The sequence below is a fragment of the Moschus berezovskii genome, chromosome 19, assembly GCF_049115385.1.
Source record: "Moschus berezovskii isolate FMDL1 chromosome 19, NW_MosBer_1.0, whole genome shotgun sequence".
In the NCBI taxonomy this organism is placed as follows: Eukaryota; Metazoa; Chordata; class Mammalia; order Artiodactyla; family Moschidae; genus Moschus; species Moschus berezovskii.
The window spans coordinates 63,517,343-63,660,492 of NC_142478.1; the positions used below are offsets into that span (position 1 = coordinate 63,517,343).

Below are 143,150 nucleotides of genomic sequence, written 5' to 3' on the forward strand. Positions count from 1 at the left end.
ACCCTGTGGGTCCAAGAACCCTTCGCCGAGCTGCTCACCCCCGCCTGCTGTTCCGGCCACCCTACTTGAACAGATTCCACGGGCCCTGCCCGCCTGTCCCTGGGAGGGGGACATCCTGAAACCTTCACATTGCAGTTTGTCAAGAGGATGCTCTGTGTTTATAAACACAAATACCATGCGGGGAAAACATCTGTGCAAAACAAATACAAGGGAAATGTATAAAAATTATGTGGTGACTCTTGCGGGGGCAGGATGGGGGTGAGGAATGGGATTGACAGGATGATTCCTTAAACTTGACTGCACCCTGGCAGGGAAGACCACATAGGGAGCCAGGACCAAAAATAGAAGAGCCTCATCTCATCCCTGGGTTCCTGTTTGTCCAGCGGGGTCCGACGTTGCCCAACCCTCCATCCTGAAAGCCTGCCCCTCCGCACAAAACGGAGAGTGAGCATAGGGCTCTGGGAGACCATTTAAGGCTTTGAAAACCTCCAGCTCTGAAACGCCAGTCTGGTGACACCCCCGTGCCAAGGGCGGATGAGCATGTTTTGTCCCTGGGACGTGTGCTATCTCTGATTGGAATGTAAGAGCTGTCTGAGCTTCCTTATCCTCTTTCCCTCCCTCCCTCCATTTCTGTCCTAAGCAGCTCAAATGACCCTGAGCAAAACTTGACCCTGCACCACCCCCAGGACAGCAACCCTACCCGGGCCCTCTGTTGTTGTTGCTGTTCAGATGCCAAATCTCCTTTGGGTGGGTGGGGGGGCGTCCTGTGATTAGTGATGAAAAACCCATACCTTTCAAATGCTTCATCAAGTTGAGCAAAGATAAAAATGCAAAGTTAAGAGCAGTTTCCATTGAGAGCTCCATTTGCGATTCAAAAGGTGGCAGAATACAAAAAGGTATGTAAAACACGAACCTGGACACTGGCGGCGGCGGGGAGAGAAACCAGAGGACTAGTGAGGGGTCATTCCATATCAGACTCTTCTGTTAGATATTTTTTATTGCGTTTATGTGCATTCATTAAAAAATCTGTTATTATTGTGGTGGTGGTTGCTGTCATTATTATTATTTAAAGCCTCGTGGCCCTGGTTTTAATCCTGCTCTATTAGCTGTGAAGATGGGGTATGTGACTTCACTAGATGTCAGCTGTAAAACGGGGCGATGGGGCTGTCTGCCTTGCAAGGTTGTTGTAAAGAACAGTTAAGAGCATGCAAAGCTCTTAGCATCAACTTGGCACGTGTGGTCTATAAATGGTCTCCGCCACCATCATCACCCTCACCGTCATCATCACCATCCTCCTTAGAGTTTGTGTCTGTGGCTGTTACTCTGCCCACAAAGACCCTGGTTGATTGTTTGTTTCCTGAAGGCCAGGAAACCCCTGTAATGTCACCCACTGGCTGTTCTTTGAAGTAGGGCTGCCTGCTCTACCGACTGGGGAGGGAGGGAGCCATGTGTTACGATCCCGAAGCATATAGATCTTCCCCCACAGATCATTAGGCTCACGTTTGTCACATTTATTTTAAAGAAACTGGTAGGGAGTGGGTGGGTGAGGTTAATTGCTCGATGGATGCTGGGCAGCCCTGCTCTCCAGATGGGAGGAGGTTCAACAGGGCCTGGAGTGACCCCAGAGGCACGGCTGAGGCCCCAGCCTGACCCAATAGACACAAGACTCTCAGCCTGGATTGGGGTGGCTGGGGGCTACGTGTTCACCCTTGGGACACCGGGCTAAGCAGAGAAACCTGAGTAGTTTGCTTTCGATTCTTACTGGAGCTGAGGAAAGCACCAGCCTCCGTTCTATATTCATAGTGAGTCAGGCTGGACTCTTCCATACCCCACTCCCAGGGTGAGTCAAGGGCCATTCTGTTTGGAACTCTTCTCCAGGGCATGAATCATTTCATAGGATGGGGAGGAAATGACATGGTGCCTTTTGAGATCTGACTGCTTGTCCTTCAGGTGGCAAACTGGTCCCCAAAACAAGTTAGTGAAAGCAACCTCTCCCTCCATCAAGGGTCAGACTTCCCAACAGACTTATATCATGAGCATTCTGTGTGCCTGCATGAGCCACAGTGAGGGCCACGTGTGGGGCTGACCTTCCTACAGTTGAGTGACTCTAGGACGTCACATATCGAAACCTCCAATGGTCCATCTGCAAAATGGGGAGATTAAGAGTTCCCACATTGTAGGCATTTTTTGGAAGGGTTAAAACACAAAAGTGCTCAATAACTGTAGCTACTATAACACCTCCACCACCGCCATCATCACCATTAAGGCTACATAAGACCCAAGATTAGCTTCCTCCTGAGAGTCCTCTCCTAGCACCCAAACTGCCCATTTTCCTCCAAAGAAAAGAAATCAATCCACAACACAGTAAGACTCAGTCCTTGCAGAAAATCAGGAACACACAGCAGTCCTGGATAAATTGGTTGGAAATTAACTCCCGGTGGATAGAAGGAGGTGATATATCTATCCAAAGCTGATTTTCTGACCACCAAAAATACTCCTTTTTACGGACCTGCTGGGGCTCTATAGATTAACAGCCTTGGCCCAGTACTCAGACACTCATCGCCCCCACCCCGGCAAAGCTCCCCAGTCCCCAGGAGAAGGTGTGACTTCAGACATAATGGTAAGGATGAGGGGGGTGAGGGGGGGCGGGGGGCGGAATGCAGGCCTGTGTGTGAGGTGATTGTAACCAGAAACACCTCGGCAGGCATCTCGCTGCTGTCCGGGGCGGCAGCTGGCAGGCAGCCGGGCCGGGAGCCGGGAGCCGGCCCGAGGTGCCCGGGCTCGCCGCTGAGCGCCCCTCCTGGGCCCGGCCCGCCGATAGCTTATCGGGCCCACTCCGGGGGCGCCCGGTGCTGGAAATCGGAAACGCGGCTGGAGGCCAGGGGATGCTTCATGGAGCGATCTGTGGCGCGGTGCTCGGGCAGCAGCTTTTAGACTCCGCGCCAGGGCCTTCGTCCATCCACCGGCAGCCAGGTAATGCACCAGGTGGGTGGGGAGGGACAGATGCGCCTCCACTTCCGAGCAGTGTTCCCTACGGGCCAGTGAAATGCTGGCCCTTTATGGGCACGGGAGAGCTGGGGAGGGGGTGTGGAGGTTGAGAGCACAAGCGGGGGTGCCAGGGGCCGGTGCAACCTAGAAGCACCTGGGCTTCAGTGTGGGGATGTCGTGAACGCGGGGAGAGGAGCGACAGTGCTGGGACCCACACTGCGCACCCCAAGTTGTCAGTAAGGGGGCGCCTGCTTGGGGTACCTGACCTCCAGTGTGCTTTCCCACAGCTGGTCAAAGACTCCTGGGTTCAGGTGACGATGCTGTGTTCAGTTGTGCGCCAGCATGCCTTTTGGGGTACCTGTGATTTGGGGGTGACAGGCCCTAAAGTAGAGGCTAATCATGGTGCATAGAAAATGCAGAGATTTGGGGTCTGAAGCCCTGAGTTTCAATTCAGGTTCTCCACTATTACTGTGCACTCTTGGGCTGAGTGCTTCACTTCTCTGGGTCCGACCCCTTCATCTTGAAGGGAGACATTCTAACCGCGACTAAGTGGGTTGTTGGAGTTTATTAATAGTAAGATGATTTGTAAGATCCCTATAAAATAGAAAAAAACATATTTGGGGGTTCAGTTATTATTCGGAAATGTGGGCACTGTGTTGGGAGTCAGTCGGCTCTGGGATGAGTGCTCCCCGGGAAGGAAGGTCCGGGTGGGAATAAACAGGTAGAATCCTGGCCTGCTTCTGCTCTGAGCAGGTGTCCCCAGACCCGGGGAAAGAAGTTTGGCAGAAATGGCGGCGGGAGGCAGAGATCCGCCGCCAAGGGTGCCAGACTTCAACCAAATGCATCTCCGAGCTTCTAAGTCCAGGATCGCAAACAAGTCGCTCGGGACTGGGTCCCTGGGAGATCGCGGGCAGATCCCGGTCTCCCGCGCGTGGTCTCCAAGGCTTGCCCTCGCAGGGGGCCAGCCGCGCGCTCCCGGAGCGTGTCGGGTTCACTCAGGACAGCCGGAGACCCGCGGGCAGACGCGCAGACAGACAGACGCCGCGGTGCCGGGCGGTCTCCGGCTGCGCCCGGGTCCGCGAATCAAAGGAGGGGCGGGCGAACTCCCCTCACCCTCTCAGCCTGCTTTGCTGGCCCGCTCTGCTCTGGGGCTCCGGAGAGTCAGCTCACGTGGCCCCCGAGCCCCGTGGCGTCCTGGGGTCCCTCCCTAGGGCATTGGTCAGTGTTTACGCTCCGTCTCTTCGCTTTAAGCCAGGGACTTTCACCTGCCCAGGGACCCCGAAAAATTGTATGCACAATCGCCTATTTGAATGCTTTTTTTCCCTCCTCTTTCTTTCATGGTGCGGAGGAAGTCCATCCTTTTATCTGCTTCTCAGTGGGATTCACAGACCCCCAAAGGTTAAGAACCACCCTTCCCCGTCAAGAGCTCCAAGTCTTATTCTGAATGCAAGGTGGAACATTAGAGATCTTGTGTTCTCCTATATATACCTTCAAAATCAGTGTACTGTCAAAGAGAAGACACAGGTTAGTCTGCGCCCCGGCACACACGCACAATCTAAAAAAAAAAAAAAAATTATGTCTTTTCCAAAAGTTTAAAGGGAAACTGAGGCTCAGAGAAACTTTGCTGCTGGCTCAGGGTCAGACAGCCAGTTAGAAGCTGGAAGCAAAGCTCAGGCTCCTTGGATCTTAATCTAAAGCTTTAAGAATCCTGAGTGTCATGAATACACTGTATGGCCAAATCGCCTCCAACATGCGATTGAGGAGGTGGCTTCCGGTCACTGATACCCTTTAATGGAGCAAGCTAACCTGGTTTGAAGGAAAAAATTCGGGTGGAGTGAGCAGCTGCCATCGGAACGGGAAGGTGAAAGACCCAGCTTAGCTCTTTCCTTAATTAGAGGATTTTTTACCTTTTGGATCCACCAATAAACTAATGGAAACTGAGTTTTCTCCAGAAAAAGACACCAATGTTTTTTGTTGGCAAACACATAAATTTGCCAGTTGTATCCAGTGTTCCGCAGATCTCTGACCGTCACCCGTGTATTGATGTTAAGAACCTTCATTTTAACTGATCACAGCCTTGGAGAAAGGCGGATTTGGGGGACCCCCTCGGAGCACGTTCTTTCTGAAGAGGCTTGTCCTGGGGAATGTATGGGATACTCATCCACGCACGTGTAGACACAGACACAATCCATGGGCACACGGCGCAACTACTGGCGCGATTCCGCGCACTCCTGGCTGCTGCGTACCCACACCCAAGTTGCGGGTCGCCAGGAAAAAAAGTTCAAGTCGCTAGCCCAAGGCCAGCTGAAGTGGTCTTTAACACCCAGGCCCCTTTAGCCTCATTGTTTATCCATCTGAACGACTCCCCTGCCCCGGGCCCACTCCCACCCCCCACCTTTCCGAGGTCGACTATAAAAATAAACTATTTTTCCTTGTTAATAAATCTCCGCCCGGCGCCCTCTTTTAAAGAACTCAAAAAAAAGAAAAAAAAAATCACTGCGCCCAGCGCAAGCGAGCAGAGAGATTAATCTCGAAGCAGGATTTATGTGGCGCGGGCATCCTCAAACAATTGGAGCCATAAAGTGAAATGAGATTCGGAGGCGGGTGGGGGAGGGGGAGGGCCTCTGGAACCACAAACACGTTTGTGTAGCTAAACAATGTGGAAACTCTTAAAGACCCTTTTTCTGCAGACATCTTGCAGCCCCGGCGCTTCCCTGTCAGCCCGCGGGAAAGGGAGAGAGATATATTAACTGAAGACACAATCTAAAATTACTTATGGGTTTTAAACATGCGGGCAATGGGGGCGGGGGTGCTGATAAACTGTTGTCCATATTTCCTTCTCTCGGTGTATTATTTCCAAGATATTTCAGCCCCTTCCCAATGTCCCCTCCCTCCCCGCCCCTTCTTTTCTCTCCCCATTCATTACGTTGACTAGTGTGCAGTGGCCGAAGTCTGGCGGGATTGGAGACCAGCCGGCAGGACCCTAGTTTGCGCCTATGCGCGGGGCGCAATTGTGCCTGTGCGTAAAGACGCGAGTGGGGCGCACGGCGCGGAAGCACAGGAGCTCAGATCGGTCATATCCGCCCCTGGGGTGACCTTTCTCAGGACCCTTTCGGCCATTACCTGCAGACATTCTAGTAGAGGCGCTAGGAATTTTGAGGAGCATATTTAAGCGCGGCCTTAGTCAGAATCGCAGGCGAACCTTTCCCTTCTTGCAACGGAGAAGGAACACGAATGCCCAAGCAGCTATGGGTCCCAGGCCTGATCTGGACATTTAGAGCTAGTTACGGCTCCTTCAAGTTTCCAGGCATAGTCTAGCTGCACTGTTCAGCTTCAGACATTCAGCTAGGGGAGAAATGGACCCTCCAAGTGGTTGGAAGGACTTGTGTAAAACTGTCGCAAGCTGAAGAAATGGGTGGCCCAGGGCCCCCGCACGCATCGTACCCTGGAGCGATGCCGACATCCAGAGCAAAAGACTCACACGGTCCTCAAAGACCTGCAGGGACTAGGCAGCCCGAGTTAATTAGCCTGTGTGAGCTCCAGTTTGCTCGTCTGTAAAATGGGAACACAACAAGCACCTACTCCCAATAAATGAATATAAAGCTCGACGAAAAGCGTAGGTGGTCAGTGAGTGGCAGATGTTTTTGTAGTTTTCACTTGTTAGGACTGAGTTGTGAGAGTCTGGCAGGGGCCACAAGACTGTCCTGTTATTCTACAGAAGGGACGTCAGAGAGAGACCTTCAGTCTCCGGGAGCGAGGGAATTAGGATACACTTAAAGCCTGAAAGTCTGGTTTCTGGATTCATTCATTGATCAATAAATAGCTCATTAGTTTCGGTCTCCGTTCTGAACCCTGGAGACCCAGCTGTGACCAGGAGGGCTATCAGTCCTATCCCCCAGCCCACTGATCACTAGTAGAGACCGTTGAGAGGAACAGTATCTAATTTGGTGCCAAACTCTAGCCTGCGCATTTCCTTAACGCTATTCTGGCCAGGGCTAGGGCGCTGCAGACAGAATCCCGCCCACGATGCACGCAAACGTGGAAATCGCCAAGAACAACAACAACAAAAAGATAAGAAAACCCCGCAAAGGCTGGAGCCATTCCCCTCCACGGAGGACGCCTCTGTGGCCGCCGCTGAGCGCCAGCCTGTGACCCGCAGGCGCAGCTTCGCCCAGGCTGCTGCTGTCGCCCTAGCAGGGCAGGCGTCCAGCAAAACAGTTCTAAACGTGTCTGGGCCCGATTCCGAAGTGTGAGGCAATCCCTCCGGCCCACGCTTCAGGAGGACCCTTTATTTAGGCCGGGCAGCTCTCGTCTCTGCCACTTATGTCATCTTTTCTTGGTGCACGCGGGCAAATGTTCTCCGCCTGCACCCAGCGACCTTCTTTTCTGAGTGACCCCCACCTTAGGCCCCCGTGGAGACAGGGATTTACGCCCCACTCCCCGGAGATGAGACAGTGCACCTTGGCCTCTGAGAAAAAGTGTCCGCTAGGACCGTGTTCTCAGTGCCTCTGGAGTGTGGCCGAGGCAGACTTTCCAGCTCAAACTGCACTCTCTGAATTAGAAGGAAAAACAACCGATTTTTTTTTTTTTCACTGTGGCTAGAAACCTACAAATCCCCCTACCCTATGTCTCTTGAACTATCCAGGCGAAATTGCCAAGTATCCAGATGTTACCCTGAGTTTTCCAGAATTTACTGATTTTGCCAGGGGATCCAAAACTGTTCTTAGGGGGACAACTGTCCAGACTGTATTAGCAAGAGTGAATGGTCCCTTCCTCCAGCTATGACTCTGAAGATTACACAGTCTCCTGAATTTTCCAGATGCTTTGAGAATGTCTTCCTTTGCCAAATTTCCAGGGCTCCCCGAGGGTGGGATGGAGGGAGAGAAAAATGGATTGTGGTGTGGAGGCTAATAAGGAGGGTTCATCCTGACCTCTTCTCAGAGCTTGTGGGGTTTCAGGGTGCTCTCTTGACCTAAGAAGGAGCCTCAGAGCCAGGTTTTTAAAATGGAGGTACCACCCCCTCCCCACACACCACACACAACCCCTCACCCCTTGTACACACAGACATAGAAAATTAAAGCGCTCCTTCTGGTTGTCCAGAAATTAGTTCTCTAAATTTTCCCTAACAACTGAGATTATTAAGTGTGTATGGGAGAGGGCAAGCTAAGCCCAAAATCTCAAAAAATTTTCTGAGTTCTTTTCACTTTTGTTCTTTGAAGGAAGATGTAGAGACACCTTTTATCTTGAAAGGCAAAAGACAAACAAACCCCTCCCCCCCACAAGTGTGTGTTTATTTTCAACAACTTTCTCCCTGCACTTAGCAGCCTAGAGCCCCTCAAACCCAGAAGAGGCGAGTGGGCAGTGGGAGTGTCGGCTCAGGGTAGGGGACGATTTGGTCAGTTTTTCAGCTTCGGGAAAAGATGGTCAGATCTCACCCAGCGCGGATATGGCTTTGCAGCAGCCCAGGCGCCAATTTCTGATTCTTCCGTTTCCTGGAGGGCCTCCCGTAGGCAAGAGGGGTTCTTTGGCAACTCCTTACCTCTGATGCAGCCCAAGGATAGAGGCCGGGTCTACACTAGCAAAGCACAGGGGTACCCCAACAATTTGGATAGTTGGAAAGGAAAACCTGCCGTCACACTGGGGTACAAGGTGTGGAACAGTCTAGGGGCACTGCAAGTCTTCATTCATCTCAAAGTTGTTGCTCTCTGCTTAGAAACAGGGAAGTCTGAAAGCCAAGGCTTTTAGAAGTCCCCTCCTCTGGGGCTCCTTGAGGATTGGGGCTGGTTACTGTCCTCCAGTTGTGAGGGGACATTTTTGAGGGCACAGTGGTCCCCTGACTTTTGCAGCTGGAAAGAGGGCATTAAACTGTGTCTATGGTTGTCCCCATTGCCCCAGCCAGCAGCACACATAGAGTAGGGAAGGTTAGTATGTAGTAAGGGATTATCCACTGCTTCACTGTCTGAAGAAGCCAGTGAAGGTTAACCAAGTCACAGATGTGGCCCTGGATCATTACTGGGGTTCTAGAGACTTTATAGTCAAGGTTCATAGATCGCCGTCCCCTTAGAGAGAAGATGCTGAGATTTTATTGCATCCCAAGGATGTTCCCAGCTCCGAAACCCTAAACTAGAATCTGTTTCCCACCAGCGGTCCCTCACCTACCTACGAACTCCAGTTAAACTGAAATACCTTGGTGTGGGGTTGGGAATACAGTTATCAAAATCCAGGGTTCTATAGTCTGAATACCTGAACGGTATCACTCTCCTTGCTGGCTAAGTGACTGTGGGCAAGCTATTTAACCTCTCTGAACTCATCTGTGAATCAGGATAACAACGAGAACAACGCCTCCTTCACACGGCTGTTAGGAGGAACTAGCCAAGGAAGGGGGCAGGAGGAGGAAACAGCCAGACCACAGTCAGGTCTGATGGCTGAGTTCTCAGCTGGAGATTTGCAGAGGGCACGCTGGCAGTGCGCGTCTTGGCCAGATGGTGCCAACATAATAAAAGAAATATATATTGATGGGCTATTCCAGAACAGCAGTGTGTGGTGTGGGGTATCGTCCTACTTCGGCTGTATGGGTGGATGTCTGCTTCCCCCTGCCAAGTGCTAAGCGGTGGGTTCCCATTCAAGCCCTGCCCTTTTCTAGCTGGGTAACTCTGAGTAACCGCCTTTTGCTCTCTGTGTCTCGCCTGCGCAGTAGAAGTGAGTCCTGCCTCGGGGGCGGCTGTGCAGATCAAATAAGTAGGTGCCTGGCACATGGCAGTGAGACTGAGAGATACAATATCACAGCACGTCGTAACAAACACATCAGCAAGCCTAACACAATATACACATCCTAATGGAAGGTAAACGCGGTATAATATCCGATATTACGATGTGTTATATTGTATTATAATCCTGGGCACACGTGTGCGCACTGGGAGGGACGACTGCCTTAGCCAGGACGTGCTTCGCCATTGCAGTGCCCGTAGGGGACACTTGGGCTTGCTCTCCCACCTTTTCTCCAGCGGTTGCCGGCTGGGGTTTCGCAGCGCGCGCGCACGAAGCTTGGCGAAACGCAGGAACTTTCGCTTTCACCGTGTGGCGCTGCTCTGAGCCGGCTGTATCCCGCCTGGGCAAGGTTTCAGGAGGCTCCCGGACGCCGGGAATCATTGGCTGCGTCCGGTCGTTCTGGGTGGCACCCAGTAGCCCTCGGGCACCAAGGAGACCGAGCGTCGGAGGGAATCTGTGTCTGTGCGCGAGGCAGTGCTATGCAACCCTCAGCCGCTGCTGATATCACGCCGACCTCGGGGAAGCTTGGGGGTGACCAAGAGAGGACCTGAAAATATACCAACCCGTTCTTTCCACTTTCTGCTTTCCCATCTGCGTCGGAGGCCGGCAGAGCCTGCTTGGAGATAGCAAGGTTGGAAGCAAGGCTATTTTTTTCTTTTACGCGCGGCTTCTCCGGACGTGGCCAGTCCCGCGGATATTCTCTCTGACCAACATCGAGAAATGATTTGGGGGGACCCGCAGCGGTAGAAGCATGGCGAGAACACCAAATCGCTGGCACACTGAATAATTTGCCCAAAGAATTATAGGGGTATATAGGTACTTAATGCACCCCAGATCCGAGAGCGTCAGCGCGTGGGCATGGAATTATTCTCATATCCTTAAACATTCGCCTATGTTTCCTGCACTTTCTGGCACGGGTATTTCTATTATCTCTGTGTGTGTCTTGGGGCACACACAATTATTTGCACGAGTGTTAGCGCATATACACTTCATTATACACACACAAACTAGGGCACACCCTCAGTCATCTCGCTTCTGCGCCGCCCTTGGCGCGCGCACACGCGCAGACCTCAGGCTGTTAAGAGGCGAGTGAGGTCCAGGTCCCTTGTCTTCTCGGGGAAAAGCCCAGAGTTTAGAGGAAAAAACTCTGGGGTCTGCGTTGGTTCTTTGTTGTCGTGGTTCTCCCCCACCCCACCCCCGACAGAGGTCGGAAGTCAGACAGTTTCCTCGCTAGGAAAGACGGCGGGGACAAAGGCCAGGCAGCGGGTCACCAGTTTTGAACCGAGGTCCGGGAATGGTTCTAGGGTGACGGGTAAGGCTGTAAGCCTAGAGCCCTCGGAACACTCTCCCTGCCTCCCCGGGGTCCGAGAGCCAGGTGGGACGAGAGGGATCTACTAAGGCCTGCTCTCAGAGGCTCGGGGAGCTGTGTTTATTTTCTAGTTATTCTTGGCCGCTTTCCACGCGATTATTTGTAGCAGCTCAGGGAACTTCTGGGAGAGCGGGTGCCTTGCGGGGGTTGGAGTGGGGGGTCCCTTTGCCCGGCCCCGCGAGTTTTACGACATCGAAGCTCGGAGGGCAAAATTACAGGCGGCATCAAAATGTGTAAATTATAGGTTTGTGTTATAAAGAGGCCTAAGCGCGGTCGCTGGAGAAAGGCGGGTTTGTGGGTTCCAAAATGACTCGGAGACCGGCGCGCCGCGCGCCAATGTGCCCTGGGCGTTCGCGGACTCCATCCCCAGGCGCGGCAGCCCGGGCGCTGGAAAAGACGGTGTCCCAAACCGGGTGGCCTCACCAGCCGGCGAGGAAGAGACCAGGCGGATCTCCGGCGCCCCAGGCCCTCAGGCCTCGCAGCCAGAACCGCGGGAACTGGGGCCCTGCCTCCCCGACCCACCCGGGAACCCCACACTCGCAGGAGATGCCTTTTAGCTCTGGTTTGCTAAAATTAGGTTTAATTGAAGATACTTTTTTATGCCTAGCGGTGGGCAAACTTTCCTTTAGATGTAGTGGAGCGCGTTGGAGACAATTTCGGCAGCATTTCAGTTACCGGGCTGTTTTGATTTCACTTCTCATCACTTAGCTTTTCCTGGATCTCTTCTTTCTTTTCCTCTCCAAATCTTATCTTTTCCCCACTTCCTTTCCCCTCTTCTCTCCTCCCAGTCCCTCCCTGTCTCCCTCCTGTCATCTTTCTTTTCTTCTTTCCCTTCTTTTTGTCCTCACCTCGGAGGTATTTCAACACTCCCCCTTCTTTGTAGAGTCTTTTTCATTATTTAAACTATTTTGCATTTCCTTTTGTTCCTCGCCCTCTCCACTTTTTAAAACATTACTTTTTCCCCTTCCCTCCTTCTTCCTTTGTCCTTAGGTTCTCCACTTCTTGGAGACTTGGAAGTGCAGCAGTTGAACTTACACTTCCTTGATTACAAGAAATCCAACTAAAGCAGGTCCCATTGGCCTGGAGAAAAGCAGAAGCAGGGAAGCCCCCTGAAGCCCTGGCGTTTGGTTAGCACCAGCCTCTCCGGGACCCAGTGTAGTGTAGAGGAGAAGAGGGCTGGAGGAGTAATAAAAACTCAAACGTTCCATAGGCAAGGGACTGTCCACTTCAGTTCAGTTCAGTTCAGTTCAGTCGCTCAGTCGTGTCCGACTCTTTGCGACCCCATGAATCACAGCATGCCAGGCCTCCCTGTCCGTCACCAACTCCCGGAGTTCACTCAACCTCATGTCCATCGAGGCGGTGATGCCATCCAGCCATCTCATTCTCTGTCGTCCCCGTCTCCTCCTTGGACAGGGTAAAAAAATATGTATATATCCACTGTCGGCAGTCCACCCGGTGTGTTATCAAGCAAATGTACACACCAAGATCCGGGCTGCCCATTGGATTTCCACCTTTGTGGGATCTGAGAACCCAGGAGAAAACCTTGCCGAGAGTTAGCAAGAATTTCAAGAAGACAAACAAACCACCCAATGTTATCTTTCTGAGGCCACCTGACTCCCTTCCTCGATGTGAGATTTTTTTCCCTTCCCTCTGAGCCCCGGTCTCCCTCTTCTCAACAGCTGTTCATCCATTGTTATATTTATTAGGTAAATATAAATCCCATAAATATGCCTGAATGAAAACCTTCATGTTCCCTAATATGCTGTTCAGAGTCACCAACATTCATCTTCCAACCGTTTGACTCCTTTGGTTTGACAAAGAGTGTAAGAATTCTACACTCTGGCCCCTTCCCCTAAGTGATGAGAATATTAACATCTGACCATTGTGCCCCCATAAGTAGCCTCCACCCCACCCACCTTTCCAAAGCTTCCTTATTAATAAGAGGTCATTTCCTCCCAGGCCTTAAACCCAACCTGCAATTCAGACCAGACAGGGAGAAAATGTTAACATCTCTGGGCCAGTGGCAATACCAGGGTGATCGCAGCCTCATGCAGGGAGAGGTTCCCTGGGGACTTGTGCTTCTAAGAATAGGGAGACATGGGTGCGCCTGTGTGTCAGTCAAGGAGGTTGGCTTCAGGAAAGAAGTGCTGGTAGCAGCATCCCTGTTCATTTTCCTGAGCACATGCTCTGTAAGTCTGACTTTCTGGAATGACCTGAGCAGCTAGCTAGCTGATGAGTTCTATTTTTTTTTTTAAGTCATTGATTGCCTAGTATGCATGAAGCTGGAAACCTATAAGAAGACTGGTAAAGATGAAAACATATAATTAACTCACAGTGCTAATGAAGGCATGGGAAACACTGGTGGGGAGTGGGTACATGGTTACAACCAATACAGGGGCAATTTGGTAGACCCATTAAAAACAAGAGAGCACAACCCTTTAACCTACCCATTTTCTTCCCCGAGGTCTTGATCCTACTGGCATAATCATACACATGCAAAATGATATACCTCTAGGGATAGTCAATACGGTGCTGCTCTAATAGCAGAAGTGGGTAAACGACTTGATAGATATCAATAGGGATCTGGTTAAACTAAGGGTGGTAAAAGAATATTAAAATATTATGCTGCTAGAAAAAAAGATGGAGGGCTTTCTGTATGTACAGATAAGAAAAGATCTCTGAGAGGTAAGTGAAAAATGATTAAAACCAAAGGACAGAAGGGTTTGTAAAGGGTGCTACAATGTGCCAGAGAAAATACAATTGCATGTGTGTAGTGTGTACAATTGTATGTGTGTAGGCTCTACAGACCTGAAGGAGGGCATGGCAACCCACTCCAGTATTCTTGCCTGGAGAATCCCCTTGGACAGAGGAGCCTGGTGGGCTACAGTCCACAGGGTTGCAAAGAGCTGGACAAGACTGAGCTGCTAAGCACAGCGCAGCACAGGCTCCACAGAAGGGCATACAGAACCCTGTCACCACAGTTACTCCCAGAGGCTAACTGGTGCTAAGGAGGGAAATTTACTCTCACTGTATACTCTTTCCTACTCTTTCAATCGTTTTGCCTTTTGCATGTGTGTGCCAAAATAATTTTTTAAAAGTATTTTATTGGTCTTCTTATTTATTTTTAGTTTTTGGCTGTGCCCCATGGCATGTGGGATCTTAGTTCCCTGACCACGGATTGTACCCACGCCCCCTGCATTGGATGGTGAAGTCTTAACCACTGGACTGCCAGGGAAGTCCCCCAAAATAATTTTTAAATGAATTGAAAAAATTAAAGGAAGTGGCTGTTGTCCATGTGGTCATTTTCCCAGCAGCCCCCGTATCACTGTCTTCTGTCCTCCTTTCTCTTCCAGAATCCTAGTCACCACCTGATGAGCACTCACCATGCACAGAGGCTGGGCCAACCCACTTCCAAAACATCTCATTTCATCCTCACATCAGTTCTCCCGTAGAGGCACACTCAAACCCATTTTACAGGTGGGTAAACTGAGGCTCTTAGAGGCACATCTCCTGCTCAAGGCCATACACTTGGTAAGATGCTTTCTATCCCAGAGAGCCTGTTTCCTAAACCAAATAACTGCAATTTAACTGATCTCCTCTTCAGCATCCTGCTCTTGGTCTACTTTTTATCTTTTTCTAACTCCTCTAGTTCCTGTCCTGTCCCAGGATTCTCACCCCATGCTCTACCACTCAAAAGTGGATGAGTGCAAATAAAATACTTGAAAGAGAACAAATAGGTCCAGACTAAGGCAGGTCAACTAGGTTCCAATGTAAATCCAAAGTTCATTGTCCAGACTACATGGTAGCAGATGGCACTGAGAGGTGGACTTGAACATGGCGACAGAAGTAGGTCAGGCACATCCCTCAGCCCTTCTTCATAGGAAACCTATCCATGGACTTGGGTCTTCAAAAGGATTTCATCCCAACTCCTGTCTTGCTCCAGCTCCTACAGCCATTCCCATAAATCCTAGCTGGTCTTCATTCCTGGAGCCAGCTCTAAGCCCTGAAAGGTAATGGGGTGTGAGAATATGGTTTTGGAAAATTGCTCCGTTAAGATCCGGATGCAGAGCTAGGGTTCCTGTGGGGAGTCCTTTGACATAGGAGCTGGGGCAGTTACCAAACTTCCACTTATCTGAGGATTGGGCTTCTGCGTGTGATGCCTTTCAACTTCAAATGCATTCCTTTGCTACCAGAGCAACGCCCCAGGAAGATACCAGGAATCCTATTTATTGGCCGCTGGGACTAACTCACAGCCAAGTCAGCAAATAGCACTTGAGGACCTAGGATATTCAAGGTGCTCACTGTACATCCAAAATGCTAAGGTGTATCAGTTCTGCATATGCGTGCATATTATAAAAATTCAATTCAAACTCTCTTTCAGAAGTTCAGTTCAGTTCAGTTCAGTCGCTCAGTCGTTTCCGACTCTCCGCGACCCCATGAATCACAGCACGCCAGGCCCCTTTCAGAAGTTACATGGTGAAAATCTGTCTCCATCTCGGTTGCTTCTAAGATTTTCAGTTTCCTTCTTCCCAGGCAATCCCAACTGTGGCTCCTTTCTTGTATATTTTCTGGACATAATTTTATGCATAATTAATTTCTTCTTAATTGAAACTTTTAGATTCAATGTATAGCCATGGCCTACTGTGTGAGAGCCCAGGTGCCTGGATTCACATACTGGCCCGAGACTCTTTTGTTCTGTGACTTTGGGAAAGTTCCTCAACTTCTCTGCCTTGGTTTTCTCATCTGTAAAATAGGGTGGTTACCTGCCTTAAAGGTTTCCTATGAGAAGTAAATGTGACAAAACATGCTAAGCATCTAGGATTTTGCCTGCTGCAAAGAAAACATGCAATGAATATTAGCTTTAAATATTAGAGTGAGTAATAAATTATTCATCCAGACTGTTGCTGGAAAAATAAGTGAGGAATTAAGTTTCTACCATCAGAACAACTATCTTACAATTTGCAATGTTTGAAAAAAGGAAATGATGCTGAAGATCTCTAACTCTGGCTTCTTACAAATAGAGAGATGAGGGTTGTGTTTACAAAATATAACTGATATTTCTGGTCCTCAGGGGTGTGTGTGTGTGTGTGTGTGTGTGATCAAAAGTTGAAGGTGATGCCTGAACCCAGAATCTGGTTGCTTTGAATGTGGGTCGGCCTCACTAAGCAGTGAAATTTGTATTAAACTTGATAATGTTTGTGGTCATATTAAAAAGTAGAGTGACATTTACAAATTTAATTTAAATAAATTTAAGGCTGTAGCACACACTATAATCCCATGGACCAATGAGTCTGGAGGGCTAAACGAGCCTGGGGTTGCAAAAACGCCAGGCTCGACTTAGTGACTAAATAGCAACACCAATACATACTATCAATGACTGACTTTCTAAATGAATTCTTCTGGATAAAAATTCATTCCCTTTCATAAGTGGGTTCTAACACTGTTTACTTAAATTGACAGCTACCTCTGCACCATGGTTTTCTGTGTGGTCATAGGAAGATGGCATTCTCTCTATACTCTTTCTGGAGAACTGGCAAGTTGGCAGTGGAGGGCTTTCTCAGGCCAGGGTCTGTGGTTTAGGGTGTGGCTGGAAGTCTCTGCCTTATGGAGATAAACAATGAATGCTGGGTTCCTCCCTGGAGATGTGTTTTGTAAACAATTTCATAGTTCTTTGCAAAGATCATTGTACAGTTGGATGGTAAATGATGCTTTTTTCTTTCTTGGTTATTAGTATGTCAAATCCATCCCTCCAGCCTTCCAGGAAAGAAGCCAAAATCATAGGAGGACAGCGAGATCACAAATATGCTAAGTGCAAGCTTTTCATAGCAATATAAACAAAAACTCTGTGTGCTTTTTCTTTGCACTTGGAAAAAAGTCTTTAAATACATAGTGCATAGATTAATAGATCTAATTCCTGTGTACTTAACACCCAGAAAAAGAACTTCACATATTAACATGTGGTCATATCCGTTTCAAATCTTTTTTTTTTTTTTTTTACTAACAGAAGTAAAATATTATAAAGTTGAAGTGCTTTTCCCTTTTCTGATCTCATCTCCATATTTCTTCCTTTCCTTAGAGGTAACCACTATCGTAATTTTGGTGAAGCCTAGCAGTCCACATTTTTATATTTCTATAAAATATGCACTTCTCCAAAAGCAGTACAGAAGTGTGGTTGGTACTTTTTGAATTTGCATGAACCTCATACTCTGCATACAGTTCTCTGAGTTGCTTCTTTCACTCAATGTTAATTTCTGAGTTTAATTTATATTGCTAAATAGATATGTGACATAATTGAGAATATTATATAAATATGTTTAATTCACTTTCGATGCTACATAGCAATTCATTCTAGACTAATAAATTGTGTCTAACACATGCATACCACTCTCCATGTACCAAGCACTGTTCTAAGCATTTCCTATAATGAATTCACTTTATCCTTACATGTATGAGATAGCTGCTATTATCTGTTTGATTTTGGCCATGTCATTAAGCAAGCGGAATCTTAGTTCCCTGACCAGGGATTGAACCTGTGACCACTGAGTGCAAAGTCTTAACCATTGGATTGCCAAGATAGTTGCTACTGTTATTCTCATTATCCAGAGAAGAAAACATACATACAGAGTTAAGTTACTAGCCCAAGGTCACTTTCTCTGTTGATGGATAAGTAGATTGTTTCCCTTTTTCACCACTATAAGCAATGATACAGTGAAATCTTACCTGCTGCTTCTTATATACCAGTTATTATTCTGTGTACAAGAGTTTCTATCGAGTAGATACCCAGAACAATTTGGGGGACTTAAAGAATGTACACTGATCAGTTCAGTGTACATAAAAAACATTTTCTTTTCTTTTTGGCATGTAGGATCTTAATCCCTGATCAGGGATTGAACCTGAGCCCTCTGCATTGGCAGTGGAGAATCTTAACCTCTGGACCACCAGGAAATCCCACTAAATATTTTCAACGTCATGTTTGTATACGTGATCTCGGGCAGCCTTTGCTTTACCAAGCTTCACTTTCTTCCTTTGTATAATAAAACGGGGGCATAAAAGCTAGCTTATAAAAGTTGAGGTGGGGATTAAAAGACCTATACATGGTAAACACTCGATAACTAGTAGCCATGATAATAGTAAGAATATTACTACTGCATTAGAATATGCCATTGTTGATGGTATAGTCTAATCAAGGATACACTTTCCAAAGTTAAATGGCTTTTAGGCCCAAATCGGACAATTCTTAATCAGCAATAGGAACCTGTTAAATTTTTATATCAAACCACAGCAGACAACCCAGAGGGGGCAAAATGAAGCAGAACCTTGAAATACAGAATTGGGACACTCTGAGCCAGTTGGTGACTGCTGTGTGACCCTAGGCAGATTACTTGACCATTCTGGGTGTCTAGTTCTCCAGATCTTAAGGAAAAAATAACTATATTTTTTACCCTTGCAACATAAGGCTGCTATGAAGAAACAAAGGTGGATGGGTGAAGGTGATTTCTTTATGAATTATTGAAAATAAAAGATCTGAGGTTTATTTCAAGATTTTTTTTTTCTGTACCTTTAGACTTGGCTGGACATCTAGAAACAATTTTTCTTTCCTGTTGTCTACCTATCCAAAGTATTTCAGAAGAAAGTATAACTTTTGAAATTGGTTTTCTGTAGGAGATAAGGGAACACATTCTAATGGTGTGCTAAGGAATTTTTCTAATTACTGTGCCAACTTGAGGTTTGTGAAAATGCAAAGACTTTGTTTTTCTACATAAACTATTTTAGGTAGTAAAAAAAGATGAGAGGGAGAGGAAAATACAGAGATAGAACTCTATCCAACCATTGTTTTGCAAACAGTTGGTTACTTGATGGAGTTTAATTAGTTGTTTGCAAAACATCTTGTCTGACCAAATTCATTGTCTTGTCTTTGTGTCTACCACCGCTGCCAAGGTGTTATAACCCCAACCAGTTGTGTATGAAATTTCTTCAATCAGTTATCGGCTAAATTCAACTTCTTTTTATGTCAAAAATAGCTCACTGGTAGCCAACTGGCTTCTCTTCAAACTGGTCTGTCTGAGGCTGGAGCCTACCGGAAATGCTCCAACCCCGCTGCTAGCCAAGACCCCACTGATGTCAGTTGGACTCAAGCCATTTTCATTTGCTAATAAAGCCCCAGAATCCACAGTGAAAGAACTGATGAAAGATGCTGATTGCTGCTGGTTGCCAGGAAACAATGCAACATTTCCTCTGGGGAAGGGAGAAAATCAGAAAGAAACTGAACCAGGGTCCAAAAGTACTCTTTCAGCCAAGTCCTAATGGTACACTGGTCTTCCCTGATGGCTCGGGTGGTAAAGAATCTGCCTGCCATGCAGGAGACACGGGTTCAGTCCCTGGGTCGGGAGGATCCCCTGGAGAAGGAGATGGCAACCCGTTCCTGGCCTGGGAAATCCCCTGGATGGAGGAACCCGGTAGGCTACAGTCCATGGGGTGTCAAGAGTTGGACGCAACTTAGCAACTAAACCTCCACCACCAAGGGTATACTGGCTGGCTCGGTTTTCCAAAGATGGTACGGAAAGAAACGGGTTGGAGAGGGAAAGAGAGAGAGAGAGGAAGAAAGAAAGGGAGAGACTGGAAGCAAGGCAATGAAGAAATAGATGTTTTTTATTTGTGTAAATTAGCTAGGGGGAGAATGGAGACGGGGCATTCCTCAAAGCAAGAAAAGGGGTTTGTATCCACAAGTAGGGTAAGGAAATGGCAACACTCCAGTGTTCCTACCTAGAGAATGTCACGGACAGAGGAGCCTGGCGGGCTACAGTCCATCGGGTTGCACAGAATTGAACGTGACAGAAGTGACTTAGCATGCATGCATGCATGCACGCATCCTCAGGTGGGGTAAGAGGGAGCCTGCTCTCTGCAGTGCGTAAGGTGGTTGAATCATGTCAGGCAGAAGTACTGCTTTGTTGATGTCATTATTTGAAGATTCCGTTCCGTTCCGTTGCTCAGTCGTGTCCGACTCTATGCGACCCGTGGACTGTAGCGTCCCAGGCTTCTCCGTCCATGGGATTCTCCAGGCAAGAATACTGGAGTGGGTTACCGTTTCCTTCTCCAGGGGATCTTCCCGACCCAAGGATCGAACCAGGGTCTCCCGCATTGGAGGCAGACGCTTTAACCTCTGAGCCACCAGGGAAGCCCTATTTGATTAGGTGCGGTTTAAGGAGTTGTGTATGGGTGTCAAGCTGACAAGGCATGGTATGGGGACTTGGTCCTGAGTTTGTGTGCATTTATATGTTATGAAAATCATTCCTTCCTTAGATTTAGTGCTTATCAAACTCACTTCATGATTTTCGCTATATCTAAGGTCTCTCAATTTTATTTTTTTAAAAATAGTTATTTGTTTACTTATTCATTTGGCTGCACTGGATCTTAGTTATTGCATGCAAACTCTTAGTTATGGCATGGGGGATCTAGTTCCCTGACTAGGGATTGAACCTGGGCCCCCTGCACTGGGAGTCCAGAGTCTTAACCACTGGACCACCAGGAAAGTCCCTATTTTCTTTTTTATTCACTTTTCTAGACCTGAATATCCACTCTGGGCTCATTCAAAGCAACATGAGTTTAGCGGGTTGGTCTTTTTAAAAAATAATGCTCATGAAAATGACTGTAGAAATATTAACCTGTTTTCCTAAAGTTTATCTGGTTACACTTAAAATCACCACAGGAATGGCCAGAGGGTGATGGTTAAAAACATAGGATTTAGTGTCAGTCAGACCTAAATGAAATCCCGGCTTTAACATTTAGCAGCTATGTGAGTTTGTCCAAGTTACATTTTGAGCCTCAGTTTTCCCCATCAGTAAAATGGGGATAATCATGTCATCTCTATGGGGTTATTGTGAGAATTAAATAAGATGAGGCATGTTAAGTGTTTGCTGAACAAGTGCCTGGCACATCCTATTGTCCTCAACAGGTTTAAAAACTCATATGTTGAATTTCTAACCTCTGGTCCCTCAGCATGTAACTGTATCTGGAGACAAGTCTTTTAAAGAGGTAATTAAGGCAAAATGAGGTCATCCAGGTGAGCCCTAGTCCATTCTGACTGGTGTCCCCACAGAAGCAGAGATTAGGACATACACAAACACACAGAGGAAAGACCACGAGAAGACCCAGGGAGAAAGTGGCCATCTAGAAGCCAAAGAAAGGACTTGGAAGAAATCCAGATCTCGGACTTCCAGCCTCCAGAACCATGATTTCCATTTCAATTTCTGCTGTTTAAACCCAGGCCAGTCTGTGGTACTTTGCTATGGCAAGCTGAGCAGACTAATATAAAGCATATAGACTGTCTGTGCATGGCAGTCTCCATTTTACAGTCCTGGTGATTAGCCATATACAGGCATGGATGTAGGCTTTATTTAGATCCAAGATGATGACACACAAACCACAGAAAATAGTAGTGGAAAGTGGGTTGAAGCACTGCCTTCTTGTTGCCTTCTTGGCAAGGTCACAGAGATGTTGTCATCTACAAATGTGGTTATCACACAAGAAGAGTGACTAATCCCCAGTGAGTGTAACTCATCATGATTTTTAGGTAAAGATTTTAGGATTTGGTGAAATGCAGTCATTTTTAATCATGCTGAACAGTTCTAAATAGCTTCTGGCTCAGATTCCTGGTTCAAGATGCCGTTAATGTTGTCAGATGTTTCTAATAGTTTCTCAGGCCTGAGAAATTCATGTTCATCTGAAAATCTTTTATCAGCTACTCTTTCTTGGCAAATGCCATTAACCCCCTACCCTCATTACCACATGCCCTTCCAGTCACCACCTAGACTACTTATATGATTTAATGAATTCCATAACACTTCTTAATTATGATACCAATCAGTGTCTATATGTTTTACCCACATGAGCTGTGAACGAAGTTGGCAGGATAGGGTATGCAGTGTCAAATGCCAGGGATGTTTGATGGTTTGGTCCTTCTGGAATCAGTGGTCAATGAAGACTCATGAAGGAGTGTGAACTTGGGCTGGCCCCTCTAAGCCAGAATGAGATGAGAATTTGGATAGGTAGGTAGAAAAAAAGAGAGGCTATTTCAAGCAAGGAGGAGAGGTTGAGGAAAAATCAGAAAGCCTTGTATAGTGACTGTTTTATGTTCATCTTCTTATTAGACTGTGGTGGGACCATTGAGAGTAGGAACTGGATGATATTTCTTTTCATATACCTGTTGCCAAGCCAAGTCCTGCAACTTGGTGGTCATAGAACATGGCAGTAATTGTCAGGACCCATGCAGTTCGCAACTTAGTCCGCTCAGATGACCGAAGCATAACTCAAAGTGGCTTAAGTGAGAAAAAAATTAGAAGGAGAGGATTTTATTGGCTCATTGCATTGGAAAGTCTAGGGGTGTGTCAGCTTCAGGCACATGCGTATCAAGGACCTCAACGATGTCTCTTCATCTTTTGCTTCTGTTTCTCTCTGTTGGACTCATTACCAGATCAGGTTTTCCAAGAGAGTAATTACTGGATGCTCTGGGTTTATAGCTAACCAGTGCTCACTTTCTCCCTCTCTCTCTATTTATATATGCTCCATATATATATTCTTATCTATAAACAGGAAACCATAACAGTATCCATTTCATAGGTTGTTGTGAAGATTAAACTTTAGTTAAAGTAAGGGGCACATTTAGTAAAATGCCTGCTACAATGGCCATACTCAAATCCTTTTCTGTATCTTGAACTTTGTGTATTGGTATCTCTATTTACCTCTCCATGTGGACAGATTCCGTCCAGTGGCTCAGATGGTAAAGAATCTGCCTGAAGTGCAGGAGACCTGAGTTCGATCCCTGGGTTGGGAAGATCCCCTAGAGAAGGGAAGGGCAACCCACTCCAGTATTCTTGCCTGGAGAATTCAATGGACAGAGGAGCCTGATGGGTTACAGTCCCTAGGGTTGCAAAGAGTCGGACATGACTGAGTGACTAACATGTCCTGATAATAATGGTTATAAATAGATTCCACCCTTTATTTGCAAGTAAAGACCCACATGATCCTTTCCAGATTAACACTGGAGAGAAAACCAGGGAGGATGCAATTGATACAGAGTTGTCCAAGCCCCTTTTTCATTTGTGGTTGAGCAGCCTAACATTAGAATTTGAGCTTCTTGAGGGCAGAGATGTTTACTAATTTTTGTCACTGTTTCAACTGCAGCATGAAGAGTAGTTCTGGGCACACAATAGATACTCTGCCAATATCTATTGAGATCACAAGCCCCTGCTTGATAGCCCTGGAGGTTGAAATGAGATGGGGTTAGAGTACTACATGAATTTCAGGTATAGCTCAGATCTCTTCCAGCTGGTCCAGAGAAATGGATGGAAAAGATGGTCTCAGCTTTAGACCCCTGGGGCATTTAACTAAGTGCCAACATTCGAGCTGAAGCGGGGTGTAAAGGGAACAGCAGTGAGTAAAGCTTAGCAAATGTAGTCTCATGGGTGCCTTGATCTGATTCACCACTTAGGCTTGAAGTTACACTCAGTTTCCTGCCTTCGTGCTCTTCTCCATGTGGTGTGCCAGGCACTCCTCAAGCCTTACTTATAATCCTAGAAATCTCCCTGCAAGGTGGGTGTTCGCAGTCTCATCACTTGAGAAATAATCTACTGAGGACTGGCTTTTTTTTTTTTTTGCTTTCCATTCAAAGGGCTGAACGCTTTGTTGTGGGTTAAAGGAAACAAGCTTTCTCAATTCTACACATGGACCACAGGGAGGAAGAAGGATGATTCTCGACACATCTGCTGGCCCTCTGTCGGGGGTGTGCTAAGTGATAAACGTGAATGTCTTACTTAATCCTCTCAGCAATCCTAGAAGGGAGGTATGAGTAGGTCCATTTTGCAGCAGAGGAAAATGAGGCTTAGAGAAGTTTAGTAACTCACCCACGGTCACCCAAGTCCACGAACACCTTTCACAGGGCATTCAGCTGTGTCCCAGAATCCATGGTTGGCATGAGAATGAAAGCAAGTGCCCAGGGCTGCTGAGATGTGAGAACTGGACTGTGGCTGGTATGAGTGACCACTTGCCCGACCCTCGGCTCACCCAGATCCAAACAGATGGTAATGACTTCCAGCCAGAATGTGGCCAGAGAGATGAAAGGGCTTAGTTCAGATTTCCCAACCCTTAAGTCTGCCACCTTGACTTTTGGACCATTTTTTAAAATATAATTTTGTTTATTTATTTAGGTTGTGCTGGGTCTTCATTGCTGGGTGGGCTCTTCTCTGGTTGTGGTGAGTGGGGGCTATTCTTTGTTGCGGTTTGCAGGTTTCTCCTTGCAGTGGCTTCCCTTGTTGCAGAGCACAGGCTCCAGGGCACCCGTCTTCAGTAGCTGTGGAACGTGGGCTCAGTACTTGCGGCTCCCGGGCTCTAGAGCACAGGCTCAGTAGTTGTGCACGGGCTTAGCTGCTCTGCTGCATGTGGGATCTTCCCGGACCAGGGATTTGAACCCGGGTCTCCTGTTTTGGCAGGTGGATTTTTTGCCACTGAGCCACCAGGAAAGCCCTGGACTTTTTTTTTTTTTTAAGGCTTCCTATTAAATTAATCTTTTTATCTGGCAGCATGGAAAATTTATTTCTTAGTTGCAACATGGGGGAACTCTTATTTGTGGCACGTGGAATCTAGTTTCCCAACCAGGGATCAAACCTGGGCCTCCTGTATTGAGAGTTTGGAGTCTTAGCCACTGGATGACCAGGGAAGTTCCTGGACCATTCTTTGAGCCATCTTCAAGATCCAGTGGGAGAAAACCTGTAAGTCAACTCTGAGCAAGATCATCCCCTGGCTTAAAAACTTCCTGGGGGTCTCTTGGTATATTACAGCCCTCAATGGTTTGCTTTTCTTTTTTAGGAGTGTGGAAAGCTTTTGATATAAATAAATGAGACTGACATTCTTGTGAAAAAAGTTTGTTGTCCTCGTGATCCATACGGGCTGTGTAAACACCTTCCTTTATCGAAATGCAAGTTGCTCCAGATCCATTACTGAGATCTGGCAGATGAGTCAACACATTGATTCCATGTCTCTATATGTAAATCAAGACATGGCTACTTGATGAGCTATGGGGGCAGGGGTGAGTGGGCAGTGGGAAAACTGAACCGTGACAGCCTGCAGCTGTGTTATCCTAAAAACGACCCCCAGATCTCTCCAGGTGTTTGAACCAACAACACCTTTGCTTTTGGGTGTTGAGCTGCTGGGGACATTTTGCCATCTTAGCTTTATTCACTGCCACGGGGCAGACACTTCCTTGGGAACACAGTACGAGCTGATGTCTCATCTGGAAGCTTCCTCTTTCCAAAGAGACATGCCCCTCCTTTCCCTAGAGACTTGAGTCGAGTGATCCAAGGCAGAAATTTAGGATGATGTTTCTTGCTTGACAAGTGTCATCTCCTAGACTGGCTCCAGGACTCTGACATAATACATTTATAAGCCACTCAGTCTAGGGTACTTTGTCGTAGCCGCCCTAGGAAATAAACACAGCCCTGGAGGAGAGGGGGACTCTGAGGATGGCCCTGGGAACAAACCTAACCCGGACTCAACTGAACCTCTGCGACAGTCCTCCCTGCAGTGGCCACATCTGTGCCTCTGGTGACCAAGGAGAGTTCAGGGTGGCACATTGCAAACCTCTCCTTCACTAGAGCAAGTCAAAGGACGGGCCTGATTAAAAGTTAGGATTCCCTCTGCTTGGAAAGGCCAGCTCGGAATTGTACTAGCTCATCTGGAAGTAGATGCCGTACAATATGTTTACCGGCATCCATGTACAGATGGAAAGCATCATTATATAGATCTGTTTATTTTTAGTTACAAGTTAAATATCAGATACAGATTTAGGCCAATGGTTACACCAAATTCATCACAATAGCTAACATTTACAGATCACTCTACAGATCACTCGCCCGGTAGCTTTTCATGTATTATCTCATTCAAACTCTCCTAATAATTCTAAGAGGGGACACGATTATTATCTCTTTTTACATGTGGGAACACTGAGTCTTAGCAATGTCAGGAGCTTGTCATTTTGGGCAGGCTTTCCCCTGGTGAAGCAAGACGGTTATCAGCAGTGCTAGGCATTCCATCCTTAAAATTCTAAGTCCAGTAAACAGAGACCTTCTTTTTTTTTTTTTTTAATTGAAGTGTAGTTGATTTGCAATGTTTCAGGTGTCCAGAAAATTGGTTCAGTTTTATATATATATATATACATATGGGCCCACCCTAGTATTCTTGCCTGGAGAATCCCAGGGACAGAGGAGCCTGGCGGGCTACAGTCCATGGGGTCTCAAAGAACTGGACATGACTGAGTGACTAATATATAAATTATCTTCCAGATTCCTTTCCATTATAGGTTATTGCAAGATATTGAATATAGTTCCCTGTGCTGTATAGCCAGAGACCTTTTCTCAGTATTTCTGGCCAAACTCCCACAGTAGTCTCTGACTGGATAGGATTTGAACACAGGCTCATTGTTGAACCAATCACTGTAGTTGGGGGGTGGAATATGCTAATTAGTGATGTCTTGGGTAATTGAAGCAGGGGTTGTTTCCTCTGGGGTATCAGGATGCTGTATGCAGAGGAGCGAGTGAATGCTGTCTACTCTGGCCTGATAATTTGGGCTGTGGAATAACCTGCCGTAGTGTTTCTCAGCAGAAGCTCACTCACCCTGCCTCATTAAACCCAGATCTATGTGTTCTACATTAACCAGTAAAGTGCTTCAGTGTAGACCTGACGTAACAGAAGCTCTCCCTCACTCCTTGTCTTCTCTAGTTTCCATGGTTTGAAGCCAGAAGCACCAATCTATTTCTCATACTTTAAATAACCAACCCTTGAAATTAAAGCCCAAGCCCGAAAATTTATAATTGGAAATTTTAAATGAATGCCATTTCTTTCTAAAAAATATTTTTTAAAAAATTTGTTTTATTTATTTGACAGTCCCAGGTCTTAGTTGCAGTAAAACACCTTTTCTTAAAAACCGGAATGTGGGACTAGTCGGGGTGGATTTGGTACAAGACCTTGTATCAGCTACCTACTGTCATGATAGGGTTATGTAACAAAGAACTATTAACACCAGTGGCTTACAACAAGAATGTTTACTTTTGCTTACTAAATTTTAATTAACTAATAAAATAATTTAATCTTAAAATTGAATTAAAAATTTAAATTTTAGTTAATTGATTTAAATTAATTAATTGCTTGATTATTTTGGCTGCACTGGATCTTTGTTGCAGCATATGGGATGTAGTTCCCTGACCAGGGATTGAACCCAAGCCCCCTGCATTGGAAATGCAGCATCTTAGCCACTGAACCACCTAGGAAATCCCTCCATTTAGGCTTTCAGCCATTCACTCCATGAGCATTTCTTGATGGTCTGGGAGCTGGGGGACAATAATTATACATTTCCTGCCCCAGAATGGATGTATCTGACGGGAATCAGACCTGGAAGTCAATGGTTACAACTTAAGTTCTTAAGCACCAGCAGTCTAGGGAGGACTCCTGTCCGATGATCATGAAATTGCAAAGGAGAGTCACTCCCTTCTCCTCGTGCAGGAACTGGGGCTGGTGGTCTCTGGGCCCTTCAGACCGGGTCATGAACAGGCCTTGCCTTGTTCTCCTGTCCTTTCCCTGCCGCCTGTGCCCCCCAAACCTTAATCACCGGAGGTGCAGCTCCTCCCTCCAGACACTGTAAGCTGGTACTAATGCTTTCCAGCAGACCAGCTACACACATGGCTCTTGAGTCCGGTCTGCATCCTTTTCTCCCTCCTCCTCGTCCCATCCCAGGCTGCACCTTCTCTGAAGCCTGCCTCTTCTCTTCTAGAAAGGACTGGCCGTCTTCAGAACAGTGCATTCATCAAGCCCTACTTGAAGTCCCTGTCAGATGCCTGACATACACTAAATCATATTTTCTTCTCTCAGAGGGGCTATCTGAGGCTGGTATTCTTATGAGTCCCATTGTATAGATCAAGAAACTGAGGCTGAGAGAGGTGAAGAGACTTGTTTGGTTGGGCCACCACCAGAAAGTGACAGGGTCAGCGTTTGAACCTGCGGTGAAGCCTGGGAGCTGAGCTACCCACACACCCAGCTTCCTCTCCAGACCTTTTCTACCCCAGGTATCTGCACTCGCCTCAGTTCCTGGTCACAGTTTGGGTCTAAATTTGCCCTGAATATAACTGAATACAAGAAATAAAAATATAATACAAGTGTCCTTCTCCATGAACCTAAAAGAGAGAAGTGGAGCGACTAGCCTAGAAAATTTGGATTGAAAAAAAGCCCAGCAAATGTGCCTTGTCAGTTGATTTTTCTCTCAGCTCCCTGAATCTCCCCATCTCACTGGGAGCCCACTTCTCCTCCTCCTCTGGCTCCTGGGAGCCTCTACCCAGGGCAAAACAGGAGGTCATGCAGTGGCAACGGGCCAGCAAGATCAGCTAGAAACAGTTCTTTTTTTTTTCTGCCAGTGACGGGTCCACACCCAGGGCGCATAAATCCTTTCTTTTATTTTTATTATTATTACAGCTCAGGGTCTAGCATGGGCCATAAACGGATTTAAGAGGCTGCAAGAATATAGAATTTAATATAGTTGGCACCATTAAATAGTGGCACACCAAACCCACTTGGAGAAGTGCGACCCCCTCCCTCAGCACCACCCCCTCCCCCTTGCCCTCTCACCTCCCTCCGGATCCCCAATATCCTTCTGGCCAAGGTTTTCCCCTCCCCTCCCCTCCCCCAGTAGAGGGGGAAGGGCAGAGGGGGATGGAGCAGAGGCAAGAGAGGACAGTGCCTGCAGCCCCGTGGAGAGGGCATTGGGCAAATGGCCAATTAGGGACACTTGGGGAGATGGGACAGAGCTTTCTAGATAAGCATGGTTTTTATCAGCCTATAAAAATACCACTTTCACTTATCTGCTGGCTCCCTGTCCAGGCTCCTGGGAACAGATGGAAGGGGGCACGAAGAAAGGCCCAGAGGACAAGGCAGGGACAGTCCAGGGTAGGGGGCACTTGGAGCGGGGAGAAAGGAAGCAGCCCTGAAAGCCAAAAATATGCTGCGGGGAGGTTTTCTTCCCTCCCAACCCTTCAGACTTCTATTCTTATTTTATTGTAGGGAGTGGGGAGAGTCCTATAGTCCTGTGTGTCTTCTGCATTTTATTGGTTCCTTATATATGCTTTGTCTATGTCTTGGGTCTGAATGCATCTGTTATGATATCTTCAATCAATATTTATCTAGCACTGACTATGTAAAAAGGGATGGATGCTGTGTTGAATAAGACAGTCGTGATCTTTGTCCTCGGTAGTTTAGAGCCTGTGGTGGAGGCAGATGATTAACAAGCAAAAAGAAAGATGATAGGAGGAGACAGTCATGAGGAGAGCTGGGAGCAGAGGCAATAGCATATGCAAAGGTCCTGGGGTGGGAACAGAGCTTGGTGCAAATGAAGAACTGAGAAGGAGGTGGATAGAAGGTGGGGTCAGAAAGGGAGCAGGAGATGAGGCAGGCGGAGCAGAGAAGGGACTTGCCTTAAAAATACAGAAATGATTTTTTTTTTTTTCTTTATGGGTTGTACTGAGAGGCTTGTGGGATCTTAGGCCCCAGAGCAGGGATCGAACCTGTGCCCTTGGCAGTGAAAGCATGGAGTCCTAACTACTGGACTGCCAGGGAATTCCCAAAGAACCATTGACTTTTTTTTTTTAAGTCATGTGGCATGGCTTGCAGGATCTTCGTTCCCTGACCAGGGATGAAATCCATGTCCCCTACAGTGGAAGCACAGAATCTTAATCACTGGACCACGAGGAAAGTCCAGGAGTTGGGATTTTATCACAAACTCTTTGAGCTGCCTTTGTTATTATTTCTTTATTTCTGAGAGTTAGCAGCAGGAATGGGACATGATCTGATGCCTCATTTTTACCTACAGGCAGGTCACTCAGGCATCCTTGGGGATGTATCAGCCCAGTAGTTAGAAGGGTGGTGATGGCAGTCATGATGGTTGCTGGTGGTGGTGGGGTGTCCAGTAATCTTGCAGTGAAGATGGGGGTCCCAGCCCTAGCTTCGCTTCAAAATCCTTAGGCAATTTGTCAGTTTCCTTCCTGTTCTTTGTGCCTCTAGACCTCAGTTTCCCCACATGTAAAATCAAAGAGATGAACTAGTTGTCACTGAGGGCTCCCTTGGGTCCCACCATCTAGATGGGTCTATGTCAGGGTTCCAGGTTTTTGGAGGGGGGTTGATAGGCAGCTTGGGAGGAGAGGGCTGCAGTGCTGAGGGTGGAACTGGAGGAGGCTTCTCCCTGCCTGCTGCAAACCACCCCCTGTGCCCAGCATCCTTCTTCTTCCCAGTCTGGTGATTCCCTGCCTGGGGAGGGACGCTGAATCAACGGCTTCTCTCTAGAGAAGGTATTACCTCGGTAATGACCCCTGATCCTGCCCACCTAATGTCTTCTGCCAGGCTGGACAGGGGCAGCCTACCCTGATGGCACCATGTGCAGGCTACAGGAGAGGAGACTTGGCGTCCAGGGTGGGCATGGACACAGTGATGAAGTGCAAATCATGGGTGAACAGATGTGAAGATGATGGTGTGAAAGCGTGTGTGTGTGTGTGTGTGCATGTACACACACATGGACTGGTGTGTGACTCAGGGTGAAGGATTACAATTGTGTGACTTTCTGTCCATGACTGTGGGCCAGCGTGATCGCTTGTGACTGAATTAAGGTGCACATATGTGCAAGTGTGAACCTGCTGTGTGTGCAACCATGATTGTGTGTCTGTGTGAATGTATGTCTTTGTATGACAATAAGCATGAGTGTGTGTGTGTGACTGAACAGATGTGTATGTGCCTGGGGGAGCTGGTGTGAGACAGGATGGGAGTGTGTCTGTGTATTTGTGTGACGGAATCATTGTGTCTGTATGTGTCTATGTGTGTGAATGTGGAATGGTGGGAATGGCCACTGTTGTGGGCAGGAAAAGAAAAGCAAAATGCTGTACCAAGATGGGTAGGGGTGCCTCTGCCTGACGTGTGTGTCTGTGTCTGTGTGTACAGCTTCTGCATGTGTGTGCTACGCATGTGGCTCTGTGTGCTCCAAGTGACTCCAAGTGGCTGCATCTGGGGCATTTTGTTGCTTGACCCCTCAGGGTCAGAGGGCCAGGACAGTGGCATCAACCAGGGGCCAGGACACCGGGCACAGGCAAGTCAGCTTCCTCCAGCACCGTGGGGCAGAAGTGGCCAGAAACCTCGCTGCTTTCCAGGCGGGGCTGGTGGAAGTGGGAGCTCACCAGCCCTGGTAAGTGCTGTGCCCGCACCTGGACTCCAGGTGGATGGGCTGTGAGTGGCTGTGACCCTGGGTGGACCGGGACCCACCCTGGAGCAAGCCCGCTGGGACCACGGCCTCGGTCGTTCAGCCGCTCAGTCGCGTCTGACTCTGCGACCCCACGGACGGCAGCTCCCTAGGCTTTCCTGTCCTTCATCCAGCTCAGTTCAGTCGCTCAGTCGTGTCCAGCTCTTTTTGACCCCATGGACTACGGCACACGAGGCTTCCCTGTCCTTCACCATCTCCAGGAGTTTGCTCAAACTCAGGTCCACTGAGTCGGTGATGCCATCCAACCATCTCATCCTCTGTCGTCCCCTTCTCCACGGCCTTGGGGGACAAGGTAAAGGCCACTTGGGGGGGACCTGGGGGTGGGCAGCCAGACAGCAGCACCTGATTTCTTAGAACCAACTTCTGAGAAGGAAATGTGGTTAGGATTTAGAGTCACCTCCTCTTCTTTCTGGGACTGGGGCAATCCCTGGAGGTGCGTGCAGGGCGCATATGCACGTGGTGGAGGGGCGGGCAGGGTGTGTGCGCGCTGTGGGCCAGTGGGTGGGGCGTGCTTGCGTATCAACTCCCCACCCGCTGAACTCTGCCTGCAGAGGAAGTGGCCACCCCCCTACTGTCCAGGTGTGCATGCAGCACGTTATTACACCTGACATTTCCAACCTGCCAGGAGTGGGAGGTCTTCCCCAGAGCCCGGGGGTGGGGGGAAGGGTTGGGGGGGGGACTTCATTTACCGCACTGTCCCCTCTACTCCCCTCCACTTCCGCCCAGTTCCCAGGAAGTGACTGTGGAATTTGTTTCCAAATATAGGCTCCAGTGGCCCCAGCTGCCTGTACACAGCCTCTTTGGCCTCCCGGCTGAACGGCCGAGTTGTGACTGCCTTCCAGGAGGCCCAGGCACATAGACCTCCGCTTGGAGCCGTTGGTAAAAATAATAATCATAAAAGTGGCCCATAAAAAAAGGAGGGTAGCTGAACACTGGGTTATGAGCCCAGGACACCAGTTGCCCCACGATGATGTTTGGGTGGTGGCTGCCCTGCAGGCTACACACACACACACACACAGGGCATTCCACAAGGACACACAGACTCACACCAGCCTGCGCCACACACACTCAGGACCCCAACGCTGGAGAGTCGAGAGTGTTTTCACATAAGGAGGTGCACAAAAATGTGTGTGTGTGTGTGTGCTTTCAGTGCTCTCTCCAGGAAGGCCACACAACGGCATACACACAGACTAACACAACAGCACAGAGGCACACGTAGTCCCTCCTCAAGTGACACACTGCCGTTTAGAGAGATTTAAAGATACTGTCCCCTTCAGCCACACGCAAGGAGACAGACAGCCCACCTCTCCAGGTGGGGAGTGGCAACTCCAGCTTTGCTACACGACGGAAACTGGGGAGGAGGTTGGGGCATGAGCGAGGACCAGCCCTTGCCTGTGCACAGATTTGGGTGTTGTGGGGACCTGGGTCCTGGGCACTCCCTCAGAGGCACCAGGAGCTGGTAACTCTCCTCCTTGGGGCAGCTGTCGTTGCAGAAGAACTGGTATGGGAGAGGTCTGGGTGAAAACGCAAACAACCCAGCTGGTGTCTGGTCCACCACGGTCCTGGAAGTGGGGGTGCATGGGCGTTATCCGGGGTCCTGGAGACAGGGCAACCCAGCAGAATGAGCATTTTGCATGGAGGGGGGAGGCATCAGGTATGGCGGCCGGGCGTGGCGGCTGGCAGGTCCAGAGAGGAATCTGAAAACTGAAGACCACTTGCGCCTCCCTTGGGGTACTGTCGTGGGACATGGATCTCATTGGATCTCAGAGTTGCCCCATGTCTAAAGAAGTCCTTCCCTTCCTAACTTGGACTCGTGGCAGCCAGCGCTGCGCCTGGAGCCAGCTTGGGAGAGGTATGCTCTTGGGCAAACAGGCAGCAGGAACAAGGGTCTAGAAGTGGGAAGGTGAGGCAGGCACGACTGGGGAGGCTGTAGGATCAATGCCAGGTGCAGGTTCCTCTGGATTCCAGGTCCGGGGCCCCTAAGAGGTTGGGGGCTTCCCTGAGACCCACCACTGGCACACTGTCTCCATCCTGAGAGTGTGGAGCGTCCAGGGGACCCCAGGCTGGCTCCACCTTCAGCCAGCTGAGCCTGTACTTCCAAACAGCACCTCGCTGTTCCCTGGAGAAGCGGCTGAGGTCCTTTCTCGGGCTGTATCTAAACGTGGGAAGCCTAGGGATGAACAAGGAGCTGGGTGAATCTCCAGCGCAGGCTGTGTGACTCTCCCTACCCTCTCGGAGCTTCATTATGTGTTTCCAAAAATGGAGCCAGGCACGTCTCCTCTCCCCCTCCATCCCACCCACCCTGTTTCTCTCCCTCCAGGGGACAGAGTGTCCTGGCTTGAAACTGTGAGGAATATGGGCCAGGGAACAGGATGCTGAGGTTTGGAGAGGAGGTGGCAGTGAAGTCCCATCCTCCTCCCCCTTCTCCCCTCATCCTGCGAAATGCTTGGGAACCTGGGGCTGTGTGGCTGTGTGCCCAAAAGCCCTCTTCTGAGTCCCTCTGCCTCCTCCCTGAGAGTGGGGGAGAGGAGACAGTGACACAAAAAGAGATCTAAGCCTCTCTCCCATGAGTCAGGGAGCAACTGCCTGCCTCTGCTTTTAGATGCTTACAAAGTGCTCTTTGCACCCCGCCTCCCACCATCCAAGAGCCCTCTTCCTGTTTCCTCCCTTTCCCTGGCTTGCCTCGTAAAAGAGGCGCTCCTGGCTTCTGGAGTCTGAGTGCCTGGGTTCAGGTCCCCACAGGAGTGCCATTGGCCAGGAGCCACCATCTCATGGAGCTATTTAGAAGGAGCTGAACTAGTGAGACCATGTTACAAGAGCCCCTGGCCCGCCATGAACGTTGGCTCTGATGGCACCTCTGGTACTAATGACTTGAATGGCTATTTGAGCCTCTCTCCTGGTGACTGTGTGGACCCGAGCAGGACTTCTGAAAATACGAAATGGAAAATGCTGGGGAGGAAAGAAGATGGGGTTTCAGGTGTGCTAAGGGAACCCTTGCAGGCTGTATTCCAGACTCAGATGGGGGAAAAGTGGGTAGGGACCCTGCAAGGCCAGCCAAGAGCTTTTGGGGACAATCGCTGCCCCCCCTGGAAATGGAGAGAAGTTTTGGCTCTCCTGAACAGCTAGGAGATGAATGAGGTCCACAGCTGAGAGTGAAACAAGGGACCCAGAGCAGGAACTGATCTCCTCCAGAGGCCAGCCCTTTTCTGGCTCCCTCCATCCCGCCAAACCCGGCTGTCCAAGCTGGTCAGCACCTCAGTTCTTTCTGAGAGCTTGCTGCCTCGGAAAGGAGAACAGAAAAGCGGCCCTGTTATTGTCCATCCAGCGTCCCATCAAGAAGGAGGGGCATTTCCCTTGCCAGCAGTTTTGAGAAAGCACTGACTGCAACTTCCAAATATTATTTAATGCTCTTTATAGTACGTCCACAATCGAATATTTTTCTCCTTTAAAAAGGAGTATAGTTTATTTTTTTTTTTCTTAAGATCTTGCAAACATTAATGCTTCCCCATGTCTCTCCTTCTTAGGAGACCTTATTCCAGACAGGAGAAAGGGTTGGCTGGAAAGAACGTGGGGAACCTCGGGTGCTGATGGAGGTGACCAGTGAATGTTAAGAGATCCCGGATTCCTCAAAGCCCAGCCCTCCCGCCCCCCCCCACACTGAGATGTTCTGGATGCGGGCTTGGATGGATGCATCCAACTCGCTGCGTGGGCGCGCGTCTCGGAAGTCATTGCTCTCAGTTCAGAAGTGGGAGCTTTTGCTAGAGACCCCCGAACCGACCCGGCAGAGATTCTGCGAAATCCTAGATTTTCTCCCCCGTTTTATAAAAGAGAGGAGTTTTTCAATCCTTGCCGTGTTGAATCCACAGAAGAGACTCCGGAAAGCCCAGAGCAAAAGGCGGAAGCGCCTTGCAGGCCTCAGAGCGCGCGGCCAAAGTACGCGGCGATTGTCCTCCGGGTGCCCGGTGGTCGCGAGCGTACAAGGGGGGACTCCGGGGTTGTCATGGCGACCAGGAAACCTAGGGCCCTTGCGGAAACAATTGCCGGGAACTTTGCCACTAGGAACCTGTCAGTCGCACCCCACGGCCAGCCTCTGTCGGTTTCACGCCAGTGTTTTCCGGATGTAATTGTGGCTGTGATGGGGGAGTGAGATGTTCGGGGTCCCTACTTCCGGACCCTTCTGTCGGGGCTGCCCCCAGAAGCCAGAAACCCAGCACCAGGAGGCCAGAGGAGACCCGCGGCGGCATTCGCTGCCGGAGCTGAAAGGGAAGAAAAATTAGAGGTCTCGACCAAGCAATCGTTTCGGTGACGGATCCTTCCAGTTTGGGGTTTGGCCGCCCTCTTCATCCCTACCGCTACCCACCCCACCCCCCAACGCCAGCCGCCTCCCTTCACCTCCTCAAGGTCATTACTAGAGTTTTCACTCGCAGCTCCAAGCGGGGTGGCCTCCTCCAATCCTCCACCCACTTCTACCCCTGCACAGCTCGTTTTCCGGAAGTTTCTGCCCGAAAGAGAAGAGGAGGCTTAAGCTCCGCAAATGAACTTGGCTATTCCCAGTGCATGAAACAGCCTTTAAGTTTCTCTTAAAACAGGTAGGCCCAAGGCTTGATAAGAATTTAGGGATCTCCCGTATCACTGGCCTGCCTCACTTTGGCCATAGGGGGACGATGACCTGAATCCCTGGGTTGACTGGGAGATGGCAAGCTGGGCTTTCTTAAAGGAGTTAATTATTCTCACAACAGGCTATCTCTCTTTTTTCTGCTACATGTTCTGCCTCTCCGCTGGTAGACAGAGAGAAACCATGTCCCTTCCCCCTTAAATAAAATGCTTTATGAAACATAGGATTGAATTCTCTCTGGTGGGGATGCTGGGCTCCAGGAGGCCGGGGCTGGCTGGAAAGAGGCCCCTCGGGCTGCCAGCACTGGAGGACTCCAGAGTTTTGTCTCTGGTTTTGAATTTGGCCCTTTGAGCAAACTTAACACGTGTGGATTTAATTTCCCTTTCTTTCTTGCTTTCTTTTCTGCCCCCTCCCTCCTTGTGAGGAAACAAGAAAAATAGTCTGCCGTGTCGACAGCGCGACACTGTTCCTTTTGCCAAAGAAAATTTGTCTTTCCAGAGCCCTGGAGAGCAGCAAGCTCCCAAGTTTCCATTGCACCCTCCAGTTGAGGGAGGTGGGTATCCAGACAGCCCCCCTACCCCACTGCCTGCATCCCAGACCTGGAGGTATTACCCTAAATCTCTATCTTTACAGAGCCAGAGCCCTGGAATGTAATCTGTTCCCCTGCCCCCACCACTTCTTCTGGGGGCTGTGGGGACATTCTGACTACAGACCTGGTGGCTAAATGCAGTGGCCTTTCCGCACATTCTGGGCTGCAGATATAGCTGAAGTTTTCAGGCTCAGAGCAGCCTACTGGATGGGGCTGGGGAGGGTGGGGTTGTTTCAGGCTTTCTCAGTTCAAGACCCTCACCCTTCTCTTCCATTGTGGACTTGCACATCAGAGGGGGGCAAGATCTGGGGCTCCTTTGCATCCTAAGTGTAATGCTGCCTTCCCGATCTTTCTGGGAATCTCCAGCACTGATAGCTCTGCTGAGTCTCTAGAACGATGTTCCCACAGCCATGCAGCCATTTCTTATTTCATTAACCTGATGGAGGGGTGGTGGTCATGGGGAGGGTCTCATCCACCAAATTTGAGGGAGTGGGGACGGATATTTCCAAAGCACAAGAAACCACATCAACACGCCTAATTGGTAAGTAACGGGACTAATTCTTGGTGGAAATATTGGAGAATACTGGATATTCTGAAATAATAATAACCGCCAGTGTTCCTGAATACTTCCGGTCAAAAAGCAGGAAACCGAGAACCGAAGAAGACATTGAGAAGGATGATACTAAAGTCCTGGAAAAAACATAATAAAGCCAGATTTAAGTAGGCAGCAGGCAAAGTGACCCCCTGAGAAAGGAGAGTTTCCCACTCTCAGTCTGACCTTTTTTTTTTTTTTTTGCAAAAAACGAGTTGGTCAAAGTTAACTTTTGCCATCATTTCCACTGTTGTTACAATTCTTACTAATTTTCCCAGCCCTATCCGCACTTCTACCTACTTTCTGCCTTCCATAGAGATTCGAGTCAGAAGGGGACACGTCGGGGGAGAAACGGAAACAGTGAATTTTTAAGCGAGTTCTCTTCGGGGGTCGGGGGGAAGAAATACGATGGTTTGGGATGCGGCTTTCTTAAAAGTAAAACGCATGAGTGAAGGAAAAAGATTCACAGCGGACGCCCTGGTTTTATTGTTTTCGATTTTTAAATTGGGAAGCTCTGTTCTCCTAGGCACGGCAACATTAAAATCTGGGCAGGAATTTTGCAAAATGAGGAAAACACATTTCGGGAGAAAACTGAGCTGGGGGGCGGTTCGGGAAAAGCTTCAGCCCTCCGAAAGAAGGGAGGAAGGTTGTATCTCCAATCTTTCTTTCCAGTTAACTGTCCAGTGATGGGGGAAAGAATGGAGTTTCTCAACTCTAGTTGAGGTCTTCGGTTTATTCTATCCGTGGTGCGGCCTCCGGACCCTCTGGGACAGCGGGTTCGGAAGGTGAGCCTGCGGAATCTTTTGTGAGTCGGTCCGGGTGATTGCGGGGCCCGCGCTGGGGATGCGAGAGAAAGGAACTAAACGGAAAAGAGCTCGCTCCGCTCGGAGTTTCGCTTTCCCCTTCGGGGCCCAGGCCTCCGTTTCCGGCTCACCTCGGCCCAGAGGTCAAACGGGAACCCGTCTCCAGGTTGTGGGCGAAGGATTTCGGGTTGCGCTCTTGGGCATTCGCGGGTGCAAAGGCTGCACCCAAAGGGCCTTGCATTGCGTAAAAGATAATTACTAATACTTTGGAAAATGAAAGCGATGCTCGGGAAAGTTCTTGCGGCCTGACGGAGAGAAGGCACGAAGCAGCAGAGTCTGCGGCCACACTGGCCGGGGCGCCCGCGTCCGGCGCTGGAAACCACTGGTCGGTTTCCCCGCGGGCCTGACCTTAGCTCCTGAGGCTGCTCGGTCGACTGCCTTCCTGCACATTTTGCTGCCGCTCCAGCCCCAGATGGACGGGGCCTGGAGCCAGGCCATGCTTCGGAAAGCCCTGGGGGCTGAGCGCGCGCGGAAACCCAGGCTCGAACCCTGAAGCTGGGGGGAGAGTTCAGATTCCGAAGTTCGGCCTCCCTCGGAGCCCTTCGGCGGGGAACTTACCTTTTCCGGAAGGTCGGACGCTCGATCGCTCCGAGTCGGGAAGGCCTACCTCTCCTCTCGGCGCCGCCGGGGGCGTCTATGGGGTACGTTTCGCCCCAGAACCCAGTGCATTTCCAGCTGCGCGCAAAGGCTTATGCGCATCCGCCACGGGGCTGCTTAGAAGTTATGCCCACTGATGAGACCAATAATAATAATGATTGTTATTACAAAACAAAATAGAGCGCCTCGTCCTTCTACAGGATCCGGCACTGCAATTTTTCTCTGCAGAAATCACCCTTCTCCACCCCCCTCCTCCGCCACCAATCGCACCCCGCCCCCGCCGGGCCACGCCGGGACTAGCTGCATCCCCAGACCCAGCTAAAGGAGGACTTGCAGAATGCGGCTTTTTCTCAGTCAGAAACACCGGGGACGACTCCGTCCGAACGTCTCTGTCTCTTTTCCTCTCTGCGATAACCCAGTAATTGCTTCTATGCACGTCTGCAAGAGGTGCACTGAGTTATCGCGTCTCAAACTTAACCAGCTATAGAGGCGCCTCAATACGCCAATGCTGAGAGCTCCTCCTGGGAAAATTAGAAAAAAAAAAAAGATTCACTTAACCTCCTTCAGGAGACCTCGATTCCTGCCCCCCCAACCCCACTCGATTTCTTTCTAATCCTTGGGCTGAGGTGGGATTCTCACCTCCCTTCGCCCAAAGCTCCCCTCCTCCCTCCCTAAGAAAATCGATCTTGGCTTTATTTGGGGATGATGTCCGCCACCCCCATTTCCCCAGAGAGCGTTGGATTTGTTTATTTCTTTATTTTTCCGCTGGCCCAGGCGTCTGGGACTTGTGGTTGCTCAGACCCCTGGCGGGAGTCGTAGGGGAAGTAGGGGATTCGAGAAATCAACATCCCGCCGCTGCCCCCCAATCGAGCGTGACAGCGCGCGGGCCGGTTGCGTGACTCGTGACGTCTCCACGTCCTATAGGTGCAGCGGCTGGTGCGATAGTCCGCATCGCCTGGTCGCCTCTTTATTTTATTGGGGTACGCCTGGTAATAAACAGTAATATTTAATTTGTCGAGGACCACAAACCAACTTCGAGCTGGGAGGTACCTTACCACCCTTGACAGACACTGGAAGAAGGCTTGGCCTAAAAGGGGTCTCTCTTGCGGGGGAGGGGGGGTCCTTTCCGAACTCTCCACCTGAACACACCCTTCCCAGCGAGGCGTCACTCCCCGTTTCTGCGCTGGAAAGAAGAGGCAGGATTTTGGGAGGTGAGTGTTGCTCTGGGGGTGGGGGGCATAGGATTGCCTTGGCACTGGCCTGCCTACCTTCCCCTGGGCTTACCGCCCCAACTTGGCCCCGCCGAATGCCTCCTCTCCCAGCCTCCCGATTTTTCGCTATCTAGATAAGAATACGCTCATTTTGCCTTCCAGTGTCACCTGGCATGAATAGATTCTCCCTTGAGTTTTCAAAATCCTAATTTCGCTCGGTGGCCCGCAGGATCTGCACTTCACAAACTAAGCGAATCTGGCCAGGCAATTACTCGGGAGAGTACAGATTCTCCCTTTCGGGAGGGGCCTGCAGATTATTTATGGGAATTTCTTTTATCCGCAAATCTCTAAGAATTTAAAGGGATTGGAGAGCTCTTTCTGGATTTCCCCTTCCTTTCTGCCAGAGATGCTTAGATGCCGGCTCCTCCTAAAACCATGTTTGTTTTCCATCTTTGGCCGAGGGTCGCCCCCTGAGCGAGCCCAAAGTCCTCTGAGCTGACATTTTGGAAGGGTGAGGGTGTTTTCACAAATAAATAAACTGTCTCGGGGAAAGGCTGTTTGAAAGCAAACCTGAAAGGTGGAGTGAGAACTTTAGCGACTGCTGGGCTTGGTTTGCTTGCTGGTTGCCCCGATTTTAGGGTTGGACAGTCCTACTCTGGAATTCTGCAGTGATGCGGCAGGCCTGCCCTGGGATTGCAGTTCCCAGGGGCCACAGAAGGTCACACTTCTGGGGTCTTCTGAAGTGGCCTCTGAGCTCCAGGGTGGTTCTCCCACTTCCATCCTTCTCCCCAGACCTTGGCCTGCAGGCCTGAATCTCTAGACCGAGCCTGAGTAAAGATCAGGGTGATGGAGATACGGAGGAGAAATAAAAACGGGAACTCTGACATTTGTTCCAAGCAGTAATTCTTGATTTTCCAAGCTGGGTCTGCTCAGGCTAAGACCTACTGACTGTGTTTACGCTTCTATTGACCTCTTCAACTCGACCCTCCAAATAATACATTTCAGACAAGGGGAGGGCAAAGAGAGGAGCCGAGTGGAGATGAAAACCCCAGCCAGCCCCCAGTGACTGTTTGATTATTTTAATAAAACTGGGCACTTGCCTGTGTACACCTCCAGTCAGGGAGGTCTGGTGGCTCTGGGAGGGGGGCGGGTGGGAGCCCAGGGTAATTTCTGAGCATCTTTGATCTCAGCCCCCATCCCAACGCACCTTCACCCTGCCTTCACCCCGGAGTCGCTGAGAGTCGGGGTGATGAGTGGGGAGGGGGGAGACGTCAGGGCGGCTAGCGGCGGCAGGCTGGGCCAGGCGGGGTCAGGCAGCTCTCCTGTCTTGAGGTCAGCGGCAGAGAGACAACGCCGGCCAGGCTGCAGAGGAGGCTCTCGGCGGGTGTATGCACGCCTGGTGCGTTCAGACTCCCGTTCTCCGCACCGCCCGCGACACCGAGATTATTTCTTCCCGGGCAGAAGGCGAGCGGGTTTGCGATGATTTGTGCAGGATTTTTCGCAGCCACCGAGCCGCCCTCAGAGCAGCCGAGATGGATGGAGGTTGGGAACGGGGTGGGGAGGAGGGGGGGTGCTCTCGAGGTCTGGGTTTGAGACTCGTGTTGTGATTTGAGTGTTCGGGAAATCTAATGGAAAAGGTGGTTGGGGGAGGGAGTGGGATGGGAGAGGGAGGGGGGAGGAAGAGCGGGAGGGAGGGAGAGAGAGACAGGCAGAGGCAGGCAGCGTGCAGTGGGAGCTAGTTGGATAGGCAGTTTCAGTACTCTGGAAGCATCGAGGCAGCCCCACGTCACTGAGCTCAGCTGAGTCGGCTTGTATTTCTGAGAGAGGGAGAGAGAGGGAGGGGGGAGAGGGAGACTCTTACCTCGGATTCCGGAACTTTAACCCTGAAAGCCGCGCTCAGCAAAGACTTCAGCCATTCCCAGGCTCCCCCTTGTCTCCCAGCTTTCCCTCCCTGGGGGTGCAAGGGAGAACCGGGCCCTGAGGTTATACTATTGGGGGTGCTCCGGAAGGCTGCTGTTTTGGCTTTCTTGAGAGCCCCGCTGGCGCCTGACAACTTGGAAGCCTGTAGGGAGAGCGAGCGCACGGCGCAGGAGGTGTGTGTTGGATTGTGGGCAGTCGCTGCGGCGAGGCTCCCGCGGTGGGTGCTCCCTTTGTAGGCAGCGGTTGCCGCCGGTCCGGGGAAGCAGTCTCCCCCGTAGAGCCCGGAGCCACCATGCCCGCGCCCCCGCCTCGCCGCCGGCTTCCCTGCTAGGAGTCAGAAGGAACGCGGTGAATGCACCGGCTTCACCGAGCGAGGTAACCGTTCCGCCGATGGCCCGGGAGGCCGGGGAGGGAACCCGCCGGCCGAGGCGGCTCGGGGAGGCGCGCACGGCGGCTCTCGAGCCTGGCCCGGGAATTCTGCAGGGCCTGGCTCGCAGCGATTTTCCGCGGCCCGGAGCTGCCCGGCGCGTGGAGCCGAGGAGGGGCCCGGGGCTGGGGGAGAGGCGTGGAGGTTTGCAGGGAGCGCGGCCTGCTTCTGTCAAACCGCATCTCATTCTGGCCAGCCAGCCCCCCAGCTCTCCGGGACCTCTGCCAGGGCTCGGGGTGGGATTGTCCCCGCGGCCGGCGGGTGCAGGGGAGCGCACGTGGGGACGCCAGCACCGCTTTCTTTTGTTGTGAGCCGGCTTCGGGGCTCCCATCACCGCCTCCCTCGAACCCCAAGGGCATGGTGAAGGAGGCGGCTTGGGAATCGTGCTTAGAAGCCGATCTCCTCCGCACCATTTCTGGGTCTCCGGCCACAGCAGATCGGGGGAGTGGGATCCAGCCTTTCGCTGGAGCGGCTGCTAAAATTGGGGGAGGCATTTCTTGTGCCTCCTTCCCGGCGTTCCCGGGTTTTGAGGGAGTAAATCCCTACTTGGGAACGTAGAAGAGATTGGAAGACGATCCCGGGCTTGAACCATTCTGCAGCTCTTATTTTGCGTGTTCCGACCTCACATGCCTGTAAAACCTGGGCCATTCGGCGCCTCGCGTCGGATCTCAGTGGCGGGTTCAACGCCGGAAGCTCAGGACTTATCCGGGAACCGCTTTGGCGTCGCCAGCCCCAAGCTGAGGCCTGCAGTTCCAGCGAACCAGGCCCGGCTGAAGCTCGGAGAAGCTTCCCTCAGCCAGGCCGCTCGACAAAACGCCCGGCTGGGGCTGGAGAGCCCAGAGAAACGAGGGGAAGGCGCTCCGGAGGCCGGCGGCCCCGCGCTGGCTTTGGGCACCCGGCCTCGCGCCTGCTTCCGGACCGCAGCGCGACCGCTTTCTCGACCTTTCTATTTGACTCCTTTTTTATTTTCCACGTTGCTTACGATTGGGGGGAAAGGGAGACCCCTTAATGTTAAAGGACTTATAAGTAAGTTTAAGGCCCGGAACTGATAAAAGATGAACGTGAATTTTCAGGACCTGGCCTCTTCTGTGGATCTTTCCTCTCCTGTGTTTTTGATTTTTTGCAAGAGGCGGGTTATTTCAGGCATTTTGGCTACTGCAGGGAATACTCCTGTTGCCAGTTTTCATCAACAGGGCTCTGCTGGCCTCCTGTAATTTGACGAAGAGAAAAAATTCTCAGAAGGGCAGTAGGTTTGTGTTTTGTTTTGTTTTGGGTTCGTACCCAATGGCTTCCAAAAATACCCAGGCCTTATCTTTATTGGCTCTTCCAGAAGTCCAGACAAATTTGACGGGCAGCTCGCTTATCTGGGGGAGCCTGCGCAGCGGAGATGCGGGCCTTGCCTCCTCCCGCTGTGACGCGGGGCTTTCGCAAGAGGATGTGCGTGGTCATAAAATAATAGTAATGCTAAGAATAACGGGACCTTCTGCAGCCTCCTTCAGCGGGGGAAGGAGGTCCTGGGAGCTGGAAACAGCGAGTGGCAGCCTAGTAACTAACCCCCTCCTGTCACCAGAACTGTGCTTCCAACCTTCTCTTTTTCTCTCTCTGCGCCCCCCTCTTATCTGTCTGTCGCTGGCCTTCCCGTCCTCAGAGCAGGACCCCAAGCGGTCGCAGGGTCCCGGGATCACCATGGCCGACGCAGACGAGGGCTTTGGCCTGGCTCACACACCCCTGGAACCAGACGCCAAGGATCTACCCTGTGACTCCAAACCCGAGAGCGCGCTAGGGGCCCCCAGCAAGTCCCCGTCGTCCCCGCAGGCGGCTTTCACCCAGCAGGTAAGAAGGGCCTCGGGGCCCTTTGCAGAAGCCAAAGCCCTTCTAGATTCCAGGGGTTGAGGCGGAGGCGGGGGTGGGGAGGAGGGCAATGCCCATAATTACCCTTTTTCTTTTTATCCCCATTCAATCCCACCCTTCTCTGTCATGCCTTCCCATTCTATCCGCTGTATTGTGACGAGTATCTTTATGGCCATAGGATTTTTGAATCCGTGGAAATGGTTAGGGGAGTCATAAAGATCCGGCTCTTTGGAGCCAGTGAACAAGGGTCCAGATCCTTCCTTTCCTGTTGCACGAGGTGTAAACTCGGTCTGAACGCCTCATTAAGGGCTGGGTCAGCGGCCGCTTCAGGCCGGCATGAGCGATAGCTTGACCCCTCTTCAGATCTGCCGTAGCCTTCGCCTCCGCCTGCCTCCTCCGCGTCGCCGCCCCAGCGCCGCGCGCCGCATCGTTTGTCTGGCGTCCGGGGCCTGGAGAACTGGCGCGGCCCGGGCCGGCGGCGGGGAGCGCGCAGGGCTGGGCCGGGCCGGGAGGGCGCGGGGAGCCGCGGGCTCGCCTGGCTGAAAGCTTGGCCCCAGCCGAGCGTGAAGCCTCGCCTCTTGCTCTGCGCCCTTCACCCGGGCGCCCTGGGCGCTCAAGGCGTCCTCTGTAGACCTTGATGATTTTTAAATAGGGTGTCAGAGGGCGGGAAGTGGTTGTCTTGACCCGGAGAGATACTTGCACGTAGCCGAACCCCTTTTATGGGATTTCACTGGCCTTCCTGGCTTTTCTATCTCCTCTTTCCTCTGCCCTTCCCATCTCAGGAATATGCCACTATGTTTGTAGCGTGGCAGTGGGCACGCATTTTCAGAAACTTGAGTTTTCTTCCAGGAAAAAACAAATCTACCTATTAGACGTTTCCAAGTTATTGCAAAACTGAACTTATATGTATATGCATCAGTTTTGTAAAACTTGTAGTTGATATCAGGAATGTTAAAGCGCTGTGCCCATAATCAAAACAGCTTGAAGTGAATGAAGCTGGATGGGAGGAGGGCCTAGGAGGCATATTCATAGAGATATTTGAGACTTGATAACTAAGTTTTGTTTGGGACCGTGGCAACCTATTATAATATACAAACATTAAAAAAACTTAAATTGCACCTATGTCTGTATATGCAGCTCCATGGGGAGATTAAACAGTACATATACAGTGTTCACACATCTGTGTTTTTGTGTGGACATCTGGGTGCCTACATTGGAATATCCTGGAATATCCTGAGTGAGTTTTCGAGATTGAGGCTTTTTCTTTTTTCTTTTAGCTGCCTCTTGGCTAAAATGTGATTGGTTCTTCCCCCCACCCCCCCAGCCCCTTCCTCTCCACGGGCAATCTGGAATGCCCTGATGGTTGGGGGGTTTCCTCTAGCCTTATGTACGGGACATTAGAAGGAGACGGATCTGCACCGTGGGGTTAAGACCTTCCCGGACAGAGCACACACACACAAATTCCTGAACAGGGGCTGCTCCAGAGCCCAGACAGTGCTGGGGGCTGGGGGCAGTGGTTCAACCTGTGAGCCCACTGGCTTGAAGGGGAAGGAGAAAACTCTGTGTTTTCAGGGTGTGGGGAGGGAAGGCTCACTGTCTCCAGGCCTTCTCTGTGTGACTTTTCTCTCCTCCTATAGGGCATGGAAGGGATCAAGGTGTTTCTCCATGAAAGAGAACTGTGGCTGAAATTCCACGAAGTGGGCACAGAAATGATCATAACCAAGGCTGGCAGGTGAGATGGTCTCCTCTGTGGAGGAGGCACAGGGAACTTGTGGTAGATGAAAGAGATGAAGAAAGCTGTGGGAGATCAGAAAAAGGAGAGAATAGAGACAAAGAGAGGAGAGACAGAGAGATGGAATATGAATAATATATTTTGTTTGACTCTATTGTGGTTAAAGAGGCATGTGGAATTCCTCCGGGGATCGCCATCAGTTTAAGGGAAATAAACCTAAAAGATTTGATTCTTGACACTGGGCATTTCTTCCACCTCCTGTATAAGAAGACCCAGAGCCTAGGAGGCCATGCTTTCTGGATACATCAGTAATGAGAGAGAGATGAGATGGGAGAGCCCACGGGAGCACCCCGGAGAGGTGCCGACACACGAGGATGAGAGGGGGGCTTTGGGTTTCATGGGATCTCAGACTTGATTCCTCGCCCAGACCCTCCTTCCCATTCTCCCTGACCTTGGAGCGGTTCCACGGTCGCACCCGATCGCCAAACCTCCGAATCGTTGAGTGTGTTCGCTACCTCTTTCATTGTTTATAGAAAGGAGGCGAAGCCTTTGAAACTGAACCGGGGCTCGGCCGGGCTCTATATACAGACACCGATAAACACGGCAGTTTCGTCAAGACACTCACCCCCAGAGTTCCTCTTAAAAGCTCGCAGAGTTTTAGCTAGAAATGCGAGACTTCTGGGGGAGGGGGTAGGAGGGTCGCGCTGCTCGGTGTCCCAGCGTCTGGGTGCGCGCAGGCCGTGCGCCCCGGCGCGGGGAGCACCCCGCCACAGCCCAGCAATGCTGGACTGGCCCTCCGCGTCCTTAAGGGGCAGAAAGCCCCCGGCCTGCGCGGAGCAGGCCTGTGAAGCCGAGGAGCCGGTAGGCCCAAGCCACCGAGTGTGTGAAGCGGACGGATGGAGCCGCCTCTCCAGACGCCCACCGCTTCTCCAGCCCAAGCCCCCCGCTATAAACTGACAACAGTGACATTTATTATTATTTGAAATTAAACAATGTCTGCTCCCCCGCTCGGCCCCAGTGAACTAGGAGGCGCGTTCTGTTTATACCAAAGAACTCAAGTCCTCTTCCCATTCCGCCGCCGAGGAAGGAAAGAGCGGCCGGGGCCTTCTTTCCCCCTCCCCAGTCTGAGCCGACGGGATTTAACTATAAAAGGCCTGCGAAGCCTTCTGCGCCTCCGCCTCCAGGCGCGCTCCCTCGGGCAGATAAACACAGCGAGGCGAGGCTCCAAGGCCCGAGGGAGAGGGCTCCCTCACCCATTCCCGCCATCCCTGGGCGAGCCAGGTTCCAGCCACCGGTTCTTGCATCCCGATCGGCCTTGCGAAGGCTTTCGGGGCGGCCTCCATCGGAGGCGGGATGGCGACCCGGGAGTGCGCCTGGACGCGGAGAGGGCGCGGGCACGGCGCATGCGGGGCTGCGGAACCTCTGTCCAAGCACCCGATCTCGCGCAGGGATCAGCTTCTTCCAAAACCAAATTTCTTCGCGGAGGGCCAAAACGTTTAGATTCTCCACGTTAGAGTGCCAGCGCCTTAGAGAAGCGGTGAAGCATTTATGAATGAATTCCTGGCCGTGATTCGTGTCAGAGGTCACGCGCTGAGCCATACCCTGGGGGCAGAGGACTGGAGCCAGGACGCACCTTGTGTGGGCACCCACGCGCGGGCAGTCCCAGGGCGCACCCACCTGGGTGCTCACGTGATGTGCAGCTCTGCGCAGAGCGGCCAAAGCACCTGGCTGGGCAAAGCACGCCACTTTTTTCCGCCGTTAAACCTAATAAGCGTTTTCCTGTCCCCGAAATAAGAAAGTAGGTGTCTGATTCTGAAAGGATCATTTAGCAAGAATCGAAATGCGGGGTCCCTTTCTGGCCCTCTTTGAAACCAGTCTCTAGAAGCTCTCTTCTCCTGGTTTCTATTTCCTCTGGTAGATAGGTGTAGTCCCAGCCTGCTTTCTCAGCTCCGGACCTTTCTCCTCCCCATAACTTGGAGGGAAACCTGGGCTGGATCTTGGCAAGTGCGGAGCAGGGGCCACCGTTTCTTAAAAGATGCGTCGATTCTTTTCATAAAAATCTGTGGATGCGATCTTCCGAATGTTTGCATTAATTCCCTGGCTCTGCCTCTCCGCTTCCGCCCCTTCTAGGCGGATGTTTCCCAGTTACAAAGTGAAGGTAACCGGCCTGAATCCCAAAACGAAGTATATTCTTCTCATGGACATCGTTCCCGCGGACGACCACAGATACAAGTTCGCAGATAATAAATGGTAGGCAACGCAGTGGCCGGGTGGGGAGGGTGCGGTGGACCGTGCAAGCCCAACTTCCCTCTCCCCACCGAACCAATAAACATTGTTTTGAGCTTCTACTGTGTGCTAGAGATTTTTGCTGCCCACGGCTCTGCATCCTCCTGACCTCGCCCTGAGAAAAAGAAAGAGCAGCCAGTAGCTCCCATTTTATAGATGGGAAAACTGAGGCTCAGAGGAAGTAAAGTGCCGATGTCTGTTGCTGGACCGGAGGGTCTGTGGATCTTTACACAGGGTATTATTCCCAAGCGTTGGAGCTATTTCTAGGGGGCATAAACCATTAACAGTTATTTTTTTATGAGTTACCTGCTTTGAACATGACTGTTTTATGAAATTGCAAAATCCGTCCGAGGTATTTGAGTTAAACAGGCAGGAGAGGAGAGGTTCATTCTTTGGGTACTTTGCTCCCCCAGCTGCCAAGGGTGCAGAGGCTTGAAGATGAAGCCCCTTTGGAAAACGCACAAGGATTTTTTTTCCCCCCCGAAACTTTTTTGCACATCCAAGCTTTCCAGACTGCGCCAGTTGTTCGTGGGCAGAGAGATGCTGCGAGACGGAGCCCTTGGTGCTGGGGAAGGAATTAGGTGGAAGGCGAAGGCGCCAGTCAGTTGGTCGAGTGTGGGACGGGGGGAACGCTCACCTGGACACCGGCCCTAGGCTTTCTGGGCATCTGGCATTGTAGGTGCCCGAGCAAGACCTGAGGGTCCAGCCATTTCCAGATCTGTCTGGTATTCAGCTGCCGTCGCCCGGCTCGTGAAGCAGCCGGCGCCGCGGTGCGCTAAGTCTAGGCGGGTGGCGCCTCTCCTTGGTCTAGGTCTGTGACGGGCAAAGCGGAACCCGCCATGCCGGGCCGCCTCTACGTGCACCCGGACTCGCCGGCCACGGGGGCGCATTGGATGCGGCAGCTCGTCTCCTTCCAGAAACTCAAGCTCACCAACAACCACCTGGACCCATTTGGGCATGTGAGTACCTCCCGCGGCCCTTTCTTGTATCAACAGGTCCACACCTCTCTTTCTCCCCCTCCTCTCCCTCTTTTCCAGAACTTTCTCTCTCTTCTTGGCTCCTTGTGCCCACCACGCTTCTTTCTTTGCTCCATTTCAACGGCCTTGGCCTCTTTCTCCCTCTACCTTTTTGACCTGGCCTTCCTTCTCTCCCCTTTCCTTGCCTCTTTTTCATCTCTTTCCCTTTCTCTTATTCCTCACACCTTCTAATTCTTCCTGGCTTTCTCAACCTCTCTTCTGCTCAGACATCTGCCCCTGGCAGTCCTTCCTGTCGTCCATTAATCTACACTCCGGAGTGTGTCTTCCCCGCTGCCTGGTGATTGAGCCCCTTGGTTCTCCTGGCCTGCATCTCTGATGCCAGCATCCAGCCCATCTGCTTTTGCTGAGGGACGGGGGTTCTGGGGTGACTAAAGCTGTTCATTCCGGGCCTCGAATTCCTGTTCGTTCAGCCCCATCTGTGATTAGGGACTGGTTGCAGTCCTGCAAAAAACATGGTCCCTCTAGCTCGGTGGATACTCAGCACAGATCACAAAGGTTGGACCACAGTGGGAGCCTTATACCTTACCTTTTGTTGTTGTTCAGATGCTGAGTTGTGTTTAGCCCTTTGTGAGCCCACGGACTGTACCCACCAGGCTCCTCTATTCATGGGATTTCCCAGGCAAGAATACTGGAGTGGGTTGCCATTTCCTTTTTCAGGGGATATTCCCAGCTCAGGGATGGAATCAACATCTCCTGAATTGGCTGGTGGATTCTGTACCACTGAGCCACCAGGGAAGCCGATGCCTTACCTACCTCCTTCCAAATCCTCTTATCATCAGGATGTTCTAGATGAAAAGGAGACCCTAGGCCCTCTGCTTCCTCTTTTATAGATGGGGAGACCAACCTCCCAGAGGCGAACTCTGGTACCCAAGCCCCTTTGAGCTTGACACTCTCGGGTTTATCTGTTTGTTCCAGTTTCCAGCTTTTCCCACTCCTCCCACCATGCCGAGTGGGCAAGCCCAGATCAGGCTCTTATACCTGGAATCTCTATTGACCCTAAGAGACAGGGGCCAGGGGAACCCCCTGAAACTACAAGATATTGCAGGTGTAGTCTCCTGCCTTCCAAGAGAATATGTAGCTCCAGCAGAGTTGGACACGACTGAAGTGACTTAGCAGCAGCAGCAGCAGCAGCAGATTCTCTATAGGATATCATTCTCTATTCCCCCAAAGAAAAACCAACAGAACACGGATTTGGGGGAAAACATCCCTAAATCTCTTCATTGGACATGATTACCAGGACAGAACACAGTCTCTGAATTCAGAGTTCAGAAACTTTAGTTTGCTGATTCCACCAAACAAGTGGGCTGGGCCATCTCAGGGCATTTGACCCTCAGAGCAGCTTAGAGAGGAGGATGGAAATACAGCATTTATAACTGGGAGCTCACGGGAGGGGAGATGACCTGCCTGAGGTCACACGGCTTGTATTTGGGAAGGAGGATGTGAGGCTAGGTCTAATTCCAGAAGTGATCCGGGTCCTGCCACTCCGTCTGTTTAGAGAGAAGATCAACAAACACACGGTCCCCAGTTCGGGGACATGAGGGGCCTGGGTGCAGATGCATTTGGTCAGAAGGGAGGAGGGTTTGTGAATATTCAGATGAAAAATCAGGTTCCTAAGGCCTTAGGGCTGATGCCTTGAGCCCACAGGGTCCAGTGGTGGAAGGGGACCGCAGGTTCTTCACGGATGCCTTCAGTTCCGCTCTACACGTGGTTGGTGTGAGGCCGGACTGGCTACTGGGCAGTGCAGAGAGAAGGAAGAAGATTCACTCCCTTTCTGCGCTGTAGAAAGGGATCACATAGGGGCAGAGGGGGTATTTTCTGGGCAAAATACTGGGGCCTCCTTTTCATTTAAACCGGGTATTTTGCCGGCAGGGTCCAGCTAGTGGTGCATCCAAGCCAGGTGTACTCTCCAGCTTGCGTGGGTGTTGGCGCGTGGGCTGTTAGGTTTAGGAAAGTATGCTGAAACAAAGCTTTAGGTTAAGCGACGGAGAGAGAGGGGACCATTTTGTAAAGGACCTGCCTGCATCTTCCCGGGACGGCATTCTTCTGGAGGCTAGGAGCCCTTGGTGGGGGCCTCCGTGAATCCTTGGGCTCCTTAGCTTTCCCTCTGTGGACCTGGGTGTGCCTTTGGGGTCGGGCAGGGGTAGACCCCTAGGGAAGGAGCGCGCACAGCCCCGCGCCCGAGCCCCGGGCGCCCGTACCAGTTGCAGGTCTTCCCGAGCCCGCGGAGGAGCGGCTCCGGACTCCCCAGCTGCCACGCATTACCATCCTAAACTGCGGACTCGGAATCCAAAGCCGCCCTAATGAAATTAAGGGCCATTAGATCGCCCTCGCGCTGATGTCTCCACACTGTCCCCGGCCGTCAAAGCAATTTGGCTAAGCCGGGACGATGGCCGCGCCGGCCGGGGGCTGCGGCGGCCCGCGGGGCCCCGCTGCGTCTCTCTGTCGCCACGCCGCCCGGGCGGGCGTCGCTATCGGCCGGGGAGGCGGCCGGGCCGCGGCGGCCGGAGATTAGAGCCCCGCGGCCCGGGGGTCGGGGAGCCGCGGGGTCCCGAGCTTTTTGCGCCCCTCCCCCGGCCGGGTCGGGCCGCGCTCCCCTCCCCCTCCTCCAGGCCGGTCTCAAGGGTTGGCCCAAGCACCCTGCCCCAGGGTCATCCATGCAAATAATCAAAGACGCTGAGACTCCCTCTGCAGCTCAGTGTCGCGATCCTGGGGAAAAACCAGGCCAGATTTTTCAGCTCAGGAAACGCGGCGGTTACCCCATTCGGTGGGTATAGCTCTAGAACGTTTTGACAAACATTAGCGTTACCAGCCTCCCGGCAGCTGCGAACTGCAAGGCGTCAAGCAGACAACGCATTCGGTTTTATTAGTAAGGATGCTCGTCTTCTCTGGTTGGTCCTGCTCCAGAGACAGAGAGTGGTGCCTGCAGACCCCTCTTGGGCTTCACTGTGGTAGTTGCAATCATAGTACAGCGACAGCAGGGAGACCCCACTGGTTCCTGAGACCCCCTCCCCAAACATGGAGAAGGTAGAAAGGAAGGAGAAAAATATTGCCCACGAAGTAGGACGCCCCAGTTCTGTTTGAGGCCAAGTCTGGAGATAATTCCAGTGGTGGATCCTGAAATGTAAAATTGGAGAGGGGGACTCTTGAGGGCACCCAGGCCCCTGTTTGATGTTAGGCCGGGTTCTTTCTCCCATCTCATACCCTCCCCCACCACTTCCCTCTCTTCTTCACTGACTCCCCTTTGCACATTTCCCAAACAAAGGACCGAGCCCGTGATTTTTCCTCCAGTTCTGCAAATGCTTGGTCTCTTCTTCTGCATCTCTTTGAACTTTTTTTTGGGTGCGGGGGAGCGGAGAAGGGGTGGTTATTTGTATGTATGTTTATTTGTTTGTTTCTGCACTCCTTTCATTCCAAATTGCTGCCCAGACTTCCTTGGGGGCACCAATTCCCCAAACTTGCTTCACTCGCATGGAGGGGGGCGGGAAGTGCCCTATGCAGAGAGTTAATTTATTAAGCAAACTTTATTAAGAATTCTGATTTACTACCCCGTGTGCTTTCGGTAGATTCCTGGAATATTACTGTGGCTTTTTCAGATGGAAATTGTCATTTTTGAAATGTTTCTTTTTAATGAAATCACTGGCTTCTTTTCAAAAACAGGAGGGGAAAAAAATCAGACCTTTTTTTGAGAGTCTATATAAGGAACGTAACTTTGGGGTGGAGAGTGGGGTTTTATGGAAACAAAGGGGGTTTGATTTTTCTTACCATCTCATTTTCTTTATTATTTTTAGATTATTCTAAATTCCATGCACAAATACCAGCCAAGATTACACATCGTGAAAGCGGATGAAAATAATGGATTTGGCTCAAAAAACACCGCGTTCTGTACCCACGTCTTTCCTGAGACGGCGTTTATTGCGGTGACTTCCTACCAGAACCACAAGGTAAGCTCAGGACCCAGGAACCATCAAGCCTGGGGTCACCTGCTTGTTTGCATGAATCCACAGGGGGCTTCTGCTAAAACCTTTAGCCTTCCCACCTTTATTCCACCCTACAGTGGGCACCAACTTCTGTCCAGGGGGCTGAGGCAGGAACAGAGCTGCAGCCTAAGGAACACAGCTGTTTGTACTGTATTCACAGGCTTGGCATGAAAGCCATACTCCTATATGCTAGATGGAAATTGTCAAACCGTAGCTGACCACCTGGTATCAATACTTATCCTCAAATGCAACAAGAAGTCATCCGCCTGCAGTCGTGGGAAGATCAGTAAAAAGAAAGGTCCCCTCATTGATGGGCTCGGTGCTCTTGGGTGGGGAACCTGATGCCACCCTGCCTGGGGCCACCTTTTCTGCAGGGGGGTTGGTGTTCTTTCCTCCTCTACTCTTGCCTTTTGGATGCATTTCAGCTCCCATCAGGGGAGGTGGCTGAGTTGCTGGAAACCTTGAGCTTGGACCTTCCCAGATGCTTTCTTAATTGTTTCAGTAATGACTGACCCCAAAGTACATACTCAAGCAAGACTGGCATTGCTAAAACAAAAGCAAAAACTGAGCAACTTGTGTCATCAGCTGCCTGAATCAAAGCTTTGGGGACTTAAATAAGATCCTACCAAGACACAGCCTGATGAGGGGAGAAGTGCACAAGGCCAGCTCATTGTTTTTGGTGACTGCAGTGTTGTGTAGAGGTGGGATGTCACAGATGGGTTGTGTCACTGTCAGACCCCCACGCTGTTTGAAATTCAGGCCCCAGTTTGGTCCTTCAGAGCTTGACGGTGATGCTAGAATAAGCTGCCTCCCTAACTGCAGTTTCGGGGGGTAGATATCTTCTTGCTCTGGAGAAAGGGCTCATCTTGACTTGTCATGGTTCATGTCTGTTCTTTAGAAACCGAAGTGCCCATGGATTCATTTTATTGGTGTGGATTTTATTGGTGTGGGGAGGGCAGGACTGAATGATTCCTGAACCTCATTATGGAAAGATCTGGAAGTAGGAAAGGCAAGATATAGGGACTGGGGAGGCATCACTGCCCCACTCCGGGGTGGTAGACTCTTAGGAATATTGTGAAGTGATTTGTGGTTAGGGGCTGTGGGAGGGGAAAGTGGTTGGGGGGTCTGCATGAGATCAGTGAGGGCGGGTCATGTGGATGACTTTTATAGGTGGACAGGGGCTAGGGTGCCCTCCCCCTCCACAGCTCCCATCCCTCCCCCATCTGCAAGAGAAAAGCTGGGTGGGGGAGGCTGCAGAGGCTGTGGAGCCAGGCTGGAGAGGCCAGGTTAGAGTGAGAGATGGACTTAGCACCCTAAAGCCTCCAGTCACCCCTTGAAGGTCATTTCATGCAGGCTGTGTGTCGGCTAATCCCCACCCCCAGTGAAGCCAGAGCAGTTACGAAATGCTGTGGGTAATCTCCAAATTCAGATTGTCAGTGACCAAGCCAAGCTGTGATGGATGGTCCCTTGCAGGCCACACGGCCTGTTTGGGATCCCAGGCCTTGGGCAAGCTTCCTTTCAGCAGAAAACGCACTCCCTCCTACCCCCTAAATGCGGTTACTTTTTAAAGGAAAAGAAGGACTTTTTATTTTATTATTTTTAAAAAATTTCTTCCCACTTTCACCAATAAGAGAAAAAAACGGTAGGGTCAAGTGCCCTGAAAGTTGCTATGCTGTTTCAGGCTAATTTGAGTCTGGCTGCTAGAAACCTGTTTCCTCTATGGCTGCTGTAAACCTATGTTTAACTTTGTGGTGACGGCTACAGGGGAAAGAAATGGAAAAAATAGCAACCAGAATGCTCAGTTCCCCATATGTGTGTGTGTGTGTATATGTGTGTGTGTGTATGTGTGTGTGTGCTTAGAGCTTCCTAGTCTTGACACAGGGTCCAAAAATATGTCAAATCTTTTTTTTTCTACCAGGAAAACCCAGGTTCATCCAGAGAGAGGGGAGAGGAAGTGATAGATGTATGAAAGTGGCCTGGTAAAGAAACACATGAGTGTTCAGGTCCTTTGGGGGAAATCCCCAAGCTTTATATATTAATAGTAAAGATCTTAGGGGTTCCTCAGGAGTGGGTAGATTTGGGGGACCACACAGTCTGTCTCTATTTATAGCTTTGTTGAAGCATAACTGTCATATGATAAACCACACTATTTGAAGTATTCAATTAGCTGTTTGACATGTGTGTATATCCATGAAACTATCACTGTAGTTACTGGTGAACACACTCAACACCCCTTAGATTTTATTTTATTTAAAGGTCTTCTTCATTGCATGTATTTGGTCATCTATGTGTGTGGAGTGCCTGTCCAATGGGGTGTGATTGTGTAAGTGAACACAATCTAGGAAATTGTATATCTAAATGCTCATGAGTCCCAAAACGTGAGTTCCCAAAGATGCATTTGAATATACGTGTTGTGTTGTTTTTTTTTCTTTTTTGCTTGTTTTTTCCTTCCAGTTTTAGTGGGATATAATTGACACACGTACTGTATGAGTTTCAGGTATACAGCATCACACTTTGACTTAACATCATGAAATAAGGACCGTGATTAGTTGATGAATAAAGGTGTATTTGAGGATCACACAGGAATTACTGATTTTCTTCATTGGTTGAGCCAAGAAGCCAGGCTGAGCTGTACATACAGGTTTTTGTTTTGTTTTGTTTTTTAAGCCAGCCTGGCATCCATAAGAAGGATTTCAAGTACTCAAGGAGATGACTTTCAAGCACTCTCTCCTGCATGAGGTTTTCCCCACTTTTTAGTTATCAAGTACCAAAAACACCTATTTTCTTTGTCAGGAGGAAGTCTAAAGCAGTGTATTTTTCCAGTTGCATTCAGGCCCCTGCAGACATTCCCCACGTGGATATATGATGTGTGACTTAAATAAGCGAGGCAGTTGGGTTGACTGTGATTTGTGGACTCTGTTTTGTTCTTTTATTGTCCCACCTGGATAGGGTGTTGAGACTCTTGGCTTTGTGGGTAAAAGCCACCTGGGCTGTTCCTCATTCTCGTGCAAGTGTTTGCGTCACAGTCTGGCGGTAGATGCTTGAGTTCAAATCTATCTGACTTGGGCAAATTATTTAACTCAGTTTTCCCCATCTGTAAAATGGGAATAAGAAGAGAATTTTTTTTTTTTTTTGGTTATTATCATGGTGGGGATTAAAATAAGCTAATCCGTGGAACGTGTAATCATACAGAGCCTGGGTACAGAGTCAGCACAGGTTGTTAGTGATGAGTCATGATCGACTTCATAACTGATCCGTTTACAGTAGCAGGGCAACTCCATCCAAAACCCAGGTTCTGGAAAACTCTTTGCCTACCCTGTTTTAGAATCTGAAAAGCTGAGATTTGTAAATAAGCTCTTATTGCTGTGGTTGAAACACAACTACAACTACTTTGTGGTCTGATTGGTTCATTCCCTGATTGTTCTGTCAGTCCAAGGACAGCTTGCCTGGATTTATGCTTTGGAAAGAAAAGCAGTCTATGTGATTGAATTGCCAGGACGATTTGGAAAAATGTGGTTGTTCAATCGCAAAGTCCTGTCCGACTCTTTGCCACCCCATGGACTGCAGGATGCCAGGCTCCTCTGTCCTTCACTAGCCCCTGGAGTTTGCTCAAATTCATGTCCATTGAGTCAGTTGGAAAAATTCGAATCACCAAGTTTTGGCCCAGAGGGCTTAGTGCCTCCAGACCGATCTTTGCATGCAGGTACCAGGCGGAGGCAGGTATGTGGCAGGCTTCATTTCTTACACTGCCATTACACACCTGTATACCGTGGGGTTCCTAATGACACGACATATTTCCTGAGCCCAGCTGTGATCCCAAGCTGGATTTAGGGGTTATTTCCCCAGATGGTTGACAGCTTGAAAAAGATATTTAAACACTCGAATCTTCCCCAGCGACGCTCACTCTGTGAAACAGGTTTTTGTAAGGTTTGCGCCGCAGTTGTCAGCAGCTCCCAGGGCAATCCCTAGAAATATTTAGGTGTTAAAAAAATGTCACATGGGCATTTCATTTCCCCGCCTAAGTAACAATGGCTTTGTATGCAAGCGTGTCTCTCCCTTCAATATTAACTTACTTTGCCATTAAAAGGCATTTTCCTCCTGTTTAAATCATTGTGTATGGAGCCTGTATTTATGAGGTATGAGCTCTCTGGTCGGGACCAGGAAATGAACCCCTAATAGAGAGACATAATTAAGATTTTTGGCCCTCGCGAGGGTTTTTTTTTTTTTTTTCCCAAAAGCGAGAATTCACGACAATTATTCTCATTAATTTTTACAACCTCTGTCTCAGTGGTTGGACCTGGCATTTATATTTGTTTTTCTCCCCTCCCCCGGATATCCGGTTTTATGCTGATTTTGGAGGGAGTACATTTGTCTGATGCATGGAAGTCAATTTCAGTGGAGCCTTTGGGTAGAAGTCAGACATCCGGGTGTATGGGTTTGTGTGCCTGTGAGTGACTAGCTCCATGTTCTGTTCAGTTCAGTTCAGTCGCTCAGTCGTGTCCGACTCTTTGCGACCCCATGCGACGCCAGGCCTCCCTGTCCATCACCAACTCCCGGAGTTCACTCAAACTCATGTCCATCGAGTCGGTGATGCCATCCAGCCATCTCATTCTCTGTCGTCCCCTTCTCCTCCCGCCCCCAACCTTTCCCAGCATCAGAGTCTTTTCCAGTGAGTCAACTCGTCGCATGAGATGGCCAAAGTATTGGAGTTTCAGCTTGCTAGGAAGGGAATTTCATAGCCAGAGTTATGGTAAATGAAGGGACTAGTATGAAATAAGACATTTTCACTGGCCCCTAAGCTTACATGTTAAGATTTCTCAGGGGTAACTCTTACAACCATAGCCATCTATCCTCAAATCTACAAAGCAAGGTAGATAGGTTAGATTCACACATCTCAGTGTACGTCTCACCAATTGTGAGCATCCTCTGACAACATATTTTTGGGAGGTATGGTATAAGAACAAGAATTAGGCAGTAGTTATTCTGTTTGAGGTGCAAGGGATTTCATAGACAGGGTTATGGTAAATGAGAGAACTAGTGTGAAATAAGATAGGCATTTTCACCTGCACCTGAGCCTACTGCGAGCAGAAGTTTTTTTGAGCAAAAGACTTGTTGATAAAACACCAAAACCCACCCTTTTCTTTTTTGGCTCTGGGTAAATTTTTGTGTGTTTCTGAGCTCTTGGTGGAATAGCGACGTCATGGAATAGGCATTAATTCAGCCCAGTTGCCCCACCCCTATTGTCTTATTGTCCTCAGTATTTTAAGGGGCTGGCTTCTGTCTCTGGATGGGTGGGGGAGGGGCATAGAAATCGGGATAAGGATTCCCTCCACCCTTTTGAAAACTGATCTAATTTTTACTCAACAGTTTGAGAATCTCTCCATCTCGCCCCTCACCATTAAAAATGCTTTATGGTTTTATGGTTGCATTTTGCTGTCATAAAACTGGTGTGGGAAAGAAAGCCCCACTAGGCGATGGGGCTGAGTTGAGGAGTGTATGTGTTCAAGATTGTTATCCAGAGAGATTTTGTATTAAACAAAAAATTTTTTTTTATTGAGGTAAAGTTGATTGCAGTGTTGTGCTAGTCTCTTCTGTTTTCCAGAGAGGTTTTACAAACATTTCTATATACTCTGAAGAGTCGATTTGAAGTCAGAAAGTTACAGGAATGGGTTACCAGGTTAAAAAAAAAAAAAACGAAGGAGAAGGGAATGTGTATACATAGACATCCCCACGCGTAGTTGAAAAGTTTTAAAGTTGATTTTATTTTTTTGGATCAGTTTAAGGTTCGTAGTAAAGTTGAGTGGGAAGCAGAGTCTTGTATAACCTCTGTCCGCTTCCCCCCGCCATGTACAACCTTCCCTACTAACAGCATCACCCCCACCCCCACCCTCAGAGTGGGACATATGATACCACTGATGAACCTGCATTGACACATCGTCACCCAGAGTCTGTCGTTTGCCTTAGAGTTCACTCTTGGTGTTGTAGATTGTGGGGTTTTTTTTGGTTGTGCCATGCAACTCATGGGATCTTACTTCCCTGACCAGGGATCAAACCTGTGTCCCCTGTAGTGGAAGCTCCAAGTCCTAACCACTCGATCGCCAGGGAATTCTCTAGATTCTGTGGGTTTAGACAAATGTGTAATGACACGTCTTCGCTGTGATGTATCCCGCAGAAATCATTTCATTGCCCCCCAAATCCTCTGTGCTTCTCTTGTTCATTTCCCCCTTCCTCCTAACCCCTGGCAACTGCTACTCTTTTTGCTGTTTCCCTAGTTTTGCCTTTTCCAAAATGTCATACGGTTGGAATCACATAACATTTAAAAAATGTTAAGTTTATATATATTTTCATTGTGAGCACACAGACTCATATATAGTAATTTTATATTCATGACAGAGTCCTGGGGTTAGAAGGAAATGCTATAAGACCATGTCTAGCAGAAAACAAAATGTTCTTGCCCCCAAATGGACAAATCTGTACATTCATTAATTATGCCTGGTTTCTGAAAGCAACTTCTTGGTTTCTCAAAATCTGTAAAGATGCTGCTGGGGGTAGAAAAGGTGGCTCTGTGCAGATCGGAAGATGATGGAACCATAGGAAAAAAAATCTGTTCTTGTTCTAACTATCTTTCTATTCATTTACTGGAGAAAGGGAGACTTACTTCGGTACCGATTTATGTTAAATACTTCTGTAAAAGTGTCGGATTTTCCCTTGCAACAAAGGGAAGGCTGGCCTTCGGTTTGGAACTTTCTAGGGGTACCAGTAGAGAGAATTTAATACACTTGCTATCTTTTTATTGACTTGCAAGTGTTTCCACTTTGACATATAGAAAAGTGATATAGTATATTTACAAAATAGATTTAAATAAAAGGTGGTTTGATTTTGGGCATGTACACAGTGGTCTATTTAAAATGGATAACCAACAAGGACCTACTGTACAGCACAGTGAACTCTGCTCAATGTTACATGGCAGCCTGGATGGGAGGGGAGCTTGGGGGAGAATGGATACATGTATATGTATGGCTGAGTCCCTTCTCTGGTCACTTGAAACTATCACAACATTGTTAAAATTGGCTATACTCAATACAAAATAAAAAGTTTTAAAAGAAGAGAATCATTAAGAAGCCAATAGAGGAAGAAGAATGAAATAATACAAATACATACAATCAATCCAAGTAAGACCAAAAATATGAAAGAATAAATAAAAAACAGTAAAAACAGAACATAATTATGACTACTTTAAATTTTAATCAGTTATTATAATTCAGTAGTTAAATTGAAAATAAAAAACTGGGCTTCCCTGGTGGCTCAGTGGTAAAGAATCCGCCTATCAATGCAAGAGATGTGGGTTTGATCCCTGGAGAAGGAAATGACAACCCACTCCAGTATTCTTGCCTGGGAAAATCCCATGGACAGAGGAGCCTGGTGGGTTACACTCCTTGGGGTTGTAAAAGAGTCGGACACGACTTAGTGACTAAATAACAACAAACAAAATACTAAGAAGTAAAAATAGTAGTTTGATTTAATAAAAATATAAAGCAGACTAGTAGACCAAGGCTATATAGGTATATTAATGATGATGAAGTGATTTTTGAATGACCTCTGATGAACACTGCCTTGGTGTCTGTAAAGTGATCTGATATATAAAAACTCAATTCACACACAGTTTTTGGGACATACTTCTGGCAAACTTCATAGGGATCTCCTTTTTTACCTAGATCTGCTACTGTACACTCACGCTAACAGAATATGTTGATGGTTTCAAGAATATGTGTTGATGGACCTTGAACCAAAAGACCCCGTTCTATCAGTGAGTTTTATATGTTGCAACAAAAATTCCCAGAAGACGATTCTTTCTTCCTTATATAATTAAAAAGGTTTGGAGCTGTTAGGTTTGGAGCTACATATACATTATAATATATATAGAATATATTATAATTCTGTATGTTGCTCTTTATTTAATTAGATACCCTTCTTTTCACTGGAACTAGCAAACTCTGTGAAAACTGTGAAATGAATGTGAAATGAGGCATAGTAGGATTTCGAGAGCAATAATCAAGTCCTTCCCAATGGAGATTGCCACGCTGCAGGAAATTGACATCGTGTCAACATGATATGATTTTCCCAGGGGGTGGAGGACCAAGTGTTGAGGCCTGCATTGTGTTTGAAACACAAAATGCTATGATTGAGACAAAAATGCCAATCTGGCTGGAATGATGCAGAGTATGACTCCAATTAATGGGCAAACTGAAACCACGTTTTTTCCCCCATTTTGAAGACAATCTGATCTAGGACTTTTTTCACAGCCTCCGTTTGAATGCAGTGGTGGGTCCCGTTGGCGTGACGGGCTTAATTTGCTTCTTTGGGTTGCCAGAGACTGTGTTTCCATGACGCTTATCATTAGCCGGGTCCCCAGGTGGTTTTATAGCAACCAAGTGAACACGGAACTCTCTCTCTGCTTCCTACAGATCACCCAGTTAAAGATTGAGAATAATCCCTTCGCCAAAGGATTCCGGGGCAGCGATGACATGGAGCTACACAGAATGTCGAGAATGCAAAGGTAAGAAAGTGGGATCCTCGGTCCTCCGCTGTCTGCATCCCTTGTCATTCAATAACCCGGGTGAGCCAGTAGCCCCGGGAGACCAGGCCCAGAGAAATGGGGCCCTGTTGCCGTTGAGAGAAACGAGAAAGAGCCCCTGGAATCCCAGTTTCTAATAACCCTTCATGTGCACGAGTGCATGCCAGGTCACGTCACTGTCGTCCACCGGGCTTCTCCGTCCATGGGATTCTCCAGGCAAGAATACTGGCATGGGTTGCCGTGCCCTCCTCCAAGGGATCTTCCTGACCCAGGGGTTGAACCTGTGTCTCCTGCAGCTTCTGCGTTGCAGGTGGGATTTTTACGGCATAAACCAAACCCTCCATGTGGTTTCCTCTATCAGACACTCCTGAGTGTGTAGATTTGGGAAAGACTGTGTGTGAGGGAACTTGACCATCTCCGTCTGCCCAGGGAGCAAAAGATACAATTTTCTGTTCTTTCTCTGCTGTCTTCCTCTCTAGTGAAGTCCTCTCTTTCTTTCTTCCCATAAGTCACGGCCGATGAATGATTTTCTTTTGGCAACAGCTCTTGGTAATTGAAAGGGGAGTTAATGGCTTGATTTTCTTGGGGTGATATACAAACTTGACACCACGTGGTCTCCCAGGCATGGGGGGGGGGTGGTGGATTAAAAGCTGGTGATAAAAATTGTTTGGTCTTTTTACATATCCTGTGGTCTTGGTTGCTGATATGATGAATAGAAGGGGCTGTGGCAAATGGACATAGTGGGAATTTGGTTTGATTTGAAAAGATTGTACAGGCATTGCCAATTTTGTCAAATATTCTCTTGGTAGAGTTCCAAAATAACTTACCATATGGCAAGAGAATTCGAAATACATCTTGATCCTTTTGACCAAGAAATGTTTGTTTTTTTTCCTTCCCATTTTGGTGGGTTTAGCATTTCAAAATAAAATGAGGTCATTTAGGAAGCTTATCCTTATCCTTTCTGGAAAACCCAAAAAGGGAGAGGTGGGCAGATGGACACATGTACTCATTCAAAGGAGGACAAGAGACCCAAGAAGAGGAGGGAGAGAAAGGCCCCACAGCTTTGTGGTTTAAACGTTGGGCTTAGAAATAACATGCTGCAGAAATCTTTTTCAGATAGCGGGCTTAGCAGATCTAATTTTGCATGCTTTTAACAAATAAATATGCCATTATCTTCAGGTGGCACAGGTACACCAGACTCATATGAATTCCTGCATTCATAACTGATTTCCTTCACGACGGTGGACTTGTAAGATGCTTTATGTGGTGAAAATAACCAAGTCCTTAAATTATTATTTCAAAATATTTTTAGCTTTACGTGTCTTCACTTGGAAGTTGGAGTTGAATTTAGCCTGTGGTCGGTGGAAAAGTTGATAACAAACATCACTTGAAGGTGAAAGAGGCCAAACTATTTTGAGCTGTAGGCTCAGGGAGCCACGTGTTTGCTTCTATGGTGTCTAAACCCCATCCTGTCCTGATGGTCATCTTGTCCTCATGGCAGCTTAGCCACTGACGGACAGTCTCATCTTGGTTATCCTGCAGGTAGGGGTCCAGGCTGTGCAGCTGGGGACGGAAGGGCTCTTTCCATCCCCTACTTCTTCCCCTCTTTCCACCAGGCCCAGGGCAGGTGGGATTATGGGTTTAAGGTATTGCAGGTAGCCCCCTCAATCTCACCCAGTCACCTGGTCACGGAGATGCTGCCTTCTTATCGTGTCTCGCAATTCACCTCCTTCCTCCATCTAGGCTGCCTTTCCACCAGCAGCCTCACCTGCCACAGCCTCCTGACCTCTTTAGACCTGACATCAGCTCTCTTCCCCTCCCAGACATGTTCCCGGCGGCTGCCAAAGCCATCTTGTCCCTGTGCTTAGCCGCTCAATCGTGTCCAACTCTTTGTGACCCCATGGACTCTAGCCCACCAGGCTCCTCTGTCCATGGAATTTTCCAGGCAAGAACACTGGAGTGGGTTGCCATTTCCTTCTCCAAGGGATCTTCCCGACCCAGGAATGGAACCGGGGTCTCCTGCATTGCAGGCGGATTCTTTACCAGCTGAGCTACCCAGGGAAGCCCAAAGACATCTTTGTACAGCACAGATAAGACACATTTCTTCACAGACTCACACACTCCTATTGCCCTGCGCCTCAGGCCCAGACGCCTTGGTGTGTTTGACCACGCCCTCCCCATAGGTCTGGCTACGCCCCTTAGCTTTGTTCCTCATTGGTGTCCCCTCTCCCTTTCAATCAGGCTGAAGGAGCGGCTCCAAATCTGTCCTCTATCCATTGTTTTTGGTCCCGTGAACACCACGGTTGGTCTAACTAAGCTCCATCTTTTTCCCCTCCCCTTCCATCTCCTGCCCATCACTAAAGCCTCCTTGTAACTATTTCTCCTTGTAGCTGTTCCTTCCTCCAGGGAGCTGCTTCTGGCCACAGACTGCCTGGTCGGGTGTGTCTATTCCTAGGACCCCTCACTGTTTCTCTGTGTCAGGCCGGGGCCCCACACTTTGGAAGCTGGTTGGACGGATGATGGGAATGGAAGCAGAGACAGTGGGGGATGGACAGGTGCTTGAGAGCTCACATGTCAGCAATCCTGGAGTCTTTTCCTCCAGCTCTGAACCATGTGCCTGGTGAGCTCTTTAGGCAGAGGACTCTGCTTAGGTCTGAACTGAATGTCCAAACTACTCCCTAGGGTTATTGCACACTGACTGTGGGTTTCTTCCCACCTAGGCACCTGGAGTTGGAAGGAAGGAAAGGTGATTGGTCCTCAGTAAGGTGTCAGGGGTTGACATGTTGGACTGAAACTCTCAGCCTCACAGACAGGTGTGTCTTCGTGGCCGCGTGAGGAGTTGCATTGGGAAACAAAGAGGGTTGGACTGACCACTCTCCAGGGTGGGAGAGTGGACAGGGTCATCCACCTAGTTCTCTGGAGCTGTCCCCTGGTGGGGAGAAGGAACAAAGCAGAGAGGCTCCAGTAGGTTTTGGAGTCAAACAAACCTGGGTTCAGTCCTTGCTCTGCGTGTATCAGCAGGTGACCTCAGGCAAGTGATGTTACTGCGGGGAGCCTCAGTATCCTCATCTGTAAAATGTACATAAATAAAGATAGCTTCTCCTTTCGGAGGTTCTTATAAGAACTATATGAGAGAATGCCTGAAGGGTGCTTGGTTCTTAGTCCATGCTCCAAAATATGATCCGAGTTGGGGACAACTACTCATTACTCCTAGTTCTGCCCTTGTTCAGAATTGAGTCTGGGCTGTGGTCCCAACTCCCAGGTCACAGTTGGTAGTGACAAGTGGGGAAGATGGCTCTCCGGAGACGGCTCTGATAACAGCCTGGCTGGAACGGCGGGCTCACTGTTGATCTTGTAATCCTGTTTCCTGTCCCCCACACACCCGGTGACAGCTGGCTCAGGCAGCAAAGCGGGAGGAATGAAATTTCCTCTAATTCCAACAATCGGAACGGACGGAGGGAGAGGGGTGGGGTGATGGAGGGTTGAACCTTAACTCTGCCGTGATCCCACATAAATAACCTTTGGATTAGCTTGGCAAATGTCTGGGCACTCACCCTCCTCACCTCTCTTCACCCAGCAATCTGTGTTTGGAACATGTGGAGGGTATCTTAGTTATTTTCCAAAGTTTATGTATAGTTTCTAGTTACACAAGCGATAACTGCTTATACTGAAAATGGGAGAGTGAAGGGAAAGCAGGAAGAAGAAAATAAAATCATTTTGCAAATCCTGTCTCTAGCCGACTGATTAAAATATGTGCCAAGGTTATTTGGAAAGGTTAATCTGTGGCTTAAAAACATCTTATCCTAAAAAAACCAATATTTCCCAAATTGCAGGTGCCCCCTCCCCTGGTGACAGATGACTTTAGAGGGTGCCCACAGATACTAGACACATCAGGCTGATTTCATAGACAGTATTGTTTAGAATAAAACTAAGTTCTCTTTTATTGACTTTTTCTTTGGCTGCGCTGCACTGCATTTGGGATCTTAGTTTCATGACCAGGGATCGAACTCATGCCCACAAAACACAGAATCTTAATCACTGGACTGCCTGGGAGGTCCCCAAGACTAAGTTTGAAGGAGGGAAGGGAAGAAGGAAAAGAAAGGAGGGAGGGAGAAGGGAAGGCAAGCTAAGGCTGGTTATTTAGGGAAAATACTCTTTGTGACCCCATGGGCTGTAGCCCGCCAGGCTCCTCTGCCCATGGAATTTTCCAGGCAAGAATACTGGAGTGAGTTGCCACTTCCTTCTCCAGGGGATCTTCCCACGAACTAAATAGCAGAAGAGCTGGTATGAAGATTTGGCCAACGTCATCAAGGTGATATGCAAATCACAGAAATTCGGGAGATGCACCTAAATGCTGACCCTGATGAGAAAGCGTAGGCACTTCACTGTCAAAGCTGAATGGGAACTTCCTGGGAGTCAAAGGTCACGGTGGGGCCAAGGGCAGGGCCTCTGAGTGCAGGGAGGTGCTTTTATCGAGAGGATGGGAGTCAGGTTTTGTGGGATGAATGGGGTTTTTTCTTTTTGCTAGCTCGTGTTTTTTAGTTTTTCTATTTTATTTTCAGCTGTGTCAGGTCTTCCTTGCTGCACGCAGGATCTTCATTGCGGCATGCAGGCTTCCCTCTGGTTGAGGTGCTCGGGTTTAGTTGCTCTGACGCATATGGGGATCTTAGTTCCCCTCACAGGAATTGAACCCATGTGTCCTGCATTGGAATGTGGATTCTTAACCAGTGGACCACCAGGGAAGTCCTGGTGAATGGGATTTGAATCTGTTGAGAGGAAGGGCTTTCTGGTTTGGATTGGAGGAGTGCGCAGGGATCCACCCGTTTTGGGCTCTGGAGGAGGCGCCAGCCTCTAAAGATCTCTGAAAGCCAGCTGCCATGGCACTGTGACAGGGAACACTGTCCCTAGAAGCATGGGATTCCAGCGGTAGAAGGGACCCCGGGAGGCAGCATCTGGTTTAACCTTCCCGCTTTTGCAGAAACCTGCAGCCTGGAGACTCACTTGTGTTTATTTTTTTTAATTAATTTATTTTAATTGGAGGCTAATGACAATATTGTAGCGGTTTTTGACATACATTGACATGAATCAGCTAGAAGTGTACATGTGTCTCCCATCCTGAACCCCCCCACCCGGAGACTCATTTATTTATTCAGTTTTGCATCTGTTGCTTTCTTCTTCAGCGGACACCCATTCTTTCAGGGCTTACTCTGTGCCAGGTCCTGAGGGTGCAAAGGTGAATCCATGCGCCGAGGGGCAGGGTCCACCAATACTAAAGCAGGCTCTGGAGCTGGGGTCCTGGCTAGCACACCGATGAGCCCTGGGGCTCCCCTATCTCTATCTCATCTGTAAAAGGAAGATAATTACAGCACCTACCTCTGGGGCTGTTGCACAGATGAGGTGAGGTAAGACTGGTGTCCTAATTACTATTGCTATGCAATGAATGACTCCACTCCTAAATTTCCCATCTACCGGCTGCGAAACCCTGGGCTGTGAGCTGGCTCATCATTGCTGCAAGAGACTGTGAATCCAGGACAGCCAGAGCTCCAGCACTTCGCTTCTGAAACCTCTGTGCCCACGCAAGGGGGAGGACGTACCAGCAGCCTCGGTCCTCCCATGAGGAGCTCAGAGACCATCACAGGTCTCCGGATTCTGTCCACTTAACAACCTACTCCCGCTCAGGACCACTTCCTAAATGCTGCTTCGGGTGGAAAGGCCAGGCATTGCTCATTGTCACTGTGCGCAAGGGGAAGCCAGAAATCCCCAGGGAGGCACTTGGGTTTAGCTCAGGGTTTGGGGGTTGGGAAGGATGCTTCTGGACAGGTGTTGATTGCTGTCACGTTTTAGTGGGGACTGCTGCACGTATCTGACGGCTAGACAAGGCTGGGTGTCCAAGATGGCGCATCTCCATGACCGCAGTTGACACTGGCTTTTGGCTGGGAGCTCGTCTGGGTGGTCCCCTGGAATGTGTGCATGTGGCCCATCCAGCATGGACTTCCTCCATGGTGGCGGGCTGTCCTTTGAGAACCTTGAGAGGGCCTTTGCTCACTACACCTTGGGAGCCTGTAGTCTCTCTTCTGCTACTTGCTGTTGGTTGAACAAGACTCACTAATGGGCCTAGATTCTGGGAGAGCCAGAGATCCTCCCTGTAGACAGAAGGAAGTCTGAGAGTGTGCCTGGGTGATTTAACACTGCCCCAGATTGCCTAGGAGTAGCTGGCACCATCCCTGGGCTCGAGTGACCTGGAACATGTCAGGAGGAGATGGGATCCACTCCCTCTTGAAGTCTGAGGCCAGGTCGACACCCAGTTAAGGTGCAGATGCTTGACAGTGAGCATCTTCAGGATGGAAGAAATTGCCTGTCTGCCCTGGCAGGCTACCGCTGGTCTTTCTGGAAAGACAAACCCCAGAATAGGAACAGGCAGCAGCAAAGTGCTTCCTTGGGCACTTCTTGCTTTAATTCACACAGTGCGGCTATGAGTAATGCCTTTCTGGCATACAAGCATTTGTGGAGTACAATGGGGAGACTGGCCGAGCCCAGTGGTGCGGCTTCAGAGCTCTTCAGGGGAGAATTGAGGGGGCCTCTTCTTCTTCAGTCTTCTTGTGGACTGCCGATGCTTCGGCAGGAAGTGATATCCAGAGCTGGGGTCCCTGGAGTCTCTGGTTGGCCTGGAAGGACTGATGCCGAAGTTCCAATACTTTGGCCACCTGATGTGAAGAGCTGACTCATTGGAAAAGACCCTGATGCTGGGAAAGATTGAGGGCAGGAGGAGAAGGGGGTGACAGAGATGAGATGCTTGGATAATGTCATCAACTCAGTGGACATGAGTTTGAGCAAACTCTGGGAGATCGTGAAGGAAAGGGAAGCCTGGTGTGCTGCAGTCCATGAGACTGTGACCAGTTGGACGTGACTGCGCGACTGAAAAAGAACAGCAACCAGAGAGCAGATAGGAGAGCCAGGAGTCCAGGTTGTCCCAGGTAGAGCAAGTAGGTTTTGTCAGCCCCAGGTTGGGGACGTCTCTGTCCACCCACGTGAGAAACAGACCATTGTCCCCTGCCTCTGCAGGGCAGGCCACCTCCTCCTCTTCTACCTTGAGGGTTAGGCTTCTTAATCAGTATCTAGGATCCCTTTGGAAAATCCAATTAAAGCAAGAACTCTGAAAAGCTCATAATATATAAATAGAAGAAAAAATGTCAGGCAATTTTGAGGAATTCATAGGGTTTGGGATCCTTAAAAGGTTAAAATCCAGGACTTTCCTGGTAGTTCAGGGGCTAAGATTCTGTGATCCCAGTGCAGGGATCCCTGAGTTTGATCCCTGGTTGGGAAGCTAGATCCCAAGTACTGCAACTAAGACCCAGCACAGCCAAATAAATAAATAAATATTAAAGATTTTAAAACCTTTTTTAAAAAACATTAAAATCCTTCCACTGGAGCCATCCCTTGTTTTCCAGCAACCCCCCCTGCCCCCGCCTTCCTAATTTTAAATGACTGTTCAGCTCCTAACTTCAGATGGTCAGTTTTCAAAAAGAAGGCTCAGCGCTCTTGTATTCTCATGCTGTGGTTAAAGCTGATGTGTTTAGTCACTCAGTCATGTCCAACTCTTTGCAACCCCAAGGACTGTAGCCTGCCAGGCTCCTCTGTCCATGGGGATTCTCTAGGCAGGAATACTGGAGTGGATTGCCATGCCCTCCTCCAGGGGATCTTTCCAACTCAGGGATCGAACTCGTGTCTCTTATGTCTCCTGCATTGGCAGGCAGGTTCTTTACTGTCTGAGCCACGGGGGAAACCCATGGGGATGTCCAGTTAATGAGATATGATCTCCAGGGCAGCGAACATTCTGGAGATGACATTAACTCCACACTCCTTGCTGTACTTTTGGCTATGCCTGTGGCTTCCCCTGGGAAAGTGTGAATTTATGTGAAACAGGAAGGCTCTTTATGTCTGGGAGGCCAAGCCAGCCTAAGCTGTGAGTGGAGGTTTGTCCCGAGAGGCCTCGTCTGTCATTCATCTGCAGCACCGTACCCGGCCCTCCGCTCCCCCAGTGAACCCGCTCTTCAGGGACAGTGTCTGAGGGCAGATCCCCCCTAAGCGTTGTTTCTCAAACTTTTGGCAGACATCACAATTAGCTGGGGGTGGGGAGGCTGGTGAAAAAAGCAGGTTTCTGGGTCTCACCCTCAGAGGTTCTGAATCAGTGGCTCTCGGGAGAGGGTCCAAAACTGTCCTTTATCAAGTTATTTGATGGAGGGGTCCCTGGTCAGACCTGGATAATTTCTTGGCCCTACAAAATGAGCAAAGACGTGCAGAAAATAATGTGTGACCTTACCTTCTGCAAACGGAGCTCATGGGCTGGGCTGTTTCATAAAAAGGAACCCGTTTCTCTACTTGGTGGCCAACTTTGGCTGAGCATTGGAAGTCCCGACAGTGTGTCCTGGTGTATATTATGAAGAATGTAAGAATGGAAAACAGGGGAGAATTGCACGGAGACCACCCATACGCACGCTGATTTGGTTCTGCAATTAACATTTCGCTATATGTTTGCTCTGTCACACATCCATCCACTGATCTATCCATCCATCCACCAATCCATCTATTTATCTGTTCATCCATCCATGCATACATACATTTATCCATCCACCAGTCTACCTGTTCCCCAATCCATCCATCCATCTACCATCTTATTTTTTTTTAATTTCTTATTTTTTTAAATTTACTTTTTAATTGGAATAAAATTGCTTTACATTGTTCGTGTTGGTTTCTGCCATACAGCAATGCAAATTGGCCATAATTATGCATACAGCACCTCCCTCCTGAGCGTCCCTCCCCTCCCCCATTATTTTTTTTTTTGATGCATTTCACACTCAGTTGCATCTGTGAGCACCTTTCATCCTTGTCTGCTTCAGTAGACATGCCATTAACACGGATTCAATTTTTGTTCATGATTCTCTGTTTCAGGTAAAGTCTACATACCGTGAAATGCACAGATCTTAAGTGCACCATTCATTTCTTGACAAATGCATAGACCTGTGAAACCCAAGTCCTTATCATAATGTAAAACATTCCTTCACCCAGAGAGTTCCCTCATGCCCCTTCCCAGTGATTCCTCTTTCACCTCCCCACCAGAAACAATTAATATTCTGATTTTCTTTTTTTAAACTGCTGGTTAGGTTTGTCTGTTATAGAATTTTATGTAAAGGAAACCATACACTGTTTACCCTTTGCATAAGGCTTTTTTTTTTTTTCCTGGGGAGAACAAGAGATCCTGGGACCCCTTTTGAGTAGCAGATGCAAGCATGGACTTCTCCTTAGAAAAATTGACAAGCTCTAATTATCTGGTATTTGGGATGGCATGGGGAGTGGAATTCATAAATCAGGTGAAGCCCTGGCAAGGTAAGAATGTTTGCTTCAAAATACAATCACGTGGTTTATAAGCTGGGATTTATGGAGCAATGTGTCTCCAATATATGCTAAGCCTTTTCAAGCATTGTATCTTTTGACCACCCAAGAAGGGGATGATTCTGACTATTTCCATTTTATAGACAAGAGACTGAGGCTCAGAGAAGGGAAGAACTTAGCCAGCCCCGCAGTGGCCAAATTGGTGGCTGTGTACCATCAAAGGCAAGCACATCTATGCATTCTGACTTCAGAGTCGCAACTCAAAATTCATACCCTGATATGAAGCTATGCAGATTTACTTTGGGAACCCCAGGGTCTCCCACCAAAGTCATCATGAATGCTGGGCGCTCTTGGCCAGTGAGGGTGTTGCCTTTGAGTTTCTTTCTTTTTTTTTTGGTCATGCCATATGGCATGGGGGATCTTAGTTCCCTGATCAGGGATTGAACCCATGCCCCCTGCAGTGGAAGCTCAGAGTCTTAATCACTGAACTGCCAGGGAAATCCCAACCTTTGAGATTCTTGGTGCTGCTCACGTCAGATGGCCCTGTTAGAATCAATGGTGGGAATTCTTGTCACTTCTTCGTGTCCCCCCCTGGTCTGACCAGCAATATGGAGCAGCTAGAGTTCAGTGCTTTTCTTCACCTCGCTGGTGGGGTGAGACCTGAGTCATAAAATGGTCGCGAAGCACTTTGTAGATGAGAACGAGGGAATGATGATTATTTGCTGAGCTAAAATCCTGCTTGGAGTGAACTGCCCCATCCCTTGAGGGTCCACACACGTTAGATCGGAATCATTTCCCCAAGCGTATCAGAAAGTTAATAAATTGGGAAGGCGCTCGTGGGGTGGGGGGAATGTCCTCTTTTCATTCTGATGGCAGATTAAAGTGCTAGCAAGAGGAGGAATTTGCTTGTGAGAACAGATTTTACAGTCCCCAGCCTTGCCCTAGTGCACTGCTTTAGTCGTTGGAGAAAGGCTGCCAGAAACTGAGTAAGCATCGCCAGGGGAAAACAACAACAGAAACTCACCCCCTGCTCAGCACCCCAGCGCCCCTGCCACCTGCTCCCGTGAAAAGGCCGATTCAGTCAGCTGCAGTGGAAAACATTCTCGGGGCCCTTCGTTAGCTGGAGGCCGGCTGCGATGCCGTTTGGCTGTGGATTTCAATATTCCCTTGTAACGTTTTACAACCCAGAGCCGGCGACAATGGCGTCATTCATTGCATCCGCTCACGTGGAACAGAATGTGAGAGAGTGGTGGAGCCGGGAGAAGCTGGTTGGTGGCCCTGATACCCAGGGTAAACTGGGGTACTCAGGTCTCTGTGTCCAGACTGGGTAGATCGTGTCTGTGTCAGCCAGTGCAGTGGGATTTGACTTTTGGTAAAGCAGGAATGATGGACAGTTGGATTGGTAGAGGTTGATGTTACTTGATAAAACCAATACCTAACTCTGGTACCCTCAAAGATGCTCTGTGTGACAGAAAGTGTCTTGTTGCCCTAGCTGTGATGGGAAGGCAACGATTCCCTGTCAAGTGTAAGTTGGGAAAAGCTTTGGAATAGTACTAACCTTGGGTGCAGCTCAGCTTTAACTCGTCTTAGCTGGGTGATCTGGAACAAGTTGCTCAACCTCTCTGAGTCTCATTTCTTTTCTCTGTCTCTAAAGTAAATGTCATCATATGGATGAAATGGGATTCTTGCCAGGATCAAATGAGGGAAAGCATGTAAGTCAACCGGTGCAGTGGCTGGAGAGTTGCCCCCATGACTCAGTGGAAAAGAATCCGTCTGCAATGCAGGAGATGTGGGTTCGATCCCTGGGTTGGGAAGAGCCCCTGGAGAAGGGAATGGCAACCCACTCCAGTGTTCTTGCCTGGAGAATCCCCATAGACAGAGGAGCCTGGTGGACTACAGTCCATAGGGTTGCAAAAGAGTCAGACATGACTGAGTGATTAAAAAACAACAGCAGTGGCTGGAACAGTAGGATGCACCAAAAAAAAAAAAAAAAAAACCAATGTAAATGATAAGGAGGAAGATGAGGATGACGAAGGTAGTGGTGAGAATGGTCATGCTGATAATGATGATGCTGGTGAAAACAATAGCCCCCAGTTGCTACTGTCTCCCCAGAACCACGAGGGCTTTTCAGCTGTCCCTTTAATTCTCTGCTGCCTGTAATCTTGAATGATGCTGCCTGTATATTTGAATGATGTAGAAGAAAATAGGTCATGTTCTCCTCGTGGGGACTTTAGAGGCTTTTGCTGTGTTGCTACTCACGAGTTCCTTTGTTTCGTGTGTTGATGAGCCCAGGAAAATTGATCCTGAGAATTTCCTGGTGGCCCAGTGGTTAGGACTCTGTGCTTTCACTGTTGAGGACGCAGGTTCAATCCCTGGTTGGGGAACTAAGATCCCACAAGCCACGTGGCATGGTCAGAAAAAGAGAAATGATCCCAAATGGTGTTTATTGGGACCATTTCCTCCTCTTTTCCTCTGTAACCCCGTCCTGACTGAGAAGTCACTGCTCTCCACACACCGATTTTGACACCTGCCAGGCGGATTTGGGGATGCTGTATCGCAGACACCAGGAGAGACCTGCGTGGCCGATGGTGGGCTGATGTTTCAAGCTCCTCAGAGAGAAGCATACTGAGAGGGACACATGGTTATTGAGATAATGTGCCTTTCCCACTTCTGTGAGTGTTAGTAATCAAAAGCAGGATTTGGCTTTTCCAGAGGGTAATTTTGCAATCTGGCAGTGCCGGAAGGGAGAATTCCACGGAGTCCATTGATATATTCTCTTGTAAATTCCCTCAGCCAACATTTTTTAAGAGTTATTTTCTTTAATTAAAAAAAAATAACCATCCCCATTAAGAATATCAAACTAAAAAGAGACTTCCCCGTCCCTGTTGGATCTCTGACAGCTCAGTACTCGAACTAAGCAAGATCTAAATTGAATTGCCAGTGAGATTTGACAGCTTTTTTGTTTTATTATTATAATGATTTTTCTTCTTCTTCTTCTTTTTTTCCATTACGTAGCTTCAGCCGCCAAGCGAGAACTATAAAGCTAATTTCATTCCTTTCAGCCTCCTGGCCCCAGGGGGAGAGTCGGAGCAGTGGAGCTGCTCAGTATGGCTCCAGCTTTAGTTCTGAAATGACACAGTCCACAGGAAAGCTGGGTTCGGAGACCCCAGGGTGTCATGAGGGTGTCTGTAACCTCACGGAAACTTGGCAGACACTCTGTTGTCCCCTGTCTGGTTACTCTGACGTGGTTTGTGATGACAAACAAAGGCAGGGGCCCAGAGTGAGAGATTGTCGCACCCCTGAGAGGTGGGTGAAATGAGAGAGGAGTCTCAGGCTCCAAACCCCTGCACCCCTAAAAGCATATTATGTTTTAAAAACGGAAAGAGGTCAGTAGGAAATTGTCTCGAGGTAATTTGGCGATGGTTGGGTTAGAATTCTGGTGGTATCTCTTTCTAGTTCTGGGACCCTGAGCAAGTTATTTCATCTCCCTGGGCCTCGGTTTTCTAATCTGTACAATGGGGATAAGAGCAGTCCCCACTTCAGAGGGTCACAGAGAGGATGAAGGGGGTGAATGCAGCATCCTTCAAAATGTGCTAGGCATTGTGCTCTTTGTACGTGGGGTAATTTCAGGGGTACTTTTAAAAAATTTGAATAGATAAGTATTTTTATTTTAATTGCATTAGAGGACCTTGCACCACAAACCCCTTAATGTCATGCCTGTTATTACTCAGAGTAAGGCAAAGCTCATTTAGGCAAAGAATTCAATTAAAAATGGAATAAGGTAAAGAATGGTTGGTTCACAGCAAACATCATAGCTAAGTTCAGGATTTCCTGATTCATGTTTCTTCTATAGAAGGATTCTTATCCTAGTTAGGGCCCTGGGCTTCTCTGGCAGTCTGGGGAAGCTTAGGAATCCCTTCTCAGAAGAATCTGATTAAATGTATAAAATAAGATGCAGTGATTGCCAAGGAAGCCCATTATATTAACACAGAGTGATCAAACTGTTTTCTAAATGGCGACATAGTAACATATGCACTTTATAAATGTCTTAAGTAATGGGGGCCTAGTAGCAGATTGAAAATGACTGTAATTTTGAAGTCATCATGAGCGTAAGTGGTATCTGGAGACCTGTACAGCTGCAGCAAGATAGGAAGTTATTTTGTTTCTGTTGATGACAGTCGCTAGGGCTGCTAACTCAACTGTGGCTTGCTGCCGACACCCATCACAGAAAGAAATACTGAATTCCAATTCGGGATTACTGAAAATAAAGACATCATTTTGAAAATCCAAGTTTACACCCCTAAGTTTTTCCCCAAAGTTGAGACCTCCACGTTCAGGAGACAGGCTTATGGCACGGCTCCCTCCTGAGAAATTTTATGAGCTGAAAGCGCGAGTCATCTTGTAACGGCAGTTATGACAGCTTCTACTATGTGCCAGACATTTTCTAGAGTATGTTGTTGGATAATTTCAACAATCTTGAGAGATAACTGATGCTCAGAGAGATCGAGTGTCTTGTCTAAGATCACACAGCTATTAAGATGGTAGGTCTGATCCAGAATGCACTTTTGCCTGAATCTAGTATCCTTCTTCCCACTACACCCTGATTCTTAGATACTCAAATAAAAATCAGAGTCCAGTGAGTGGGTTATCAGGGAAGGGAAGGTGTCTGGGGACTCAGGGCTGGCTGCTGCGGTTTCTCCAGATCATCTCTTTATTTCCCCATTTTGCAGGTGAGGCTTAGCTAGGTGACCTGCTTTATCCTAGCTGAATTAGCAAGGATATTGGACTAGGGGAGCTACAGGCTCAGTGGGATGGAAGACCCAGTGGATTGCATGAAAAATGGGCATTTCAGGACTTTTTTGGGTGGTCCAGTGGTTAAGATCCTGTGCTCCCACTGCAGAAGGCAAAGCTTCCATACCTGCTTGGGGAACTGAGATCCCACATGCTGCAGGGCCAAAAGAAAAGAAAAAAAAAGACAAGGAAGCACTTTTTAAAAACGTTAAAAAAAATTAGAATGGACATTTCCCCAGAAGTAGCAGCTTTTCTGGATCCACAGATGATGAGATCAGATTCAAATCCTCTTCTGTCCTTCTCTCACTCCCAGGGACCCCTCTTGGGAGAAATGTGGGAGACGCTTTGAATATTTTCTACTTCATTTTCATTTTGCTTTCCAGCCAAGCAAGATCTTCCCCTGTGAATTTCACCTCTGTTTCCATTGCCTTTCGTTGCCCAAGGTGGTGTGGAGGGTGGGGGACATGGGGAGGATGAATGGAGAACCTGGAGGGTCGCGTGTTGTCGTTCAGGAGGCTGCAGACCTTTCCTTTATTTTGCGTGTGTCCCTCCTAGACTAGTCCTTCTGCTCTGCTGTAATTAAAATTTTGTTTATATAATATTCTATTAACAATTAGTAATCATTATTATTTTCAACATGGAAATATTCATCTAAACTTCATAAATGGTGGTGGTGGTTTAGTTACTAAGTTGTGTCCGACTCTTGTGACCCCATGGACGAGTAGCCTGCCAGGCTCCTCGTCCATGGGATTCTCTAGGCAACAATACTGGAGTGGGTTGCCATTTCCTTTTCCAGAAACTTCATAAGGCTCACTGTAAAAAGAATCAACCAATGCAGATGTGCAAAAAGTAATGTTATTTAGTAGCTCAGTCGTGTCCAGCGCTTTTGCAACCCTATGGACTGTAGCCCGCCAGGCTTCTCTGTCCATGGGATTTCCTAGGCAAGAATACTGGAATGGGTTGCCATTTCTTTCTCCAGGGTGTCTTCCCAACCCAGGGATGGAACCCGGGTCTTCTGCATTGGCAGGTAGGTTCTTTACCACTGAGCCACAAGGAAAGCCTGCAAAAAAGTATTAAGTTGATCTAAAAGTTTCCCCATAACCCCAGCTTCTGGAGGGACCAGTGGGATCTATTTCATAATTTAGATCATGTTATATCCTGCCTCTTTAACTTCGTTTATCTTGCTCAGATTTATGAATTTATTCATAAACAGGCTTCTCATTATTTTCAAAGGTTGCATGAATATTCCATCATCTAGCTCTGTCAAAGTTGACTTAACCGTTAATGAGGACATTTAGATTGTTTCCAGTTTCTTCCCTCTGTTCTGGAGAAGGAAATGGCAACCCACTCCAGTCTTCTTGCCTGGAGAATACCATGGACAGAGGATCCTGGACGGGCTACAGTCCATAGGGTTGCAAAGAGTCGGACGTGACCAAGCAACTGGATACTTTCACTTTCATAGAAAATGCAGTGGAGAAAAATCCTCATACTTACCTTCTTAGGAAAATCCATAGTAATGGGATTGCTTGGTCCACTTTATTAAAAATTTCAAAAATGAACGCTATCAGAAATTCCCTGGTGATCAGGTGGTTAGGACTCAGTGATTTCACTCCCATGGCCCTGGATTGAATCCCTGGTCTGGGAACTAACATTCTGCAAGTTGCGTGGTGTGGCCAAAAAAAGAAGAAAAAAAAGGAGGGTGATATCATATTGCCTTCCAGAAGAGATAGGCAGATCACCTTATGCCCGCTGTACTTGTTACTGTCCTGCGCAAGATATCCTTTCTGATCCCAAACACTGGCAGCCCTCTTCCCTTCGTGGATGTGAGGATGTGTGGGTTGAACTGTTCTCTTCTTTAATACCCTGGATATTTCTGCCAATTCTTCCTTTTACCTTTGAGCTCTCTGCAGATTCTCACTCAGTCCCTCCGTCACTCACCTGGCTTCCTTTGGGGCTCTTGGTGATACTCAGCTCCACTTTCCTCCTTGCCAGGACAGGTTTCTGTTGAATTGCCCAAGCTCTTATGAGGACAAAAATAGGAATACCTGAAAGCTAAAGGGAAGGGAGCCTATCATAGGAGTGTGAGGGACCAGGAATTTCCCTGGTGGTCCAGTGGTGAAGAATCCACCTGCCAATGCAGGAGACATGGGTTCAATGCCTGGTCTGGGAGGATCCCACATGCCATGGAGCAACTAAGCCCATGTGCCACAACTACTGAAGCCTACGCACCTAGAGCCCATGCTCTGCAGCCGGGGAAGCCACTGTGATGAGAAGCCCATGCACCGTAAGCAAAGAGTAGCCCCCGCTCACTGCAACTAGAGAAAGCCCACGCAGCAACGAAGACCCGGCACAGCCAATGAATAAGTAAATAAAAATAATAAAAAGGGAGTATGAGGGACCAGATTTTGAGCGCTTTGGTAGGGACTATCCATATGGCATCGTAAGCTGAGGTTTAGAAAGGCTGCGGTCCAGTGGTGGAGATGAGGGCTGACTCTGGACCTGCCTCTCCTTAGACACCATGCTCTGTTCTCGATCTCCTCTGTCCTCTTTCTTTCCCTCTTCCTGCCCCCCACCCACGCACTGTGTCTCCAAAACGGTGACAGTCCTGCTGATGGCTGTCATTTGTTGTGACAAACGCCACTGTAAGGCTTTCACATGTATTAACTCATTTCTTCTCTCAGCAATCCTTTGAACCTAGGTTTTGTTTATTATCCCTTTTTTACAGGTGGGAAACCAAGGGACAGTGAAGTTAAGTATTGTCAGAGGCAACAAGTACAGCAACTCAAAAGGAAATTCTAAGGCACAGGCAGCAAACTCTTCAGATCGGGGTGACCTAGATTTTTCTGTGACTACCCTAGAAGGTCAGCTGCCACGCTTGACTAATGTTAGGGAAAGACCACAGCGCCATTTTAAAGATGGAGACCAAGAAGTTAAGTCTCAGTGACTTCTCAGATCTTTAGCATTTGAATTAAGGAATTAAAAAACATCTAGAATAGGGTGAAATATTTCAGCTGACATGTGTTTGTTGATTTTTAGAAGGAATTCTGAACTGGGGGTGCTCATTTACCTTTTGGCATATGTATAGAACTGTTCATGAACCTACTTGCCTAATGTATAAGACATGAAAAAATGGTGACTAAATGTATATGTCCATGACATAGGATGCACTTGAGTATAACTGTATCTCTCCATTCATCAAAGATCCCTTTGTTTCTTATTCTGTGATTTTTTTCCCCCCAGTGGATTCTTTGACCCTGTGATTCAGATAATGAAAAGATCTCTATCATGCCACTGATCAATGTTATTTTGTATCTTCTCTCTTTCAGTAAAGAATATCCTGTGGTTCCAAGGAGCACAGTGAGGCAGAAAGTGGCCTCCAACCACAGTCCTTTCAGCAGTGAGCCTCGAGTTCTGTCTGCCTCATCCAACTTGGGGTCCCAGTACCAGTGTGAGAATGGCGTGTCTGGCCCCTCCCAGGACCTCCTGCCCCCACCCAACCCGTACCCGCTGCCCCAGGAGCACAGCCAAATTTACCATTGCACCAAGAGGAAAGGTGAGTGCGACTGCACTGCCCACCTGGCCACTTTCTTTTCTTCTTCTTTCCCTTGAAAAAAGGAAATCCACCTAAATACATGTATATTTATTTTTAAAATGTAAGCAGTGCATTGAGAGACTGAGGGCCTGTAAGAGAGTCAAACCATTCTGGTACAGCTAAAGATTCCTTTGACACATCTCTGCCAAGTTCTAGCCCCTTCCTTGGGGAAAGCTTATTTGAAATGTTCAGACGCATTTATTTATTTACACTTGCACAAACACACAAATACAGAGTTTTGCTTTTACTTTTAATTGTTGATATCATACTGTACCTGTTTTGCAACTTGTATTTCTTAAAATTTTAGAATATATTGTATTTTTAAACTTTTTATTTTATATAGGAATATAGTTAATGAAAGGGCTTCCCTGGTAGCTCAGCTGGTAAAGAATCCGCCTGCAATGTGAGAGACCTGGGTTCAGTTCCTCATTTGGGAAGATCCCTGGTGAAGGGAAAGGCTCCCCACTCCAGTGTTCTGGCCTGGAGAGTTCCATGGACTGTATAGTCATGTGGCTGCAAAGAGTCGGACACAATTGAGCGATTTTCACTTTCACAGTTAATGAACAATGTTGTGTTAGTTTAAGGTGTACAGTAAGTAGAGTGAATCAGTCATACAGATACATGTTTTGATTATTTTTCAGATTCTTTTCCTATTTAGTTGTTACATACTGTTGAGTAGAGGTCCCTGTGCGCTACAGAAGCATACATTCTAGATGTCTTTTCATGACCCTAGAACAGCCTCATTCTTTTTAGCTGCTGAAAAGGAAATATTACCCCAAAAGGATAAAGCCAAGTTTATGTTGTCAGGGGTAGTCAGGGAGTATGCTTTCAGAGTCTTGGTTGTATTATAAGCCTACAACCTACACTCCAGGGAACCTCCTTGGAATTTGATGTGCTCTTTAGTCCTTGGGCAAGGTTTTTCCCAAGTGGATTCTGAGCTCTTCTTTCTTTTCCAAATCAATACCAAAAATAAAAAAAAGGCAGAGAGGGAGAAGAGAAAATCATGATCGATTTTGTCTCCTGTGCATCCCCTCTTTAAATCTCCTAGGCTGTTGTCTGAGACATCTCATAATTTCCTTTGCCTGATGAGAAATGCATGACGTCTTCCTAAGCTATCTGAGTTCAGAGGGGAAGTTAAGGCAGGAAATTTCCGGTGGCACATTTTCCAAGGCAGAATCGAAGGTGTGGATGCGGGCAGTGGGGCCAGGGAAACAGATTTGAGCCTCAACTCTGCCACCAGCTTCCTGGATGACCTCAGGCAGGTGTCCTAAGTCTCTCTGGGCGTCAGTTTCTCACTTTGTAAATGGTACTAAGTTCCTGAGCACAATTGGTGCTTGGTGAGCACCCCATGGGCGGCAGCGAAGTGAATCCCAGGAGGAAGTAAAGAGAAGGCTGCTCATTTAGGTGAAGGTTCGGGAAGACAGACATAAGGGGAGGGGACTGTGCAACCTCCTGCTTACGCCTGTGATTTTCAGAGTCAGACTAGTGAGATAAATCTGATCTTTGCCATTTTCACATGTTTATGATTAAGGGCAAGTTACTTAGTCAGTGCCTGTAAACCTCACAACAAACCTCTGTAGATTGGAGCCCACGATTGGACCTCTTCGGCTTGGTGTGAAGAGACTATGAAATCAACACTGGGTTGACTTAATAAACCAGCCCTGTTTTGCTCCAGATGGTCCGTGGCCCCGTCTTCAGAGTGCTGCCTGTTGGATCTCAAAGCCCCGTCAGCCAACACGACGCCTTTCAAAGTCCAGTGGTGCCTGGACCTTCTCTTTTGACATGAGAACAGGAACACAGTTTGGCTATTTGACATTTACCAAAGTCACGGTTTGAAAGAGGGAAGAGCTGTCATGCGTCCAAACATGGGGCTGGGGAGCTGACCCGGTGAGACTGGGCTTTCCAGACTTACCTGAAGCCTATCCAAACTCCCTGGATCTGGAAGGCCTGAGCAGCATCAGCCCATCAGACCCCCTGGCTCGACTCCCAGCACACCCGCTGCTGGATGGGCTGGAGCCCAGATGCCTGCAGTATGCCTCTTCAGGCACAAACAGGGGTTAAGAATGTCCTGTAGAGCACAGGTCCCGGCGCAGAGATGCTGTTTCATATTATATTTCAGGGAGCCCTGCCTAGTTCCAGGCCACAACCTTTTTAGGATCATTATTAAGTAGGCACTGTTATATAAACCCATTTTACAGATGGGGAACCTGAGGAATAATTGTGAGCTGATGGTTGTTTTTTTTTTCTTTTAATTAATTAATTTATTTTAATTGGAGGCTAATTACTTTGCAATATTGTAGTGGTTTTTGCCATACATTGACATGAGTCAGCCATGGGTGTACATGTGTCCCCCATCCTGAACCCCCCTCCCACCTCCCTCCCCTTCCCATCCCTCAGGGTTGTCCCACTGCACTGGCTTTGAGTGCCCTGTTTCATGCATCGAGCTTGGACTGGTGATCTGTTTCACATGTGGTAATATACATGTTTCAATGCTACTCTCTCAGATCATCCCACTCTCGTCTTCTCCCACAGAGTCCAACAGTCTGTTCTTTACATCTGTGTCTCTTTTGCTGTCTCGCATATAGGGTCATCACTACCATCTTTCTAAATTACATATATATGCGTTAATATGCTGTATTGGTGTTTTTCTTTCTGACTTACTTCACTGACGTTCTTTTTTTTAAAGCTACTTTTAAAAATGTTTTATTTATTTTTATTTACTTATTTATTTTGGCTGCATTGGGTCTTCGTTGCTGCGTGTGGGCTACTCTCTAGCTGCGGTGCTTGGGCTTCTCATCGCAGTGGCTTCTCTTGCTGGGGGGCACAGGCTCTAGGGAGCGCGGGTTTCCATATATGCAGCATGTGGGCTCAGTAGTTGCGGCTCCCAGGCTCTAGAGCACAGGCTCAGTAGTTGTGGCACATGGGCTCAGTTGCCCTGCGGCATGTGGAATCTTCCCAGACCAGGGATCGAACCTGTGACCCCTGCTTTAGCAGGCAGACTTTCAACCTCTGGACCACCAGGGAAGTCTGAACTGATGGTTCTTGAAGGCAGAGTTTGAACCCATGCCTGGCCTGCAGACTCTGCCTGGACCATGAACCATCACCCTACCTGCTTCCATTACCTTTGCTTATGAGCTGCAGTCTCCAAATTTCATTGTCCACTAGAGATCTGCTCTTGATTTTGGGTCCTATTCACTGATGAAGAGCTCACAGGTTTGAATTAAAGAGTTCTTTCAATTAAATTGATGCCAGACCTAGTTACAAAGAATCAGGGTGCTGTTTGATACTCATAGTAGGGTCCTTGGAAATGCACTCCTGGAGTTTACAGGAGGAAGGCTTTGAATGCAAGGCTGTGAACATCTTTGGGTGATGGGAGTGGTTGTCCTGCACATGGTGCTTTGCTGGGTGAACTTGGAATCGACTTGAGGTAGCCCCCTGGGAAAGCTGGAATCGGTGGCTGGTCCATTGAAGTCTCTCCCAGCAGCTGATACTTCCCAGCAGTGTGATGGTGGGTAACTTGCTTTAGCTTTCTGAGCCTCAGCCAGCTTTTCTACAGAATGGGGAGGACAATTGTGCTTTCGCTGCAGGTTTGTCATGAGATGGAATGAGATAATCCCGGTGATGCACTTGAGAACCTGGTACCTGTAAGTCCTCTGCTGAAGGTGCGCTCACAGCTGCCCTGACTTTGGGAAATGCACACCGTTGCAAGCAGCACAGACATGAATATGACTTGTTGTTGACTTGTTTGATGGCCGTGGCGATCGAATGCCCTGATGGAGATACACAAAGTGCTGACAGAAAGCAGAGTGGGGGGCTTCCCTGGTGGCCCAGTGGCTGAGAGTCCATACTTCCAATGGAGGGGACGTGAGTTTGCTCCCTGGCTGGGAAACTGAGATCCTGTATGCCAGAGGGCAGCTGAGTCTGGCCATTATGCTGTAACTAAGATCGGACACAGCCAAATAAATGTTTTTAGAAAGTTATTAAAAAAAAAAACCCAGCAAAGTGGATTATTGTACTAGAGTGGGGCGTCGGGGAAGAATTTCAGTTGAGGTCTGTGGAGAGTGGGTGTCAGATGTGAGATTGGGGAGGAAATGGGTGTCCAGGCATAGAGAAGAGCAGACCCTCGGAAAGTGGGGAGCCCCCTCTCACTGGGGAAGTGGACATAAGGCCAGCATGGTTTGAACACAGAGCAGGGAAGAGTGATGGGAGAGAAGGCTGCTGAGGAAGGCAGAGACCAGCACAACGCCAGCCCTTGTGAGCCACTTTGAAGGGCTCAGATTTTATCTTAACACTGACGGGTGACCTTTGCAGGGGTTTGAATCCATGAGGGATGTGATTCTGGTTTTGTCTTGAGGCAGTCCCTTTGCCGTGATCGAATTGATGCCAGGGATGGTTCATAGGCTATTGTAGGCTCCAAGGGTGTGAGATGGTGATGGCTCAGACCACGGAGTGTGGAGAAGAGCTGGAGATGTTGGAGCAGTCAGGACGTTGCGACTGGTGGGAGATAACAAGGTGAAGGATTGCCCCCTCTTTGACAGCTGTGGCCCCTGAGGCTCAGAGAGACGGAGTAACTGGCACAGTCACCCAGCGAGAAGGCAGCTCCACCCCGCCGATTCGTTCTGAGGTCTGTGCACTTGAGGTGCAGGGCTCGTTTTACCTTTGCAGAAACCTCTGCCCCTCTTGCCTCCCTCCACGCGGAAAAGACAGCTTCTAGGGACAGAGAACATTCCAGCCAAGCTCCATCTGTCCTGCCTCGGAGACGACAAAAAGCAATTCATCATCAGCCTCCATTGTAAAGCGATAAGGAATCAGCCGAGGTTTCCTTCCAGTTTGGGACTCCCGTTAAGTGATAACTCCATGGGTGGCTTCTCCCCCACCCCGGCCCCTGCCTGCCCCACTATCTGACTTCCCCTCATTGTCTGTCTCCTTTCCAACCGGCCCAGGAGGCAGCCCCAGTGAAATGTCAAAGGACCAGGCCAGCCAGGGGGCCCCTTGTGTTTGGACCCAGCTGTCTCCAAACTATCTCTCCTGATGGGAGGAGCTAAAAAAGCTGGGAAAGTGTTTTATCAATGCCACTCAATCACATCCAGTTCACCCGGGCCTGGGAGACCACTTGTCTGTCTTTCTCTCTCCTTCCCACCCTGACAGCCCTCCCCAACCACTGGAAACCAGAGGCAACCCAAATAAAGGTTTTAGGAAAGCCAGTTACTGCCCTGGATACTGAGAGGGAAAGGGGAGAGGAATTGGGTACCGTCAAGGGCTTTACATTTCCTCAGCCTCCTTGGTTTTTAGAGCAATCCCACACCCTTTCCTTTACTGGAGTCTCCCTGTGGTCTTTGAGTCACAGGAGATGCCTTCCACCCCCGTGGCAAATAGGAGGCAAATCGAGGAATAAGAGCTTGGAATAGATTCCCAAGGTTATGTGGTTATGTGGCTGATGAGTGGCTGATCCAGGCTGCAGTCATCGAATAAATATTAATGGCACACTTACTTTGTACTGGGCGCTGTGCTGTATGCTGAAGGTGAGGGGAGAGAGATGGCAAAGGTCTCTATTCCCCAGAAGCTTGTATTCTCACTGGGGGAGACTGATAGCAAGCAAGTCAGTACATCCCATGGCTTTGGTAGTGGTTCGCTGAGATTTGAACTGGAGTCTTTTGATTCCCAATCTTCCCACAGTACCATCCAAATTCTTTTCACTTTAAGGTTAAGAGCTAATAACATGGTGACAAACACATACACACCAATCCATCTGCCCATCCAACCATCTATCCATCTGTCTGTCCATCCATACATCTATTCATCCACCCACCCATCCATTCATCCATCTGTCCTTCCATCTATCTGTCCACCCATCTATCCATCCATCTGTCCATCCATCCATTCGTCCATCCATCCATCCATCCACCCATCCATCTATTCATCCATCTATCCATCCATCTATTCTTCCATCTATCCATCCATCCATTCATCCGTCCAAGGAATCAAGGTTACCACCTTTTCATAGTCTCTGAACACAGTGGGTTTCCTGAAGGCTGAAAGGCTGGGGCCATCTATCAGAAAGAGCTCTGTTCAGTGTCATAAGGCCTGAATTAGAATTCTACTTCTGACTTGGCAAAGGTCACTCAGCTAAGGAGTGGCATTTTATCTCTCTGCCTCCAGTGTCTTCATATGTGAAGACTCCCCCACAATCTTTCATCTGAATCAGCAAGGGAAGTGACCTGTTTGGCAGTGGTGACAATGTTTGCTCAATGGGATCAGAGATTTGAAATTAGCTCTGTGAGTTTCCTAGCTCTGGAGTTCACCCAAGTACCTCCAGGATTGGACGACCTTCACAGAGCCATCTATCCAGTCTTCCAAGAGGTGAAAGAGAGTAGAATTGTATTACTTGGACAGATAAAATTGGAATACTTAAATACAAGGAAAATAGAAACTAGACTGCACTGTTATTGTCTCAATTCCTACATGAAATTTATCTATCATCCCCATGTATAATGGGTTTCCCCAACCGCTCAGTGGTAAAGAATCTGCCTTTGATACAGGAGCCACAGGAGACTCAGGTTTGATCCCTGGGTTGGGAAGATCCCCTGGAGAAGGGAATGGCACCCCACTCCAGTATTCTTGCCTGGAGAATCCCACGGACAGAGAAGCCTTGTGGGCTACAGTCTGTGAGGTCTCAAAGAGTTAGACATGACTGAAGTGACTGAGCACATGGGCACCCCATGTATAATACGAACAAGAACTGAAACTGGAATGGTCTAGGGGTTTGCCAAGGTTATGTAGCCAGTGAGTCAAGAGACGTAACTCGGTGCCCTAAAATCTGTATCCTGGATTCATCATTAAAGCCATTTTATCCAGAATCAACAACATCCGGAAACATGCCAGGGACTAAGGTTTTTCACGGTGTGGCGCGGTGATTGGTGGTTAGAATCAGGAAGAGCTTTACTGTTGTCCAGGGATTTAGCTGGGTTTCGGACTTTTGAAGTGTAATCGACCACCCGTATGCAGCTTTCTGAAAGCAAGCCGTGGACTCATCTCATCGAGGACTTGACCTTTGACTGCCGCCCATTCCCCCAACTGTGGAAGATAAGCAGGACTCGGTTGGGACAGATGTGTTTGCTGTTGATCAGTTATCAGGCTCCCAATAAAAAGATAGAAACCAAACCATCACGAAAATAAACACAGAGATGACATCCCAAGCATTTATCATGACCATCGTGAAGTTTTGATCCTGGCTTTGGAATTTCTTTACAGTTTGATGAGGATCAAGAGAAACTGGAGAATGCTTAAGTCCTGTTTCCGTCAATAACCCAGCATCGAGTTTTTCTTAGGACTCTACATCAGATCTTTGGAGTATTAAGCCTTGGAATGTGTAATTTTACGATTTTTCAAAATGTGGCTCTGGCCTTTTTCATATTATCCTTCCTTTTTTTACTTGTAAGCAATCTGGAAGGGGATCAGAAACTTGGGACTGGTTAGTTTGTCTTTTTTTTTCTCTTGCCAAGGGTACCCTGCAGCTGTACTTTCTATTATTGAAAAGGGGGACGCCCTGGTTAAATGGAAAACCCGAAAGTTATGATCCCAGCAACAATGGAGACATTCAGATTTATGGATCTGAGGGGTGGAGGGAAGGAAGAATGGAGGGAAGGAATTGGAGGAGGAGGTAGCCAGGACAAAAAAATAGATAAGTGATGGGTAGTAGTGTCTTTAAGATGCCCCCAAAATGCTAGGTTGAAAAGTGAAAAATACGGACCCTTGCTCATCTGGATGTCTTCAAACATCTGGATGGTTGGCATCATGTAGCTAGAACACCTGGAAGAATAATGATTGCATTTTTCAATTTTTGGGGACCAGTGTTTGAGTATCCTATGGGTCCCAGATGTGTCCCAGAAAGAGTTTAGCTGAAAATAAGTGCTTGCTATTAGATGGGTGCAACCTAGATGTGAAGATACACGTTTGGGGGAGATTTTGGATGTAACTGGGGGTGTCACCTGGAGAATGATGAGAGTGGAGGTGTTGGGCGGAACCCACATCCAAGCTACCCTACTTGGCATGGGCTGTTGGTTTATAGTCCAGTGCTAAGTCATAGGACTTAGTGTGGGGAGAAAACTGACCTGAAGCTTTACTCCTCAGGACTACCTGCTCATCAGAGTGTCAGCCTCCTGCTCTTACAGGTCCTACCCTTGTTCCCTTGCCCCTGAATGGGGGAGGATGGAGAGAGGCCAAGGATGTGCTCTGAGCAGGACCACAGCAGTTGACCAGCACCTGGCAGGGGCTTGGTAAGGGCTCAGTCAGTATTTGTTGGGTGGCTGAGTGAGTGGCATTGGATAGTAGAAATTCAGAGAGCTGGAGGCAAGGTGCGGTCGGCAAAATGAGTTGGTCATGTCTTTGATTGCAGCCTCCATTCCTTCCCAGCTGCTTGGCCTTGAGCAGGTCACTTCTCTGAGCTTTGATTTCTGCCTCTAAGATACGATAATGAGAACGGCCACCTCGAGGAATGACGGCGAGATTGGAGTTAGGTCGCTTAGTAGGTGTTCAATAAACTCTGGCTCTTATTTCCTTCCTTATTTAGTCCTGTGTCCTGCCATCAACCATCACTGTGGTCACAGGTATGAGAGTGTCCCAGGGTTTCATTTTTCTTCACACCCCAAACATGGCATATTTCCTTTTTTCATATAGACTTTTTTTTTTAAAGAGGCAAGTATATTCTTTTATTATAAAGTTTAGGCATGAAAGACAGAGTGGTTTACCCAGACTATATCACCATTTGACAGCACAGCTGGGAAAAGACTGTTTTCTAAGTCTAGTTCTCAATTATTATCGGCATATTTCTTAGCATTGTTCATTAGAAAGAGATCGGAAGTGAGGAAAGGAAAATCTCCAGCTTGGGGAGTAAAATCCCAGCCAAGGAATGAATCTGTGTGAGGTTTACACCTCAGTAGAAACTCCCTAGGACTGCTTCCCCTGAAGGAAACACCTGGAGGTGTGTTATTACAGATGAGGTCTGCCAGGACACAGGTGGTGTTACCCTGGCAACACGAGCTGCCCTGGGTGATGGATACAGGAGATTTCCATGCTCGATATTATTGTGCCTGAGTTGCCCAGTGAGCTAAGTATTGCTGACTCTGATTCAAAGATGGTAAAAAGGAGTCCCAGAGATGGCAGATACCTTGGTAGTGTCCCATCAATGTTAAGTAAAAGGGCCAGAGTTGGGCTCATGCATGCCTAGGTTTTTTAACTGAGGCCTGCATTTTAGGGAGTCTTTGAGCCCCTTGAAGTTGTATGCATCGCTTTTGTCTATACCTGCAGTTCTCAAATGTCGTGTATCAGTTTTTTTCCTAGGAGAGAGCCCAGCACTTTTGTTAGAACCCAAAGGGGTTGGTGACCCCAGAGTGGTTAAGGAAGACCCTCTTTCAGAGACAGAACTCTCTCTGCATTGCTTTCTCTTAGGGATTAATTAGTGCCCACAGGAGGGAAGTGACTTGCTCGGTGAGGAAACGGTGACACGGTAATCGTACTGTACCAAGTACTGTGTCAATTACCAACTCCACCAATGCTGACTGGGACCTTATTCACATGAGATGTCAGGAAGGGATTTGGGGATTCATTTCAGTTTCCATCCGTGTATCCGTCTGTCCACTCACTGTTCCATCCATTGCAGAAGTATTTGCTGCATGTCTTAATGTCTAGCATGGATTGAAGAGCAGGGATTTTATCATCAGATTCCTAGGATTCTCATCCCAACCCCACTGTTTATCAGCCATAGAGGACCATCGGCAAGTTTTTTGTTGTTGTTGTCGTTCAGTCACTTAGTCATGTCTGACTCTTCGCGACTTCGTGGACTGAGCACACCAGGCTGCCCTGTCCTTCACCATCTCCCAGAGTTGGCTCAGATTCATGTCTGAATCGGTGATGCCATCCAGCCATCTCATCTTCTGTCGTCCCCTTCTCCTTGTAGTTACTTGACAATGTCGTGTTAGTTTCTGCCGTACAGCAAAATGAATCGGCCACACATACACATATATCCCCTCCTTTTTGGACTTCCCATTCAGGTCACCATGGTGCAGCAGGCAGGTTTCTCAACTTCTGCGTGTCTCCTTTCTCTCATGTGTACGATGAGGATACTAAGAGAACCACCTCATGGGGCTGTTGAGATTAACTGGGTGACCTCATGGAGAGTACTCAGAACAGTGACAGACAGTGAGCACTGTCTGTGCTTTTATTGTTATGGTTGATGCTGTTGTTATTGTTGTTATTAGGTGTGTGCCCCAGGTTCTGGGAAGATAGTGATGGGTATTCCAGACCATATGTTGCCTTCCTGAAATTTACATGCTGGGGAGGAAGGAAGAGAATAATAATTGTCATTTATGGAGCGTTTCCTTGTACCAGGCTCTGGACTAAGTACTTAACCTATATTTTCCCATTTCATTAGAGCTTCCCTTTCTAGTGCCGTTATGACTCTTTCCACTTTATAGGTGAAGAAGCTGAGCTCAGTTTCCCCAGCTTACTTGAAACTATACAAAGCATCTTCTATAACAATTGCACTAATGGTCTACTGAGGGAATACACCGAAACTTATTTTTTAAAAAAGAAACTGGGCTCGGAAAGGTCAAACTGTTTGCTTAGGGCTCCGTAGCTCAAAGTCTTCGCCATGACAGGCCACCACCCCTTAATGATCAGGACGGAGGTTGGAGCTAACCATCCTCCAGACTTAATCCTTCCATCCTTGGGCCAAGTGGCTGTCTCAGCCTTGAGCTGTGGGGTGGCTGGTCCCTGGCCTCATGGGTGTCTGTCCTCCTGTCTTCCCGCAGATGAAGAATGTTCCAGCACAGACCATCCCTATAAGAAGCCCTACATGGAGACATCACCTAGCGAGGAGGACCCCTTCTACCGCTCCGGCTACCCCCAGCAGCAGGGCCTGGGTGCCTCCTACCGGACAGAGTCAGCCCAGCGGCAGGCCTGCATGTACGCCAGCTCCGCGCCCCCCAGCGAGCCCGTGCCCAGCCTGGAGGACATTAGCTGCAACGCCTGGCCCAGTATGTCGTCATACAGTAGCTGCACGGTTACTACCGTGCAGCCCATGGACAGGCTACCCTATCAGCACTTCTCCGCCCACTTCACCTCGGGGCCCCTGGTCCCCCGGCTGGCTGGCATGGCCAACCATGGCTCCCCGCAGCTCGGAGAGGGAATGTTCCAGCATCAGACCTCCGTGGCCCACCAGCCTGTGGTCAGGCAGTGCGGGCCTCAGACTGGCCTCCAGTCCCCAGGCAGCCTTCAAGCGTCGGAGTTTCTGTACTCTCACGGCGTACCAAGGACCCTGTCCCCGCATCAGTACCACTCAGCCGTGCATGGAGTCGGCATGGTTCCAGAGTGGAATGACAACAGCTAAGGCCAGGCCTGCTCCTCTGCTGCCATTTCCAGAGGGAGGGGAGAGAGAGAGGGAGAGAGACAGCCACAGGGAGAACCCCACGGATGAGATGTCTCATTTCACCCCGCGTTCACGTCTGCACTTGAGAACTATCCCTGCCCCCACACCCCCCACCCCGACACTGATGTAATCAGTCGCTTGAAACCACAATTCAAAAAATGTGACTTTGTTTTGTCTCAAAACTAAAAAACAAGAAGAGATGAGTCCCCCCCCCGCCCCCCTCCACGACCACTGCCCACCTCGACCGGCCACAATCACACCACTTCCAGGACGCCCTCCCTGATTTCTTCTTTTGGTCTCCAGAAAGTCCTGCCTCCTGGAGTGTTTGATCCTCATGCGTAGTTGGAGTCCTTCCCTGTCTTGGTGTTAATGTTGACGTTGTTATATAATAAATAATAATATATTTTTTTCTTTCAATTTTCTTAATGGGACCCAGTCCCTTATTCTGGGGGAGGTCTGAGGCAAGTATGTTTCAAGATATGTACTTGTGGGGTTCCCCTCAAATACTCCTCCAACCCCCCAAACCTAAATTGGCCACCCTTCCTCTTGACTAAGAAATTACCTACCTCTGCCAGGGAATGTTTCTGCCAAGCTTCCCTGTGTCCCAGCTTCTCTCCAATCTTGGCCTCCCTTCCCCATCCTCATGGGGTCCAGGTTTGCCTCCTGCCCACCAGTGGGGTCAGGTTAATGCCGGACTCCATCTGGCGTCCTATCTCACTTGGCCCTCCCGTCTCCCCGGCTCCGCGTCCTTCCCGCCCGCTGAAACGTGGCCTATACCTTCCCAACCGGAAATCTCGCTTTGAAAAACTTAAAAAGCCCCGGTTTACATGCGGGCAGAACTGTGATAAGCAAGGCGCAAGCTCTGTGCTGACAAGCGTTGTGAAAATGCCAAAATAAATATTCGTCCTGATAACCAAAAAAAAAACAACAAAGCCAGCCCCAGCTTCCAAACCTTCATCACCGCCGCCAATGACCCAAACTGGATGCAAAAGCAACAGCACCATCCCTAAGAAAGAAGCCAGACTTACTCACTGAGGAGCATTCTCCAAAGACATCACACCAGCACCAAATGCAGACCCTAAACTGTGGTTATTGAAAGCAGAAAACGGTATTAAAAAAGAAGTGTGTAAGTAAAATGTTATTGCAGGGTTCTTCAGATGTAATATTTTACTGGTACTATTTATTTATAAATAGGAGTTCTAATTAAGTAATAACCTGAAATGGAATCCAGCATGGGAGCTGGCCAAAAGCTTTTAATTTTATTGATACTCAAAACCAAGTTTGCATTTTTTCTTCCCTTTCAAATGTGCTTTGCTTTCATGATTAAAAAAAGTTATTGTTTTTTTTTTCTTAACTGACCCTAATAAAGAGAACAGGGTAATATGTGAGACTGCGTATGTTCAAGTACGTAAGAGTGTGAGAGTCTGTTTGTCATGTGAGTGTCTTTCTGCGATTATGTCTTTTTATGTTGCTAAGGGAGGGGTGGGATGAGAATTAAGTACTTGTTTCGTATATTTGTGTGCCAGTTAATGCCTAATAAATACCATGTGCTTTGAAAAGTACAAGGGACTTGAACACCCATTTTTTCCCCCTGTGTTCTTTCAGTGGACTGAATTGAGAGGAAATTCAGTGGAGGAAACGGAAGGAGAAGTTGTCTGGCAGGTGAATTTTTCTCTCCATCTGCTTTCTCCAGCTGTTCTTGGGGTGTTTGGAATCCTGCATTGAAGCGTGATGGAGCTGAATGTGTTTATCCACTGGCTTAGACTTCTGGAATGGAGATATTTGTTTTAACTGATTTTGAGTCAGCACTGGAAAAGAAAAGCCAGGAATCCTAACTGATAAAAAAAAATATATATTGGCCATAACTAATACTTAATACTTGGTTTTCTGAAAGATTTCTTTCTTTGAGTTAATTTACTGCAATGAATTGTTTTGGAGGTCCCCAGTACAAGTAACTTTCTGAACCTTTTGTGGATATTTATTCAAAGCCCGCAAATTTAGGATGTATGAGTTTGTCCTGACACTTACAGGGCAAAACAGAGCGGCAAACCAGTAACGAGTTTACTGCTGCCATTTTTTTTTTCTATTTTTATAATTTTGGTGCCAATACCTTTCAAATGATCTAGAACCATCAAATATGTCACATTGCCTTAAGACAAGAACAACTGGCTTGTTGAATCCAAATTACTCATTTAATCGGGTCCCCCTGGACCTTTCCTAGCAGAGAACTCCCAGGAAGTGTGAATTAATTATAAAGAGATGACAATTCAGCTTCTCTCAAGTACGATGGAGAAACTAGGTCAATGGCCTTCCTGTCCCCACAGAGAACGAATGAGTTAAGTTTCACTGGAGAAGTTCTGACTGTACTAAGTAGATATTTACTTTCCTGAGTTAATAAAGGGGGCTTGAAAAACTTACCTTCCCAACTAATTAACCATCTACACAAGATAAGCAGTCTTAGTCTTTCTCAAGAGCATCACAAGAATACTGAGTTAACGCTCCTATCTCCAGCACTCAAACAGTCGCTTCTTTGGAGAATCATTAAAAATTATGTCTAAGCTTCATAAATCAAAAAAGGGACACTGTCCTTCCATAACAGAAGCCAACTGACTTCTTCGGGTTCCAAACAGTGGTAATAAAGGATCTGTATACTAAATTGGTAGGTTTAAGGATGTCATATCCAAAGATTCATGTAGTCTTATCATTGTTTAGATGTCAAAAGACACAACACTGGGGACTCCCCTTGTGGTCCAGGGGTTAAGACTTTGCCTTCCAAGGCAGGGGATATGGGTTTGATCCTTCGTAGAGGTGCTAAGATCCCACATGCCTCATGGCCAAAAAACCAAAGCATAAAACAGAAGCAGTACTGTAACACATTCAATAAAGACTTATAAAATGGTCCACATCAAGAAAAATCTTTAAAAATTAAAAAAGACACAACACAAATTATTATATTTCTGTGATATCTTTAATGGATGCTTCCTCTGGACTAGACAAGGGATAAGTACTGAGGACACAGTGATGAACAAGGTGATAGAGGTTGTGTCATCCTGGAGTTTATGGTTTACTGAGAGAAACAGCCCTTAGGTAACTGTCTTCTTAATTAGTAATTGCAAAGGCAGGGAAAACTACGAAAGCAGTGTGCATAATGTCATAAAGAAATAAAACATGGAGTCCTAACCTGATTTTTGAGCCCTGAATGATGAGTAGGAATTAGCCACGTGAAAAGTTGGGAAGAAAACCTTTCAGGTAGTAGGAATAGCTTGTGCAAAGGTCCTGAGGCAGAAATGGGGGGGGGGTGGAATGAGCTACAGGTTCATGAATGGATAGTAATCGCCGAGTCTACATTTAGTCATTTGTTCCCAAGCATGTGTTGGAGTCCCAGCCTGTGTGACAGATCCTCTTACCTGTCGAGGACCTACTGATGGTGTTCAGGTCTTTTCCAGCTTCTCACCACAGCTGCAGAGGACAGACAGGATTCGTGAGCTGGTGGGCTTCTTTGTACTTGGGAGAGGAACATTACAGCATCCTTCTGGCTTCCTTGTCTGACATGAGTGCTCAAGTGTGGGACTTAAAGTTATGAGGCAGAGGAGCACCAAAGCCATCAGAGACTCTGACCATATGAGCCCAGAGAGGCTGGGAACACTCACAACAGCACACAGCTGGTGTGTGCGGCAGAGCTCAGCATGGAAGCTAAGTCTGTCCGAACCTTGGCTTCCTCGGTCACAAAAAGGACCTCTTTTACCTGCTTCAAAGGACTGTTGTGAGGTTTGAGATAATTATCTCTGGACATGTCCAGTTAAGTCCCTATCTCAGTACATGCTTAAGAAAGAAAGACTTAAGCATCTGCCTACAATGAGGGAGACCCGGGTTCAATCCCTGGGTCGGGAAGACCCCCTGGAGAAGGAAATGGCAACCCACTCCAGTACTCTTGCCTGAAAAATCCCATGGACTGAGAAGCCTGGTAGGCTACAGTCCATGGTGTCACAAAGAGTCGGACACGACTGAGCGACTTCACTTTCACTTTGATCCATGAAATGCAAGTTAAGTACAATTTTTCATTCATTGACTTAGCGAATGCATATTTTAATAAAATTGTAACAATACAGGAAATTTCCTGGTGGTCCAGCGGTTAAGACATGGAGCTTTCACTGCTGAGGGCCTGTGTTCAATCCCTGGTCAGGGAACTGAGATCCCTGCCATGGACAAACCACCTGCCGCAGACAAATGATAATAATGTTGCTAATGAGAAAATAGGAAATTTCATAAACTCCTGGCTGGAATGAGGATAGATAAACCATTTGGGAGGAGAGTTTAGCAAAATAGATCAACAGCCTTAAAAATGTGCTAATCATTTAACTTGACAACTCTGTTTTAAGGAATTGGTCCTAAGGTCATAATCTGGGGTGTGCTCAAATATTTATTTTCTGGGATGTTCATTATGATTTCTTTAATCATACAAAACTGGAGACAACTGGAATTGGGGTAAATAAATTAATGTCCGAGCAGACAGTGCAATACCGCTTTTCCATTAAGAAACACATTTATGAAGACAACTTGAAGGAGATGCTCAATATCCATTGTGAGTGAAAGAATGGGTCACAAGTAGCATGCCCACCAGCATCTCAATTTTATTAAATATATCTGCATTCATTCATGCTCAGAGGAGAAAAACAGGGATGCAGAACGCAATAATAACACTGATGAGAACTGTTGGTGCTGATGAGAATTGTGGGTGTTTAAAGTTTCTCTGTGTATTTGGATATTTCCTATTTTTTGAGATGAAGATGAATTCTCTTTATAATTAGGAATAGAACTAGTGAAACGAAATCACGTTTATTTTTTGGTCATTGAGCAAGTAGAATCTGTGAGGCAGGTGAGGCACCCGTGTCTGCTTTGAGGATAAAGAGATGGAGACTCTGTAAGGGGTGACAGTGGGCAGTGGCAGAGCTGGGTACCGGTCCAAGGCGGCTGCTTGCTGAGTGTGGAATGTTCTCCTTGGCGGAAGCAAGGAGGCATCTGGATATTTCTCTGGCTCCATTTTTTGGGGTTGAATTTTGGAGGCTTGGTGCTCTTATTGGGTCAAACTATTGTCCTGAGAGAACTGTTCTCCTGTTAATGAAAACACACAAGCACATACACACACAGACATAAGCAGACATGTACATACACACACATGAACATACAGATATACACACATACAAAGACATAAGCGCACACATATAAGACAAAAACACATACACAAGCACACACATATACACACACACACACGTACGCACACAGACACATAAGCACACAAACTAGACCACGAAAGAAGTCCCTGATCTATTTATTTTTAACTGAATTTGATTTACAATGTTGTGCTGCTTTCAGGTGTATAGCAACGTGATTCAGTTTATATATATTTATTCTTTCAGATTCTTTTCCAGGGAGCCCCATTTCTAATCCTGAGGTTAAGGTCCCTAGAAATGTCAGATGTTCATACTCTACTGATCTTTAGAGAAGAGGAAACAAAGGTTTGGGGGTTTCCAGGGTGGAGGCAAGGCCTAAGGCCAAGAGGCTACTTAATGGCAGAGATGGGGCCAACACCCAGACAAACCTCATTTGTTCTAGATTCCTTGTGTGATGGGTATTTGGTATTTTGTGATCTCCCTGCATCTGTTCTTCCTTCTTTTGGAGATTGCACCCTGAATCTTTGGGAGGATTTATATTATTCGCATTGTGTGTAGTCGGTGGGCACAGCAAATGGCTGGGTCAGTGCCCAGCCCTGCCTCCTGGGTCCATCCTCTGGGTTACTTGCAGATTGGGTGGCTGGTCTGGCTTCCTGCATCTGAGTCTCTCTGCTTTTGACGTCTTCTCTAGCCTAAGGCATGTGCTTGGCCAGGGAATCAAGTAATGAAGGACAAGAGTACTACCTTGTAAATATCTCAGCTTTCTGTCCCTTTGATGGGACCACTCTGAGTTTGTTTTACAGCCTCTTATGGGATCCCTAGGGGAACTGAGTCCCACTTGCTCACGAAGGTGACCTGCTTGTTGTTTAGTCGCTTAGCAGTGTCTGACTCTTTGTGACCCCATGGACTGTGGCCCACCAGGCTCTTCTGTCTATGGGATTTTCCAGGCAAGAATACTGGAGTAGGTTGCCATTTCCTTTTGCAGGTGATCTTCCTGACCTAAGGATCAAGTCCAGGTCTCCTGCATCTCTTGCAGGAAAATTCTAGCAGGCTAATTCTTTACAACTGCACCCCCTGGAAAGCTCGACCTGCTTGTTACCACACCCTTCACTGGTTTCTTTCCTTCCTTATCTCGAGTCTCACTCCACTCAAGTAGACCACTGCACCCAAATCCTTGTTTTAGGGTCTTCTTGGAGGAAACCTGCACTAGGAGAGTAACACTGTTAATCTAGAGCTTTCCTCTTCTTAGACAAGAGGGTGGGAGCACGAGACCCAAAAAGGCTTATTGCATCTCTTTCTTTCCCTCTCCCAGAGACAACCTTGAGAAATAAGCAGACCAAAACCGCTAGTGCACATTCAGTTTAGTCCCTTATAAAACTCTTTTTTAGTCCCTTCCACCTACATCCCCCAGATTGTCCTTTATTATAATTACGACTCTCCAGGCTTCCCTTCAGTAATGTGAATTCCTTTTCAAAGCTGCTACCCCCACTTATAAAGACTGAGCAGAGCACAACCCTCATAGCAGGTCATTCGCATTGATAGTCTGGCCAAATGGGGCCCACCTGAATTAGTGCAGTGCACAGCCTGCCCAACTGTTCATGGTGGCCCTGTGCCACTGATATTTTCAACACTTTTTTTTTTTAAGCTTGTACCATAGTGGATAAAAACCTTGATATAGAAATAGCCTTCTGCCATCGGGTAAGTGAATATTTAAACCATGAGCATGAGATAGTTGAAACACAATTCAGTTATTCTTAAGGTTGAAGTTTGGCCCTAAAACAGGAGTCCAGAGGAGAAAAAAAGAAAAGAAAAACAGGTACAGAAGGGAAATTTGGGGCAGAGATTTGACTTTGCTTTCTTAATACCAATTGTATTCAGGGAATCAACCTCATTTCTGTTACTTTCATGCAATTGAAATAACTAGCCAAAAGCTTAGCTATTGCCAGTGGCGTTTCCCAAATCTATCTGGTATCTGCCTTCTTTTCCTGGAAAAAAAAAAAAAACAACCATTTGCAGAAAAAGAAAGGGAGAGAGAGAAAGAGAGGCAGAGAGAGAGATATATAAAGGAACCTAAGAAAAGCTTTTACATTGCTCTAATTTCTGAAACATAAAAGCTATTCTTTTTGAGTAAATCCATTTTTTTCCCCTGTGGCATTAAGGATAGAGAAATTCCTAGGAAAATAATTTGTCAAGTCCAGACTGATCAAAGATACGTATGAAAAGACCTCACTTTTTTTTGCTTCCCGAGGAAAAAACCAGCCCCCATCTCCGTTCAGAATGAATTGGCAATTCATTTACTGACTGTCAGATGAAGTAGCACGATCCCCATCACATCTTTAACTGGGACAGGACCAGAAGGAAGCAATTCTGTGCCCACCAAATGTACAAGCTGGGGGTATGTTAGTGATTAAGGGCTCCAGGCCTGGGGGAGGCAGGGAGCTACGACTCAGATTCGAAAATGCGCCATAAATCTCCCTCTTTTATTCAAAATGTGTGTTTTATAGTCGTTTCCTGGCCAATTGCTGCCTTGAATAAATATATAACATATCTGGACTGAGCTTTTAGGCCCAGAGCTGGGGTTTGTCTTGAGGGCCAAGTATTCTTGATATTTCCAAGAACTTAGCAAAGGGCAAATAACGAAAGCCCTCCTTTCTTCCTGACTCACCAGCCACATCCTACATGGAAAATTCAAAGTAAACGATCAAGGCTAAGTGGGCAGAGAGAGGTAAAGCAACAGCTAGTCAGTTGAGCTAATTACTGTGTCCTCCAAACAGGCTTCCACTTTAACCTCTCCTCTGATACCCTCAACGAGATACACCCCAGTGAAGTTGCCAGCTCCAAGCCATGGACAGCGTTTTGTTCAATCAATGTAGACTAACTCAGACGTGTGGCCCAAAACTTTGGTTTGGTGGATTAAGAGTTTAAAAAAGAGTTTTAGATTTCCATTTGTTTTTTAAACATCAGGCTGTCTCCCCACCTTTGCCTGCCCCCCCCCCCCCAATTTTCATTGCATTATTATCGAGACTGTCACTTCCAGAGGTGGGAAAGAGAGATGGCTCATTTCACCCAATCCCTTTTTCCCTCTCCTTATCAACTTCAGTTAAGTTTGGAGTTTAGGCTCCAGAGTGCTTCACAGCTCTGATTATTGAGGATTTGTTACATACTAAGCACTCTGGTGGCTCATATGGTAAAGAACCTGCCTGTAATGTGGGATACCTGGGGTTCGATCCCTGGGTTGGGAAGATCCCCTGGAGAAGTGACTGGCTACCCACTCCAGTATTCTTGCCTGGAGTATCCCATGGACCTAGAAGCCTGGGGTCTCAAAGAGTTGGACACAGCCAAGCGACTAACACTTTCACTTTTTTCAAGCATTTTATGTGATTATTATGCCTAGGCTCCACACTTGCTATTGAATATTTTTTGGTTTTGTTTTTTAATTTCTTTACATTTTGGCTGTACAGTGCATGCAGTGTTAAGGACCTTAGTTCCCTGACCAGGGATTGAACATGCACCCCCTTCATTGGAAGCGCCAAAGAGTCTTAACCACTGGACCACCAGGGAGTGGTGTTGAGTGTTTTAGAAGTCAAAGCTAAAAGGGAGATCTACGGAGTCAAAAGATTCCCAAAATGGACCTGGGAGTTGTGCAGGGATCATTCTAGTCCTCATTTTACAGGTGAGCAAATAGAGACTCAGAGGGTCTATCACTCGCCCAAGTTTTCATAGCTGAAATAGACAAACACTTCTACTTCCTCCATCCCCAATGTTGGACACTTATAGTGTACTCACTGCAAAGCCAAAATAGCATAGTCCCTGCCCTCCAATGGATCTCAGTCCAGTGTGACATTACGTGTCCGTCCTGTGCCTGGATTCCTGAGGGTTAGCTCAGGGCCTGGCAAGAAGTGGGTGCTCAGAAACTTCCTGTCAAATCCCCCAGTTCGCAACAGGCTGGCTGATCTAACTTGGAGGGAATGTTAATCTTGATATATACACAGAAGTCAATGAATACTTTTTTATTTCTCAGAGAAAGTTGCACTTAAGAACACCTGGGGGGACTTCCCAGGAGTCTAGCGGTTAAGACTCCACACTCCCAATGCAGGGGCTTGGGTTTGACCCCTGCTCAGGGAACTAGATGGGCTTCCCAAGTGGCTCTAGTGGTAAAGAACCCACCTGCCAATGCAGGAGACATAAGAGACAAGGGTTTGATCCCTGAGTTGGGAAGATCTCCTGGAGGAGGGCATGGCAACCCACTCCAGTATTCTTGTCTGGAGAATTCCATGGACGGAGGATCCTCGGGGCCTACAGACCATAAGGTCGCACAGAAACAGACACGACTGAAGTCACTTAGCACGCACACGCACGGAGAACTCGATCCTGAATGCCACAGCTAAGACCTGGTGCAGCCAAACAAATTTTAAAAAAAGACCATGTTTTAAAAAAAGAACACTTGGTGACTTGGTGCTCAGAGGAGACATTTCGGGGAGGAGACAGCTGACTCCTGTAGAACCTTCATGTCCCAGTATTATCTCAGGATCTTGCTTGGAATGAGGTTCAAAGGTAAAGAATGGAGGCATGTGGTGTGGGGTGACTATGTAGGACCACTGAGTCAAGCCGCCCAGAAGGGAACCCCACCTCTAGCGCTTCTCCACAATGCCAAATCTGGTAAACGTCTTCCATTTCCTGTGCTCTGGTTTCTCTACTTGTGAAATATTTGTAAAATATTTATTTGGCCGCGCTGGGTCTTAGTTGCAGCACTCGAGCTCTTTCGTGGCCATGCGGGGGGCCCAGTTACCCCATGGATTAGTGGGATCCTAGTCTCCCACTCAGGGATCAAACCAGTTTCCTCGTACTGAGCGGCAGACTCCCAACCACTGGACCACCAGGGAAGTCCCTCTGCTTGTGAAATGTTGATAAGAGGATGTTTGTGAATAAAAGCAGTGAAGGCATAATGAAGGAACTATTTGCCTGGCTCTCGGTATACAACAAATACTCGGAAATTGGCACTGGTGACAGACACTCTGTCTCCTGCCTGTTTCCATCGAGAATCTTGGACTGGGCTTCCCTGCTGGCTCAGTGGTAAAGAATCCGCCTGCCAGTGCAAGAGACACTGGTTCAATCCCTGATCTGGGAAGATCCCACATGCCATAAAGCAGCCAAGCCCATGCACCACAATTACTGAGCCTGTGCTCTAGAGCCCGGGAGCCACAACTGCTGAGCCCATGAGCTGCAATTACCGAAGCCCGCACGCCTAGAGCCTGTGCTCTGCAACAAGAGTAAGCCACCGCAATGAGAAGACCACGCACTGCCACAAAGCATAGGCCACGACTGGAGAAAGCCCGCGCAGCGATGAAGACCCAGCACAGCCAAGAGGAAATAAATAAATACAATTATATACAGAAAAGAATCTTTGACTGTGTATACATATGCTCCTTCTGTTTTTGGATTTCCTTCTCATTTAGGTCACCACAGAGCATTGGGTAGAGTTTCCTGTGTTATGGGGCTTCCCAAATGGTGGTAGTGGCAAAGAATCTGCCTGCCAATGCAGGAGACATAAGAGGTATGGGTTCGATCACTGGGTCAGGAAGATCCCCTGAAGGAGGAAATGGCAATCAATAAAATAATGAAACCAAGAGTGATCTGTACACATCAGTGAATTCCATTTGGATGTGTGTGGCAGACTGTATTTTCCAAAGGTGGCCACGGCGATATTTTTTGTCTCATACTGTCTTCCAGGGCCACGATGCTTCTCTCCCAAGAGATGGAATCTGATCCTCCCCTTGATTACGGGCTGGACTTACTTCTGACAAATAGAATATGGTGATGGTAGTGGAAAAATGCTCCCCAGCACCCAGGCTGAGATAATACAGGCCAGGCCCCAGGTATGGGGACAAGTGATGACTTCTTGAGCCAGAAGACCTCCCAAGGCTGGGTTAAAAAAGGCGATACGGTTTTCACCTAACTAGCCCCTGCACTGGGACACGAACTCTTGAAACTCAGCTGCCATGCTGTGAGGAAGCCCAGATGACCTCAGTGGGAGACATCCTGTGAGGAGCAGCCCATGTGGAGCAGAGCTGAAGCCCGCAGCCCACAGCTAGCATCCAGCCCCAGATATGTGAGTTAAGAGCCTTCAGGTCATTCGACCGATTGCCCCATGCCGTCCCCCGGCTCAATCACTGACCCACAGCATCCAGGAGCATTGGTAAGGTTTGTTTTACATCACTAAGTTTTAGGATATTTTGCTTCTCAGCTTTCGGAACTGGAACATCCTGTGCAGTTAATAGAAATAGATTTGGCTCCGGGCTTCCAAATGCCAAAACAAGGAGAGAACTGTAGTTACAGGAGCCTGCAGAGTTCATAAAAGACAAACAAATCGAGGTGTTTGCTAAAAACCAGGAGGGAGTTTTCCCTTGGGTTCTTGTAAAGATGACATAATGCTGTGTAATTTGTTTTGGTGATTTTCTTGAGGATGCATTAAGATTAATGAAGCCCAACAGCAAATATTACGTTGGTTGGTTTAGTCACCAAGTTGTGTCCTACTCTTGCGACCCCATGGACTGTAGCCCACCAGGCTCCTCTGTACATGGGATTCTTCGGGCAAAAATACTGGAGTGGGTTGCCATTTCCTTCTCCAGGGGATCTTCCTGACCCAGGGATCAATCCCAGGCCTCCTGTATTGCAGGCAGATTATTTACCAAATGAGCTACAAGAGAATATTATAGGACTGTCTCTCTCACATTCCCTGGATGAGCCACAGAACCTACAAATCACAATTTGACAAAATTAAGTGGCAGAGAGGTTGAAATGATAAAATCTGTTTCCTAAGGTCTCTGCGGGTGTGGCTTAATTTTGAGGGATATATTGTAGAAATCAGTCATTTGGGGTCAAGTCTTTTTTTTTTTTTAAGTTGGAGTATAGTTGCTTTACAACTTGTTAGTTTCTGCTGTATAGCAAAGTGAATCAGCTATATGTATACATATAGTCTTCTATTTTTGGATTGCCTTCTCATTTAGGTCACCACAGAGCATTGGGTAGAGTTTCCTATGTTATGGGGCTTCTCAGGTGGTGGTAGTAGCAAAGAATCTGCCTGCCAATGCAGGAGACAAAAGAGATGTGGGTTTGATCACTGGGTCAGGAAGATCCCCTGAAGGAGGAAATGGCAACCCACTCCAGTATTCTTGCCTGGAGAATCCCATGGACAGAGGAGCCTGGCCGGCTACAGTTCATGAGGTTGCCAAGAGTAGGACACGACTGAGCACACACGTAATGCCCTGTATTATACAGTCATTTCTCATTAGTTACCTGTTTTATACATGGTTCATGAGTTCCTCTGTCCATAGCTTTTTCCAGGCAAGAATACTGGAGCAGGTTGTCATCTCCTACTGCAGGGAATCTTCCTAACCCAAGGACTGAACCCGAGTCTCCTGCATCTCCTGCACTAGCAGGTGGAGTCTTTATTACGGAGCCACTTGGGGACCCATCTCATATATAGTAGTGTATATATGTCAATCCCAATCTCCCAATTCCTCCCCCCTCCCCCAGGGTCAAGTCTTTATTGCCAGCACACAGCAGAACCTGACACGGAGGCAATGAAAGTATTTGTTGAATGAATAGAGAACAAATCCTTCACGGTTATGATTTCTCATAATAGAGGAGCTGCAAGAAATACCCTGGTTAGAGAGGTAAGAAGTCAACTTTGGAATGGAGAGAAATCCACGTTCAAATTCCCCCGACACCTCTGAGTAGCTGTGTGACCCTGGATGAGTTACTTAACCTCTCTGAGCCCAGTTTCCTTATCTCTAAGATGGGGAGAGTCATAAGTAGTCCCCCACCTCCTAGAGTAGTAAGAGCCATGGCGCGTTGTTACAGGACCCTGGGGCGGGATGGCTGAGGCCCCTTGGAACAGCTGCAGAAGGCCTTTCTCTTTTGGTCACTCTCTCTTTCCTGGGTTTCACACTCTCCCCCAGCCACTTGAGAAAGACAAGTTTCAGCTTCAAGTGGTTCCCCTGGGAACGGGGCCCCAGGTAGAGAGCCAGGGCGGGACCATCTCCCTAGCACTCAGGGCTGAGCTAAAAACAGGCCTAGCCTGCGGTGGGTGGGGTGGGATGACCTCTCCCCCACCTTGCAAACTGTGTGGTACTCTTTGGGGAAGTTGGGCCCCCAGGCTGCCTCGCTCACTTGCTCCCCTCCCCCAGCATCGCCCAGTTAGGACTCCTCTCAAGGAGCGAGCTGTAAGTACTTTAGACAACAGGCTGATAGTGTCAAAGAGACGGATGGGCCGGCCGCTTATCTTCCTTAAAGAGACACGACTGACTGGGTCTGTTGCATCTCCCCCTCCTCTTCCTTCCCAACCTGTGAATTTAATTTTTGCTCACATGCGCACGCGTGCACACGCAAGCATACATGCACACAGACTCTGGGAAGCCTCTTTGTTTCTTAGGACCGCTTACCATGTCTTCCTTCCTCTTGTCCACTCTTTTCATCACCTAGAAAACTCAGAGAACCACTGGGACACAGACCGTGATCTTCAGAAGCCTGAAAGGACACGCTGGAAATTTGAGCTGGGGGGAAGGAATGAGCGGACTGTCTTCCCCTCCCCTTGGCAGAATGACCTTAAAAGAGAAAAGGGAAAAAGGAGGGAAGGGAGAGAAAGAAACAGAAGAAAGAAAGACAGAGGGGGAGGGATGAAGAGAAGGAGAGAAGGGAAGAAGGGCGGGAAGGAGAAAGGCAGGCAGGCAGGAAGAAAAGGAGAGAGACACAGAAACCAGTTCCTTTTCACCCTTGTTTGACAGTCTCTTTGACTCCAAACTTCTGGGCTCATATTCTAGCCCCTGGAATTGGCTTCCAGAAATGATAGGATCCCTGGGCTTCAGCAGAAGGCAGTGTGAAGTGAAAGATGCTCAGGGTTCAAGCCCAAATTCTAAGTCCAGACTCGCAGAGACGAGGGGACAGGATGCTGGCCGGCAGGATATTCCTGGAAAATGAGAAATAATGAATTAGTGCAGGAATTTTAGAGCCACGTGGACTCAGATAAAAGTGTACATGTCCTGTAAAATCCAGCCATGTCCCTGCTGGGCCTGCACCCCAGAGAAGTTGTTCTCAGCCAGGGGCAATCTGGCTCCTCGAGGGATATTTAGCAATGTCTGGAGACATGTTTGACTGGCGTGGTGTGTGTTGGGGGGTGACCTCGGCACCTAGTGGGCAGGGGCTAGGGATGCAGCTCAACATCCTACAGTGCCCAGGACAGACGCCCCTGCTCCCCAGCCAAGAACTGCCCACCCCCAAATGTCAACCATGTGGAGAAACCCTGCCCTAGAGAAATACCAGCCCCAATGCATAAGGGGGAATGTACAAAGCGCCTAGCAGGCTTTTTTTCTTTTTTTTTTTTAAATCAGCAACGACTTGGAAATAGCTTAAATATGCATAAATAGGGGGACTAGACAAATGAATCAATCTTGACTTTGACTGCAAGTTTAAATTGCTGGAGTTGTAATATTCTGATACCTAGATCCTGTCTTCAGAACTGTCATTCTATTTGCCCAGGGATGGGCCTGGGCATTCATATTAGAAAGGACAACCCCCCCCTCCGCCCGCCACTGCACCAACACACACAAACACCTTGGTATTTTAACATGCAGTTAGTGTTTAATAAACTGGGTTCTCGCTACATTTAGAAGTGCTATGTGACAGTGAAAAAGAATGAGGTTGACATCTATGCACCTCTACGGCAAGATTCCCAGACACATCACTGAAGGAAAAAAAAACACCAACATGATTGGAGAATCATAGGTTGAATCATAGGTTCCAGGTGGTGCCATTCAGAAAACAAAGCAAAACAAATCAAGCTATCCCACCGGAAAAGTCTGCATATCAAAAATACATACACAGGCAAAATAAGGGATTTCCTGGTGGTTCAGTCAGTATTCATTGGAGAAGGAAATGGCAACCCACTCCAGTGTTCTTGCCTGGAGAATCCCAGGGACGGGGGAGCCTGGTGGGCTTCCGTCTATGGGGTCACACAGAGTCGGACACGACTGAAGTGACTTAGCAGCAGCAGCAGCAGCAGCAGCAGTCAGTATTCACATGCAGTGAAGGAGACCCAAGTTCGATTCCTGGCTTGGGAAGATCCCCTGGAGAAGGAAATGCAATCCACTCCAGTATTCTTGCCTGGAAAATCCCATGGACAGAGGAGCCAGGCTATAGTCCATGGGGTTGCAGAGCTGGACGCGACTAGCGACTAAACCACCACCACCACCAGTGTGCGGTATGTAAAACATCACATGGGTTCTAGAAAGATACGAACATCTCGAAATGCAGTCCCAGGATTGTTCCTGGGACATGCCAAATGGACTAAAATGAAGGTAGGGTCCATGTGAACTGACCTACCAGGTTAATTTTTTTTAAAGAAGGAGAACGTATTCATGATTGTAGGAGTAAAACTTCATTACAATAGGAAATCAGAGGAGAAACTTGGGTTTATGGTCACTTAAAACCATCAAAACCCATTGAGGTCTGATATTTCTGTGGCCTGAGCTTACTTATGCATTTATGTCTGGAGGCAGCAGCTTCTCTCTGGCTCCCTTTCTTACACTCCCAGCTTTGCGGCTGCCCAGAGCCTCCTGAGAATGGACAGCAGATTGGAGCAGAGGCTGACAGCCATTCATTTTATTAATAAGTGTCGCATCCAGGGAGCTTAAATTGCCATATTTCTCTCTTTTTCTCTCTCTTTCTTCCTAGAAGGCTCCTGTCAGTGATCAAAGCTATTCTGCATCTCTGGGTACAGTGGGGAGATGAGAGGAAGCTGGGGAGGCTGTCCCACAACAAGGAGCTGAAGATCCCCCCCTCAATTCGAGAAGGAAGACGGGAAGGGCTTGAACCAGCAGCCAGAGGCAGCAGGGACAACTTGCACACTTACTATGTGCCTGGTCCAGCACCAAGTGATGAAGATAAAGAAATGAAAAGTCATATAATTATCTCTGCCTTTAGGGAGGCGAGGGCTTCCTTGGTGGCTCAGATGGTGAAGGATCCGCCTGCAAGGCAAGAGATCCGGGTTCCATCCCTGGGTTGGGAAGATCCCCTGGAGGAGGCCATGGCAACCCACTCCGGTATTCTTGCCTGGAGAATTCCCTGCACAGAGGAGCCTGGCAGGCTCACTTCGCTTCACTTAGGGAGACGAAAAAGTATTCATTTCTCTCCTTAACAAGTATTATTTGTGGTGCACTTACTATGTACCAGCTAATACAAAGGTGGGTACTGGGGATCCACGTTTCCAGTAATGCTAATAACAACACTTACATAATACAATACTTAATACATAATATGCCAGGCACCATGCTCAGTTTTTAATATCCATTAACTCATTTAGTCTTTAAGACAATCTTATGAAGCAGAGTTTATTCTTATCCTTATATACATGAAGAAATATTTGGAGGCACAGAGAGGTTGAGGAACTTGCTCAAGGTCACACAGCTGATACGTGGAATAGCTGAGATTTAAACACATGTAGTTTAGCTACTCACTCCATTATACTTTTGGAATAATGCTTTAAGGAATGTGGACACCATGTCTGCCCTCTTGGAGCTAGGAGACAAATGTGTGTGTGCTGGGAAGTGGAAAAGTTAGGCAGACTGAGATGGACCACGTGGTAAAGAGGCTGATTTATGTTGCGTATGCGGCCTGGGGCAAAGGCTGCACTGAGGAAGCATCTGTTTTGTCCGAAAGCGAAGCAGGAGTTTCTGATGTCACGTAGTTGCTCAGTCGCGTCCAACTCTTGCCACCACGGACTATAGACAACCAGACTCCTGTCCATGGGATTCTCCAGGCAAGAATACTGGAGTGCATTGCCATTTCCTCCTCCAGAAGTAGGAGTTAGCTAACAAAAGTGGGGGAAGTGATTCTCTAGGCAGAGGGAACAACAGCGTGTGCAAAGGTCCTGAGGTGGGACTGCACTTAATTCGTGGAACAGGAAGAAAAATTCAGGGTGGCTGGAATAAAGGGGCCTGGAGGCAAGAGAGGTGGAGAATTTCAGGGAATTAGCAGGGGCCAGGTCATAGGGGGCCTTGGAGATGATAGTTACAAATTTGGTCTTTACTCTTTAGAACATGGAGAAACATGGCAGGGTGTCCAGCCAGGGAGATTTGTGACAACTTCGCTCTGGCTGTAGTGAGGAGGGGCGTGGGGCAATAGAGGAAAACAACAGAAAAGGAAAAACAAGAGATCTCTTCAAGAAGATTAGAGATTCCAAGGGAACATTTCATGCAAAGATGGGCGCGATAAAGGACAGAAATGGTATGGACCTAACAGAAGCAGAAGATATTAAGAAGAGGTGGCAAGAATACACAGAAGAACTGTACAAAAAAGATCTTCACAACAAAGATAGTCACGATAATGTGATCACTGACATAGAACCAGACATCTTGGAATGTGAAGTCAAGTGGGCCTTAGAAAGCATCACTACGAACAAAGCTAGTGGTGGTGATGGAATTCCAGTTGAGCTATTTCAAATCTTGAAAGATGATGTTGTGAAAGTGCTGCACTCAATATGCCAGCAGATTTGGAAAACTCAGCAGTGGCCACAGGACTGGAAAAGGTCAGTCTTCATTCCAATCCCAAAGAAAGGGAATGCCAAAGAATGCTCAAACTACTGCACAATTGCACTCATCTCACACGCTAGTAAAGTGATGCTCAAAATTCTCCAAGCCAGGCTTCAGCAACATGTGAACCGTGAACTCCCAGATGTTCAAGCAGGTTTTAGAAAAGGCAGAGGCACCAGAGATCAAATTGCCAACATCCGCTGGATCATGGAGAAAGCAAGAGAGTTCCAGAAGAGCATCTATTTCTGCTTCATTGACTATGCCAAAGCCTTTGACTGTGTCGATCACAATAAACTGTGGAAAATTCTGAAAGAGATGGGAATCCCAGACCACCTGACCTGCCTCTTGAGAAACCTGTATGCAGGTCAGGAAGCAACAGTCAGAACTGTACATGGAACAACAGACTGGTTCCAAATAGGAAAAGGAGTGCATCAAGGCTGTATATTGTCACCTTGCTTATTTAACTTATATGCAGAGTACATCATGAGGAACGCTGGGCTGGAAGAAGCACAAGCTGGAATCAAGATTGCTGGGAGAAATATCAATAATCTCAGATATTCTGATGACACTACCCTTATGGCAGAAAGTGAAGAGGAACTCAAAAGCCTCTTGATGAAAGTGAAAGAGGAGAGTGAAAAGGTTGGCTTGAAGCTCAACATTCAGAAAACAAAGATCATGGCATCTGGTCCCATCACTTCATGGGAAATAGATGGAAAAACAGTGGAGACAGTGTCAGACTTTATTTTTGGGGGCTCCAAAATCACTGCAGATGCTGATTGCAGCCATGAAATTAAAAGACACTTACTCCTTGGAAGGAAAGTTATGACCAACCTTGATAATATATTAAAAAGCAGAGACATTACTTTGCCAACCAAGGTCCGTCTAGTCAAGGCAATGGTTTTTCCCGTGGTCATGTATGGATGTGAGAGTTGGACTGTGAAGAAAGCTGATCGCCGAAGAATTGATGCTTTTGAACTGTGGTGCTGGAGAAGACTCTTGAGAGTCCCTTGTACTGCAAGGAGATCCAACCAGTCCATTCTAAGGGAGATCGATCCTGGGTCTTCATTGGAAGGACTGATGCTAAAGCTGAAACTGCAATACTTTGGCCACCTCATGCGACGAGTTGACTCACTGGAAAAGACTCTGATGCTGGGAAAGGTTGGGGGCGGGAGGAGAAGGGGATGACAGAGGATGAGATGGCTGGATGGCATCACCGACTCTGTGGACATGAGTTTTTGAGTGAACTCCGGGAGTTGGTGATGGACAGGGAGGCCTGGCGTGCTGTGATTCATGGGGTCGCGAAGAGTCAGACATGACTGAGCGACTGAACTGAACTGAAATGCAAAGGTGGTTACAGAAGGAGGGTACCCTTCACCCATCTTTTTTTCCTCCTGCTCCTTCCCTTCCAACTGCCACCCCTGACCCCCTCCTGTCAACCACCCCCATACCCCACCATTCTCCAACGGCTGCCAGAATATCCACACACATTTAGCCACTCAGGTGTTCTGTTTTTGTCTGTTTTCTGATATGTGCCCACATGTGGCCTCAAATTGTTTCATGCCTGGCTGCCTTGTCTCTCTGAGTAGATTGGGGTATGGATGACCGGATACCCACCTTTGAGGCCTCTCAAGCAGACACTGCCAGTTCCTTGCTTTTTTTTCTTACCCTGATCAAGGCAGCAAAATGCCCATGGCAATCCCATTTTTTTTTTTTTTTTGCTCAAGTACTAGTTTCCCCAGCTTCCTTTGCAGTAAGAAGTGGCCACGTGATACAGTCCTGGCCAAAGAATCAAGAAGGGATCCTGTTGGGGGTGATTCTAGGAAAAATTTTCCTTCTCTTTAAAAGGACCCATTCTTCTCTGATTTGGACACTGGAGTGAAGTGTGATATTTGGTGCTCTGGCAGCTATCACGTGACCATGAGACAAAAGGGATGAAACTGAAAGCCAGCACATCAAATATGGTGAAGAGAAAGAACTGAAATCACTTGATAAAATTATTGAGCAGCTGCAACAGCTCTGGAAACATTTACCTTCAGATTTCCTGTTATGTGGCATCGTAATATACAACATATTTTAATGTCATCATGGTTTATTTGTCTGCTGCATGCAAACACACTCAGTCGCTTCAGTTGTTTCTGACTCTTTGCGACCCTATGGGCTATGGCCCGTCAGGCTCCTCTATCCATGGGATTTTCCAGGCAAGAATACCAGAATGGGTCGCCATGCCTTCTTCCAGGGGATCTTCCTGACCCAGGGATCGAACCCGTGTCTCCTGCATCTCCTGCATTGTGGGCAGATTCTTTACCCACTGAGCCACCTGGGAAGCTCTATTTGTCTGTTATTTGCAGCTAAACATATCGTGAACAACAGAGCATGATAGGAAAGATAAGCGCCTCAGAGATCATCTCATTCAATTCTCGTCATGGACAGAGCAGAAAACAGTGCTCAGAGATGGGGAGGGGGTGGCGCAGGTCACAGAGAAGACCGCTAGCAGCGCTGAAGGCCAGAACTTCGGCCTCACGGGTCTAAATGGAAATTCCATTACATTTTCCTAAGAAATCCCAGCCTGGCACTCGTTTGTCCACATTCCTTCCATGAGAAGGTCTCGGTGGATAACAAGAACATTCAGAAAATGTACATTCTCACTCCATTTCCCGTGTACAGAGACGTCAGGTACATCAGGGAAGAAGTCAGAAATGTCTCAAGTTTCTTGTTGCCATTGACATTGGGAAAATAAAAAGTCTTTAAAACAACCACACATGTTAGCTTAAGCCAATGGGCCAGGATTTGAGAGACATTAGATCTGGGTGTAAAGACATCAGGCAGTAAGGAAGGAAGTTGTCAGTCATCCACCTAGGTAGAAACACATTCATCCATACATCCAATGAGGTTCCACAAGGTCAATGAGGGGTCTGTGAATGAAGGTCATCCATCAGAGGAATCCACGTCTCCTGGGAACATGCCTGCCTCAGTATCTCTATTGTGCTTGGAGAAGCAGCCCAAGGACAAGGTGACTTTGGTGCATACCTGGTGATGGATGTCAAAGCATGGCAGCTGGAACCCTTGGCCAATTACTCTCCGCATAGTTGGGGCTCTGCGACGTATATTCTCATGGCTATCATACCACCAATTTAATTCAATTCTCTAATCCACCCTATGAAGTGGCAACCTAAACTGATTTAGTTAGAATGCATTCAGTTCAGTTCAGTCACTCAGTCGTGTCTGACTCTTTGCGACCCCATGAATCACAGCACGCCAGGCCTCCCTGTCCATCACCAACTCCCGGAGTTCACTCAAACTCATCTCCATCGAGTCGGTGATGCCATCCAGCCACCTCGTTCTCTGTTGTCCTCTTCTCCTCCTGCCCCCAATCCCTCCCAGCATCAGAGTCTTTTCCAGTGAGTCAACTCGTCTCATGAGGTGGCCAAAGTATTGGAGCTTCAGCTTTAGCATCAGTCCGGCAGTCCTAAAGAAAACTTGTACTGTTTCATAGCAGTCTCAAGTCAGGGCAGCACCAGGGTTGATTAACTCAGTGATGTCAATCCAAGCAAGGGTCTAGCTTCTTCCATTGTCTTGCTCTGCTGTCCTGAGTTTTTGTTTTTGTTTTTTTAATTTTGGCTGCACTCTGTGGCATGTGAGATCTTAGTTCCCCAACCAGGGATTTAACCCACACACCCTGCATTGGCAGTTGGAGTCTTAACCACTAGACTGCCAGAACAGATCCTGTCCTAAGCCTCTGCTCAGCTCTTTGCGTGGATGCCAGCTGACTGCAAGATTTACAGTTTCTACAATGACTTACCAACATCCAGGGTAAGCAGAAGAGGGTCTATCCTTCTCAAGTCTATTTCCTAGAAGCCCTGGCCTACACCTCAAACCTCATTGATCAGAACTGGCTCAAGGATCTCTTCCTAAAAGCAAGAAGAATGGGGTTTTCATAATAGGCTTAGTCTAACCAGGATGTAGCCCAGGGGCTGAGGTCTTCCTCCCCTTCTTATGCAGGGGATGCATTGAAAGTGTAGGATCCCTTGGAGGAAGATCAGGTCAACAAAATCAGGTTTTGTCAATAAAGTAGAAAAGGAAACACATGGGTATTGAATAGATGTCCCAAGTAGGATTCTCAGAAGCGGGCCTGAGATGAGGATTAGTGTGCAAGAGTTTTACGAGGGAGAGCTCTTGGCACTGACAGCTGAGGAAAGGAAGGGGAGGAAACAAGATGGGCAGAAAGAGGAGTTGGGCTGTGATGCTGTCTTAATGAAGGTTTTAGCTGACCCCACAGGGAACCTTGTGTTCATACAAACTTAGCAGCTTAATGTAACACACATTTAGTATCTCACCATTTCTGTGGACCAGGAGTCCACGCACAGCTTCCCTTGTCCTCTGATTCAAGGTCTCTTACCCGATTGCAATCCAGATGCCAGACAGGGCTGGGTCTCATCTCAGGGCTCAACTGGGGAAGGATCTATTTCTAAGGTCTCGTGGCTGCTGGCCGAATTTGGTTTCTTGCAGGTCATAGAGGAGGGGGCTTCAGTTTCTTGTTGGCTGTTGGCAGGAGGACACTTATGGCTCTTGACTGTGTGAGCCCCACCACCCACCACCCCTGCCACCATGGCCACTTGCTTCATTCAAGTCAGCAAGGGAGTGGGTCTGCTAGTGTGACAGACATTGCAATCTTATGTGATGTAATTGCACAAGTGTCATTATGTCACCTTTGCTATGTTCTATTGTTAGAAGCAAGTTGTATGTTCTATCCATGCTCATGGAGAGAGGATTATACAAGAAAGTGAGGATCCAGGGGACAGAAATGGTGTGAAAACCATCTTATAATTTGTCCATCACGAACTGTGAAGCTGAGATGGCTCTTCAGAGTTGTCCTGAGTTGGGTCAAGGGGGTCAGGTCTTTCTGTTTCTCCACGGACTTGTCATTGGATGTGGGCTGTCCCAGGAAGGGGCTGTGACCTTGGACGGGATAACTTTCTGCTGATGAGGCAATTTTTTTTTTTTTTAATATGGACCATTTTTGCAGTCTTTATTGAATTTGCTACAATATTGCTTCTGTTGTTTATGTTTTGATTTTTTTTTTTTTTTTGCTGCAAGGCATGACGGATCTTAGCCCCCCAACCAGGAATCGAACCCACATCCTCCTCATTGGAAGACAGAGTCTTAACCACTGGACCGCCAGGGAAGTCCCATGACAAGGCGATTTCTGACAGCTGAGGGCTATCAGCTTGCAGTCTTTCCAGTGGAGAGTCTTGAAGAGGGGGGCATAGACACAGCAACCACAACAGCACACAGCCAGCAAGATGTGCTAAAAACCTCCCTATTTACAAATGAGGAGGTGGAAACTAAGCCTTGACTAGATCCACACATTAGTATGTAATTAAACCACATTCTAACTCATGTCTAGGAGGTCCATATTCTGGAGCAGTTTTATCGTTTATTCCCTGATGGAATTTAAAGTCTAACTGTGGAACAAACTGATAGCCTGACTGGCAATTCCCTGGGTATAATCCCAATGGTTCATGTTCTTTCCCACCAGGTTTACTGCTAATCACAGCATCGGTGGCATTTACAAGATGACTTAGGAAAGGTGATACGTAAGTGGGTTGCACTCATGTTTTGAAAGTTAATAGACTTTTCTAAATCTAATTGTATTAGTCAGGGTAGGCTAAGTAATAATGCTGCAATACCAAACCCTCCAAACTCAATGGCTTAACACTCTCACTTTCATCAGAGTCTAATATGGGTCGGGCATCTTTGGTCATTCTCCTCTGAGTGGTGATTCAGGGATCCAGGCTCCCTTTTTTTTTAGCATTTACTTATTTATTTGGCTGTGCTGGGTCTTAGTTGCCACCCACAAGCTCCTCATTGCAATTCAAGGGCTTCTCTCTACTTGTGGCGCATGGGCTTCATTGCCCCAAGGCTTGTGGGATCTTAGTTCCCAGACCAGGGCTCGAACTGGCATCCTCTGGATTGGAAGGCGGATTCTTAACCACTGGACCACCAGGGAAGTTCTCTTTCCATCTTAAATATATAGTCTCCTGGGTGATCACAGAAACAGCAGAAGATTATAAAAGCACAGGAAGTGTCATGACTGAACCTGGCAGCAGTACCTCCTTCCCATTGGCTGGGACTTAGTCATATGTCTTCAACTTCACAAGGGATCCTGGGAAATAACGGATTGACATGGCATCTTCTGAACACACAGCATTATCTCTGCCACACCCATCTGTGTGTCCCAAAAGGAAGCAGACCATGGGAAATGTGAACTCTCTCAAACTCGCTAATGTTGACAATCGTATTTGGAAGGCCCATCCCTTTACCCTTCAAGCTCTTAACTTTAGACTCCCCATGTAGAATATTTGCTGGTGGAAAAAAAAAATGGCCCATATTTACCAAGCCTCTGGGCATTGATAAGGATCATTGTCTCATGCCTTCTGAGTTGATTTGACCCTCTCCCGGGTTTCTTGAGGCTTTCTGTGGTGTCTGTGGATCCTGAGGGCCTCAGGTCTGAAGCAAGAGACCCTGGGAAGGAAGAAAAGCGATCTGGCTTTAAACTATTCCCAGACGAAGGGGCTCTTAGCGCCTAAGCCTCGAGGGGAGAGACACTCGCCTTGAGAGACTGTCTGAGCCCACACCTGGAAGAGATTGATTGAGAGACAGTTAATACGGCTGCGTGATTTATGAGGAGGGGATATTGTAGCCAAGGTGCGCGGGCAGGGGGTGGGCAGGGTGAGTACAGGCGATGTTAGGTACTTACTGCTGGGTCAGGAAACACTTGATAACATTGCACAGTGGAGCTCACGGTGGAGGGAGGGGGGAGGGCCAGACAGACACTGTTGGGAGAGCCAGCTCCCAAGCCAAGTGTGGAGCAGGCTGTGGGATGCTGAGCGCTTCTCCCAGGGCTGCTGGTTTTGGTGGGACCTGGGTCTCAGCCTGGCTGCCTCACATTCATCATGTGGATGAATGGTCCCGAGTGAAATATCACATCTGTCAGGAGCCCTCTGCACTTGCTGGCATCCATCGCTTCAGCTCACGTCCATCCAGAGTCTACCCGGTGCCAAGTGCTTAACTCACACACGTGTCTGAAGCCAGGCATCTCTGGAAGACTGCATGTTCTGTGGGCTTGCTGCCCTCCGAACCTCATTCTCTTTTTCTGAATTAATAAGAATGTTCTCTTCCAGGAGCTTAACTGATCCTTAGGTCCTTTTGGGCTAATCGGTGACTTCTTGTGAATTTCCTAGTGATTGTCTATACCTCAAGTACCCATCTGGGGAAGGAGTAGGTTTTTTTTTGCTTGTCTCACTTGCAAGAATATAAGCATAATACTAGCTTAATGCTTAAGGTCAAGGGTCTTAGACATAAATAGAGCCCAGGCTCCACTCGAGCTATGTAAACTTGAGAAAGTTACTTGACCTCTCTGAAAGAGTCTAGGCTCACTCACCTATGAAATAAGTAATAGCTACCTCTTAATATCATATGGAATTATGATGATGATGATCTAGGTAAGGTGCTCATCTCCAGAGCTGGTACACAGCATGAACTCAACAAATGAGGCATAAAATAATGACTACTGATAATATTTACACCAAATATGGCTAAGGTGGCTCAGCAGGAAAATATCCACCTGCATTGCAGGAGATATGGGTTCGATCCCTGGGTCGGGAAGATCCCCCTGGAAAGGAAATGGCAACCCACTCTAGGATTCTTGCCTGGGAAATCCCATGGACAGAGGAGCCTGGTGACTTAGTCACTTAGTTACAAACACAGTTACCATTGAAAGAGATAAGCTCTTGCATCTCCACAAGAGATGTACGGCTTCTGTTAGCAGATTTTGCACGACTTGGCCAAGCTCCTATCAGCCAGTGGGAGACTCAGTGAGCCTGGATAAATCCATATTTAATTCCTATTGTCTAGAGGATAGTCTTCTGGAAAGCTGCATTGTATATATCTTTATAGATCAGCAGAGGAGAAGGTTTAAATAAACAAATGGTTGAAACTATAATCTGATAAGGGCTCTTCATGGAATCAGTTCAATGGGGACTGGAGGTGGCTCTGGAAAGAGTGATTAGTGAATCACTTTCTGGAATGATCCAGGAAAAAATTCCAGAGGGTTGTGACTAGAGCTGAGCTTTAGAGAGCATGAATAGATAGTCAAATATCTTACTTGCTTATTCCAGGCTAGAAAGTCAGGGCCTCCAGGGCATGAGGAAATGGGATTTAAACCCAGAAAGTCTGTTGTGCCAGCCCTGCTCTCACCCCATGAGGTGCCCAGCCTTGTGATGGCATTAGGGACTAAAGCCAAAAGGATGACCATATATACTCTCAGTTCAGTTCAGTCGCTCAGTCCATGAATCGCAGCACGCCAGGCCTCCCTGTCCATCACCAACTCCCGGAGTTCACTCAAACTCATGTCTATCGAGTCGGTGATGCCATCCAGCCATCTCATTCTCTGTTGTCCCCTTCTCCTCCTGCCCCCAATCCCTCTACTATATATAAAATCAGACTTTCCTGGTGGCTCAGCAGTAAAGAATCTGCCTGCCAGTGCAGGAGATGCAGATTTGATCCTAGATCAGAAATATCTTTGGAGGAGGAGATGGCAACCCACTCCTCTATTCTTGCCTGGGAAATTCCATGGACAAAGAAGCCTGGTGAGGTACAGTCCATGGGGTCTCAAAGAGTCCATATATAAAATAGATAACCAACACGGGAACCACACTCAATATTTTGTAATAACTATAAAGGAAAAGAATCTGAAAAAAATATATGTATGTATGCTTAACTGAATCACTAAGGCTCCCTGGTGGCTCAGCAGTGAAGAATCCACTTGTCAGTGCAGGAGACCTGGGTTTGATCCCTGAGATGGGAAGATCCCCTGGAGAAAGAAATGACAACCCACTCCAATATTCTTGCCTGGCAAATCCAATGGACAGAGGTACCTGGTGGGCTACAGTCCATGGGGTTGCAAGGGTTGGACATAACTTAGCGACTAAATCACCACCACCATCAACCAACTGAATCACTTTGCTGTACATCTGAAACTAACAACATTGTAAATCTACTACACTTCAATAAATAAATACATATATATATATATATATAAATTTTTTAAAAAATCAAAGGAAATAATGACCCTTGTTCCCAAAAGCTGAGAGTCTGCAGGACTGACCATCCCAGAGAGATAGAGAAAAGGGCCAAGGATGGGATGTAAGGAAGCAAGGAAGGTTCTGGAAACTCACAGGACAGCTGGTCTGTCAATTTTTCTTGGCCTTCACCAGCTTAATGGCAACAAGTGCTCATCTCCCATCTCTCATTTAGGCAGTTTTTCATTTGCTGAATTCATTCATTCAACAAATCTTGTTTACAAGCCAAGTGTGGTTCTAGATTCTGGAAACATGGAAGTCACTGAGACAGAAAAGGAACCTGCCCCCTTGTGGCTTTTACTCTATTGGACACTGGCAATAAGCCATCAAACAACTAAACAAAGAAGGTAATTTCTCATGGTGAAATGTAAATAAACTGGGTGATGTAATAGAGCACACTCAGGGGAGTCTCCTTTAGGTCAGGTGATCAGGGAAGGCTTCTCAGAAGAGGTGGCAACCGGGTTCATATTGGCGGTTGAGAAGAAGGCAACCGTGTGAAGGTCCAGTCTCCTTGTAGGAGAGAAAGACAGAGGAATCAGGCTTCTAGTCTCAAGCTGAGCATACTAAGGGGAGAAATTTTATTGACGTAGCCCAACAGCATTTGGCAATTTGCTTCATTCACCTCCAACTCTCTGACTTGCAGAGAGAGCATCCCCATTAGCATCCCCATTTCTCTGATGAGGAAACTGGAGTTTCAGACAGATTGTAAAATACCTCATCAAGATTATGTAGTCATAAAAGCTGGAACCAGGATTTGAACCTAAGTCAGTAGGAATCAAAAGCATTGGATCTGTCTAATCTGGGCCCTTGGGAGCTCTTTCCAACTGTGTATTTGAACCTCTGTCTGCAGGTTCTTCCAGAGGTCAGCCTATAGCTGCTCAGGGGACCTTGGGGGACATGCCAATCATGAAACCAAGGCTGGAGTCTGCCTGTGTCCACCTTCCACTGGGCTTAAGAGAATTCACTCAGCAGTTACCCACCCTGGGGTCGTTCACAGAGGAACAGACAAACTGGGCCAGATGCTGAGGGGGCTACTGTAAGCTTTTCCTTGCCTCCAGATAATGAAGACAGCTGCTTTAAAACCAATTTGGCTTCTCTCTTTTTATAAAGGAATGAGCTTGCTCATAGCTCCAAGGGACTGGAAGGTCATGGAAAAGCGCAGATGTTGTATTATTATTTCTTGGGTGAGGCTGATGATAACACACAGTTAGCCCTGGTTACCGCCTGTTTGGGCTGCAGGCGCTGGTAGTTACTAGGGTAAGCTGATCTTATAATAAAAATAATAGAAGGAAAGGACGAACCCCATCCCACCCAATGGTGCTGTTGATGTTCTATGGGTTTTCTTATTGGATCCTTGGTCACCATGGCAACAGTGCTGAGTGGTGGCTGGTTGGGGGTGATTAAGGGTTGGAGTCTCACTGACTTAGGTTAAAGTCCTGGCTCCAGCTCTTTCTTTGTTGTTCAGTCGCTAAGTTGTGTCCCACTCTTTGTGACCCCGTGAACTGCAGCACGCCAGGCTCCCTTGTCCTTCACTATCTCCCAGAGTTTGCTCAGAGTCATGTCCGCTGAGTTGGTGATGCTATCTAAACCATTTCATCCTCAGCTGTCCCCTTCTTATTTTGCCTTCAATCTTTCCCAGCATCGGTCTTTCCCAATGAGTTGGCTGTTTGCATCAGGTGGCCAAAGTATTGGAATTTCAACTTTAGCATCAGTTCTTCCAGTGAATATTCAGGACTGATTTCCTTTAGGATTGACTGGCTTGGTTTCCTTGCCGTCCAAGGGACTCCAGCTCTTACTACCACATAACTTTGATTAGGTTTATGTGACCTGTCTGAACCTGTTTCCTCATCTGAGAAATGGGGATGCTAATGATACCCTCCAAATCAGAGAGTGGTTGGACATGAATGAAGCAAAATATTTGGCGCAGTTCCCTGGAACACAGAAAATCCTCCATAACTGAGAACTGTTACGTTCTTAATTGTCTCATGATTAGTGCTCAGAATTAGTAACAGTAGATCACGCCAGATTTTCAGATGAGGAAAATGAGGCGCCGAGTGATAAGGTAACTTAGTTGAACCTTCCCATCATCCATGTCAATAATAGGCTTTACAGACCCAAAGAGTGAGGTTTTAAAAGTCTTCCCCATAAATAAATGGGGGGGGGGGGAAAGCAATCTCTTGGCCCTGGAAACGACTTTCTAGTCTAGGATAAGCAAGTAAGATATTTACGACACAGTCTCAATAGAGGGGATATTGTTCTGGGCTGACTGAGGGGCCCATCTAGAATGCTTCCACTGTTTTGTTTTTTTTCCTGGGGCTGTCTTTTTCATAAAGAGAGATCTTACTGCCTCACATAAGGGCCACTGGGATAATTCCAGGTGGTAGCTCTAAGAAAACCCCAGGAGAATATTCAAGCGAGGACGGATTTGGGAGGGGAGCAAGATGAATGACTTATTCTGGTTTGCAAGGAAAGCAGAGGAAAACATAAAAATGGAATTAAGCTTAGTAAGGGAAATCAGCCAAGGGCCTTTTGGGGAGGTAATCATTGCAGGAGCAGCAAAACAGTTTGGCAATTAGGAAGCACCTACTATGTGCTAGGCTGTCATCAGCACTGGGTGCTTTTCATTTTCTCATTCAGCCCTTCAAAACATCAGGCAAGAAAGAGAGTCATTTCCTAGGTTTTTTAAAAATTATATTTATTTCCTTATTTATGTTGCGCTATGGTTGTTGCTATGGGTGGACTTTCTCTAGCTGTGGGGAGCGGGGGCTGCTCTCTAGTTGCAGTGCATGGACTTCTCACTGTGGCCGCTTCTCTTGCTGTGGAGCACAGACTTAGGGCCTGCGGGCTTCACTAGTTGCTGCCCGTGGGCTCAGTAGTTGTGGCTCGTGGGCTCCAGAGTGCAGGCTCAATAGCTGTGGTGCACGGGGCTTAGTTGTTCCCGCCACATGTGGGATCTTCCTGGACTAGGGATCAAATCAATGGCCCCTGGATCACCAGGGAAGCCCATACGGTCATTTCCCATTTTACAGATGATCCCAATGAGTCCTAGAGAAGTTATTCTTTATTGAGCCCTAGATTCTAATTCGAGCCTGGTTGGCTGTTTTCAAAGCCCACTTTCCCCTCCAGCTATCAAATTGCCAGGTCAGGATGATGAATTCAGAGAGTCAAGATCTACCCGGAGGAAAGGGAGGCCTGGCTTTGTGGTGGGGGTGGGGGGTAGGTGGTGCTTGCTTAACTTACCCTGACGTCTTGGCCCCCTTGCGGGTTGGAGAAGTTCTGGCCCCTGCAATAGCCTTCCTCTCTTGCTAAGCTGCCAGCGGCTGCAGTCTCGCTTCCTCTCTCTCTTCCCGCCACCCACGCACCCAAGAGTCACTTCCAAGGGTGGAGAAGCCTTTGAAGTCGGTGGTGACGCCGTGGAAGGCAAAGGCGTCGGGGGAACCATGGAAGAGGTGAACACGGGGCCAGCAGATAAGCAACCTAAACAAGCATGAGCGCCCTCCCAGTCGCAGAACCAGGAATTTCCTGACAGTGGGTCCTCGCCTGGGTTGTGCTTAGTCTAGTTTTTAGAGCTCTGAAGGATAGTGTTCCCAAACCCAGCTGAGCCAGAAACGGAAGGGAGCATGAGCCCAGCAGTTATTCAGGAGCTTTCCCCGTGGCTAGAGTTCTGGACTCACTCTTCCCCGAGGCTTCCTCTCTCTCTCTTGTTTCCATAAATAAAACCCAAACTTAAATCAACTTGGTATCCTGTAACAGTGTCCTGGAAGGTGCAGTTTTCTCTTGACAGTATCAGGAGCTTGCAACAGAGGCTTGCAACAGAAAGGGATTACTGGGAAAGGTAGTAATATTTTGCAAAAGACAAATGAAAAAATGCAAGCCATTGGCAAGTAGGTGGAGAATGCCAAATACATTTTTATTGTTGTTGTTGTTCAGTTGCTCAGTTGTGTCCCACTTTTTGCGACCCGGTGGACTGCAGCATGCCAGGCTTCACAGTCCTTCTCTATCTCCTGGGTTTGCTCAAACTCACGTCTATTGAGTCATTGATGCCATCCAACCATTCATCTGTTGACTTACGTGGAGATGCCTCAAAGTAGACCTTCAGATAAAGATCTGAGTGCCAGGAATTTGTATTTTGTTTTGTTTTGCTTTGGGGGGGGGGTGATTCCAGAAAGCACCAGTAAGGGTGTAGAAAAATTTGAAGCAAAGTGGTCAATAAAAATGCATTCATGAACAGATTACTGCTGGGGAAAACTGAGGCTCAGTCCTGCTGGGGATCTCTGAGAAGTGATAGAGAACTTGCTTTGGAGTCATCTCTCCAGATGGACAAGAAGCTGGTATATAGCTTCCAACTCCAGCCTTTCATTATCTGAGGAATACTCCTGGACTTCTGGTCTACCCTGTGAGCTAAGGCAGGGGAAGCTATTGGGTGGAGAGTTGCAAGTGCTTCCTCTAGGAAGTCATCAGCTTGCAGAAAAAGGGTGTAGGCTGAGAGCGGACTTCCCATGGTATCTACTACATACATAAATTCATATTTATTTGTTTCATTGCTGAGTGGAATTTTCTACTTATGGAAGACACAGCTCTGAAGATGACAAGCTTGGATTTTGTAGCAAATTAGGAACAGGGCTCATGCAACATTAATCATGTAAGTATTTACATAAACACTGTGGGCTTATAGGTGAGCTTCTGGGAGAAAGCATCATAAAACATTTCTTTGCATGAAAAATAAATATGTGCAAACGTGGCAAGAGGACTAAAGGAAATTAAGGAACAGTGAAGTCCAGTGAAATTTCTTTAGTCAAGGTTTAGTCAAACTGCTAAACCTCTGAGCTCCACTTTTTGTCTTTTTTTTTAACCTATCAAATGATATAATCACATGCAGCTATCGTGAGAATTAAGGGAGGTAGTACCTACAGACAATGGTTATAGGTTATTTGTTTAGTAGCCTTTCTTTTTTTCCTCCACCCTTTCCCCAACAGGGCTTCCCTGGTGGCTCAGACAGTAAAGAATCTGCCTGCAATGTGGGAGACCGGGGTTCAATCCCTGGGTTGGGAAGATCCCCTGGAGAAGGGCATGGCAACCCATTCCAGTACTCCTGCCTCGGACACGACTGAGCAATTAAGCACAGCACCCTTGCCATGGTTTACTGTGTCAGGTGTATACTTCTTGTCCCACTCACTTAAGACTTGGCCACGTGGTTAACTCTGGCAAGTGGATCCTGAGTCCTTACTCTTCCTTCCCTTACTATTCTAGCACCTTTTCTACTTTTACCTGTGCCCAGGTTTATTATTATTATTTTAAGGATCTTCATGCAAGGAGCATTTCTTACATGCCAGGCACCCCATAGGGCACTTTGTGCATATGACCTTATGTAATCTACACAACAGCCAGTGAAGTAGGTCTTATGTCCATTCAATGCCCAGGTGAAGGGACCTACCCAAGACCATGCAGCTCAGGAAGTAAAAGAGCTGGGATCTGAACACAGGGTCATCCAGCTCCAGTGCTGGTATTCACACCAAGGACGATGCTATCTTGTCTCTGGTTTGAGGATAAAGATAACCATGGTCCTCCCCGGTGGTTCAGTGGCTAAGACTCTGAGCTCCCAATGTAGGGGGCCTGGGTTTGATCCCTGGTCAGGGAATCAGGTCCCACATGCCGCTACTAAGAGTTTGAATGCTATAACTAAAAGATTTCACATGCCACAGTTAAGCCCTGGCACACCAAATAAATAATTTTTTTTAAAGTCATCTAAAAAATAGAACCATGACCATAGTTGTCATTTCTAGCTCTGCATACATTAGGATATTCTCAGACGTTCTAGTGCCCACTGGAGACCAACAGCATCTCTGAAGTGTTCACGAGCATTCTGGCAACTCTTCTGCCCCAAACTGTGAAGAGTCACCCTTCAACACCATCACATTTAAACCGGAACAAGCACACACACTCCACAAGTTCTCACACTCACACACACACACACCTCATATATATCCTCAAATGTTCACACACTGTCACAAACACCCTCACACACACTTCTATTCACACGCACTCACAAACACACACCTCACATATACCCTCAAACATGTTCACACACTGTCACATACACACTCACACACACTTCTATTCACACACACTCACACACACACCTCTCCACCTCTGGAGAGGTCCCAGATGACTTCTGGGTATCCTTGGCAGGGGAAGGCAACCAAATTCAATTCTCTGGCAGGTGAGAACGTTTCTGCTCAAGGCTCTTTTTGACTTATGACTTAAAAAGAACCGCACCAGCTTTAGGCACCTTGGCTCCACTGGTTTCCCCAAACTTCACACTCTGATGGGTTCCAAAGAAAACTTTACCAGGGCCCGGGGAAGCCAGAACACTTGTTTCGTCACCTGTGGAGATGCTGGGAAAGATTGAGGGCAAGAGGGGAAGGGGGCAATAGAGGATGAGATGGTTGGATGGCATCATTGACTCAAGGGACATGAGTTTGAGCAAACTTTGGGTGATGGTGAAGGACAGGGAAGCCTGGCATGCTGCAGTTCATGGGGTCACAAAGAATTGGACACAACTTAAGTGACTAATCAACAACAATAGCATAAAAACTTGACCTCAGTTTCTGTCCCTGAGTTAGCTCTTAGGGGGAGGAGGGAGTTTATTTCTAAAAGAAAATAGGCAAGAAGAAGAATTGGAGGTTGAGCAGAGACTGCATACGACTTTAATTTCTCCCAAGCCTCAAGACACGGATGAGAAAGTACATAAAGCTCACTGCGTGGCTGCTTTTTTCTCCCCCACTCCTCCCCGCTGCCACACCATACAGCATATGGGATCTTAGTTCCCTGACCAGGGATTGAACCCATGTCCCCTGCAGCTCTGTGTTAGAAGCACAGAGCTCTAACCACTGGACTACCAGGAGATTCCCAGCATGACTGCATTCTGGAAATTTGCCTCTGAGAAGCTGCCATCCATGTGTAAAAGACAGAGCATACCAGCTGATTAATTGGAATGAGACAGGAAAGCAGGTAAAAGCTAAGACACCACGATTTCAGACATCCTAGTAGCCTTTCTTAGCAATGACTAATTGTGAACCATGGCATTATTTCCTTAGCTCATGTTTTCTCTGCTTGAATCCAACATTTAAGTCAGATGCTCTACCAGATGAGGAAACTTAAGTAAGTTCCTTTCCCTATCTGTACCTTAGTCTCTTCATCTGTTAAGTGCGTGTTCATGATTTACCTCACAGAGTAAAGGAGCAAAACACTCAGCGCAATGTCTGGTACATAATAGGTGCTCATTAATTAGTTCCCTTTCATATAAAGGTGGTCTGGGACTAGAGGAAAAACTAACGGTCAGCTTGGAGAAGGTGTTCTTACATTATAAAGATTTCCTCCAAATGTGCAAAGACGTATACTCTTTGTGGACCTGACCAGGCATCTTCAAACTTTTAAAATTATGCATTCCTACCAGCCTAGAATACTGAGGATGGATTATATTCATACTTATCTGTATACAATAGATTCATGTAATATTAGTTAGCATGAAGGAAATGGCAACCCACTCCAGTATTCTTGCCTGGAGAATCCCTTGGACGGAGGAGCCTGGTGGGCTACAGTCCACAGGATTGCAAAGAGTCGGACACGACTGAGCGACTTCACTTCACTTCACTATAAATATTCTAAGTATGTGCAAAAATTAGAAATAAGAAAGATGAGCTTAAAAATGAATATAAATAGAAGTTCTGATATTTCCCCTAAGTCCCAAAGAATTATTCTGGACACCCTACTTTGTATACCACAGTCTGCATGCTAAGTCGTTTTAGTTGTGTCCAACTCTTTGCAACCCCATGAACTGTACCCCACCAGGCTCCTCTGTCCATGTGATTTCCCAGACAAGAATACTGGAGTGGGTTGTCATTCCCTTCTCCAAGTGAACTTCCTGACCCAGGGATCAAACCCGGGTCTCCCGCATTGCCGGCAGATTCTTTACCATCTGAGCCACCAGGGAAGCCCATACCAGAGTCTAGACTTGCTATTCAAAGTGGGGTTCCTGGACCACTGGCAGCAGCATCACCTGAGAGCTGGTTAGAGATGCAGAGTGTCAGACATCACTCCAGACCAGCTGCATCTAAATCTGCATTTTAACAGGATCCTCAGGGGACTGAGTGCACACTGAAGTCAGGGAACCACTGCTTTCCTCCATCTCAGTTTCCTTATCAGGGTTGAACCTTCTTATTACCTGAGGTTGAATGAGTTCTTCGCATTGTCTTCAGTTCACCCAACATCTAGGGGATTCTAGGGAATTCACTGGCCCCCTGTGTGATGGCACCAAGTTCGGTAAACTGCCTTAGAATAGACTGTCAGGAGCCAAGCCTGCTGAGTGTTTCTCATTTAACCTATATTTAGTGATGCCAGCCAATTTGGAGACATCTCCGAAGAAAGGGCTGCTGGTCTCCATAGTTTGAAACGTGATTGCCCAGCGATTCTATAAATCTGCTTGGGAAAAGGCCTGGCAGGATTTTTGGAGGTAAAAAAGCTAACAAAACTAATCCCTCGCTGTTCCTTGAAGTGGACTCAGATGGAAATAAAATCTTTCCACAAAGTGAGCTTTGGCCCCACTTCCTCACTTTGGGTCCAAAAATGACTTTCAGAGAGCATGTTAGCAAGAGCTCTGGCTGGAACTCAGAAAGCGAGGCCCAGCGGCAGAGAGGCGGAGGGGCGCCGTCACCAGGGAAGCACGCGCTAACGGGCTGGGCTGCACAAACATTATTTTTTCATTCTGAGGGTAGAAGCAACTGTTGGAGAATTCATCAAAATCTAGACAGGGAAGGGCTTGGTTTCTGCTGCGCTGGCACTGCCCTGAGCTCAGAGTGGAGTTGAGTCACCTTCAGTCGTTGAGGACACAGGCAAAGCCAGGTCTTTAGATTATCAGCTGGCCCAGTGGACTTTAAGGGAGTGGAAGGGGGAGCGGTGGCCAAGCCAATGGCCCAGAATGAAAAGGGCTACAGGGCGACTTTCTGGTGGAGGGCAGGGTTGGGCAATCCAGTGGCAGAATGTGCTTGTTTCTTTCTCCATCTGAGTATGTCCCTTCAACTGCCATGTTGAAAGCCAACAGGGTGGTAAGATGGCCAGCTGGTGGCTGCGAACTACAATTCCCAGTGTCCTTTGCTTCCGGTTAGGTTCAGCCAATGGGAATGAGCTTCCGGGGGGGGCGTGGCCGGGTTGGAGGATGGGCCCATGGGAGATGCTAAGATGTCCCCACACGCCATGCTTTCTCTGATATGAGGGACTTTTCTGTGCCTAATGGTGACTCCAGCAGTGACTGTTTCCTACGTGGTTCCAGCTTTGTCCATGTCCCTCCACGATCCCAACTCCCTGCACGGCCAGCCCCAGCTCCCGGGTTCTGGTAATGCCCCTTCCTTCCTTGGTTCCTCCCGTCTCAGATGTTACTGACTCCCTACTTTTATTCACTAGGCTGAGTTGTCTCCTAGGCTGTGTTTGCCCTTTTAGTTTTTCCAATATTTGTCTCTAGTGACCTATATTAAATCCTTTCTCCTGAACTGCCTGAGGGGGTTGCTTTGTCTTCCAGACTAGTGATTGACCAATAAACGTTGAGACTGGGCAACAGGAACTTGAATGCTGTCAAATGAATGGGTATTCAGAGACCACTCCAGGGCTCAATGACTCAGGCTAACTTGAACCAGTGTATGACAAAGGCACAGGTTATTCCCATGATTTGAAAGCAAAATGGAACAAGAGTGTAAACCCATCTAACGTTGTTCAAAATAGTGTAGCGCCTGTCAAGGGTCACTGTCAAGTCTCTTTCCGACACCTAAAGCCTGGAAAATTACTGAAGATGAGAAGTTACAGATTCTCAGGAAAACCACGTCTTATAGAGATGTGCAGCCAGCCCAGCTACTGCTTGGAACCAGTGTAGGTATGAACACACCCCCTTTTTCCTGCACTTTCCCCTTTTTAACTCAATAGAAGACCCACTCTGTATTTGGCCCCTTTCCTCCCTTGGAAAGTAAATAAAAATTCTTTTCTTCCCTTGTTAATACTTCTGTGAATTCTTTCACACCCACATTGGCTCACCTAACAAGTGTAAGTGTTAGTTGCTCAGTCATGTCCTATTCTTTGTGATCCCATGGACTATAGACTGCCAGGCTCTTCTGTCCATGGAATTCTCCAGCCGAGAGTACTGAAGTGTGTAACCATTCCCTTCACCAGAGGATTTTTCCAACCCAGGGATTGAACCTAGGTATCCTGCATTGCAGGCAGATTCCTTCCCATCTGAGCCACCAGGACCCACACAAATAGAAAGCACAAGGTTTCTGATCTTTAGGGAACAGAAACTACTAGGAGAGTCTCCTTAGGATACAACCTTTGAGATAAATCAGCTCTAAATGCTTTCCTGGCCCTCATGAAGAAAGAGGTTCTCGTGGCCTTAGCTTGGGTCACCTGGCCACTGGTTGACCAGAAAGCCCAGGGCACCTCGACTGACAGTCCCACCAAAACCTGAACAAGTGGGAAAGGAACTTGTATTCATTAGGGAGCCCTATGATCTTGTGGGGGACACAAACCTTCTGTCTGTGGCAATTTCCTTCCTTCCTTAATTTAGTAACAAAGGTGACCCATGTGAAACTACAAGCTCAGTGTACCTTGAACATGTACTCTGTCCATGGGATTCTCCAGGCAAGGATACTGGAGTGGCTTGCCATTTCCTCCTCCAGGGGGATCTTCCCAACCCAGGGACTGAACCCAGTCTCCTGCGTTGCAAGCAGATTCTTCACCAACTGAGCTAGGAGAGAAGCCCCCATTGAAAATAGTAGGTGTTTTTAGTGAACTGTGTTGATCTGGATGCCCACCATCTCCTTTAGATAGCAGCACCTCAGTTTTCTTTGAATAATATCTGTGGTTAAACTACTAGTTTTTTCCCAATGTTTGTTCTCTTTCTCTTCCACAACAAGGAAACAAATACATCCTTAAGAACTCTGTAGCTGTCAGGAACAGAGAGTAGAGCAGAGTAAGGAAATAGAGTGAAGAGTGCAGTCCAGGTCAGTTTGTCTGGGAAGGTAGATTCAGCAAAGACCTGAATGATTTAAATGGATGAGCCACGCAGATATCCCAGGCAGAGCATTCTAGGCCAAGCATATAGTAAGTGCAAAGGCCCTGGGGTAGGAGCATGATTTTCCTGCTGGAGGAAGGGCAGAGGTCAGTGGTCTTGAGTGGAGGGAATGGTGGGAGCCAAGGTAGAAAGATCAGCTTGTAGCAGGTGCTGTAGAGGCTGAGAATCACTGTTAGGACTCTGGATTTTACTCTGAGTGAGAGGACAGCCAGTGAAGGTTTTTCATAGAAGAGAGGTGGGATGGGATATGTTGTGGATCAGGTTGCTGACCACTATATGGAGAACAGACTGTGGCGGGGAACGAGACAAAAACATTATTCTGTACAGTTTATCATCCACCTCTCAGGCAGAGGATGAGCAAATGTGAGAAGGTAAAAGAAAGCACGGGTATTGAAAAGTTAAACAGAAAGAAATTTAAGTAAGAGTTCCAGACAAGATTGGAAGGGTCATTCCAGGCCTGTGCAGGAGTCATTGCCAAATGCTGGGAGTAGACAGGATTTACTCTGGGAAATCTGAGGTGGGAGCAAACACTTTATCCTGGGGAGAGAAGGAAAGGTGTTATAAAGGAGGTGGGGTTTGAGCGAGGCTTGAAGGATGAAGTGGACAAACCCCAGTCCGTGCCACCGCAGGAATTCATAAGCAGGGGAAAAGCCTGGGGCCAGATGGGTCTACCAGTATTTTTCTGGCCAACCAGGATTATTAATCCATCCAGTTGTCACAGGTGGGAGAGTGATGGATGGCTCCTGATTCTATTAGCACTGCCTGGGTCTCTGTCTCTTCCTCTGAAGGCTTGGGATTCCAGCCTCTCTGGCTGGCAGAGTCTGGGCTTGTAAATGGAAGATGAGTGGGTGAGTGGAGGGGGGTCTACAAGGATGAATAACACATACAAGCCCCTTCCCCAGGGAGCTTATAGACAGAGAAGTTCAATGTTAAATAAGCAAAACAGGGGAACTATTTCTTTTTTTATTGGAATATAATTGCTTTACAATGTTGTGTTAGTTTCTGCTGTACAACAACATGACTTAGCTATAAATATACATGTATCTCCTCCCTCTTTAGCCTCCCTCCCCGCCGCCTGCTCCACCCCTCTAGGTCATCACCTAGCGCTGAGTTGAGCTTTCTGAGCTGTGCAGCAGCTTCCCACTTTACACATGGTAGTGTGTATATGTCAGTGCCACTCTCTCAACTTGTCCCACCCTCTCCTTCCTCTGGTGTGTCCACAAGTCCAAAGGGAGAACTATTTCATTACAAACATTGGTGAATGTGATGAGGGAATACATCAGAGTGGGGTCATCTCTGGGAAAAGGGACACGTGGGTTGAATCTGAAGAAGTCTCAGCTTTTGTGCAAAACTGGAAGGAAGAGCACTGGCTCCAGAGAGAACAGTGGGTGCTAAGAGTTCAGGGCAAGAGCAAGCTTCCTGGATTCAAGGCAATGAAAGAAATCAAGCATGGTGGGAAGAGAGTATATTAGACGAGTTGCAGAGGATGAAAATTCTACAGCTATTCTTTTTCTATTTATCTGGAGGAAAGGCAGAAACAGATGCATAGAATAAGAGCATGGGGTCCCTGGGGATATTTTATTACACGAAAGAATGATTGTAATTTCTTATAAGCAAAAAAGAATGATTCCTTATAGCTGGAATAATGCAGAATGAAGGTGTGAGTGGCTGACCATTGATGACAATTGTCACTGTACTGATTTCCAGTACTCTCATGGCAACTGACTCCAGTAGTCTTGCTGGGAAAACCCATGGACAGAGGAGCCTGGCAGGTGTCAGTCCATGGGGTTGCAAAGAGTCAGACATGACTGAGCAACTGACCATAGCACAGCATCAATAAGTGAGCCCTTCTCAGACTGAGAAAGTCATAAGAACCCGTTCGAAAGCTTTATTTGGCCAAGCAGAGGGTTTTTTGTCTTCCTGGCCTCCTGGTTTGACTTGCTCCTTTGGAGGGTGTTTTATCCCCAAGGCTTCAATGGGGATCTAATTGCTACTGAAAGTTAGCTAAGGAGGAGTCTTTTTCAGATGCAAAAGGACTACCCTGTGGCTTACTCCAGGTTGCAAAAAACAAAAACAAACAAAACCAATCCCAACTATTTACCAGAAAGTGCCTGCGGTCAGTTCTGGAACGAACCTTAAAGTTTAAAAATCCATTTGTTTCCAGGACCCAGACTTTACGATCCTTTCTCGTTCCAAAGCCATTTTGTGTTCCAAGGGATTTTAGTTTCCGTGATTTCGCTTCATTTGCACCCAACTCACGAAAACAGATTTGTTTGGTTTCAAAGCCACACAGCATCCTTTGATACCCAGGAGACCTCACCATCTTTGTAGCCTCACCAGACAGTTCTCTCCAGAATGAAGTTGGAGCCTGGGAGACAGGAGCCTCATCAATTGTTGGCAGCTGTCTTCCTTGGTTTTCATTTTGTTTTCAATTTGAGAAAAGGATGGGTCCCTGGACAGTATTTTAAAGAGTTTCTTCCAAACCTCTCCATTCTCTGTGACAAGGATGATCTCCCATTCATTCAACAAGCATTTAGCCAGTGCTTACTATGTTCCAGACTCTGAGCTAGAACTGGAGAAACAATCTACAGCTTGACGATGACTCATGCCCTGCACTAAATGGAATATTCCGAAACGGAATTTGCAGTCAAGTGAGAGAGACGGACGTTAAACCATAATGACTCGTAAAGTAATTTAATTGCAAATGCAATTTTTCAACCATCAACAAATGTCTATAGAGCATCTCTTCATGCCAGATGTCCTTTGGCATTGGAGATTCAGTACTGAACAAAACAGACGTTGCCAAAATGTGGATATAAGTAGTACTGAAGTTTAAATGAGATCAGGCACTGTTATTATGAGTTTACTTACCTGGTTTTAAGTCTTCAATGGCTCCCCAAGGCTTAGAGGGTAATAATGTTCCATCTCTTTTGGTCGCAAACAGCCGGGCTCTTCTTTTTTACCAAATCGGTCCAGTCCTGGTTTCACCACTTAGCAGCTGTGTGGAAGTCACATGTACTTCTCTGAGCCTCAGTTTTCTTTTCTGTAGAATGGGGATACTGGAATCTATCTCAAAAGGTGGTTGTAAAGATTCAAAGACCAGAGTGAACACTCAGTGAATGTAAGTTATTATTATTAAAATTGCTGTTTTTAAAATGTTGCTACTTCTGGCAGAGAGTCTTGATTATTTGATTTCTTCACTTCATGATGGGGCTTCCCCTATGGCTCAGCGGTAAAGACTCCCCCATCAATGAAGGAGACACAGTTTTGATCCCTGAGTCGGGAAGATCCCCTGGAGGAGGAAATGGCAACCCACTCCAGTATTCTTACCTGGAAAATCCCAGGGGCAGAGGAGTGAGGCTGGATACAGTCCAAACGGTTGCAAAGAGTCAGACATGACTGAGTGACTGAACATGCACACATTTCGTGATGGTAATAGAATATTTAGCTGGACGCACAGCTTCTCAGCATAAAAATACATTTCCCAGATTCCTTTGCAGTTACTTGTGGCTATGTGACTTAAGCCCTGGCATATAGGGTATGAGCAGAAGTGATCTGTGTAACTTTACTCTGTGTTCTTAAAGGGAGGGATGTACCCTAAGTTGGCTCCTACTGGACGCTAGGCCCTGTTTTAGGTTTTTTGGATCTGAAGGAGATGAGTAGATGGTCTCTGTTTTCAAAGAGCTCCCAATCCTCCATCCGTTATTTCATTCAACAAATACTTTATGATCCTACTGTGGGCCAGGGACAGGACGAGGCTCTGGGGATTCAGTGGCGAACAGAACAGAAAGGACCCTGCCCTCATGGAACTTAGGTTCCAAAACATTCAGTTATATTTGGGTTGAGGGGCAGGGCAGAGAACAAACACAACGATAAAAGGGCAAGGTAAGGACACAATAGAGTAGTGATACAAAGTGAAGATGGAGATGCCAGGCTAGAAATGATCATCAGACGAGGTCTCTCTGAGGAGCTGACTCTTGAGCTAAGACATAAAGATAAGAAGGTCTGGGGAGATTCATGTCCCAGGCAGAGGAACAGCAAGTGCAAAGGCCCTGAGGTAGCAATAAACTTGCTAAGCTTTGAGTCATGGCATAAAAGGCAGAAAGTTGGACTTCCCTGGTGGTCCAGTGGTTGGAGCCCACCTGCCAGTGCAGGAGACATGGGTCTGATCCCTGGTCTGGAAAGATCTCCCATGCCGTGGAACAGCTAAGCCCGTGTGCCACAACTACTGAAGCCTGTGTGCCTAGAGCCCATGCGCTGCCACAAGAGTCACCACTGCAACGAGAAACTGGTGTGCTGCAACAAAGAGTCCCCCCTGCTCACCGCAACAGAGAAGGCCTGCTCATAACGACAGAGACCCAGAGCAGCCAAAAATAAATAAATAAAGTGGCTCTTTAACAAAAACATAGCAGCAGGTTGGAACAGAGCTGAGAGGTCAGGAGATGACGTTGGAGAGGTAGGCAGAGACCTGACTATTTGAGGGTCCTATGGCCAGAGCAAGGAGGTTAGATTATCTTCTTAATGCAAAGGGAAGTCACTGGGGTTGAAATAGAGGAGTGAAAGAATGAGATTTGTACATTTAACATGATTCTGGGCTTCCCTGGTGGCTCAGACGGTAAAGAATCTGCCTGCAATGCAGGAGATCTGGGTTCAATCCCTGGGTTGGGAAGATGCCCTGGAGAAGGGCATGGCAACGTACTCCAGTATTCTTGCCTGGAGAATTCCATGGACAGAGGAGCCTAGAAGGGCTACAGTCCATGGGGTCGCAAAGAGTCAGACATGATTGAGTGACTAACACACTGGATCATAGGAAGGAACAGGGGAGTGTCTGGGAGACCATTTAGGAGTCTATTGTAGTCATCCAGGCAAGAGAGGAGGGAGTGGCTCAGGTCATAGAAAGGCAGAGAAATAGATGGATAAGGGGTCTATTACAGAGAGAGAACTGACAGCACATTGCAGAGCTATGGCAGGCTCAAAAGCTGTCCTCAGACAACTCATAAGTATAGGAGACAGATCCCTAAACACATAAGTAGAATACAGTGGGCTACCTGTGATGAGAAAGCTTCACTTTCAGAACTATTTCATAACTGAAATTGCCCTTGACCTTGTCACCAACCAAACTCTTGTTTCCCAAATCAAGTTTCTTGAGAGCAGATTCTCCTTTACATCACTGACAGTCCTCTGCGCTGCATGTGGGGACTGTACCACAAATACTTGTCGGATGTCTTGAGGGTTAAATCAACCCAAAACATTTATTATTCATATCAATACAATGATAGTTAATATTTTGTTGTTGGTGTTCAGTTGATAAGTTGTGTCTGATTCTTTGCGACCTCATGGACTACAGCACGCCAGGTTTCCCTGTCCTTCGCTATCTCCTTGAATCTGCTCAAACTCATGCCCATTGAGTCAGTGATGCCATCCAACCATCTCATCCTCTGTCATCCCCTTCTCCTCCCACCTTCAATCTTTCCCAGCATCAGGGTCTTTTTCAATGAGTTGGCTCGTCGCATCAGGTGGCCAAAGTATTGGAGCTTCAGCTTTAGCACCAGGCCTTCTAATGAATATTCAGGGTTGATTTCCTGTAGGATTGACTGGTTTGGTCTCCTTGCTGTCCGAAGGACTTAAATCACAGACCAGGCTTTGTGCTTCATCTTTATTATCTCCAATCATCTCTACAATGGCCCTTTGGGGTAGATTTTATTGTTACTCCATTGTGAAGAGGAGACAACCGAGGCACAGAGAGGGAAGGGAATGTCTTCCTGATCATACAGCTTGTCCGTAAAGGGCGTCATCAGGATTCAAGCTCAACTCTGCATGACTCTCCAGAGTCTTAGCTGCAAAACTGTATTTGCTCTTCCTTTATGGACAATTGAGCCTCAAATCCATCTTTCACAGTAGTAGATGAGTGTGCCATAGAACCCCTGGCCTGTTTCTCCATGAGGTCTGTCACATATTCCCACCTAAGTTAGAGAATCTGTAAAATATGGTGGGTTAGGGTGAAGACATGGCCCCAGATCACAGGGGCCTGATCATTTATGTTCCTCTGTAGGCCTGGAGTATGATAGGTGGAGACTCTACCTGTGGTCAGAAGGGTCAGCTTTGCCACTTATTGGCTGTGTGGCCCTGAGCAAGTTACTTTACCTCTCTGAGCTTCATCTGCAAAATGGGGACAATAGTGACAGATCTATTTCAGTGAGTTTCTAGAAAGATTCAATGTACTCATAGCAAGCACCCAAAGCATGCTGGCTGTTATCATTGCCATCCAAGAGGTGGCAGGTTCAAGGTTAAAGAGGTGAAGGAGGAGTTATTCCAGGGACCTCTTTCTAAAGTTACAGAAGGAGGGAACTGCATGGTGGTCCAGTGGCTAAGACTCTGTCCTCTTATTGCTGGGCCCAGGGTTCAATCTGGGTGTACAGTGGCCCTCTAAAGTAAAAAAAAATAATAATAAAGTTACAGAAGGAGGTAACTGAATTCCTCGAAGCATGAATTATTTGCAAGTCCAGTGTCCTCCTGACCTGCCCCTCCCTTCCAGGGCTCCCCTCCCTTCCCCACTTGGGATTTGAGAGATTGTGAACCCAAGGATTTTGGCCTGGGAACCAGGGCCCAGCAGCACTTTGGAATTATAAGAGTTAAGCATTGTCCAGCTCCCAAACACAGAAAAACTCCACCAAGACACGGGAGGGAAGTATTTCCATCTCTGATAAGGAGTAAAAATGGAGCAACTCATTCCATATGGGCTGGCGAGAGAGGCAGGCAGGAGCGGGTGGGGTTGGCAGAGTGCAGGGCTGAATGGGGCTGATGAACGATCCACTGGCTGGGACAGGCAGACCCGCCTCCGCTTCGTAGGGATCAGGAGAGAACGGGGACAGAGGAAGAGAATCTGAGTCCTGCGCGAGGCAGGGGTGGGCGTTGCAGGAGCCATCCCCACTTTTCTTGTGGGTGGCAGCAAGAATGTGTGTCGCCGTCTGTTGTTTGGAAAGAAATGGCAGCTTTAACTAGAGAGGGATGTGGTGAGAGCAGCATTTGTTGTGATTCAGCTTTGAGTCCATCTTGGTTAAGATCTGGATGAATTTTAGAGAAAAATCACCTGTTAGGAGACCCCGGTTTGATTCCTGGGTCGGGAAGATCCCCTGGAGAAGGGATAGGTGACTCAGCTGGTAAAGAGTCTGCCTGCAATGAGGGAGACCTCGGTTCAATCCCTGGGTTGGAAAGAGTCCCCTGGAGAAGGGCATGGCAACCCACTCCAGTATTCTTGCCTGGAGAATCCCCATGGACAGAGGAACCTGGCGGGCTACAGTTCATGAAGTTGCGAAGATTCAGATACAACTGAGCAAATAAGCACAGCACAGCACCCGGTATGTTCTGGTGGGCTGTTTGGCAACACCAAAGAATGTCATTTTCCTTCAAATGGATGCCTAAAAAATAAATTCTGCTTGGACTGAGTTTCGGTTAACGTGATACTTGGCTGAATACAGTCCGTGGATGTGGGTTACAGTCTGTGCTGTTCTGTTTTTGTCTTTCGTATCGTTATTTGAGCTGTGTCCTTTCCTGAGGTGCTGTTTCTCCTCATTTTTTTTTTTTTTTTTCACCTGGAAATTTACTAACAGTTACCTAATACTGTTTTTTGGCCAGGCGTTTTCTAAGTGCTTTCTGAAATATTAACACCCCTCTAATATCAACTTTTTTAATCCTTCCAGTAGAGCTGAGCAACTTCACTTTCACTTTTCACTTTCACACGTTGGAGAAGGAAATGGCAACCCACTCCAGTGTTCTTGTCTGGAGAATCCCAGGGATGGCGGAGCCTAGTGGGCTGCCGTCCATGGGGTCACACAGAGTCGGACATGACTGAAGTGACTTAGCAGTAGCAGAGCTATCCGGTTGGTACTCTGTTTACTCCAGTTACACTAAAGGGGAAGCTGAAATAACCAACCCACGGCACTCAGATCATTGGTGGCAGATCCAGGATTTGAGCTAGGCCAGTGGAGCGCCAAAAGCTATGCTCTTAAGCTACATAGTTCTTATACTTTTGTTGTACCGTCAGGTTTCTACTTAGATTTTCCTGGCCATAGATGCTATCAGCCTCAAATGCCGGATGACTTGATTCTCTTTGGTTCTCTTTAGTACCACTTAATTGGCTCAGATGGTAAAGCGTCTGCCTGCAATATGGGAGACCCGGGTTCGATCCCTGGGTTGGGAAGATCTCCTGGAGAAGGAAATGGCAACCCACTTCAGTATTCTTGCCTGGAGAATCCCAGGGACGGTAGGCTACAGTCCATGGGGTCGGAAATAGTTGGACACAACTGAGCGACTTCACTTCAGTTGCCCTCATTAGGGTGTGGGAATCACAGAGTGCTGGGTTCAGATTTCCTTTTCCAGAGTTGTTCCCTGTTCCGAGGCACAGAGCTTGGTAACCCACAGCCTCCAACTGCAGCACCTTCAGGATCCACCTTGGCGCTCTTCTGAGGCCACCTCTGCAGCCCCAGCAGATGCCTGTGACAGAAGCCCTGAGGCCTGGCCGTTTTTGTCCAGCTGTCTCTGCTCTGGAGCGCCCCCGTGTGCTGACCGGGACTGTCAAATTCGAGTCACCGTTGGTGCGCTCTTCTACTCCACTTCCCACCCCAGCCCCACCAGCTTCTTCGATCTGCTTCCTTCTTCATCCTTTCCCCCTGGACTCATGAAAGGGCAGAGCCTGGTCCTTGTAACTGTGGTGTTTCTAGTCCGGAGCTCTGTGCCTTGTAAGATGCTCTCTACTTGTGGTAGGGTAATATTTTTAAAACAAAAGCAAAGTGAAGAACTTTCCTGGTGGTCCAGTGGCCAAGACTTGGCCTTCCGACACAGAGGGTGTACGTTCGATCCCTGGTCAGAGAGCTAAGATCCCATATGCCTCTCAGCCCCCAAAAACCAAAACACAAAGCAGAAACATTGTTACAAGTTCAATAAAGACTATAAATGGTCTACATTAAAAAAAAAAAAAGTCTTAAAAAAACACTGAAGTGGAATATTTTTTTGGTATTTTGCTACTTTCATGTTTCAAATTGTGCCTGTTCCCCGCTTTGGTCACGCCCTACCCCCAATTTGAGCATGGTTCTGGATGCCCATTGCCTCGGGGAAAAGTTGAGACAGAAACAAAAACAAAATTGAGCCTCATCTTGGTTTTTGAAATTCAAAGTCTTACATCCTGTGATTCAGGTCATGGACTGTATATTTGGTATTTATTGTGAATAATAGTATGCTTTCATCCCCCTGAGTTAGAAAAACGATGTCCAGGCTGGGATGGAGGGGAAAGATGGAGAAGATTTGAAAAAATAAAGAGAGAAGCGGTCTAAAGGGAGTTCGCAGGATGAAGACGTTGAACAGATCCAAGGAGTTGGATCAACCCCCTCCTGAAGTTGCGGCTGCAGGCCAAGTAGGATCTGAGCAGCACGAGATTGTCCATCTCCACTTCAGTGAGTGCTGGGGGCCACATGGGCTATTCTTCCTGGCAAAGTCTATCTCGGACCTCCTCTCAACCACAGCCAGCATACCTTGTATTGAATATCTGTCCATGGGGCCCTGAGATTTGCTGGGTCACAGAATGACTCTTCTCTGAACAACCTCTCCCTCCGTTATCCCAGGCAATGGAAGTTAATAGAGGTGGAGGTTGGGGCTCAGAATGTCACTGAGATCGGTGGTCATCAAGAGGACCTTCTGGTTCTCCCAGAAGGGAGTCTGTGCCTGGGTGGGGATGAACGGGACCACCCCAAGTTGGCCACTGAGCTATGGTAGTTGTGAAAGATTCTCCTGGTCCCTGAATTTCTAGTTTTATTTAGATCTTGATGCAAATGTTACTCCTCAGAAAATACTTCCCTGACTTGGGTCGAAGGCTCAGTTATTCTCCAACTTGTGAGTCTATTTCCTCTCAATTATTCCATTTCCTCCCATCAGAATTTGTCTTCCTGGGACTTGCCTGGTGTTCCAGTGGTTAAGACTCCACACTAACAATGCAGAGGTCATAGGTTCAATCCCTAGTCGGGGAACTAAGATCCCACATGTGCAACATGGCCAAAATATTTTTTTTAAAAAAGATAAATACAAAGAAATGGTCTTCCTTATTTATTCACTTGTTAAGCATCTCTGCCCTGCCTGGAAGGTGAACCTGACAACTGTAGAACCAGGCGGGCTTATTCATGGTTCCATATCCAGTGCTTGGTCCAGGGTGAGCCCCACCCTCTTCCTGTACAAAGCACCCAATATTCTGGAAAGAACAGATGAACACCTGCTTGTCTTCAGAATAAAGTCCAGGATGCAGTGTCTTACTGCAGACATCTTGTTGACAAATGAATGAATGGAATCATTTAAAGGAACGTGAGATGGAAGGGTGGGAAAAACCTCTGAAATGTTGGTTGAGGTCATACCAGTCACAGGAATGGGGAAAACACCCTCTGAGCTAGATTGTGAACTCGAAAGATGGAAATGATCCTCGTGGACGTCTCTTGCTTGAGATACCAGAGGATGCCAACCTCCAGCAAGGTGGACCTGGGCCAAGTTTGAAGGTAGAGGGTTCTTCCCTCCGGCTTTTGTTTCAATCGGATAAAATTCCTGATCGCTTAACTCAGTTTATGGTCTTTGAATAGCTTCTCGGCTGGAGCCACAAATCCTTCAAGGGCCATCCCGAATGGGGAACGCCATTGGCCTGCTTCCTGCGTGGGCAGTAAATCATTCTCCTGGGCTCCCTCCACCCTTGGAGCCAGAGATGGGAGCTGCTTGCCAGAGTTAACCCACAGGCCAGGGGTGCTCTGGGGAGATGGGTCTTCTCTGCGGGAAGTGGTCAGGGTGGCTTAGGGCATCCTGAGGGAAATCTGTGTTTTCTATTTGGTTTAAGGATGTAAGACTCTTTCCCATCCCCAGAACTTGGTCAAGGCAAAGAGGAGAAGCCGGTCAGAACCGGGGGGCTGGTCTGTCATGGAGAGTCAGAACAAGACCAACAGCCTAAGTAGTAAAGGTGAGCAGCATTAAGGAGAATTCAGGGGGCCTTAATGAAAGTATATTTGGAACCCTATATATTCCTGAAGTAATCTGTGTTTTTAAAATAAAAATAAAAGGGCATCGACAAGCCAAAAGAAACAAAAAAATATATGTGTGGATAATCCCTCTACCTAGACATAACATCATTAATGAGTTGTGGTTTAGCTTTCCAATAATTTCATGAATAAGTGTATGTGCTTTTTATTAAAATGGACTTATACAACATATACTGTTGTGTGACCTGTCTCTGTTACTCAGCATTAAGTCAGGATATATTACCTTGAAAATAAATGGAGAGCTACCTCATTGATTTTGATTGTTATGTAAGATTTTAACATAGGGATGGCCTGTGATGAAGTAGTAGTTTAACCAAATTGCTATTGTTGACACTCAAGCTATTTGTAATTTTTTGCACCTTGAATGACACTGCAGCAAGCATCCTTTCCTGTCCTTCTTTTCATACATTTCTGCATATTTCTTTGTAATAAATGAATTTAATGGGAATTCCTGCATCAAGGATATGCACATTTTAAATGATTTTTTGATATTTGCTGCCAAGAGGCCTTTCTTAAAAAAAGTGTATCAATTAAATTCTCATGAGACGTATATATGAGAAAATGCCTTGATAGAAATAACTTTAAAAGTAACCTGAAGTGAAGTGAAAGTCACCCAGTTGTGTTTGACTCTTCGAGGCCCCACTGACTGTAACCTGCCGTGCTTCTCCGTCCACGGGATTCTTTAGGTAAGAATACTGAAGTGGGTTGCCATCTCTTTCTCCAGGGTTAAAAGCAATATATACTTGTTGAATACAAAAACGTAAACTGAAAGTTACTTGTTCAATTTTCCTTCCTAGAAAAAATCATATTTTTACTGAACTGATATCAGGTCCAAATTTCCATTCAATCTTGATCCCTCCAGACTAACTCCACCCTCTTCATAAGATTTGCTTCTGAACTCTAAGTGCTGGGAGGGTCGAGGCTATATTTCTTTTGTTCATTTTTGCATGCTAGTATCTATTTCAGGGGCCTGGCACATAATGGATATTTATTGTATTAGTTATCAGTTGCTATGTAACAAATTACCCCCCAGTTTAGCGCTTTAAAGCAATAAACATTTATTATCTCACTGCTGCTGCTGCTGCTAAGTCACTTCAGTCGTGTCCGACTCTGTGTGACCCCATAGATGGCAGCCCACCAGGCTCCCCCATCCCTGGGATTCTCCAGGCAAGAACACTGGAGTGGGTTGCCATTTCCTTCTCCAATGCATGAAAGTAAAAAGTGGAAGTGAGGCCACTCGGTCGTGTCCGACTCTTAGCGACCCCATAGACTGTAGCCCACCAGGCTCCTCCATCCATGGGATTTTCCAGGCAAGAGTACTGGAGTGGGGTGCCATTGCCTTCTCTACAGTCTCTACTGAGTCAAAAATCTGGGAGGTGCTTAGCCAGAGGGGTCTGGCTCAGGGTCAAGGTGTCACCTGGGACTGTGGACTCATCTGAAGACTTACCTGGAGTTGGAGGATACAGTTCCAGGACATTTCCTTCACATGGCTGGCAAGGTGTGCTTGCTGTCAGCCGGAGGCCTCAGTTCCTTGCCATGTGGATTTTCCAGGTGGCTGCTTGAGCATCCTCACAACATGGTGGCTGGTTTCCCCCAGAGAATCAGTCGAAAAGAGGGGGCGAATTGAAAGTTGTAGTATCTTCTATGACTTCCCCTGAGAAGTCACACCTTGTTATTTCTCAGCAAATTTTATTTCTGTTATTAAATCAGCAATACAGACAGACCTCAGAGATATTTATTGTGGGTTGCGTTCCTGTTCACCATAACGAACAGGTCACATGAATTTTTTTGGTTCCCAGTCCTTGTAAAAGTTATGCTTACGTGATACTGAAGTCTATTAAGTATGCAATAACATGCAATCTAAAAAAAAGCACACACCTTAATTAAAAAGTACTCTAGGAATTTCCCTGGCAGTCCAGTGGTTAAGACTCCATGCTTCCAATGCAGAGGGCACAGGCTCAACCCCTGGTCAAGGAACTAAGATCCCTCATGCCGTGTGGCAAGGTCAAATATTTTTAAAAAGAAAGAATTACTCCATTACTAAAAATTGCTTATCATCATCTGAACCTTCAGTGAGTCTTAGTAGTAACATCAAAGATCAGTGATCACAGATAACTATAATAAATATGTGACTGATGAAAGCACTTAAAACAGTGCAAGAATTACCAAACTGTGACACAGAGACAGGAAACAAGCAGACGCCGTTAGAAAAAATGGCACAGATAGACTTGCTTGACTTGGGGTTGCCACAGGCCTTCAACCTGCAAAAAGTGAAATATCTGCAAAGTATAAGAAAACAAGATCTGCCTGCATTTTACGGGTTACTAAGATCAGCTCTATTTCATGGGGGAGGGTCCCACAGAAGGGCATTCATTTCAGGCAGCAAGGCTCATTGGGGACTGTCTTGGGTGCTGGCCATCATGTTTATTAAAATAAGCTGAAAACATGATTAAGAAAATGAATTATTGCCTTGGATTAGAAGAGACTAATGGCCTTTCCTTTGGTTTCCAGACTGTTCTATGTTCGTGAAGGGATAGTTATCAAAGAACCCAGTTTGAACTGAGCTCTGTAGTTGCTGCAGAGCTGCTGGTCTGAACTATTTTTGCCTTGAGTCAGGACAGGCAAACGAGGGCCGACAACTCCCAAAGCCCCCTGGGAAATTCCCAGAGGGTTGAGGTCTTGAGGTTCAGACCACAGGCCCAGAGGAAGGCTGGTTCTTACATCTCTAAGGAATGCCAGGCCCGCTTGTCAATCAAGGCAGGGTGGGTCATTTGGCCAAAGGGAGGTCATGCTCATCATTGAAATACTCAGTAGTTTATGACCTCCATAAAGCTATTAGCCCTGGGAGATGAGGGGAAAGTGGTTACCAGCACCCTTTGCCTCTCTTGGGTCCATTAACATCAGGGTTGTAAACTCAGTCTTAGGCCATGGGTGACTGGTTTTATTATCAATCAATTACTGTGCTTGTCAGCAAGTCCAAGCATCCTGCCAGCATAGAATCTGGCCCAGATACTGCTGGGAAACTCTGGGCCACTCACCTTCACCCTCTGGGCCTCAGTTTCCCCATCTGTAAGGAGTTGGACCAGATCAGAGGATCCTGCACTTCTCACTACCAAAGTCCACCTCCTTTATTTTACTTTGAATGT

General features: G+C 47.7%; 1 protein-coding gene and 2 long non-coding RNA genes across 8 annotated transcripts; 2 read left to right on the top strand and 1 right to left on the bottom strand.

Annotated features, from left to right (window-relative positions):
* Positions 1-10,000: 10,000 nt before the first annotated feature.
* Positions 10,001-31,363, top strand: LOC129542383 (uncharacterized). The gene is made up of 3 exons (XR_008683051.2): positions 10,001-10,387; positions 14,254-14,602; positions 31,237-31,363. It is a non-coding gene; the product is annotated as an uncharacterized LOC129542383 (long non-coding RNA).
* A 6,000-nt stretch (positions 31,364-37,363) lies between these two features.
* Positions 37,364-41,266, bottom strand: LOC129542384 (uncharacterized). The gene is made up of 6 exons (XR_016035355.1): positions 41,135-41,266; positions 40,498-40,754; positions 39,772-39,899; positions 39,051-39,237; positions 38,191-38,849; positions 37,364-38,115 (listed from the first exon to the last, which is right to left on the bottom strand). It is a non-coding gene; the product is annotated as an uncharacterized LOC129542384 (long non-coding RNA).
* Positions 39,804-92,866, top strand: TBX5 (T-box transcription factor 5). 6 transcript variants are annotated; one of them, XM_055404696.2, is made up of 10 exons: positions 39,827-39,927; positions 42,084-42,222; positions 43,923-44,107; positions 45,763-45,857; positions 47,988-48,107; positions 48,955-49,102; positions 52,969-53,121; positions 61,623-61,714; positions 79,240-79,466; positions 90,314-92,503. In XM_055404696.2, exons 3-10 carry the CDS (start codon positions 43,961-43,963, stop codon positions 90,889-90,891), a joined length of 1,560 nt encoding a protein of 519 aa, XP_055260671.1. In that variant the 5' UTR covers positions 39,827-39,927; positions 42,084-42,222; positions 43,923-43,960; the 3' UTR covers positions 90,892-92,503. The 6 variants fall into 6 exon arrangements, 5 of the variants coding, with proteins under 5 accessions (XP_055260673.1, XP_055260671.1, XP_055260669.1 ...); XM_055404698.2 differs by lacking the exon at positions 42,084-42,222 and having other exon boundaries at positions 39,804-39,927; XM_055404694.2 differs by lacking the exons at positions 39,827-39,927; positions 42,084-42,222 and adding an exon at positions 41,316-41,469.
* Positions 92,867-143,150: the final 50,284 nt, after the last annotated feature.

Coding starts and splice junctions, on each gene's coding strand:
- TBX5 (XM_055404693.2), top strand. CDS start 43,559: ATGGCTTCCAAAAATACCCAGGCCTTATCTTTATTGGCTCTTCCAGAA. Junction 53,122..61,622: donor CTTCCTACCAGAACCACAAG/GTAAGCTCAGGA, acceptor TGCTTCCTACAG/ATCACCCAGTTAAAGATTGA. Junction 79,467..90,313: donor CCATTGCACCAAGAGGAAAG/GTGAGTGCGACT, acceptor GTCTTCCCGCAG/ATGAAGAATGTTCCAGCACA.